Here is a 121896-nt window from a genome sequence, read left to right as displayed (position 1 = left end):
GCCTTTCACATTGTTCCTTTTCACATTCTTCTGACCGATGGTTTCTGGCTGGTTCCTTGAGTGACCTCATGGCACATCACTGGCTTGAATTCAGGATGAACTTGCTGATCTCAAATATCGGCTAAGCACAGATCCCCTCCTTCTCCAATGTCTTTGTCCATTTCTGTACATTTGCTTGTGCTCTGTTTCTCTTTGGTTGAGCTTGGTTTTGAGATCTCAGTTGCCTTTAAATGGTTGTATCTTAAAATAGATTTCCATAGGAAAAGCCATCTTTTCTATTATGCATGGGACACTTTTATCTACTAGAAAGCTGATGATGTGCACGTTTTCTATCTGAGCCCTTTCAGCTCACCACTGCCTTGAATTAGTTTTTTCTTTAAAGCTTAGGAGACAGAAAAGGATTTTGGCCAACAAGCTTTGCATTTATGCATGAGGGTTCATGTCTGCAAAGGCACCACTTTGTGCTTCCTGTTTATAAGTCTAGAGATAGAGGAAGTTTTTTTTTTTTTCCTAAATCACATTCTATATATAAAATAATTGCTTTTAAAAATATACATTATACATGGAAACGCATCTGGTTCCCTCAGTGAGTGAAAGGTCATCTTGTGGCATCTTCAGTCAGTGATGCTTTGTGGCCTGGGGACTGATTTGAGTTACATTTTTGCTTTTGCTGTGTTTCATGACCAGGTTCCATTAAAGGTGCAGCTGCAGTCCCTGGTGTAGAAGTTATGTTCGTTTATTTTGCTTATTTTCAAAAGGACTATAAGAAAATGACCTGTTATTCCAAAATGAGTCATAATTGTAAATATTTCTTATTGGAGCTATTATCAGCATTAATAATAACAACAACATTCTGGGGGCAGCATAGCATTTATTATTTTAACACACACAGAAAAAGCCTTGGAAAAAATTTATTGTTCTAGTTAAGTCAAATAAAGGGAATTGAAAGGAAAAGTTGTAGGCTTTCGGGAGAAATTGATAGGATTTTTAGAACTTTATAGTCTCATTAAAATACCAATTAAATAATTCAGCCTCCCCCTACCCTGCAAAACAGGATGGAGTAACATCAATTCTAGAGAGATTTTTCAGATTTATTAGTTTTCCTATTATCTAAATAATCCATAATGAATTAGAAAATTCAATCCATTTCTGAGAGTAGGCAGTCTGTTATTCTGTTTTCAACGCTGGAGTGAAACCTATTTTTTGTTCTTTTGGTTCATGGGAGATAGAATTTCCAATTGCTTTTTGAATTATTTTTGTTCCTCTAAAATAAAGTGCCTTTGGTGATGATCTCCTGACCTCAGTTTCCTCCTCCCAGTTTTCCCCATGATCATTAATGACACCCCACCTGCCTTTTTAGTTATACCTCTTAGCTGCTGAAGGGGAACAGCTTCTGAGAGGTGATCCTGGAGCCCTCCACCTGTGCTTCATTAGGCCTCGCACCCAGATATCAACCCTATTCTCCTTCTCCTGAAGTACCTTTCTCTGCTTTTCTACCTGGAAGGATTCTTGCCAAGCCTTGGCAGGAACCCCTCCACTATTTAGAGATTTTCTGCTCTCCTCTCTAGGCATGAATTGCACTTGATTCTTCTCTTGATGGTGTGTGATTGTGTCCGTGTCCATTGTGCTCCTCGGCTGGACTGATCCTGTTGGAGGCAGTAGTAAGGCTTTGCATCTTCCTGTCCATGTCCAGAGCACCACAGCCTGGACCCTGGTTCTCATACATGTTTAAGTGACTTGAGCTTGGAGTTTCAACACACTCACGTACAACTCTTAGATGAGTTGGCGGTAACATTGCCCTCAAGGCCCCCACAAGATTCTATATGGCATATGATTTTTTGAGTGAAATTTCTCTTTTAGTTGTTTTAGTGAATTCCCTACCGTCCTTTGAGATTATTAGAGTAATCATGAGTTGTTAACCACAATAACTCTCCCCCCACCAGCAAATGATCCTGCTGTCTGAGAACTCAGACATGGGACATAAGAGAAATAATCTATCATTCTTAAAATCTGGAAGCCATAAGATACCTTTTTGTACTTAGAGCACCCACAACACAAACACCAGTCTGTCAAGAATTTGGTGATGCCTTCCCAGAGGGCAGGTGCCATAAGTGAAATGCAGTGAATGATGAAGTGAGACCTCTTTGTCTCTGTTACTGCCTCTTCCACCTGTGCTGTGTTAACTTGATCTTCCCTTCATATAATATGTTCTCCTTTTAATTTACTACAGTTAATATCAGTTGTTCTTCAACATCTCCTTGCACCCGCCCCCTTCATTCCCTCTCTCTCCAGTGCTATCCCATCCACACCTCTTCTGCGCTCTCCAGGACCAGGCCTGTCTCCCCCACGCCCTCACCTCTGCTCTGTCTGCCCACCACCTGCACTGAGATTTCCTTGTCTCTGCAGAATAAACTTTCCAAAATGGCAGCTGAGTAACTGGGGGGATTGTAGACCGCTCATCTCTTTACTCACTCATTCATTTATCCACCCAACAAACATTGAGCACCTGCTATGCCAAAAACTATCAACTGCTGGGGAGACCAAGACAGGTAAGACTTGGTGTCTGCACTCCCCAGGCCAGGTGAGGCATGGCGAGTAGTTGATGGATTACTAAGCAGGTGAACACAAATTGGACTTCCTAGACCTGGAGATATTTGAACTGAATTTTGAAAGATGAATGGAAGTTAGTTCTCTAACATGTGGTAGAGATAGTGGACACTTCATGCAGAGAGGTGGAGACATATAAGAGTACACGGGCATGAAGAAGCTTGGCCAGACTGAAGAACAAGTAGGGTTAGAACAAAGTATCCACAGGTGAGAATATCAGGTACACTAGGCCTCTGTCATGATGAGTATACTTTATGTATCCTTAAAGAAACAAGTATATATTGGAATATTTGTAAGCAAGAGAATTGCATAATGTTTATTATGGAGAAGATCTGGTTATTCTGGCAGCAGAATGGAAGATACTATTTTGGGGGTAGGCCCATATTTGGGGGAAATGTTACTTCAGGGGGCCACCCCAGGTAACCCTGACAACAAGTGACACACGCCTGCAGAGAGGCCCTGGGCAGAAGGATAGTGACATGGGCGGCAGAAGTGGTAACTGCTGCAGAGGTGACTGCATTGCGGCGGGGCACAGAGCTGCTAAGATGACCTTCCAGCCACCCATCCGGAGAGAGAATCTGCAGGAGGAGTGTAAGGGGATGAGCTGGTTTCTAGGAGATGGTTCTGTGTGTGGCATTTTGAGTGTGAATTGTCTATGGGACATCTGAGGGGTGATGTCCGTTGTTAAGCTGGATTCACAAGTCAGGAGCTCAGGGGAGATGTGGGTGAGTCCATCGGCATGATTCAGTCTTGCCAGGCAGAGGATTGAAGACGAGGCCCTGGGGAAAATGGCCATGTACATGGCAAATGGAAGAAGAGAAATCCACCAAGAGAAAGAAGAATAGCAGAGCAGTTGGGAGAAAACTTGTTGAAGCAACACAGGGAAGACTGTAACCTGGCTTAAGAGGGATTTGAACACTGACTAAAAGAAGCATAGTGAGAAAGGTGGGTGTGTGGGGAAAAAAGCAAGAGCTAAAGCCGACCTTTAATTGCCAAGACTGGGGAAATGGAGGAGAACTATACTTAGGTAGCCTTTGAAAAACTGATCTGTGTATATCTGACTGGGCTTTTTAATTTTATTTAAGTAAAACAAAATTCAAGGGGAAAGAACATTCCACAGAGAGGAAAATATTTGTCCACAGCAAAAGCTACCTGGTAATCAAATAAACAGTTACTGAAAACGCCCACTGGTTTGGAACTCATAGCCACCGACAGTGCAACTCCTTCTCAGTGCCATGGTGAGGGCCGTGGGGGATGCAGGGCTCTGAGCCCTGGAGGAGTTATCAGCGCATGTACTTCCCCAAGAAACCGGAATTTAAAGGGAAGAATAAAGAGTATAAAGTATCAGAGAGCAATAAAGGGCCGTGAGAGAAGGTCAGGTGAGGGTTAGTTTTGTTTTACAGTGGGCAGTGGGCTTTTCTGGCCTTGCTAAGTTGCTAGGCCTTTGTTGTTGTTGGTCTTTGTTCCAAAAGCTTTTTAGAAAGTTCTTCTCGCTTGAATATCTGAACAGATTAAATCATGTTGGGGTTTTTTTTCTGGTGTTCTAGTTTTTATTTAAAAAAGCTATCTGGAATTTATTTTAATGTCAAAAGAGAGGACACTCTACCAGGACTTCCAATGATTTAGCTAATTACTCCAATAGTTTAATCCACTGATTTGAAGTGTCAGTTTTATAATATTACTGAAATCTCATAAATATCCACATCTGTTCTTGAAATGTATTCTATTTCATTCATAATCTCAGTGCACTATTTCTAAACTGTTTCCATGACCATAGATTAATACCTCCTAGAGTTGGTCCTACTTTATCCTTTTCCAGAAGGTCCCTAATGTTACCAATTCAACCATCCCTCCTCATTATTTTACTTGTATATTTGTGTATTTTTCTGGAAGAACTTTAGCATCACCTTTCAGCTTTTTTTCTTAAATCCATTTGGGATTAATAACTAAATTTGCATTCAGATTCTAAATTTATTTTGGAGAAAAAGTGTGCTATGTCACCCAAATATGAGTCTACCCAATGAAGATTATGGTGCATTCTACTGTTCATTCAACCATCTTTATTTTTCTTTCTTTTTTTAACTCATTTATCAGAACCATCTTAACATTTTTCATTAATTTTTTCCTAAATAGTCTGTGCCTTTGTTTTCATTATAAATGATTTCTGGGATTTGAACTGGGTTGATTTCTAATAAAGTCTTAATTTCTAGCTTCTCTTGAATGAGAAGGAGATCTGACAGTGTGGGGCCCACTTTCCAATATGGTGATTGTGAGCAGTGCATTTCATTAGGATATCCACTTGCCAATTTGCCAGTAAGTGCACCCACTCCACACATTTCTGTTACTTACCTGGCCCCTGTAGGCAGATGAGTTCATGTAGGGTTAGATGGGTTATGGACACAGATACTGACATCACTGCTGCCACGCTGCTGACTTTGTGGCATCACTAACTCTGGTTCTTGCCTCTCTGACCTCCCTGAATATGACAGCTCCTTCTGGGCTGTGGAGCTGCTGCATCTTTCCAACACTGCTTTTCTGCAACGCACCCCTGCCTCTCAGGTCAGAAGCAAATGTCAGCTCCTCCTACCCATCCACCCCATCCACGGTCTTGCCGTTCATGGCATGAGAGGTCCCTATCCCTTGACTGAGCAGTAACCCTATAGGGACCATAAATTTGCCTCTCATCCACTGTCTTAGTTGCATACCTGTGCTAGTTTAAATGTCTGCCAGTTAGGAGGGGAGGGTCTAAAAGTCTTTTAGATCTCTGGCCTTATCATTTCTAACTGCTCCCCCACCCCATGGAACAGCTTACCACAGGTCTCTGCTGCCCCATCTGTAACAACGCCATGTAATTTACAGACAAAGAGAAAAGAACTTCCAAGCCACCACCATAATTTTCACTTCCTGTGACCACACAGAAAATAGAAATATCAATATAAACATTCCTGAAGAAGGATATTTTGCTTATGAAGACACTTTAATTGCATACCTTTCTGTGACTTGTAACAACTTTTTAGACTCTCTGGATGTGCTGCACTCACCTTCCCAGACTCAAGGGAGCTTGCTCACTTGCCTATTTGCAGCATATTTCCTCCAACATTCTCTATGCATAGCTTTCCCAAAGGTACATTTCTTATTTCTATTTAAATTGTTAGATTCTTCCACAATATTCTTTTTTTAATCCTCAATTACAAATCATCTTCCAAGATTGTATTATTTCAACACTGAGAATGAATAATATGCTTCAAGATTCCCAAGTTTATTATCAGCAAATAACTATGGTTGGTTAAAGATTTTTAAGTATGTTATTCCTATTAAGGGTATATACATGAAAGAAAAAGGTTGTAATTAATCGTCTTCCCAGAGATTTTATATTTGTCTTTTGTTTGGTTTCTTTCACTATTGAACATTATTATTACCATGACCGTCTTTTCTCTTTGGGATTTTTTTCACCATATGCCTCCCTCTCTTTACAGGAGTAAAGGAATATATGTTGTCCTTCCATCCATCCACCACTCCATGATATGTGTCCATTCCTTCAACAGTTATTCAACTTGGATTCACCACCTTATTTGTGGCCTCTTTTCCACTGGCCCCTCTGTTAGTTCTGGGGAACAATATATTGGAAATCAGAGTGGACACGTGGAAACTTGACTACCCAGTAGAGATGCATGGTGCCAGAAAAAGGCCAGGACATCAGATCGTGGCTGCCCATCATGCAAGGACCAGCAATTCTGGCTGTGGTGGACCAATGTGAGTAAAAAGGCTTCACACGGTGAAGACCTTGAAAAGTCCAAAAATGCATTAGCGGTCCTTCCTAAGGAATCCAGTGTTGGGTATTGTTTAATATGAGAGGGAGAAGCTAACACTATCATCGTTAAAAATAACATAGTTGTTGTAACTGTAATTATTATTTTTAATATATTTTCTTTATAATTATTATTTGTGACTTACCAGGGCTCTTACAGAGGCAGTTGTTAAGAAGTGGGACCATTATACTGTTGCTGGAGTGTTAATTCAGTAGAAGCATGATAATAATATTAATAAGTACTCACTCTTTTGATCCTAACATGAATATAAAGGTTACCCAGCAGTGCTTGTATAATGGAGATACAAATCTATCTGTTTAAGAGTTTGTAGAACCTAAAATAAGAGCAGTCATTCCACCGTATTTTACCATATAGTCCAGACTATCAGTTTAAAGTGGGAACTACCTGATGAGGCCATATAAACACTTTGTGCATCCCCAAACATTCATTACCTTCCTGGTCCCCTGGGGCAGAGGTCCTTCCAGGGGGTGGTCACATATCTCCTCCCCACCCCACTCTTGGCCTTTACTACACACTGTTGTTCATTAGCTAAGCATCCTCATGCCCTGAATGTGTCTGAGCTGTGAGGGAACAGAACTCAGCTGTTTACAAACTCTATTGACTATGACCAGTCTGAAGAATCTCTCTCCTTCCCTGCCTCCACTCCCACAGGGCAACTGGGGGCTCACAACCACAGATTCCCATGCCAGCCCATCAGGGAACCTCCTTCCCTAGAAATACCCTTACAACCAGGGCTGTTTCCTCCCTTACTACACTGCCAATTTCACTCCCAGATTACAGTCCCCAACAAAAGGCTGTTGCAGTTTGAATTTCTTAATCAAGTCACACTGGCCCTGAGTCCCTGGCATTTTCCCATGAGCATTCATAGAAACAGAACAGGGCCTGGCAGTGGCTGTGGGCCAGGTTCCTGGGTTAGGGGACTTGCTGGGCACTTCAGGTTTTAGAGTCTGGCCCGAGCTCATCTCCCAGCATGGCAGATTCCCATCTGCATGATTTCGGGCCAGGCTTCAACTGTTCACAACTTCATTTTATCATCTGTAAACAGAATAATTCCCTGCCGCATATTTTGACTGGTATGTACCACAAAGTGTGCTTAGGGAATTCAGTGTGTCAATGCATGGAAGTCACACAACCTGGTCCTCAGGGATTGTTAGTTATCTTCATTATGCACCATCGATAAAATTGGCTGCACAGACTTGGCCAGGTATCAAAGCTACAGGCACAAGAATTTGACAATGTGTCACTGTCTGGATCATAGTCACAATTTTACAGAGTAAAACAAGATTCCTGGGACCACTTAGCTGTCAGCCCACCTGACTCCCCACCCCAAAAACACTCACTTTATCTGATTTGCTTGCTTCCCCTACTTTTTGGAGAAAGTTGGCAAATCACACACAGACAATGACTGCTAGATTATGTCCATTTCCATTCACTCAAATTGCCCCATTTTCAGTATCCACTGTGCTGCAAATCATAGACTAATGTTCAGAAATATGACAGCGAGGCCTTTCCAGTTCCACATTCAGAGAAGTATGAATCTGTCATGTTTAATATGTCATATGACACTAAGCAAGGCAGGAAAGTGGGCTCCCGTGCTTTAAGGAAATTTTTAACAATGACATTTGTAACTAAAAGTGTTTTTGTTTCACCTTCAGCTAACCAGAAAATTCAATTGACTCCTATTACCCATTACTCAGGTGTCCTGGTTTGATTGTATTAGGCACTTTTTCCTCATCACCCTAGCATGGCTTTGCTCCATCAACACAGATGGATTGTCTCCAAGGCTGCTCCATGTGCATGGGCGTGTTTGTGTACACACGTGCACCCACTGATTGGTGCCACTGATCCATATCCAGTAGTTGTTCTACCTTATAACTCAGGCATTGCTTTATTATACCCTAGAAAACTGCTTTTAGATCATTGATTGTACTATAGACCATCCTCTTGCCCACATTAGGAAATGACATCTTCCAAGACACAGGTCCTGTGTGCTTGTATATATGTATAAGTAAGAATTAAACATGTATGTCATCCCCTCACATATTTAATTTGTGCCTTCCCAATCAAATGTGCATAGTAAAGGCTAACTTCCCATAACAGTAGAACTTTAAGGAAGTAAGAAGAAGAAATTAGCCACCAGGGAGAAGACAGGGCATCAAGCAGGAGTTTGGTATCAAATAATTTATTCTAAAGCTGCTCTGGCTCAATAAATAAGTGAAATTGGCATTATTGTATCATGCTAGAGCATCTGCTATTGAAGGCTGATTTTAATTTACTTTGATATAAGTGGAAAATTGTGTTGGAACAGCATGGGAAATGAAGCACACTTCATCTATCTGTACTCCCGCAGTGTATTTCAGAGCTGCTCAGTTTTGTGGAAAAGTATCTTGTCAGGAGACAATAGAATTGTTTTCCTTGTTGGAATTTTTGTAGCTTCCAGAAGCACATCTGCAGGTGATTATGTAAAAGTCTAGAGTTGAATTAAATAACAGGAAATTTTAGCCTATTGAAATCTAGGAGAAGTGAAATATTTTTGCTTACCACCACCACCAACACCATCACCACCACCACCACAACCACCAGGCAAGCACGTGTACACCCAGAGAGATTTCACATCAGAGGAAATGACAAAGCTGGTTCTGTTACCGAGGCCAAACTTGTTCTGTCCACTGCCCAACAGTGATAAATAAATAAATCAGGAGATGAGGTTTTGGGGCAAGGAATAGTAACTTTATTCAGAAAGCTGGCAGACCAAGAAGATGGGGGACTAATGTCCTGGAGAACCATCTTGCCCAAGTCAGAATTCAGGCTCCTTTTAAACTAAAAAGGAGAGGGGGTGTGTTTGATTGTGCAAACTTCTTGCTGCAGGCATTCTTTGTTCTTGTAGCCATCCATGTGGGTCAGGCTATGGTGTCCCTGTAAACCTCCAACAAAACAACGGTTATTCTCTATTTTGCAACTTGCCATCTCTGCCTAAGTGCAGAAGTGCTAACATCCTTAAAGGTCAGAGCCCCGAGAATAGGCTTTCCTGTAGGTTTTAGGCTAAAGGCAACGTTGTTTTACAAAAGATGCAGAGCCAGCAAGATTAAGCCTGGAAAACAGGGCACAGTGCTTCAAAGTAAAGGAACAGATCCAATATGGCGTCAGATTCGTTCTCCTCTATTACAGTTCTAGTTGGGGGAAATTTTGCAATAGAAAATCCCCTTAGTTGTTTTTCTTGGTTTGCCTGAGATCTTGTTTGTTGGCTTGTGGTCTCATGGTGTCTAAACTGTATGTTAAGATGAATACTATTAAAATCATATGGTGCAGAAAACATATCTATTCTGTTTCAAAAAATGACTGAAATATTTAGCTTTGTTTATTGCCATAGAATTTGGATTGAATCTATTTTCGACTTTCTTCTTCCTTCAAACCAGTTTTTTACTGGAGGGTTTAAAGCCCAAATTAAAGAATTTTGGAGAAAACTCATGTAATTCATAAAAGCTTTACATCCGAATTTAATATTGACCCATATTTATACTTTTAATCAAGGAACATGTTAAATTTTGTTAGTTGATCACTTATGACTTTTTTAACTTTGTCCATGTAATCTTTTGGAAGTTGAGAGGCTTAGACACTTGATCTAACATAACAGGTATCATTGCTTGACTCTGTGAATGGAAGAATCCCAGTATAGTTTCCTGCTAGTGCATTTTATTAAAAATAATAAAGAATTCTTGCTATCTAATAAAGCAACTGACAGAAGAAATACTGAGTGTTTAAAATAAATCAGATTGTGGGTTCAATTATCTAAACAAGTGAAGATAGTATAGGGAAAAATTATGAATTTGAAGGAAAATATATTTTATGCAATTAATATTTTATTTTTAAGAAGCAAATGATAAAAAAAATCAAATTTTTAATCATTTATCTACAAAGGAGTTATATAAAGCCAACTTATCTTCATAAGTGTTACAAATACAAAAGGGCTATCTAAATCTACATTATTAAAAAATAAATTATACCAAATTGATCTCCAAGGTTGATTGATTTTCATGTTATTTCTAATTTTGATAATATAACTTTCATATAACATATCCAAGTAGCTCTTTAGTTATCCACATTACCCTAGTATACAGTTATTATTACTGTGCTTAAAAAATGTAATAGGCAAGGATCAAGCCCTTGCTTCTGAAATGCCCCTGGACTTCTGGATATTCCCTTAAGTTAAAGACCAAAAGCAAAGTAACTATTCGACTTTAAAGCAGTTGCTCAAAGATTTTAAGACATTCACTATCTATATTCAGTTCACAGGAAAGAATTAAGTTTTCTGAATCTTAAAAAAAATTCTACTGCTGAAATTGAAATTCTGGCTTTTCTGTTGACCATAAATAAAAAGGCTCTAAATTAAGGCTCCCTTTACTGTTTTCTTCCCAGCATAGGCCATGATCATCACTTTCACACAAGACACGATCTCCTGTCTGGTGTATTGCTGGTCATACTTTGTACCACCATAGGGGGACCACCTGCATGACACCATGGAGGGACAAAACAACAACACCCTCTGCTGGTTCAGCATCATGGACTTCAAAGCAGAAGCAAGGAAAATCCATACATTAGGCTTAGTAACCATACCTCATGCAGGTAAGTTCTGTTTACAGGTGTTTAAAAATGCATTTCATCTTTTGTAAGACTTTTATTGTAATAAAATTCTGTTTGATATCAAAGCTGCCAGAGGGTTTTTTTTCTAGTTTTCTTTTCAGATAAACTTTAAAAAGGAAAAGATATAAAAGTTAATACAGACTAGGGTTAGAAACTTCAAACCAAACAATAAAGCAACATTTTAAAATAAGAGTTTCAAGTGAGTACAGGGAGATGGATCCAGGAGAAAACTCTTTTTTTTTCTATATTTTATATTTTAGTGCTTTATTTTGTATTAAAAAAGTTTCTTTTTTTCTTCTTTTTCTCTTTTTAAATTTTTTTTTACTGAGTAATAGTCATTTTACAGTGTTGTGTCAAATTCCAGTTTATAACACAAGTTTCAGTTATACATGAACATACATATATTCATTGTCACTTTTTTTTTCACTGTGCAGGAGAAAACTCTCAAATGTTAGAAATGAAGAAACTCTTAAGAGTTCCAAAAAGTAAGATGATTCAATTATTATGAGTAATGTGTTATTTAAGCACACCCTGATGATCCTGAATGATGACAAACTAACACAGTCACTTAACAAAGCAACACAAAGACAAACAATGTAGCCTGGTAACCACTAGTTTGTTCTCTACAAGTCTGTTTCTTTTGTTATATTCACTAGTTTATAATTTGTTGTATTTTTTAGATTCCACGTATAAGTGATATCATACAGTATTTGTCTTTCTCTGTCTGCCTCATTTCACCAAGTATAATACACTGCAAGTCCATCCATGTTGTTGTAAATGGCAAATTTTCATTTTTTATGGCTGATTAGTATTCCATTCTATGTATGTTTGTGTGTATATATGTATCTATATATATACACCAAGGATCAAATGGTAGTTCCATTTTTAGCTTTTTGAGGAACCTCCATACTGTTTTCTACAATGGCTACACCAATTTACATTCTCACCGACAGCATATGAGGGATTACTTTTCTCCATATCCCTGCCAACATTTGTTATTTGGGTTCTTTTAGATGACCATTCTGACAGGTGAAAGGTGATGCCTCATTGTGTGTTTGATTTGCATTTCTCTGATTATTAGTGGTGGTGAGCATCTTTGCATGTGCTTGTTGGCCATCTGTATGTCTTATTTGGCAAAATGTCTATTCAGGTCTCCTCCCTATTTTTCAATTGAGTTGTTATACATATATAATTTATAATGATATATGTAACAAACATAAAAGCTCCTAAATATATGAAGAAAACATTGACAAAATTGCAGGGAGAAGTAGACAGCTCTACAATAATAGTAGGAGACATCAATAACACACTTTCAATAACAGGTAGAACAACAAGACAGAAGGTCAATAAGGAGATAGGCAGCTTGAACAACATTATAGATCAGTTGAATCTAAGAGATATATATACAGAAAACTTCACTTCACAAAACAGCAAAACACATTGTTCTCTAATATATATGGAATATTCTCCAGGTTACAATATATGTCAAGCCACAAAAATGTCACAATAAATTTAAAAAGTTTGAAATCATACAAATAATCTTTTAAATCAAAATGGAATGAAACTAGATATCAGTAGCAGAGAAAAACTGGGAAGATCCACTAATGTGAGGAATTAACACCCTTAAACAACCCATGGGTCAGAGAAGGAACCATAAGAAAATTTAGGAAAACTGAGTCAAGTGAAAGTGAAAACTTAGCATACAGAACTTAGGGATTCTGCAAAAGTAGTACTAAGAAGGAAATTTATACCTGCAAATGCTTATATTAAAAAAAGAACAATTCCCAAATCAACACTTTACAACTTAAAAACTAAAAAAGAACAAACTAAATGCAAAACTAGTGGCAGAAATTTAATAATAAAGATTCAAGCAGAGATACTCAAAATGAGAATAGAAAAGCTACAGAGAAAAATCAATAAAACCAAGAGTTGCTTTATTGAAAACATAAACAAAATTGACAAAATTTTTGCTAAGTTGACTATGGATAAAGGAAACAGACTCAAATAACTAAAATCATAAATGAAAGAAGGGATATTACAATAAATTTTACAGAAATAAAAAGTGTTATAAAAGCATTATGAAAAATTGTACACCAAAAATTTGGATATCTCAGATGAAATGGACAAATTCCTAGAATCACAAAACCTACCAAGACTGAACCATAAAGAAATAGAAAATCTAAACATCCAAAACTATTTAGGAGATTGAATCAATCATCAAAAAACTTCCAACAAATAAAAGCTCAGGGCCAGAAGACTTCACTTGTGAATTCTACCAAATATTTACAGAGGAATTGACATTAATTCTCCCCCAAACTCTTCCAAAAATTTGAAGAGGATGGAGAATTTCCAGACTCATTTTATGCTGTCAGCATTACACTGATACCAAATCCTGACAAGGACACTATAAAAATTGCAGACCAATATCCCTGATGAAAATTCTCAAGAAAATATCAGCAGACAATTTAACAGCACGTTTGTAAGTATTATACACTGTGACCAATTGGAATTTATTCCTGGAATGCAAGAATGGTTCAACATACAAATATTAATCAATTTAATATACCACAGTAGCAGAATAAAGATGAAGGGAACCCATGATCATCTCAATTTATGCAGAAAGAGCATTTGACAAAATTTAACACCTTTTAATTATGTAAACCCTTAACAAACTAGGAATAAAAGATAACTACCGCAACATAATAAATGATACATATGAAAAGCCCACAGCTAATATACTCAATGGTGAGGCTGAGGGCTTTCCCTCTAAGAAAGCTTAATAAAGAGACTAAATTCTTCACAAGGAAATTCACAAAATACCATTAAATAGAATAATATTCAAGATTCTCTATATCTTCTTTATAGACCAAAAATAAAAAACAAACCCCAAAGCAAAAAACTTACACCAGGAACATAATGATAAGAGTCCCTGGTTGAGGACAGCAATGAACAGGAGACTACAGTAGACAGGCGACTAGATTGTATAGTAGGAAATATTTAGAACCATTACATAAAATTTATATTAGTCAATAGACACATAAGTCAATGGAACAGAATAGAAAACCCAGAAATAGCCCCCACCCAAGAACAGGAAACTGATTTTTGACAAAGATACAAAAAGCAACTTTTGAAAAGCCTTTTCAACCAAAGGTACTGGGACAATTGGATATGCATAGAAAAAAATGAACCTTGACCTAAGTCTTACACCTTATGTAAAAATAACTCAAAATGAATCATAGAACTTCATGTAAAACATAAATATATCTAGAAACACACACTCTGATTTCTCAGCATGTTTCCTAGAGAAAGTTTCAAATTAAGGCAGTTTGTGCTGAAAAGTTGATTTGGAGTGATTGCTCCCCTATGTACATACGTAAGCCTGTCATCCTAACAAAGAAAGTCTGTTTCCAACAAGGTAGTTGAAGGACAGCTTCCAACACATTCAGATCCCAGATTGGAATATGTGGAGAAGAGTTCATTCAGCTAGCCAGAATAGGCATGGTATATCTAGAAACAATTACCCTGAAATAAAAATCAAGTTCTGTAGAGATGGTTTGAAGCTAAAGGAGGTTTGAGCTGGAAAACCGAGTTAGATAGAGTGCCTCTCATTATGTATTTAGGAAGGCCTGTCAACATAACACAACAAATTTTTGTTCCCAACATGATAGGTGAATAACAGCTTGCACACACATTTGGATCAAAAAATGGAACATGTGGGAAAGCCTTCATTCAGCTAGACTGAAAGTGAAGGGTACAAGTATAAACAATGTGAATTCTCAGCAAGTTTCCAAGAGCTGGTTTCAAGGGAGAGGAAGTTTGTGCTGAAAAACCAAGATGGAGTGAGTGTCTCCCCTTATATATATAGGTAGGCCAGTGTCACTAACCCATAAACTAGGTGTTACCAACAGGGTAGTTGAAGGACGGCTTCCACAGACAATCAGATCCCAGAATGGAACATGTGTAGAACCGATCATTCATCTAGCACAAAGGACAAGGGTACATCTAGAAACACTTACCCTGATTTCTCAGCATGTTTCCTCAAGCCGTTTCAAGGTAAAGGCAGAATGCTCTGGAAAACTAATTTGGAGCATGTGCCTCCCATTATATATAAAGGTAGGACAGACCCCCCTAATCCAGAAACTCTGTTTTCCCAACATGGTAGTTACATAAAAGCATCCACACACATTGGGATGTCGGAATGCAATATGTAGAGATGTGTTCATTTATCTAGCACAAAGGACAAGGGTTCATCTAGAAACACATACCCTGGTTTCTCTGCATGTTTCCTCCAGCCGATTTCAAAGTAAAGGCTGTTTGCTTTGGATAACAGTTGGAGAGAGTGCCTCCCTTATATGTACAGGTGGGCCAGTGCCACTAACCGAGAAACTTTGTGTTCATAAAAATGTAGTTGAAGGAAGGCTTCCACACACAGATGAATCTCAGAATGTTACATGTGAAGAAGCGTTCATTCACGTAGCACAAAAGAAAAGGGTACATCTAGAAGCAATTACCCTCATTTCTAAGCATGTTTCCTGAAGCTGGTTTCAAAGTAAAGCCAGTTTGCTCTGTAAAGCCGAGTTGGAGCAAGTGACTCCCCTTTTATATATAGGCAGGCCAGTGCCACTAACCGAGAAATTCTGTGCTCAGAACAAGGTATGTGAATGAAGGATTCGACACACATTTGGATACCAGAATGAATCATGTAGGGAAGCGTTCATTCACCGAGCACAAAACGCAAGATTACATCTAGAAACACTTACCCTTTCTCATCATGTTCCTTGAGCTGGTTTCAAGGTAAAGGCAGTTTGTGCTGGAATACCGAGTTGGAGTGGGTTCTTCACTTATATATAAAGTTTGGCTAGTTCCACTAACCCAGAAACTATTTTCACAAAAGTGTAGGTGAAAGACTGCTTCTACACACTTTCAGATCCCAGAATGGAACAAGTGGAGAAGCATTCATTCTTGCAGCAGAAAGGGCGTGGACATATCTAGAAACACCCTGAATTCTCAACATGGTTCCTAGAGAGGGTTTCAAAGTAAACGCAATTTTGCTGGAAAACTAAGTTGGAGAGAGTCACTCCCCTTTTTACATACAGAGGTAGGCCAGTGCCTCTAAACCAGAAACTCTGTGTTCTGAACAAGGTAGGTGAAGGTTGCCTTACACACACACATTCGGATGCTAGAATGGAACATGTGGAGAAGCTTTCTTTCAGCTAGCACAAATGGCAAATGTACATCTAGAAACAAGTACCTTGACTTCTCAGCATGCTTCCTAGAGTGGGTTTCAATGTAAAGGCAGTTTGCTCTGGAAAACCAAGTTAGAGTGAGTGCCTCCCCTTCTATAAATAGGTAGGCCAATGCAACTAACCGAAAAACACTGCATTCAGAATAAAGTAGGTGAAAGGCTGCTTCCAAACACAGTCTGATACCAGAACTAAAGATGTGCAGAAGTGTTCATTCATCAAGCAGAAAGTGCAAGAGTACCTCTAGAAACACCTACCCTGATTTTTCAGCATGATTTCTAGGGATGGTTTCAAGGTAAACACAATTTGTGCTGGAAAACCGAGTTGGAGTGATTCACTCCACTTTTATTACAGGTAGACCATTACCCCTAACCCAGAAACCCTTTTTTCCCAACAAGGTAGGTGAAGGGTGGCTTACACATACATTTGGATCCCAGAATATGACAGGTGGAGAAGCGTTCATTGAGCTAGCACAAAGGGCAAGAGTACTTCTGAAAATACTAACCATGATTTCTCAGCATATTTCCTAGAGCAGGTTTCAAGGTAAAGGCTTTTGCACTGGAAAACCAAGTTGGAGCAATTGTCTCCCCTTACATATATAGGTAGGCCAGTGTCACTAACCGAAAAACTCTGTGCTACAAACAACAGAGTTGAAGAATGACTTCCACACACATTTGGATCCCAAAATGGAACATTAGGTGTATCGTTCATTCATCTAGCCCAAAGGGAAATGGTACATCTAGAAAGAGTTACCCTGATTTCTCAGCATGCTTTCTACAGTCAGTTTAAAGGTACAGGCAGATTGCAATGGAAAAATGAGTTGGAGTGAGTACCTCCCATAATATACATAGGTTGGCCACAGCCCCTATCCGAGAACCTCTGTGTTCCCAACAAGCTAGGTATAGGACAGCTTCCACACACATTCAGTTCCCAGAATGGAACATGTGGAGAAGCATTCACTCATCTAGCACAAAGGGCAAGTGTATATCTGGAAACACTTACCCTCATTTCTAAGCATGTTGCCTAGAGTAGGTTTCAAGGTAAAGGCAGTTTGCACTGGAAAACTGAGTTGGAGCATGTGCCTCCCCTAATATATATAGGTAGGCCAGTGCCCCAAAACCAGAAACTCTGTGTTCGGATCAAGGTATGTGAATCATGGTTTCTGCACACATTAGGATCACAGAAGCATTCTTTCATTCTAGCAGAGTGGGCAAGGTTACACGTGGAAATACTTTGCCTGATTTCTCAGCATGTTTCATTGAGCCAGTTTCAAGGTAGAGGCTGTTTGCGCTGGAAAATTTCGTTGAAGTGAGTGCCTCCTCTTATATATATAAGTAGCCTAGTGCCCTTAATACAGAAACTCTGTGTTCTGAACAATGTATGTGAGGAGGGCTTGCACACACATTCGAATGTCAGAATGGAAAATGTGGAGAAACATTCATTTATCTAGCACAGAGAGCAAGTGTACATCTAGAAACAATTACCCTGATTTCTCAGCATGTTTCCTATAGTCAGTTTCAAGGTAAAGGCAGTTTGTGCTAATAAATGACTTGGAGTGAGGCTCTCCTCTAATATATATAGGTAGGCCAGTGACTCTAACCCAGTAACTCTGTGTTCACAACAAGGTTTGTGAAGGTTGGCTTACGCGCACATTCGGATCCCAGAATGGAACATGACGAGAAGCACTCTCTAACCTAGCTCAAAATGGAAAGATATATATTGAAATACATACCCTGCTTCTCAGAATGGTTCATTGAGCCCGTTTCAATGTAAAGGCAGTTTGTGCTGGTAAGTCGAGTTGGATCGAGAGCCTTCCCTTATATATACAGTTTGGCCAGTGCCCCTATCCCAGAAACTCCATGTTAACAACAAGGTAGGTGAAGGACTGCTTCCACACAGATTAGAAACTCAAAATGGAACATGTGAATGAGCATTCATTCATCTAGCACAAGGGGCAGGTGAACATCAAGAAACCCTTATCCTGATTGCTCAGCATGTTTCCTGGAGCAGGTTTCAAGAGAAAGGCAATTTGTGCTGGAAAACCGAGTTGGAGAGAGTGCATACTCATAGGTATGTAAGTAGAGTTTTTCCCCAACCACAGACAGTCTGTGTTCCCAACAAGCTAGGTGAAGGATGGCTTCCAAACACATTCGGATCCTAGAATGGATCATGTGAAGAGGTGTTCATTTGTCTAGCATACAGGGCATAGGTATATCTAGAAACACTTACTATGATTTCTCAGCATGTTGCCTAGTGATGTTTCCAAGGGAAAGGCAGTTTGTGCTGGAAAACAGAGAAGGAATGAGTGACTCCAAACAGGTATGTAAATATTGTAGTTCCCCTAACGCAGAAACTCAGTGTTCCCAACAAGCAAGTTGTAGATGGCATTCACACACATTCAAATTCCAGAGTGGAGCATGTGGAGATGCGTTCATTCATCTATCGTACAGGTAATGGTTATATCTAGAAACACATACTCTGATTTCTCAATATGTTTCATAGAGCCGATATCAAAGGAATGTCCATTTGTGCTGTAAAACTGACTTCGGTCCAGTGCCTGCCCACAGATATGTAAATGGCATTGCTCTCCTTACCCAGAAACTCTGGGTCCCCAACAGGCTAGTTGAAGGATTGCTTCCAAACATGTTGGGAACTAACATTGGAGTATGTGGGTATGAGTTAATTCAACTAGCATACATGGCATGGGTATATCTAGAAACACTTATCTGATTTCTCAGCATCTTTCCTAGAACCGTTTTCAAGGGAAAGGCAATTTGCACTGGAAAACCGAGTTGGAGTGAGTGCCTTTATATAGATTTGTAAGAAGTGTAAATCCCTGAACACAGAAATCTGTGTTCCCAACAATCCAGATGAAGGACGTCTTCCACAAACATTCAGATCCCAGAATGAACCATGTGGAGATGCCTTCATTCATCTAGCATACAGGGCATGAGTCCATGTAGAAACACTCTCTGAATTCTCAGCGTTTATCCTAAAGCCGGTAGTAATGGAAAGACAGTTTGTGCTGAAAAGACAAGTTGCAGTGTGTGCCTACCCATAAATATATAAGTAGTGTAATTCCCCTAAGACAGAAACTCCATGTCCCCAACAAGCTAGGTGAAGGATGGCTTTCATGTACATTCGGATCCCAGAGTGGAGTATGTGGAGAGACACTCCTTCATCTAGCATACAGGGCATGAATATGTCTAGAAACACTTACTCTGATATCTCTGCAAGTTTCATACAGCCAGTTTCAAGCAAAATGTATTTTGTGCTGGAAAACACAGTTGGAGCCAGTTCCTTCCCATAGATATGTAGGTAGATTACTTCCCCTAGAACAGAAACTGTGATCCCAGCAATCTAGGTGAAGGATGGCTTCCACACACACTCTGATCCCAGAATGTAGTATGTTGAGAGGCGTTCATTCATCTAGCATACAGGGCATGGGTACATCTAGAAACACTCAGCATGTTCCCTAGAGCTGGGTTCAGGGGAAATGTAGTTTGCACTGGAAAACTGAGTTGTAGTGGGTGCCTCCACATAGGTATGTAAGTAGCACAGTTCCCCTAATACAGAATCTCTGTGTTACCAACAAGCTAGGTGAAGGACAGCTTCCAAATACATAGGGATCTAAGAATGGAATATTTGGGGAGGCATTCATTCAACTAGCATACATCACATGGGTATATCTAGAAACACTTACTCTCATTTCTCAGTATCTTTCATAGAGCCGTTTTCAAGGGAAAGGTGGTTTGTGATGGAAAACTGAGTGGAGCGAGTGCCTTTCCATATTAATACAAGTAGTGTAGATCCCCTAACCAATAAACTATATGTTCCCGACAATCTAGGTAAAGAACTACTACCACACACTTTTGCATCCTAGAATGGAGCATGTGGAAAGGCATTCATTCATCTAGCATACAGGGTATGAGTACATCTAGAAACACTTACTCTGATTTCTCAGCATGTTTCTTAGAGCCAGTTTCAAGGGAAAGATAGTTTGCACTGGAAAACCGAGTTGGAGTGAGTGCTTCCCCATTGATATGTAAGTAGCATAGTTTCCTAAGCCAGAAAGTCTGTGTTCCCAACAAGCTAGGTGAAGGATGGCTTCCAAATATATAGGGATCTAAGAATGAAGTATGTGGGGAGGTGTTTATTCAAATAGCATACATCACATGGGTATATCTAGAAACACTTACTCTCATTTCTCAGCATCCTTCATAGAGCCGTTTTCAAGGGAAAGGCAGTTTGCGATGGAAAACTGAGTAGAGGGAGTGCCTCTCCATAGGTATGTAAGTAGTGGAGTTCCCCTAAGATAGAAACTCTGTATTGCAAACAAGCTAGGTGAAGGATGGCTTCCACACACGTTCAGATCCCAGAATGTAGCATGTGGAAATGCGTTCATTTATGTAGCATTCAAAGTATGAATATATCTAGAAACACTTACTCTGATTTACCAGCATGATTCCTGAACCCGATTTCAAAGGAAAGGCATTTTGCACTGGAAAACTGATTTGGAGCCAGTGCCTCCCCATAGGTATGAATATAGCTGAGTTCTCCTAACACAGAAATTCTGTGTTCCCAACAAGCTCAGTGAAGGAAGTCTTCCACAGACATACAGATCCCAGAATGGAGCACGGCAAGATCAATTCATTCATCTAGCATACAGGTCATGGGGACATGTAGGAACACTTACTCTGACCGTTCATCATGTTTTCTAAAACAGGTTTCAAGGGAAAGGCTGTTTGCATTGGAAAACCTGGTTGGATCAAGTGCATGCCCATAGGTATATAAGTAGCCTATTTCCCATAACACAGAATGTATATGTTCATAACAAGCTAGGTGAAGGACAGCTTCCACACACATTCGGATCCCAAATTGGAGCATGTGGAGAAGCGTTCATTCATCTAGTATACAGGGCATGGGTACATCTAGAAATACTGATTTCTCAGCATGTTTCCAAGAGCCGGTTTCAAAGGAAAGGAAGTTTGCCCTGGAAAAGCGAGTTGGAGTAATTATCTCCCCATTGATATGTAAGGAGTGTAGATCCCCTAACACAGGAACTTAGAGTTCTCAATAATTTAGATGAAGAACAGCTGCCACACACATTCAGATCCCAGAATGGAGCATGTACAGAGGCATTCTTTCATCTATCATACATTTAATTGTTATATCTAGAAACACATACTCTGAAAACTGAAGATTCTTCTTAGAGCCGATTTCAAAGGAAAGGCCATTTGCCCTGGAAAACTGAGTTTGAACGAGTTCCTGCCCACAGATATGTAAGTGGCGTTGTTACCCTAACACAGAAACTCTGTTTTCCCAACAAGTTAGGTGAAGGATTGTTTCCAAACATATTGCAATCTAAGAATAGAGGATGTGGGGAGGCATTCATTCAAATAGCATACATGGCATCGTTATATATAGAAACACTTACTCTGATTTCTATGCATCTGTCCTAGAGCCGGTTTGAAGGGAAAGACACTTTTTGCTGGAAAACCGAGTTGAAGCAACTGCCTCCCTATAGGTATGTAAGTAGCGTAGTACCCCTAACACAGAAACTCTGTGTTACCAACAAGTTAGGTGAAGGATGGCTTCCACACACATTCAGATCGCAGAAGAGAGCATGTGGAGAGACCTTCATTCATCTAGGATACAGGGCATGGGTACAAGTAGGAACAATTACCTTGAAATCTCAGCATGTTTCCTTGTGCTGGGTTAAAAGAAAGTCAGTTTGTGCTGGGAAAAAGTGTTGGGTGGTGCCTACACAATTGTATGTAAGTACTGTAGTTCCCCTAACCCAGAATCTATGTTTTCCCAACAAGCTAGGTGAAGGATGGCTTCTTCGAATACTCGGATACCATAATGGAACATGTGGAGAGGTGTTCATTCATCCAGTGTATAGGGACTGTGTACATCTAGAAAAACTTACTATGACTACTCAGCATGTTCCCTAGTGTCTGTTTTAAGGGAAAAGCATTTTGTGCTGGAACACCAAGTTGGAGTGAGTGAATACCCATAGGTATGCAAGTAGTGTAGATCCCCTAGCCCAGAAACTCTGTGTTACCAACAATCTAGGTGGAGGACAGCATCCACACACATTCAGATCCCACAATGGAGCATGTGGAGATGTGTTCTTACATCTAGCATACAGGGCATGGGCACATCCAGAAACCCTTACTCTGATTTCTCAGCATGTTTCCTGGAGCCAGGTTCAAGGGAAAGACAATTTTCATTGGAAAACCAAGCTGGAGTGAGTGCATGCCCATAGGTGTGTAAGTAGCATAGATGCCCTAGCCCAGTAACACTGTTCCCAACATGCTAGGTGAAAGATGGCGTCCAGACACTTTTGGATCCCAGAATGGAGCATGTGGACAGGCGTTCATTAATCTATCCTACAGGAAATGGTTATCTCTAAAACATATACTCTGATTTCTCAGCATGTTTCCTAGAGCCGTTTTCAAGTTTAAGGAAATTTGCGCAGGAATACAGAGTTGGAGTGAGTGCCTCCCCATATATATGGAAGCAGTTCCGTCCCCTAACACAGAAACTCTCTGTTCCCTACAAGACAGGTGAAGAACGGCTTCTACACACAATCGGATTGCAGAAAGAAACATGCGGAGAGGCATTCACTCATTAAGCATACATTTCTTGGGTATATCTAGAAACATATACACTGATTTCTCTGCATGTTTCCTAGTGCCTTTCTTAAAGGACAGGCAGTTTGCCCTGGAAAACTGAGTTCGAGCAAGTGCTTCCCCATAGATATTTATGTGGCATTTTTCCCGTAACACAGAAAATCTTTGTCCTCAAAAAGCTAGGTGAACTATGGCTTCCAAACACATTCGGGTCCCATTACGGAGCATGTGGAAATGCGTTCTTACATCTAGCATACAGGTCATGAGTATTTCTAGAAACAATTACTCTGATTTCTCTACATGTTTCCTAGGCCTGATTTCCAAGAAAGGAATTTTATGCTGGAAAACAGACTTGGTGTCAGTGCCTCATCATTGAAAGGAATGTAGCTTAGTTCTCCTAACACAGAAACTCTGAGTGCCCAACAAGCTAGGTGAAGGAGGTCTTCCACATTCATACGCATCCCAGAATGGAGCATGGGGAGAGCCATTGGATCATCTAGCATAAACAGCATGGGTACATGTAGAATCACTTACAATGAATTTTCAGTATGTTTTCTAGAACAGGTTACAAGGGAAAGGCACTTTGGCTGTAAAACTGAGATTGGTCAATGCATGCCTATAGATATATAAGTAGCATAGTTTTCATAACCGGAATCTCCATGTTGCCAACAAGCTAAGAGAAGGATGGCTTCCACAAACATTGAGATCCTAAAATGAAGCATGTGGAGAGGCATTGTTTCATCTAGCTTACAGATGCATATAGATGCAGCAAAACCTCTCTACTTGTTCCATTCTCAGATCTGAATGTGTGTGGAAGCCTTTCTTCAAATACTTGTTGGGAACACAGTTTCTCCTTCAGGGATATAACATTACTCCCATATCTATTGGGAGGCACTCTCTCCAACTCGGTTTTCTAGTGCAAAATGCCTTTCCTTGCAAACTGGCTCTTGGTAACATGTGGAGAAATCAAAGTAAGTGTTGTGAGATGTACCCAGCCCCTGATGCTAGATGCAGCAATGCCTCTATCCTTGTTCCATTCTCAGATCTGAATGTGTGAGGAAGCCATTCTTGACCATCCTTGTTGGGAACACAGAGTTTCTGTTTGTGGGGAAGTACACAACTTCCATGTGTATTGGGAGATACATGCTCTAACTGCTTTTACAGCAGAAACTGCCTTTTCTTGCAAGCCAGCTCTATGAAACATGCTGAGAGATCGCAGTCAGTGTTTCTAGATGTCCCCCAGCCCTTAATGCTAGATGCAGCAATGCCACTCTCCCTGTTCCATTCTCAGATATGAATGTATGTTGCAAGTGTCCTTCAGCTAGCTTGTTGGGAACACAGACTTACTGTTTGAGAGGAAACATGCTAATTACATAACTATTGGGAGGCATTCGCTCCAACTCGGCTTTCCATTGCAAACTGCCTTTTGTTGCCAACATGTTCTAGGAAAAATGTTGAGAGATCACAGTCATTCTTACTTGGTGTCCCCCAGCCTTTAATGCTAGATGCAACAACACCTCTGTCCTTGTTCCATTCTCAAATCTTAATGTGTATGGAAGCAGCCCTTCACCTACCTTGTTGGGAACATAGACATTCTGCTTCAGGTGAGCTATGGTACTTACATATCTATGGGGAGGCCCTCGCTCCAACTCATGTTTCCAGTAGAAACTTCCTTTCCTTACAATCCAGCTGTAGGGTACATCCTGGTAGATCACATACAGTGTTTCTAGATGTTCCCCAACCCTTGATTCTAGATGCAGCAAAGACTCTCTCCTTGTTCCATTCTCACATCTGAATGTGTGTGGAAGCAGTCCTTCACCTATCTTGTTGGGAACATAGATATTTTGCTTAAGGTGAACTACACTATTTACATATATATGGGGATGCATTCGCTCCAACTCGGTTTTCCAGTGAAAACTGTCTTTCCTTGTAAACTGGCACTAGGAAACATGCTGAGAAATGACAGTCATTCTTCCTACATGTCCCACAGCCCTTGATGCTTGATGCAGCAATGCCTCTCTCCTTGTTCCATTCTCAGATCTGAATGTGTATGGAAGACGTCCTTCACTTACCTTGTTGGGAACACAGAGTTTCTGCTTAAGGGGAACTTTGCAACTTACATATCTCTTGATAGGCACTCGCTCATACTCGGCTTTCCCATGCAAGTGGTCTTTCCTTGTAAAGCGGATCTAGAAAAATGCTAGAAGATCACAGTCAGTGTTTCTATATGTTCCCAATCCCTTGATGCTAGATGCAGCAACATCTCTCTCCTTGTTGCATTCTCAGATCTGAATGTGTGTGGAAGTCATCTTTCACATATTTGTTGGAAACAGAGAGTTTCTGCTTGAGAGGAACTACACTACTTACATAGCTATGGGGAGGCACTCTATCCAACACAGTTTTCCAGCAAACTGCCTTTCCTTGCAAACCAGCTCTAGGAAACATGCTGATATATCTGAGTCAATGTTTCTAGATGTCCCCCAATCCTTGGTCTAGATGCAGCAACGCCTCTATCCTTGTTCCATTCTCAGAGCTGAATGTGTTGGAAGCCTTCCTTCACCTTCCTTGTTGGGAATGCAGATTTTCGGTTTGCAGGAAACTATGTGACTTACATAACTATTCAAAGGGACTCACTCCTACCTGGTTTTCCAGCGCAAAATACTTTCCTTGCAATCCAGATCCAGGATACATGCTGAGAGTCAAAGTCAGTATTTCTTGCTGTCCTCCAGCCCTTGATGTTAAATGCAGAAACACCTCTCTTCTTGTTCATTCTCGGGTTTGAGTGTGTGAGGAAGCCTTCCTTCAGCTACCTTGTAGGGAACAAAAGTTTCTGCTTGAGGGAAAATATGTGACTTAAATATCTATGGGGAAGCCATCACTGGAAATCGATTTTCAGTCCAAACTACCTTTCCTTGCAAACTGGCTCTAAGAAACATGCTGATATATCAGAGTCAATGTTTCTAGATGTCCCACAGCCCTCGATGCTAGATGCAGCAACGCCTGTTTTCTTGTTCCTTTCTCAGATCTTAATGTGTGTGGAAGCTGGCCTTCACATACTTTGTGGGAACACAGAGTTTCTGATTTAGTGGAACTACGTGACTTACATACCTATGGGGAAGCCCTCACTGCAACTCGATTTTTCACTGAAAACTGCCTTTCCTTGTAAACCAGCTCTAGGAAACATGATAGGTCACCGATAATGTTTCTAGATGTCCCTAAGACCTTGATGCTAGATGCAGCAACACCTCTCTCTGTTCCATTCTCTGACCTGAATGTGTTTTGAAGCTGTCCTTCAGCTATCTATTTGGGAACACATAGTTTCTACTTGAGGGGAAGTACATGACATACATATCTAGAGGGAGACCTTCGCTCAAACTCGCATTTCCAACGGAAACTGCCTTTCCTTCCAAACCGGCTCTAGGATACATGCTGAGAGATCGCAGTCAGTGTTTCTACATGTCCCTCAGCCCTTGATGCTAGATGCTGCAACGCCTCCCTCCTTGTTCCATTCTCAGATCTGAATGTGTGCGGAAGCTGTCCTTCACCTACCTTTTTTGGAACAGAGTTTCTGTAAGAGGGGAAGTACTCCACTTAAATATTTGTTGTGAGGTTCTGGCTGCAACTTTGTTTTCTTGTGCAAACTGCCTTCCTTGGAAACAGGCTCTAGGAAACATGCAGAAAGATCACAATCAGTGTTTCTAGATGTCTTTCTGCCCTTGATGCTAGATGCAGCATTGCCTCTCTCCTTGTTCCATTCTCAGATCTGAATGTGTGTGGAAGCCGTCCTTCCCTTACCTTTTGTGAACACTGAGTTTCTGTTTGAGGGGAACTATGCTACTTACATACGTATGGGGAGGCACTTGCTCAAACTCGCTGTTCTAGTGTATACTGCCTTTAATTGGCAACCGGAATTAGGAAACAAATTGAGAAATCACAATCAGTGATTCTGGATATCCACTCGCCCTTGATGTTAGATGGAGCAAAGCCTCTCTCCTTGTTCAATTCTGAGATCTGAATGTGTGTGGAAGCCGTCCTTCACCTACCTTGTTGGGAATATCAACTTTCTTTTTGAGGTGAACTACACTACTTTAATATCTATGGGGAGGCACTCGCTCCAACTCAGTTTTCCATTGCAAACTGCCTTTTCTTGAAAACCAGGTTTAAGTAACATGCTGAGAAATCACAGTCAGTGTTTCTAGATGTCTCCCAGTCCTTGATTCTAGATGCAGCAATGTCCCTCTCCTTGTTCCATTTTCAGCTCTGAATGTGATTGGAGTCCTTCCTTCACCTACCTTGTTGGGAACAGCTAGATTCTGCCTGAGGGGTACTATTCTACTTACAAATCTATTGGAAGACACTCGCTCCAACTCTGCTTTCCATTGCAAACTGCCTTTCCTTGCAAACAGGCTCTAGGAAAATTGCTGAGCATTCACAGTCATTGTTTCTTGGTGTCACCAAGCACTTAATGCTACATGCAGCAATGCCTCTCTCCTTGTTCTATTTTCAGATCAGAATGTGTGTGGAAGTCGTTCTTCCCCTACCTTGTTGGGAACACAGAGTTTCTGATTGAGGTAATCTGCGCTACTTACGTATCAAAAGGGAGGCAATCTCTCCAACACCATTTTCAAGCAAACTGCCTTTCCTTGCAAGCTGGCTCTAGGAAACATGCTGAGATATCACAGTCAGTGTTTCTAGATGTCCCCAAGCCCTTGATGCTAGATGCAGCAATGCCTCTCTCCTTGTTTCATTCTCAGATCACAGTGTGTGTGGAAGCCATCCTTCACCTACCTTCTTTGGAACACAGAGTTTCTGCATGAGGGGAAGTATGCTAACTACATATCTATGGGGAGTCACTCACTCCAGCTCGTTTTTCCAATGCAAACTGCCTTTCTTTGAAAACCGTCTCTAGAAAACATGCAGAGAAATTACAGTCAGTGTTTCTAGATGTCCCCTAGCCCTTGAAGCAAGATACAGCAACGCCTCCCTCCTTTTTCCATTGTTAGAGATAAATATATGTGAAAGCCATCGATCAACTACCTTGTTGGGATCACTGAGTGTTTGCTTGAGTGGAGCAATGCTACTTACATATCAATGGTGAAGCACTCTCTCCAAGTTAGATTTCAAGTGCAAACTGCCTTTCATGGCTAACTGGCTCAAGGAAACATGTAGAGATATCACAATCAGAGTTCCAGATGTCCCCTAGCACTTGATGCTAGATGCAGTAACACCTCCCTCCTTGTTCCATTCTCAGATCTCAATGTGTGTGGAAGCCGTCCTTCACGTACCTTGTTGGGAACAAAGATTTTCTGCTTTAGGGGCACTAGAATTCTTGCATATATATGGGAAGACACTCACTCCAACTTAGTTGTCATTGCAAACTGCCTTTCTTTACAAACCAGCTCAAGGAAATATGCAGAGATCACAGCCACTGTTTCTAGCTATCTGCCAGCCCTTGATGCTTGACGCAGCAACAGATCTTTTCTTTTATCATTCTCAGATCAGAATGTGTGTGGAAGCTGGCCTTTCCATACTTTGTTGGGAACACAGAGGTTCTGTTTGAGGGGAACTACGTGACTTACATATCTATGGGGAAGCCCTTGCTGCAACACGATTTTTCACTGCAAACTGCCTTTCCTTGCAAACCGGCTCTAGGAACCATGGTGATATATCAGACAGTGTTTCTAGATGCCCCTAAGACCTTGATGCTAGATGCAGCAACACCACTCTCCTTATTAGATTCTCAGACCTGAATTTGTGTGGAAGACGTCCTTCCCTTACCTTGTTTCGAACACTGAGCTTCTGCTTGAGGGGATCTATGCTACTTACATATGTATGGGCAGGCACTTGCTCAAACTTGTTGTTCTGGCATATACTGCCTTTCCTTGGGAACCGGCATTAGGAAACATATTTAGAAATCACAGTCAGTGATTCTGAATATCTGCTCGCACTTGATGCTAGATGGAGCAACGCCTCTTTCAATGTTCCATTCTCAGATCTGTGTGTGTGGAAGTCGTCCTTCACCTTCCTTGTAGGGAACATTGTGTTTTGGCTTGCGTGGAACTATTCTACTTACATATCTACTCAAATGGATTCACGTCTACTCTTTTTTCCAGCACAAAATGCCTTTCCTTGCAATCCAGCTCAAGGATACATGCTGAGAAATCACAGTCATTATTTCTAGATATCCCCCATCCCTGATGTTAGATGTAACAACGTCTCTCTCCTTGTTCCATTATCAGATCTGATTGTGTGTGGAAACCGTCCTTCACCTACCTTGTTTGGAACACAGAGTTTCTACCTGATGGGAAGTATGCTACTTACATGTTTATAGGGATGTTCTAGCTCCAACTTAGTTTTCTTGCACAAACTGCCTTTTCTTGGAAACAGGCTCAAGGAAACATGCTGATAGATCACAGTCACTGTTTCTAGATGAACTCCAGCCCTTGGAGCTAAATGCAGCAAAGCCTCTCTCCTGTTCCATTCTAAGATTTGAGTGTGTGAGGAAGCCATCCTTCATCTAACTTGTTGGGAACACAGAGTTTCTGTTTGAGTGGAAGAACATGGTTTACATATCTATGGGGAGGCCCTGGCTCCAACTTAGTTTTTTAGCACAAACTGCCTTTCCTTCCAAACCAGCTCTAGTAAACATGATGAGAAATCACAGTGAGTGTTTCCAGATGTCCCACAGCCCTTAATGCTGGATGGAGCAACATCTCGCTCCTTGTTTAATTCTCAGATCAGAATGTGTGTTGAAGCAGTCCTTCACCTACCTTCTTGGGAACACAGAGTTTCTGCTTGAGGGGAACTACGCTACTTACATATCCATGGGGGGGGCCCTCACTCCAACTCGGTTTTCCAGTGCAAACTGCCTTTGCTTACAATCCAGCTCTAGGAAACATGCTGAGAAATCACAGTATGTGTGTACAGATATTCCCCAGCCATTGATACTACATGCAGCAATGCCTCTCTTCTTGTTCCATTCTCAGATCTGAATGTGTGTGGAAGCCATCCTTCACCTACCTTGTTTGTAATACCGAATTTTTGATGAGAGGGAACTATGCTACTTACATATCTATAGGGAGGCACTCCAGCTCAGCTTTCCAGTGCACACTGACTTTACTTGGAAACCAGCTGAAGGAAACACTTTATTAAATCAGTGTCATTGTTTCTACTTGTAGCCAGGTCCTTTATGCTGGATGAATATGCCACTCTCCACATGCTCATATCTGAGATCTCAATGTGTGTGGAAGCTGTCCTTCAGGTTGTTTATTTTTAACACAGTGTTCCTGGGTTAACTGAACTATGCTACGTAAATATCTGTGAGTAGGCACTTGCTGGTACTCAGTTTTCCAGCACAAACTGCCTTTCACTGCAAACCAACACTAGGAAACATGTTGAGGGATCAGAGTAACTATTACTAGATGTACACATGCCCTTTATGATAGAAGAAAGAACGACTCTCCACATGCTCCATTTTGGCATCTGAATATGTGTGGAAGCCGTCCTTCAACTACTTTGTTGGGAACATAGGTGTTCTGAGTTAGGGGAATTATGCTACTTACCTATCTATTGGGAGGCACTCGCTCCAACTAGGTTTTCTAATGCAAACGGCCTATCCCTTGAAACAGCTTTAGGAAATATGCTGAGAAATCAGACTAAGTGTTTCTAGTATACCCATGCCTTTTATGCTAGATGAAAGAACGGCATTCCACATGCTCCATTCTGGGATCCAAATGAGTGTGGAAGCCTTCCTTCATATAGCTTGTTGGGAACAGAGTTGTTCTGTGTTCTGGGAACTGCACAACTTAAATATCTATGGGGAGGCATTTACTTCAACTCATATATCCAGAGCAAACAGCTATTCCCTTTAAAATGGCTCTAGGAAACATGCTGAGAAATCACAGTAAGTTTTTCTAGATGTAACCATGCTCTTTATGCTAGATGAAATAGTGCCTCTCCACATGCTCCATTTGCGATCTGAATGTGTGTGGAAGCTGCTCTCAAAAGATTGTTGGTCACAAAGGTGTTCTGTGTTAAAGGCACTATGCTACTTACTTATTTATGGGGAGGGACTTGCTCCAACTAGTTTTTCCTGCACAAGCTTCCTTTCCCTTGAAAACAGCCCTAGGAAACATGCTGAGAAATCAGAGTACGTGTTTCTAGATATACCCATGCTTTTTATGCTAGATGAGAGAATGGCTATCCCCATGCTCCATTCTGGAATCCTAATGTGTGTGGAAGTCGTCTTTCATCCAGCTTTTTGGGAATACCAGGTTTTTAAGTTAGGGGAAGTATTCTACTTAATTATCTACGGGGAGGCACTAGCTCCAATATTGTTTTCAATTGCTAACTGCCTTTCTGTTGAAACTAACTCTAGGAAACATGATGAAATATCAGAGAATTTGTTTCTAGATATACCCAAGCGCTTTATAGTAGATGAAATAATGCCTCTCCACATTCTCCATTCTGCGATCTGAATCTGCGTGGATGTCCTGCTAAATTAGTTTGTTTGGAACACATGTGTTTTGTTTTATGGGAACTACGCTACTTACCTATCTATGAGGAGGCAATTGCTCCAAGACGGTTTTCCAGGCAAACTGCCTTTCCCGTGGAACCAACTGTAGGAAAGATGCTGAGAAATAAGTGTAAGTATTTCTAGATGTAACCATGCCCTTTATGCTAGATGAAAGAAAGCCTCTCAATTTGCTCCATACTGGGATCCGAATGTGTGTGGAAGCCACCCTTCAACTAGCTTGTTGGAAACACAGGTGTTCTGTGTTAGGGGAACTAAGCTACTTACATATCTATTGGGAGACACTCGCTCCAACTCGGTTTTGAATTGCAAACTGCCTTTCCCTTGAGACCGGCTGTGAGAAACATGCTGAGAAATCAGAGTAAGTGTTTGTAGATATACCCATGTCTTTTATGCTAGATGAAAGAATGCTTCTCCACATCTCCATTCTGGGATATGAATAAGTGTGGAAGCCTTCCTTCAAATAGTTTGTTGGGAACACAGAGTTTTGAAGTTTGCCGAACTACGCTACTTACATATGTATGGTGTGGCAATCACTCCAACTCGGTTTTGAAGTGCAAACTGTCCTTCCTTTAAAACTGGTTCTAGGAAACAGGCTGAGAATTCAGAGTGTATATAGCTGTACAGATGTCCTTTGTGCTAGATGAAAGAATGCCAGTCCACAAGTTCCTTATTTGGTTCGGAATATGTGCGCAAGCCGTCCTTCACATATCTTGTTCAGAACACATAGTTTCTGTGTTAAAGTAACTACATTACATTAATACATATGGGGATGCAGGAGCTCCAACTATGTTTTCCAGCACAAACTGCTGTTCCATTGAACCCGGCTCTAGGAAACTTGCTGAGAAATCTGAGTGTTTGTGTTAGATGTACCCAAGCCCTTTGTGCAAGATGAATGAACACTTCTCCACAAGTTCTATTCTGGGATCCAAATGTGGGTGTAAGGCCTCCTTCACCTAGCTTGTTATGAACACATAGTTCCTGTGTTGTGGGAACTACTCACAAACCTATATGGAGGCACTTGCTCCAACTCTGTTTTCCAGGCAAACTGCCTTTCCCTCAAAACCTGCTCTAGGAAACATGCTGAGAAATCAAAGTGTTTCTAGATGTATACATTCCCTTTCTGCTAGATGAATTAATGCCTCACCACATGTTCCATTCTGGAATACGAATGTCTGTGGAAGCTGTCCGTCAACTATCTGGTTGGTAACACAGAGATTCTGAGTTAGGGGAAGTACACAAGTTACATACGTATGGGGAGGCAATAGTTCCAACTCGGTTTTCCAGGAAAAACTGCCTTTCCCTTGAAACCGGCTCCAGGAAACATGCTGAGAATTCAGAGTGTTTCTAAATGTACATATGCCTTTCAGCTAGATGAATGAACTCTTCTCCACATGTTCCATTCTGGGAACCGAATGTTGGGAAGACTTCCTTAATCTAGCTTGTTGGAAAACCATAGTTACTGTATTAAGGGAACAATGTTACTTAGAGACCAATTGGGAGGCAATCACTCCTACATATTTTTCTAGGTCAAAATTCCTTTCCCTTGAAACCGGCTCAAGGAAACATGCTGGGAAATCAGAGTAATGGTTCTTAATTCTAATCATGCCCTTTATGCTACATGAATGAACGCCTCTCCACATGTTCCTATCTGGGATCCGAGTGTGTGTGGAAGCTGTCCTTCACTTAGCTTGTTGGGAACACATATTTCCTGTGTTAGTGGAGCTTCACAACTTACAAACGTATGGGGAAATCACACATTCCAGCTTGGTTTTCCAGAGTAAACTGCCTTTCCTTTTAACCCGGCTCTGGGAAACACGCTGAGAAATCAGAGTAATTGTTTCTAGCTGTACCCATGCCCTTTGAGCTAGAAGAAAGAACTCTTCTCCACATGTTCCATTCTGGTATCTGAATATGTGTGGAAGACTTCTTTAACCAAGCTTGATGGGAACACATTGTTTCTGTGTTGGAGGAACTCGCTACCTAAAGATTGATGGGAGGCACTCGCTCCAAAATAGTTTTCCTGCACAAACTACCTTTGTCTTGAAACAGGCCCTATGAAACATGCTAAGAATTCAGAGTCATTGTTTCTAAATGTACCAATCCTCTAAATGCTAGATGAACTTAATGCCTCTCTACATGTTTCATTCTGAGATCCAAATGTGTATGTAAGCTATTCTTCAACTAGTTTGTTGGGAACACAGAGTTTCTGTGTTAGGGGAATACTCTATTTACAAATCCATATGGAGGCACTCAGTCCAACTCGGTTTTCCAGCGCTATCTTCTTTCCCTTGAAACTGCTTCTAGGAAACATGTGGAGAATTAAGACTAACTGTATCTTTAGATACCTATGCCCTTTATGCTAGAAGAAAGAACGAATCTCCACATGCTCCATTCTGGGATCCTAATGTGTGTGAAAGCGATCCTTCATCTAGCTTGCTTTGAACACATGGTTTCTGTGGCATGAGAACTACACTACTTACATATCCATGGGGAGGCACTTGTTCCTACTCGGTTTTCCAGTGCAAACTGCCTTTCCCTTGAAACTGGCTGTAGTAAACATGCTGAGAAATCAGAAGAATTATTTCTAGATGTACTCATTCCCTTTATGCAAGCTGAAAGAACACCTGTCCCCATGCTCCATTCTGGGATCCGAATGTGTGTGGAAGCCATCCCTCAGAGTTTTGGGAACACTGGGTTTCTGTATTAGGGGAATTATTCTAGTTATATATCTATGGGGATGCAATCACTCTAACACAATTTTCCAGGGCAAAGTGCCATTCCCTTGAAACCGGCTCTAGGAAACATGCTGAGAAATCACAGAAAGTTTTTCTAGATGTACCCATGCCCTTTATGCTCCATGAAAGAACACCTCCCCACATTGTCCATTTGGGATCCTAATGTATATGCAAGCTGTCCTTCATCTAGCTTGCTTTGGACACAGGGCTTCTGTTTGATGAGAACTATGCTTTTTACATATCCATCAGGAGGCACTTGCTTCTAATCAGTTTTCTGGAGCAAACTGCCTTTCCTTTGAAACCGGCTGTAGGAAACATGCTGAGAAATCAGAGAATTTATTGCTAGATGTACCCATACTCTTTATGCTAAATGAAAGAACTCCTCTCCACATGCTTCATTGTGGGAATCGAATGTGTGTGGAAGTCGGCCTTAAACTAGCTTGTATGGAACACAGGAATTCTGTGTTAGGGGAACTATGCAACTTACCTATCTTTTGGGAGGCAATTGCTCCAAATTGGATTTCCAGTGCAAAGTGAATTTCCCTTGAAACCAACTCTAGGAAACATGCTGAGAAAGCAGAGTAAGTGTTCATATAAGACATCCTTCCCCTAGCTAGTGGGTAACACGGGGTTTTTGGGTTAGCAGAACAATACTACTTACATATCTTTGGGGAAGCCCTGTCTCCAGCTCGGTTTTCCAGCACAAACTGCCTGTGCCTTGAAACCACCTCTAGGAAACATGCTGAGAAAACAGAGTAAGTGTTTCTAGATGTACCCATGCCCTTTATGTTAGGTGAAAGAATGCCTCTCTACGTGCTCCATTCTGGGATCTGAATGTGTCTGGAAGACTTCCTTCAAATAGCTTGTTGGGAACACAGGTGTTCTGTGTTAGAGGAACTATGCAAGTGACCTATCTGGAGGCACTCACTCCATATCTGTTTTTCAGTGCGAACTGCCTTTCTCTTAAAATTGGCTCTAGGAAACATGCTGAGTTATCAGATAAGTGTTTCTAGATGTACCTATGCCTTTTATGCTAGATGAAAGATTGCCTCTCCACATGCTCCATATAGGGATCCGAATGTGTGTGGCTATAGGAAAAAAAGCTGAGAAATATGGGTAAGTGTTAGAAACACTTGCCCTTTAGGCTACCTGAATGAATTCTTCTCCACATATCCATTCTGGGATCCAATGTGTGTGCACTCCATCCTTCATCTAACTTGTAGGGAACACAGATTCTGTGTTAGAGAGACAGGCCTACCCATATATATAAGGGGAAGCACTAGCTCCAACTCGGTTTTCCAATGCAAGCTACCTTTAATTGAAACCGGACTTAGAAACATGCTGAAAAATCTGGGTCAGTGTTTCTACATGTACCCTTGTACTTTAGGCTAGCTCAAGGAATGTTTCTCAACATGTTCTATTCTGGGATTTGAATGTGTGTGGAAACCTTCCTTCACCTACCTTGTGTGCAGAGAGATTCTGTTTTATGGAGACAGGCTTACCTATATATATAAGGGGTGGCACTTGCTCCAACTCCGTTTTCTATTGCAAACTTCCTTTACCTTGAAATAGGCCCCAAGAAACATGGTTAGAAATGAGAGTAACTGTTTGTAGATGTACCTTTGCCCTTTAGGCTAGTTGAATGTATGCCTCTTCACATATTAAAATCTTGGAACTGAGGAAACCAAGATGGTGGAGTAGAAGGATACTCATAGCTCACCCTCTCCCACAAATGCACCAAGAATCACATCCACAGTCCCACTCAGCCAACCAGAGCACCTGTGGAACTCCAACAGGATATTGTCCTCTTCAAAAGATAGAGACTCCAAAAATCTAGTAGGAGAAAATGAAAAAAGAAAGAAGAAAAGGCAAAGAAGAGTGGGACGGGTCCTGGGGGAGGGAGCAGAAAAGAAGGACTGGTGCTAGTTTGGTGGGTCTCCCCTCTCCAACTGAGAGACTAGCAGGAGAGAGGGGGAGCCTCTGAGGCTCGGATCTGTACAGAGCAGCCCTTGACCAACAGAACTAAGTTAAACAGGCACAGGGGTTCCCCACAACACCCAGCCTGAGACACGGGCCAGCAGCCAGGGCCAGGACCAGACTGCCCAAGGCAGGTGGAGGATGGGGGCAGCTGCACTGAGGCAGCCCCAGGGGGCTGCAGAGGGCTGTGCAACATGGGTGTGGGTGCACAGGGCAGAAAAAACTGGGCCCTCCATAAAACAACATGGTTGACATGCCCTGGGGGAAGGATGCATACCCTCATATATGAAAACCCATGGAAAGTTTTCAGGTGAAGAGAGGCTGGCCTCAGGCACAGCCACCATATCCTCTGGTGCTTAGCACCCAAGTGGGGTTAGGGGCAAAACCTGCATCCGCACCTAAGGACTTAGCCTCAAGGGCCAGGAAGAGACTTGACAACAGCCTGAGGCAGATAGGATCTTTCCGTCCTGGTCCCTCAGAAAACTTACTCTGCCAAGACAAACAAGGAGATGGGTTTTGGCCCTCAGCAGGGACAGGGATGTTCCTCAGTCTTCCCTGAGACCACCTGTGGAGCACGGACCCAGGCAGAGAGCACAGCAGCACAAATCAGCAAAGCGACTGGCACCAGGAGAAGGAGGGTGGCCCCAGACTTTTGGGCAGGAATGCAGCCCCTGACCACAGTGCTGGGAGGGGGAGTGATGCACCCTTCTACCTGGCCAGTCTGCAAAATCTGACTGTGGCATCGGGAGGGGAAGTGACATGCCCACCCATAGCAAAGGAGAGCTGCACCTGACTCAGTTTAGGGAGGAGGCACAATCTGCTTGCTGACAGGCACTGGGAGCAGCACAGACAAGGGTGCCAATGGACGGCCTCTGGAAACAGCAAGCTGAGCTTCCAAAACAGGATAAACACAGATAGATCTCACATCAAAAGCACACAGTCTACAGGAGAACACTGAGCCCCTACTTTTTTGTTTTTTTAAAACTGTTTTTACCTGTTATATTTCCTATCACCCTTTTAATTTTTACTTCTTAATTCATTTTTATTTCTCTTGGCTTTGATGTCCTGTTATTGATTACACACAGGTTTCAGATACATCTTTTCCACTTTTCTCCTTTTTTAAAGGTTTTTAAATGACATCTCAACCAGATTGCTGTTCTGCTTCAACTTGCTCTTCTATCATTCATTATACACTCTTTTCAAACCTTTTTTTCTCCATTCTTTTAAAATTCTTTCTCTCTTTTTTTTTCTAAGTCTTATTCCTACATAGGAATTAGATAGATAAATTCCTTAAGGAGAACAATAGATAACTGATACTCCATAAAACACAGTGCCAGAGAGGCATGAGCATGATGAAGAAGCAGAGAAAGCATCCCCAATTAAAAGACCAAGAGAAATACCCTGAAAGAAAATCAATGAAATAGACATTGATAGCCTACTAGATCAACATTTCAAAAAAGGAGTGATCAAAGTATTGAGGGAACTAAAAGAGATAGTGTTTAGAGAAATAAAATATGCCAAAAATGAAATTGAAGCTATAAAGAAGAGCCAAGTAGAATTGATAAACTCATTGACTTAGATGAGGAATGATCTAATGGCTGAGCAAACCAGACTAGAAAATGCAGAGGAACGAATTAGTGACCTAGAAGACAGGACAATAGAAAGCACCCAATGAGAAAAGCTACAAGATAAACAAATTAAAATAAATGAAAATGACATAAGGGACCTATGGGATAATATAAAGCATCCCAATTTTCCCATAATAGGGTTCCCAGAAGGGGGAGAAAGATCAAAGGGGATTGAAAAGGTTTTTGAAGAAATCATGACTGAAAACTTCCCAAACGTAAAGAAGGAATCAGATATCCAAGTACAGGAAGCTCAGAGGGTCCCAAACAGGAAGAACCCAAATAGACCCACACCAACACATATCATAATCATGATGGCCAGAGTCAAGGATAAAGAAATGATCCTAAAGTCAGCAAGAGAAAAGCAAAGAGGGAGTTACAAGGGAACCGCCATAAGACTTTCAGCTGATTTCTCTACACAAACACTACAGGCCAGAAGGGAGTGGCAAAATATATTCAAAGCCCTGAATGAAAAAAAGATGCAGCCTAGTATACTTTATCCAGCAAGGCTATCCTTTAGGATAGAAGGAGAGACAAAGAATTTCACAGACAAGAATAAACTACAAGAGTTTAGCAACACTAAACCCATGCTAAAAGAAATATTGAAAGGTGTATTCTAAATAGAAAAGCAGCAGGATGCTACATAAATGAGAAACTCACAACTGGAAAGGTGATAACTCATGAATTACAAATAAAATAAACACAAAATTATAAAAGAAGGCATATAAATCATTGAGAGTGGGAGAGGGAGGGAGGAAAATATAGAATTTTTTTCTTTTTTAAATTTCTTGTTCTCAGTAGAACATGTACTTGGGCACAAAAGAAACCTCAACAATTTTAAGAAGATAGAAATTATCTCAAGCATCTATACTGACAACAATGCCATGAAACTAGAAATCAACAACAGAGAAACAAAGAAGAAGAAAAGGAAAGCTTGGAGATTAAACAAATTGTTATTAAAAAAAAAAACAATGAGTCAATGAGGAAGTGAAAGCTGAAATTAAAAAATACCTTGAGACAAATGACAATGAAAGCATAACCAGACAAAATTTATGGGACACAGCAAAGGCAGTGCTAAGAGGGAATTTTATAGCAATACAGCCTTTCCTCTAAAAAGAAGAAAAACCTCAAATAAACAATTTAACCCACCAGCTGAATGAACTAGAAAAAGAAGACCAAAAAACCCCAAAAGGCAGCAGAAGGAAGGAAATTATAAAGATTAGGGAGGAAATAAAGAAAATAGAGATTAACAAGACCATAGGTAAAATCAACCAAACCAAAATCTGGTTGTTTGAAAAGGTAAATAAAATCGACAAAACTCTGGCCAAACTCACAAAGAAGAAAAAATAGAGAGCACAAATTAGCCAAAAAAAGAAACGAAATGGAGAAATTGCAACAAACAAAATAGAAATACAGACTACCATTTGAGAATATTATGAAAAACTATATGTAACAAAACTGGTTAACCTACAGGAGATGGACAAGTTTCTGGAAACATTCTGTCCACCAAGACTGAATCAATAAATACTGACCACTTGAACAAACTGATAACTAGAAATGAAATCTAATTTGCAATAAGAAACTTCCCTATAAATAAAAATCCAGGACCTGATGGCTTCACCGGGGAATTGTACAAAGCATGCAAAGAAGAACTGATACCAGTCCTTCTCAAACTCTTCCAGAAGATTGAAAAGTAGGGAATGTTCCCAAACTGATTCTATAAAGCCACCATCACCCTGATACCACAACCAGGCAAAGACACTACCAAAAAATAAAATTATAGGCCAATATCACTGATGAACATAGATGCCAAAATCTTCATCAAAATATTAGCAAATAGAATCCAACAACACATAAAAAAGATTATACTACATGACCAAGTGGTGTTCATCCCAGGGACACAAGGGTGTTTCAACATATGCAAATTAATCAATGTAATACATCACATCAACAAGAGAAAAGACAAAAACCACATGATCATCTCAATAGATGCAGAAAAAACATTTGATAAAATTCAACACCAATTTATGATAAAAACTGTCACCAAAGTATGTATAGAAGGAACATATCTACATATAAAAGCTATATATGACAAACCTACAGCCACAATAGAACAAAATGGTGAAAAACTCAAAAGCTTCCCACTAAAATCTGGGACAAGGATGCCCACTATCACCACTCCTATTCAACACAGTGTTGGAAGTCCTAGCCACAGCAATCAGACAAGAGAGAGAAATAAAAGGATCCAAGTTGGAAAAGAAGTGATAAAAGTGTCACTATATGCCGACAACAAGTTACTATATATACAAAACCCTAAAAGGTCCACACAAAAACTACTAGAGCTGATCAAAGAATTCAGCAAGGTATCAGGTTACAAGATTAACGTTCAAATATCTGTTGCATTTCTTTACACTGATTATGAATCAACAGAAATAGAAAGTAAGGAAACAATCCCCTTTAAAATAGCACCCAAAGTAATAAAATAACAAGGAACAAATCTAACCAAGGAGGTTAACGAATTATACACAGAAAACTATGAACCAATGATGAAGGATGTTTCCATGTCTTGACTATTGTAGGTAATGCTGCTATGAACATTGGGGTGCAGGTGTCACCTACAGCCTAAATGTCCATTAACAAATAACTGGATAAAGAAGAAGTGGTACATATAAACAATGGAATACTACTCAGCAATAAAAGCTGACAACATAATGCCATTTGCAGCAACATGGATATTCGTGGAGAATGTCATTAAAGTGAAGTAAGCCAGAAAGAGAAAGAAAAATACCATATGAGATTGCTCATTTGTGGAATCTAAAAAAACAAAACAAAACAAAACCAACAAACAAAAAACCCAAAAAACAAACAAACAAAAAAAACAAATCATAAATACAAACAGAAGTAGACTCATAGACATAGAATACAAACTTGTGGTTGTCAAGGGGGCAGGGGGGTGGGAAGAGATAGACCAGGATTTCAGAGTTTTAGAATAGATAAACAAGATACACTGTACAGCACAAGGAAATATATACAAGATCTTATGGTAGCTCACAGAGAAAAAAATGTGACAATCAATATATATATGTTCATGTATAACTGAAAAAATTGTGCTCTACACTGGAAATTTACACAACATTGTAAAATGAATATAAATCAATAAAAAATTAAAAAAAAACATTGATGAAGGAAATTAAAGAAGACTTTAAAAATTGGAAAGGTATCCCATGCTCTTGGATTGGAAGAATCAATATTGTTAAAATGGTCACAATGCACAAGACAATTGACATATTTAATGCAATCCCTATCAAATTACCCAGGACATATTTCGCAGAACTAGAATAAATCATAATAAAATTTATATGGAACCATCAAAGACCTAGAATTACCAAAGCATTACTGAAGAGAAAGAAAGAGGCTGGAGGAATCATTCTCCAACACTTCAGACAATACTATAGAACTACAGTTATTAAGACAGCATGGTATTGGTACAAAAACAGACATATAGACCAATGGAACAGAAAAGAGAACCCAGAAACGAACCCACAAGCTTTTGGTCAACTAATCTTTGATGAAGGAAGCAAGAATATACAATGGAATAAAGACTGACTCTTCAGCAAATGGTATTGGGAAAACTGGACAGCAGCATGTAAAACAATGAAGCTAGAACACTCCCTTAACAACATACACAAAAATAAACTCAAAATGTATCAAAGACATAAATATAAAACAAGATACAATAAGAGGGAAACATAGGCAAAACATTATCTGACATACATATCAAAATTTTTCTCCTAGTAGAAGTAAAAGCAAGAATAAATAAATGGGACCTAATGAAATTTACAAGATTCTGCACAGCAAAGGAAACCATAAGTAAAATAAAAAGACAACCTACGGAATGGGAGAAAATTTTGCAAATGAATTCGATAAAGACTTGATCTCCAGAATATATAAGCAGCTCATATGACTCAAAAAGAAAAAAATAAATGACACAATCCAAAAATGGGCAGAAGATCTAAAGAAGCAATTCTCCAAGGAAGACATACAAATGATCAATAGACACATGAAAAAATGTTCAATATCACTAATTATCAGAAAAATGCAAATCAAAACTACAATGAGGTATCACCTCACACCAGTCAGAATGGCCATCATTCAAAAGTCCACAAATGACAAATGCTGGAGAGGCTGTGGAGAAAAGGGAACTCTCCTACACTGCTAGAAGGAATGCAGTTTGGTGCAGCCACTGTGGAAAACAGTATGGAGATTCCTCAAAAGACTAGGAATAGACTTACCGTATGACCCAGGAATCCCACCCCTGGGCATATATCCAGAAAGACCCCTACTTCAGGATGACACATGCACCCCAATGTTCATAGCAGCTTTACAATAGCCAAGACATGGCAACAGCCTAAATGTCCAACAGATGACTGGATAAAGAAGAAGTGGTATATTTATACAATGGAATAATATTCAGCCATAAAACCCGACAACATAACGCCATTTGCAGCAACATGGATGTTCCTGGAGAATGTCATTCTAAGTGAAGTAAGACAGAAAGAGAAAGAAAAATGCCATAAGAGATCACTCATATGTGGAATCAAAAAAAAAAAAAGCATAAATACAAAACCGAAATAGACTCAGAGACACAGAATACAAACTTGTGGCTGCCAAGGAGGAGGGGGGTGGGAAGAGATAGATTGGGATTTCAAAATTGTAGAATAGTTAAACAAGATTATACTGTATAGCACAGGGAAATATATACAAGATCTTATGGTAGCTCACAGAGAGAAAAATGTGAAATATATGTTCATGTATAACTGAAAAATTGTGCTCTAAATAGGAAATTGACACAACATTGTATAATGACTATAAATCAATAAAAAATGTTAAAAAATAAATCTCGGAACTGAATGTGTGTGGAAGCCATCCATCACCTACCTTTTTGCGAACACTGAGTTTCATTGATTTGGACACAGTCATACCTATATGTATATATGGGGAGGCACTCTCTCCAACTCGATTTTCCTTCGCAAACTGCCTTTACCTTGAAACCGGCTCTGGGAAACATGGTGAGAACTCAGGGAGAGTGATTCTATATTTACCCTTGCCCTTTAGGCTAGCTGAATGTATGCTTCTCCACATGTTCCATTCTGGGATCCAGACCCTAACCTTGAACTCTGACCCTAACCATGAACACTTCTCCTATCCCTAAACCCTGACCCTGAACCTGCCCCAGCCCCAGCCCCAGCTCCAACCCTAACCTTGCCCCAGCCCCAACCCCAACCACAATCCCAAACCTAACCCCAACCCAAACCCTAACCCTAAACTCAATCCTAACCCTAACCCCAACCCCAAACACAAACACAAACACAACCCCAACCACAAACTTGTCCCTGTCCCCTAACCTGACCCCGAACCTCACTCTCATCCTGACCCTCACCCTTATCCACTCCCTCAACCTCACCCTCTCCCTCAACCTCATACTAAAAACGAACATATGCCCTAACCATCACCTGAGCCAGCATCCTACATACCCGTGCCCTAAACTTGTACCCTGAGCCCTAGCCCTATCCCAGCACTAGCCCTGAACTTGACCCTGACCCTGATCCTAGTCCTGACTTTGGCCCAAACCCTAACCCTGGACGTGGTTTTAGTCCTAGCCCTGGTCCTAACACTAGCCCTATCCAAGCCCTGACCCAGAAGCCCTGACCCCATCTGCTGACCCTGACCATAAACCCTATACCTGAACATGATTCTGACCAACATTGACCCTGGACCTGTCCCTGAAACTTGTCCCCACACCAAAAACATTGACCTTAACACTGACCACTGCCTCCTATCCAGACCCTAATGCTGACCCCTGAACTTGACCCTGACCCAGACCCTGATCCAGACCCTGACCCAGACCCAGATGCTGAACTGAACCTTACCCTAACCCTACCCTTAACACTAACCCTAATCCTACCTTAACCCTACCCTAACCCTAACCCTAAACCCTAACCTGAAACCAAGCCTTTACCATAACCCTAGCCATAGACAGAGCCCTAGCCCTAACCCTGACCCTGAACCAAAACACTGACCCTGAACCTGAACCCTGAACCTAAGCCTGAATGCTGACCATAAGCCTGAACCCTGACCCTAACCTTAACCCTAACCTGATTACAACACCAACCCTGACCCCGAATCAAACCCCAACCCAAGCCTGAACCCGAACCCGAACCCTCACACCCTAACCTGAACCCTAAAACCCTGACCCTGACCCTTACCCAGACCCAGACCCTGACTCTGACCTTAGACCCTAAACCCTAGACCCTGACCTAGACCATGACCCAGACCTTGACCTTTGCCCTGACCCATAATGCCTAACCCAGCTCTTGCCCATAGACCTAACCACAGCCCATACTCATGACATAAACATCCAATACTTCCCCAGACCCCTGTTCCCTAGCACTGACCCCTAACACACTTTGCCTAACCCTTACCACTGACTATTTTACTTTCACCCTGTCTCTACCCCTCATCCCTTAATCCTATTTTCTTGGAATAAACTAAGTCTATCTTGATAGAATAAAATCCCACAGAAACATCACAAAAACAATCAATTTGCCTATTAAATTCGATTCCTCCACTTACCTAAAGTACTACTTACCTTAATTTAACCACACAATAAAAAGAATATGCACCTTAAGCAAATGTCTCCACAGAAGATTTTATAATTTTTTAACATTTTAAACCAAACAATGTCTTAAATTTTAACATAAAACTAAATGGTATAATAAACAACAATATTACAGCAGGAGAAATCACATAATATGATTCAATTGATCACAAGAAACGTTAAAAAAACTCCACTCTTACTTCATGGAATAAACACTCTTGAAAATAGGGGTAGAAACAAATTATCTTAGTATGATACACAGCATTATAAGAAACAGTAAATAAAAATCTGGAATAAAGCCCAGAGGTTTCCTTTCAACACTTTTATTCACTATTTTCCTGGAACTTCCACAAAAAGCCAGGGTGAAAGACAGTAAAAGTATCAACAAATAAAATTGTTACACTAAAAACAAATCTATTCACCAATCAGATGACATCATCATATATATATATATATATATATAAATCTTGAAATCTTGAACAATTCATTAAGTAGCTCAACTTTTAAGCTGTAAGCAACTCAAATACTTCAGCAAGTAGACAATACAAATTGTCAATGTATCAGAATTTCTTTCTTGTACACAGTAACAATGAATAATGTCAAGAATAATTTAACAGAATTATATTTTACATAATATCAATATTACTAGAATACTTAAGAATCAATTTTATCAACGTGTAAGACTAGTAAATTGAAATGGAAAAGACATTACCAAAAGAAATAAAATAAAACCTTAAAAAAAGAAGACATCCCATGTTGATAACAAAACTAAACATGGAAGGAGTGCCCAAAGCGATCTAGAGAGAAATAGACTGAAGCCAGTTTACTAGAAGATTTATCTGCTGACTGAAACTTCCTGTAGTGGAAGCCCACCAATCTACTAAGTATTTTCCTTAATTAAAGTGTTTGATTGGCTTCAATTGATGTAGTGCAAACTCTTGTAATCTGTATTTTCAGAAATGAAATTGTACTTCCTTAAACATTTGAAGACTGTTGGTGTGTACAACCTGAATCCATACTTAAGCACTGATACCGTTGATATTAAGGCAGTAATCCTATGACTGTTAGGATTAGTAATAATCAGAGTGTTGTTTTCTATGTTTAAAATATCATTTTTTTATAATTTATTGATAAAAATATAGGTAGTGCCTTGGAGGATTTTAGCCAGAAGTTCAAATATATGTTGAATAATGCTGCAAGGAATATTAATGTTTGTAGGTTGATGTTAATGAATTTTGTTATATCTTGAGTTATTACTCATTTGAGGAAAAACCCTTATACTGGTGGCAGACCACCTAAGACAATATGATGATGGGGATAAAAATTGTGATCAGAAGAGTTTTATTTTATGTGTGTGATAATGATACTGTTGCAGTCCATGCACAGGGCATAAATAGTAAGTTGACAGTGTTTTTGATACAAATTAGTGCATTTAGGGTTGTCATGATTGGATTACACATTGTAATAGCTTTTATTCATCTTATATGGACAGTTGATGAGCAGGCTATACATTTTGTAGTGGGTTTTGTTAGTCTGCCTCAGCTGCTGATGATACTTCATAATACAGCTTTGATGAATAGTATGTTTAGTGGGCAGTGAGATTTGGTGTAACACATAGGGGTGTACATTTGTCACATTAATAAGATTGGCTCTATTGTATGACGTATGCCCTGTATAAATTCAATCACTCAGAAAAGAAATGGGGGAAGTTCAATTTTATGTCTAGGGCTATTGTTAAAATGGTGGATGCTCTTACATTAAAGAATTTTGTACTTGTTCATTGACTGGAGTATACTAGATTAATAATAATATCCAATATAAATAGTATTGATGTGGTGTTTTTTGTTAGAAAATACTTATTGGTTGCTTCTATAACTTGTGCATTTAATTTTCTTTTAGATAGGAAATACTAGTACCATGTGAGCTTTTTATTAAAATAATGATTCCTGAGATAATGTTCAGTAGAATGACAGTAAAAATAGGGTTTACTAGTATACTAAACATGTAAAACAATACTCTTAGGGTATGTGCCTGATAGTTTATTTAACAGACTATATTCACCATAGAATGTGGTATAATGTGGTAGTATGAACATTTTAAAATTCTTAGGGGTAGGATCAATTCCTATGATTCTAGGAACTGATTAGACCTCTTTTATTTACTATTTTAAAAGAACTATTTTGGGGGAGGGTATAGATCAGTGGTAGATTGTATGCTTAGATGATGATAATAATAATAATAATATATTTAATATTTTAAATGATTATAATAATAATAATAAATTTAAACATGCATAAATAAACCTACTTACTTCCCCCCTAAAAGCAGAGCAAAACAAACAAACAAAAACTCTTTGGTCAGACATAATTCTTATGTTTGTAGTGGGATGCCTGATGCACTGACAGGTACTGAAACATATACATAGAGCTAGTCTTTGTGTTAATTTTTTTCATAAATAATGGATGTATAAAAAAGAAATCTAAAAAGAGATCATAAATCAAAAACAGAAATAGATTCATAGACATAGAATACAAACTTGTGGTTACCAAGGGAGAGAGGGATGGGAAGGGATAAACTGGGAGTTCAAAATTTGTAGATACTGACAGGCATATGCAGAATAGATAAACAAGATTGTACTGTATAGCACAGGGAAATATATACAAGATCTTGTGGTAGTTCACAGGGAAAATAATGTAACAATGAATACATATATATGTTCATGTATGTCTGAAAAATTATGCTCTACACTGGAATTTGACACAACATTGTAAAATGACTATAACTCAATAAAAATGTTAAAAAATAAGAGATGTATAAGATGATCATCTCAAAATTGTGTGTAGGATATTCAAATTCATAGAAAGGATATTGTTAGGAGGCATGTTTGAATAATAACATTGGCTGTATGTAATTTGGCTGTATATAATTCTGTTATCTAGGGATTTTGAAATGCCCTTAAAAATAGAATAATTTTGAAACCATTTATTATAGTGATACTGACATATTCAGCTATAAAAATCAGAGAAAATAGACCTGCTACATATTCTACATGGAAGGTATATACAAGTTTTGATTCTCCTGTTAAATCAAAATGGGGCTCTGTTGATTTCTGCTACAGTAGAGGTAAATATAAAAAAAATCTAGCTAGGGTTTGGGAGGGGAAAATTAATCATATGTATTCTTGTTTAATAACTGAGAGTATAAATGATCCATTTATCAGCAGGAATGATAAACCAATAATTGCTAGTTTACATTATTTGAGATTGTACTCTTGCCCATAAAGCTCTGATTAGTGTGTATTTTTAATATTATACTCATCCAGATCAGAGCATGGAATAAGAAGCTAGGCTTCATACAGCCAGTATGAGAAGTGTGCCTAAGTTTACATCAGTGGATAGTGGATAAGTTATGTTAAGAGGAACTGCTAATGTGAAAGCCATGGTTAAGGCCAGCATTGGTGCAATAATATACATAAATTGATGATATTTGTGTCTCTCTAAATTTCCAGAACCTAGGAATTCCCTTTAATTAATGTGAAAAGTGATACAGTGAGCAAACCTGTAATACTTAGTAAAAGAATGTAGATTATAAACCTGTTCTTAGGAAGAGGACTTAACCTTGAGGAAATAAATATTTATGTTTGATGCAATTGTTGTGTTCTGCTACTGTAGCAAACCATGTTCTACACTAGGGTATGTATAAATTATTAAAATTTTACTGTATCACCAATTAATTTGATGGTGCTTTTATAAAGTGACCCTTAATTCTCTTGTCCTCTCATACTGGGACAAGTGTGTAATACATACAAACTTATTGGGATCAATCCAGTCTGAACTCATATCTCACAGAACTTTAATCATTAAATGAAGCATTTTCAGCAGTTACAACACTGGGATCTTCTGATCCAATTCTGAGGGTATAAAATCTATGGCTGAAATGAATTCTACTTTTGAATTGAGCTATTATTCTTAGAGTACTTTTTTCTGTTAATCAATGTATTGGATCAATACATGCTACAGCATTTTGAAAAGCTGGTCTAAATTTTAATCACTTGGAGCTTGTTATATTCATTGGGGCCACCACAACCAAAATTATTAACCCATTAAAAGCTATGCTATCTGTTAAGATTCAGTAATTTATTTTATAGATTAAACACATAAAGCACCAAAGGATCTTCTCATTTTATATGGCTCCCACCTCTTATTGGGAAGGTCAATTTCACTGATGAAAAGAGATAGTAAAAACCTTGTGCCATTCTCCCAGCTGCTTATTTAGAAAACAAGTGATTATTCTACATTTTCAGTGTCAGGAAACCATGGTCATTAAATATGTCCTTTGTTAGGCAGTGCCTCTAAGATTAGAAGTGCTAGAGGTAACCTTCCTGGTAAACATGCAGGACATGTGATTACAAAGTTCCTTTTCCTTTTACAAAGTCATTCCTTAAATGCAAACCTGTGTTGGACTAACAGTTTTTTAAAAATAATTAAATATTGGTTAGGGTTTATTTTGCTGTTAACCATCAGTAAGTGATTCATCCTGATATAAGCTTATACAAGGATAAATATTTCTTGCTACCAATATGAATAGTATTGCTTTTACTAACTAATAGATTAGTCCAGTATTAAATTATGAGGTTTATTATTTTGCTATTGATATTGAGATGAATGTGTTCTTAACCTTGAATACTTTCTTAATTGGTGGCTGCTTTTAAGCAAACTACAGCATTGTTTATGCTTATTCTCTAGAGAAACTTATATCCTGCATCTACATAAAACCTGTACCTTTTAAAAGTATATTAAATTGTATTAACAGTTTTGTTTTTAATTAATAATTAAAATTGAACTAAAATTATTTTCTGAACAACCTGTTATCATCAGACTTGTTGGGCTTATTACCTCTACTCATAAATCTTCTATTATACCATATAGATGAATTTGTTCCAGTAAACTGTTCATAAATACATCATCTGGTTTCAAGGTATTTAACTTATTTCATCTTTCCCTAATGGTACTTTATACTACTAGATTTAATTTTCTATCTTCAATATATTAACTGTTAAACAAATCTCTAATTTACTTATGATAGTTGAATATGGTAGGAAGCTGGGGCTGGCTTTAGTTCAAATTTTTCATGAAGTATGGAATCTACTGGGTGTAAACCAGGTGCTTTTCTTTCAACTACACTTTAATGCATCAAAGCACACTCTCTGGTGTGCTCACATTGTCATGAATCACCTCCTCATTAATTACTTGTACTTGCTAATGGGCTATAAAAAGTTATCACTGTTAGAGTAGAGTGATGGCATGAGTGTGCCTGCTTCATGTCCTGATTGTATTTGTCACACTTCTTAATTTACAACTATGTTCTCCTTTGGTATTTCTTAACAATTTTGTATATATTATTTTGTACTCAAGTTTTCCCTTGACTTGCCATCCAATAGTTTACACTTAGACCTGACATTTTTATATCTAATCATTATGATTATGACTGCTCCTTTTGTGGGTATACTGAAGATGCTGTTACAGAGACAAACCACCAAAAAAAAAAAACTGAAAAAATAAATGTGTTTAGAAAAGTTGTATGACAAAATATCAATACAGAAAAATCAATTCTTAAAATATACACAATATCACTAATTATCAGAGAAATGCAAACCAAAACTACAATGAGGTATCACCTCACCAGTCAGAATGGCCATCATCCAAAAATCCACAAATGACAAATGCTGGAGAGGCTGTGGAGAAATGGAACTCTCCTACACTGTTGGTGGGAATGCAGCTTGGTGAAGCCACTGTGGAAAACAGTATGGAGATTACTCAAAAGACTAGGAATAGACTTATCATATGACCCAGGAATCCCACTCCTGGGCCTCTGTCCAGAAGGAACCCTACTTCAAAAAGACACTTGTGTCCCAATGTTTACAGCAGCAATATTTACAGTAGCCAAGACATGGAAACAGCCTAAATGTCCATCAACAGATGACTGGATAAATAAGAAGTGGTATAATTATACAATTGAATACTATTCAGCCATATAAATCGACAACATAACGTCATTTGCACAACATGGATGCTCCTGGAGAATGTCATTCTAAGTGGAGTAAGCCAGAAGAAGAAAGAAAAATACCATATGAAATCACTTATATGTGGAACCTAAAACAAACAAACAAACAAACAAACAAACAGCATAAATACAAATCAGAAATAGACACATAGACATAGAATACAATCTTGTGGTTGCCAAGGGGGCAGACGGTGGGAAGGGATAGACTGGGATTTCAAAATTGTAGAATAGATAAACAAGATTATACTGTATAGCACAGGGAAATAAATACAAGATCTTATGGTAGCTCACAGAGAGAAAAATTTGACAATGAGTATATATATATATAAATATGTACATGTGTAACTGAAAAATTGTGCTCTTCACTGGAATTTGACACATTGTAAAATGATTATAAAGCAATAAAAAATGTTAAAAAAAGAAAAATGAGTTGACTTTCTATATGCTAATAAGTTCCAGAAAGATAAATTACTAAAACAAACTTATTTCACAATTGTACCAAAAAATAACCAAAATGCCTAGAAATAAATTATAAAGGATGTGAAAGGCCTGCACATGGAAACTTATAAAACAGTGATAAAGAAATTGATACAGAACACACATCCACAAAATTTGTGCTCATACATTAGAAGAACATTGGTATAACATTCATCAAGCCAAAGCAGTGTACACATTAATTGCAAACTCTATCAAATTCAAATAGCTTTTTTTTCATGGACACAAAAACCAAGAAATCCTAGCATTTGTGTAGAACAAAGAACCTGGAATAACCTAAATGATCCTAAGAAAGGAGAAAACAGCTAGAGGCATCTTTCTCACTGACTTCACAGAACATGATGAAGCTACAGTCACCTAAGCAGTGTGGTACTGGCACAAAAACAGACACATGAACCAGAGTGATAGAATAGAGAGCACAGGAATAAACCCAGTTTATGTTGTCAGTTAATTCACAACAAAAGAGCTAAGGACACATAATGGGGAAAGACATTATCCTCAATAAATGGTGCCAAGAACACTGGAAACCATATCCCCCCAAAATGACACGAGACACTGTCAACATCACACACAAAATTAAGAGTAAACTCCACAAGTTCCCATATAAAGCCCCTTCTCTGCTGGATCCTCTGAAAATGGAAACCCTTGGCTGTAACCACTTGGAGAAAGCTTCTGCCCACTTTTTCCACATCTTTTACTCTCATGATGTTGCCTCCTGTTGGTTCCTGAAGAAGTCTGGTTCCTGCCTGTATGTACTTACCTGAGCATTGTCCTGAAGTTGAAACCACAATGGGTCCTGAAGAGGCCCAGCCTCCACTAGCTCCACAAGGAGCCAAGCCCCTCAGTGAGAAACGTGCACCTCAAGGGTCAGAGAGTGGGCATGGAGCCACCTTCTGACCAGCTGGGAACTGCAGGTGCAACCACTCAGTGTTTACCAAGTGCACTCTAAATTGTCCATACAATTATAAAAATGCACATCTATAAATATTCTAAAGGAAAACATGTAAGAAAATCTACATAACCTTGTCTAAGTGATGAACTTTTTTAAAAAAATTCCCAAATCTATCCAGAAAAGTAAAATTTGTATCATGGAATTTTTAAAAAATAAAAATTTAAACATTGTTTATGATCTTATTCAGAAAACATAAAGACAAACCACACACTGAGAAAAATAAATCTACACAACACATAACTGATTAAGGATTTGGACACAATTACATCAAAAATTTTATAACAAACAACCCAAATAAAAACTGGCAAAAATCTTAACAAACACCTTTCCAAAGAAAATCATATACCATTAAGGAATTACAAACTAAAATGATGATATAGAAATGCACACATATTAGAACCACTAAACTCCAAAGAAATGACATTACCTGTGATTTATAGAGAATGAAGAAAAACAGGAACTCTCCCTCACTGCTGGAGGAATCCATGTGTTGCTACTTTGAAAGACAGTTTGGCAGTTTTTTCCAAAGCTAGTCAAAGTTCACCTGAGGACCCAACAGTGTGTCTTTAGTATTTAGACAACTGCTTTGAAAGTGTCCAAACAAAACCTAGCCTGCAATTACGCACAACTCTACTCATAATGCCTAAAATCTTTAAAATATGAGGATATCCTTCCATGCATGAATCCATGTGAAGGATGGCAAATTACACTCTAACATAGATCTCTTTAGCTTGAAGATTACAATGGACAGATTTCTTAAAAAAGAACCATGAGGTTCTCTGAAACCCAAGTCAATTTTGCCTTTTTGAGGCAATTTTATATTTATAATGGAAATCTCCATTTGAAAGGTTGTGTCCCCCTCTGTACCAGGAATAGAAAAATGACTAAATCTCAAACAACAACAACAACAACAACAACAACAACAACAACAACAAAACACTGTTATTAATGGAGAAGGCTAAGATTTAAATCTTTACAATGAACATACCCTTCGTTTCTTTTGGTTTTAGGTGAAGATGGTATTTCAAGTGATGTCTTGGGCCATTTCAGGGAATTACTCAATTTTCTTGGTATCTCCCATGCTTAAAGGTGGTACTCATGTTGCTAAGTTTGTTTATACAATTATCTATAGACAGCTAATACCACAAAAGTGTGTACTTAAAATGATTTAAATGTTATGATTTAAAATGATTTAAGTGTCATATAATGTATTTTTAATCACAATCAAAATAATCAGGAATGTAGTACTGATACAATGCATGATAGTAATACACACTAAAAAGACCCCTAGTGAAAAAAGCCATAAAGAAAAGTTCTCCCAGATGAAGTGATTATCGTGTATGCTTTAAATCCATCAAGGTTGTAAAAAGGAGAGAATCTCAGTAACAATTCTAGAAAAAGAAAAAAAAAGAAAACAAGCAGTTAGACCTACTGGTGAAAGTTGAAGTGATCCTACGGATTAAATAATAATGTGGAAAGCATATCACGTCCTCATTTGCACATTATATGGTGGTTCTTCAGGAGAGTGTCCCTGCTTTGGGGAAAGCGGACTACAGTATCTGGTGCAAAGTGCCAACTATGAGGACTTTTTATCATTAAAAAATTTATTGGAAAGTCCAATATTTTCAAAGCAACCATATCAATACCATGGCAGAAAAGTGGATAAGACAGATATCAAACGTTGATATAGAGGCCAATACTTATCCAGACCAAGGTCATCTAAAGTTGTGATGATAATTGCCCTTGTAGAAATCCACTTGCTATTAAGAGGTACTGTGGGAGGAGTATACAAGTAGCCATCAAGGTTAAACAGTATCTAAACATCCTTATTGTCTTGCATCAGAGGTGCAGATGTACTGCCATTCTGTCTAAGCATCATCCATGTGAGTTCCTGCCTGGGTCCCCAAGCCATGCATCCACATGTCTATGTAAGTAACTGTCTCACTCCCAACAACATAGCACTGTCAGTAGCTCCTAGACCAGACAAAGAGAAACAGAAAGTGATGGGATATAGTCAGTGGTAGTGGTTTGGGAAAGGCTGGCTTGGACATGTGTCATCTTCCTAGGTTTGCAGGCCTCTGTGAGTGAGCGAGGAAGCCTGATATCTGGGAACATGTCAAGGTGACCTCAGCTGGGCTGAGAGTGTGGGGCATTGGTGAAGGTTATAACAGACTTTTCAGGGGTACTTCTGCCTACACTTGTGCAACATGGTCTGTTCATCCCCAGCACAGATTAGAGAACAACACAGTTCCCACGGGTGCTGCACATGGCCAAACCTAAGGTGTAATGGCTTACTGACCCTGCCATCGTGTGGTAACTCAAAACCATCATCCATCCAGTAATGTGTGAATTTTCCTGAGAAAAGTGCTTTACAGAATTCAATATAAATTCAATGTAGATTTTATAGAAATTCAATTATAGTGAAGTAGAAATCCACATATACAAATATATCCCATGCATGCAATAATAATTTTGCCATCATATGTTTCCTAACATAAACAGCTATAATGTAGTTTCTTTAAAGGTTAATTGAAATGAAGAGAGAAGTAGTAAGATCTTAAGCTCCTATAGAGAGACAATTTCACAGCAACAGATATTTGGATGTATGTGGCTTATTTGGGAAGTGATGACAGGAATCCAGAGAGGTCTAGATGGCAAAAAAGGACAGTAAGACAGGGAAAATGGAAAAGTCAAGAAAGGCGAGTTATGGGACTGGTTCCACTTCTGGGAAATGAGGTCAATCCCAAAATGGATATTCTGAAGAACTACATAGAATGCACTTCAGAAGTATCCCTTTGAAGGGCAATGTGGAGATTTATCCAACAACTCACATTTCCCATTGATTGAGAGTTTTTGTAGATGTCTTTAAAACCCCTAAACTTTCAGGCTGTGCTTGTGCAAAATGAGCTGCCTTTCAGTTTAAAGAAAATCCTGAGACAGAATAGATGAAAGGCACTCGAGGCAGGACATAGACGTAAGCTTACTGGTACCAGGAATGCTCTGCTACAGTACGTTTGAGAACAGAGGCAAGAGGATGAGCAATGAGAATTGGAAATAACTGAAGCCTAGGAATTGCAAAATAGAGTGACGAAATCTGAATAATACTTTCAGACAAAGCCTTGTACTGAAAATAATTTAAGCTTCTGGATTAAGGAAATGTACCTTTTCAAAAGCAATAAAAATGTTAAACTAGTACTGAATGACATCATTAGGACAAATTTCAAGGGAAAGTGGGAACTCAGTGAGGTAAGTGGAGCATGGAAGCTGTTGTCAAACAAAGGAATGTGCCATCAATTTTGAAGGTGTGAGATAAGGGGACAGAGTTCAAAGCCAGAGCTCACCCAAAGAGTCTATGGGGATGCATTGTACTTGATGACCATAGTTAATAATACTGTATCATATATTTGAAAGTTGCTAAGAGAGTAGATATTAAACGTTCTCATCATAGGAAAAAATATATATAGCTATTTGTGGCAATGGATGTTAACTAGACTTATTGTGGTCATTTGTATCAAATACATAAATATGATATATATATATATAATATATCTATTTCAAATCCATGATTTTGTGTACCTGAAAGTAATATAATATTATATGCCAGTTATATCTCAATTTAAAAATAATGTAAAAATGCATGAACTAAAATATCAAAGGAGAAAAGAAGAAAAATAAAGGTAAAGGACTTAGGTTTTAATAACATGATATTAACCAATTATGAGAAATAAAAGCAATATAAAATGGGATGTATAATTCTATATTCTTGCCTCTCAAGAACACTGAAGATTAATGCAATGACAACACAGTTCCATTCAACACAAAATATGATGAAGCTTCAATGGCAAAGTGTCTTTATTAATGAAGAAATATGTTTTGCTTGAACATTAAAAATTCCAAGCTTGAAATTCCCATAGTAGAGCCCTACTAAAGAATTCTTACTGCAGTTTGTGGGGCTTAAACTTTCACTTCAAAAAATAACTTCAGATCAGAATACTCCCTAAACTATATGAGGCAAATGAATAACTGTGCATTGTTTGTTTTTTTTTCAGCTTAAAAGGAATAGATGCTATCACATCTCTCCTGAAATTTATCCATTATTTCACACCTCCTAGAGTCGTTAATTAGAATTCCAGCATTATTTGATAATAAAACTAGAATGGGTTTTATTATACATAAAACTATATGTTATATTAGAAAATATAATAACAGCAAAATATATATTAATCACTTATTGTATTCCTGGAACAGTGCTAAACTTGCTCAATGTTAATAAATTAAATGTGATAACTATACACCTTGTGTGATTCTCAATGTGATTGTGCTATTTGTCAATTCATTGACTTCCCAACTCCAAGTCTACTCTTTATTCTCTATTCTGAAAAAATAGAGCTTAACTCCTCAAGTATTTTTCCTTGGCAAAATGGCAAAGTTCAGCTTTGTCAGTAGAAGGTGTTAAGATAACAGACACGGTCTAGTGGGAGACCTCCTTTAGATATTGAAAGAATAAACTAGTTATTCTTAACATTTTCTGTACATAAACATCAACAGGGATGGTCTTAAAAATGCTCACACTTGACCTTTGGACCATCACCAGAGTGTCTGATTTAACAGAGCTGGACTTGGAGCTAAGCATGAGTGTTTTTTTAAGGCCTCCTCCCCAAGTGATTTTAATTGCAAGCCAAGGATGAAAACAACTGGAGTACACCTACAAAGAAAGTGTGAACTTGAAGGGAATCTGCCTTCCCTCACTCCCAATGCATTATATTCAATGTTGATTTGATACAGTATGGAAAGGAGAGAGGAGTAGCAAAAAAAGATTCATGGCTATCATATTTATTTGCAGCCAGGGGTTTGTTTTTAAGTGTATGTTTTGTTATTATTCAAATATGGTGAGGCCAACAGATAAGGAGATGACTGTCATGGAAAAGATGGTTTGTTATTCACAGCTCCCAAGAGGAGAGGGCATGCCATGACAATGTGGGGCAACACAAGAAAGTACCAGGGTCAGTAAGGAGCAGAGTGAGCAAGGTGAAACCTGGGCAAGAGCTTTATTGTGGCTGCTGCTGGAAGGGGAAAGGGAAGACGTGAAGCAAAGTAGTCAGGTTAAGATTGGTTAGTTTGAATAATTTCAGCAGGCTGTATGGTATGGGGGTGTCCATAGTTGACTGATATCTGATCCTCAGGTGATTAGAGCAGTTGGATAGTGGCCCAGAGTGTGAAGGCTGATAGAGGAGGTGGCTGGAATATAGCCTATTGATTGGTTGGTTTTTTACAAAAGGCACACTTGCAAGGGAGTCCTTTACTATTTCTAAGAATTGGCTAACCCCAGATTGATCAGTCTCTTCAGGGACTGCAAAGTCCCAAGATGCCAAACCATTAAATACAGAAGCTAGTAAATATAGTTACTGCAGGGTTGCATCTCTTGGATGGTCCAGGAACTCAAGCCAAAATTTTGGTTTAGGATGACTCTGGACTGGTAATATCCACAGGCACCTTAAAAAATTAAATATGAATCCTTCACAATGGAAGATAATTTTACCCTATTCATCTTACAATTCCAACAAGAAATTTTAAAAGAAATTAAATAACAATAACAATTTAAAAATTGCCAAGCTCAAACGGAAACAATGAGCAAACACCCCTCCAAAAAAAAAAAAAAAAAAAGAATAAAGTGACTAAAAAAATTTAAATGTTGAAAATTATTGAATACAGATTACAAACTCATAAGCTTTCTCTGTTTAAACAAATAAAAGACAAACTTTAAAATATTTGCAAGTAATAGAAAATTATATAGTGACAGCAAATTTCAAAAGGAATGGAAAAGTCTTTAAATGAAAAATGGAATAGCTGAAATTAAAAACCCAAAATATATTATTAAAAGCAGATTAGAGACATCTGACAAGAGAACTGCTGTTCTGGGAGACAAATCAGAATACAATATCCTGAGTGCAATACAGAAGAGGAAGTAGGAGGAGAAGGAGAAGAAGATATGGAAGAGAAGTGAGGCATCTTAGAGGATAAGGCAAGAAAATCTTAACTATATGAAATGGGTGTTCCAGAACCAAATTGAGATTAATGCAGAAGAAGTTTTAAAGAAATATCAACAACCAGAAAGAAATTAACAAAATGGCAATAATTGAATACCTATCAATAATTACTCTAAATGTAGATGGACTAAAGTCTCCAAACAGAAGACATAGAGTGACTGAACATATGAAAAACAAGATCGATATATATGTTGCCTACAAAAGCCTCACTTTGGATCAAGATACACACTGACTGAAAGTGAAGGAATGGCAAAATATATCCTATACAAAGGGAGACAAAAAGAAAGCTGGGGTAGCAATACTTACATCAGACAAAATAGATTTAAAACAGAGACTGTAAAAAGAGACAAAGAAGAGCATTACATAATAATAAAGGGATCAATTTAACAAGAGGATATAACAATTGTATGGGGGAAAGGTATAGTTCAATTGGTAGAGTTCTTGCTTAGCATGCATGAGGTCATGGGTTCAATCCCCAGTAGCTCCTCTAAAAATAGACAAACCCAATTACCTTGCCCCCAAGATTAAATAATTAAATTATACAATAATAAATAAAATATTTTTTAAAAGAGTACACAAGACTTGTAAAATCTATGCATCCAACATAGGAGTACCGAAATACACAAAGCAAATATTAACAGACACAAAGGGAGACAGTAAGATAATAATAGTAATGACAAAAATACAATAATATTTGAGGACTTTAACACCTCACTTACATCAATGGCAAGATCACAGAAAAGCAGAAAGGAAACAATGACCTAAAACAGTACTTTAGACCAGATGAACATAATAGATAAACACAGAACATTCCACCCAGAAGCAGCAGATACATATTCCTTTCGAATGCACATAAAGCATTATACAAGATAGATCACATGTGAGGCCACAAAACAAAACTCAATAAATTTAAGAAGAGTGAAATTATATTAAGCATCTTTTCTGACCAAAATGGTATAAAATTAGAAATCAATTATAATAAGAAAACTGGAAAAAAAAAAAAAGCCACAAACACATGGAGGCTAAAGATCAAGGTTCTAAAAAAGTAAATGAGTCAACAAAGAAATCAAAGAGGAAATTAAAAAATACCTTGAAACAAATTAAAATAGAAATAGAGCATTCCAAAATCTGTAGGACACTGCAAAAATCATTCTAAGACAAAAATGTATAGTTATAAAGGCCTATCTTGGGAAACAAGAAAGCAAATAAACAATCTAACCTTACACCAAAACAAACTAAAGCAAACAAACAAATAAACAAAGAAAGCCCAAAGTGAGTAGAAGGAAGGAAATACTAGAACAGTATGAGTGGAGGAGGAGAGAGAGAGAAGGGACAGAAAGTTTATTAGAAAGAAATAATGGTTGAAATCTTCCCAAATTTATGGAGGGAAATAAATATCCATATTCATACAGCATAATCCAAAGGGAATGGATTCAAAGTCGACACTGAGACACATTATAAGCAATTGTCAAATCAAAGATGAAGACAGACTTTACAAAGAGTCATTAAAAAAATAATTTGTCACATACAAGAGAACCCATAACTATGAGAGAATTTCCTTTTTTTAACGTTTTTATTAATTTATAATCACTTTACAATGTTGTGTCAAATTCTAGTGTAGAGCATAATTTTTCAGTTATACATGAACATATATAAATTCATTGTCACATATATTTTTCTGTGAGCTACCATAAGACCTTTTATTTCTTTCTCCATGCTATACAGTATAATCTTGTTTATCAGTTCTACAATTTTGAAATCCCAGTCTATCCCTTCCCACACTCCACCCCCTTGGCAACCACAAGCTTGTATACTATGTCTATAAGTCTATTTCTGTTTTGTATTTATGCTTTTTTTTTTGTTTTTTTTTTATTTTTAGATTCCACATATGAGCGAACTCATATGGTATTTTTCTTTCTCTTTCTAGCTTACTTCACTTAGAATGACATTCTCCAGGAACATCCATGTTGCTGCAAATGGCATTATGTTGTTGGTTTTTATGGCTGAATAGTATTCCATGGTATAACTATACCACTTCTTCTTTATCCAGTCATCTGTTGATGGACATTTAGGCTGTTTCCATGTCTTGGCTATTGTAAATAGTGCTGCTATGAACATTGGGGTGAAGGTGTCATCCTGAAGTAGGGCTCCTTCTCTATATATGCCCAGGAGTGGGGTTCCTGGGTCATATATTAAGTCTGTTCCTAGTCTTTTGAGAAATCTCCATACTGTTTTCCACAGTGGCTGCACCAAACTGCATTCCCACCAGAAGTGAAGGAGGGTTCCCTTTTCTCGACAGCCTCTCCAGCACTTGTCATTTGTGGATTTTTAAGTTATGGCCATTCTGACTGATGTGAGGTGAAACCTCATTGTAGTTTTGATTTGCATTTCTCTGATAATTAGTGATATTGAGCACTTTTTCATCTGCCTATTGATCATTTGTATGTCTTCCTTGGAGAATTGTTGTTTAGCTCTTCTGCCCATTTTTGGATTGGGTTTTTTCTTTTATTAAGTCATATGAGCTGCTTATATATTCCGGAGATCAAGCCTTTGTCGGTTTCATTTACAAACATTTTCTCCCATTCCATAGGTTGTCTTTCTGTTTTACTTATGGTTTCCTCTGCTGTGCAGAAGCTTGTAAGTTTCATTAGGTCCCATTTATTTATTCTTGCTTTTACTTCTATTGCTTGAGTAGACTATTCTAGGAGAACATTCTTGAGATGTATGCCAGATAATATTTTGCCTATATTTTCTTCCAGGAGGTTTATTGTATCTTGTCTTATGTTTAAGTCTTTGATCCATTTTGAGTTTATTTTTGTGTATGGTGTAAGGGAGTGTTCTAGCTTCATTGCTTTACATGTTCTGTCCAGTTTCCTCCATACCATTTGCTGAAGAGACTGTCTTTATTCCATTGTATACTCTTGCCTCCTTTGTTGAAGATGAGTTGACCAAAAGTTTGTGGGTTCACTCATACCAGTCATTCTCAAACTCTTCCAGAAGACTGAACAGGAGGGAATACTCCCAAACTCATTCTATGAAGCCATCATCATCCTGATACCAAAACCAGGCAAAGACACTACCAAAAAAGAAAATTATATGCCGGTATCACTGATGAACATACATGCCAAAGTCCTCACCAAAATATTAGCAAATAGAATCCAACAACACATAAAAAAGATTATACATCATGACCAAGTGGCATTCATCCCAGGGACACAAGGATGGTTCAACATATGCAAATCAATCAATGTAATACATCACATCAACAAGAGAAAGGACAAAAACCACATGCTCATCTCAGTAGATGTGGAAAAAGCATTTGATAAAATTCAACACCCATTTGTGATAAAAATTCTTACCAAAGTGGATATAGATGGAACATATCTCAACATAATAAAAGCTATATATGACAAACCTACAGCCAGCATAGTACTCAATGGTGAAAAACTCAGCAGCTTCCCACTAAAATCTGGGAGAAGACAAGGATGCCCAATATCACCACTCATATTCAACATCGTCTTGGAAGTCCTAGACACAGCAATCAAGCAAGAGAGAGAAAAGGGATCCAAATTGGAAGAGAAGAGGTAAAAGTGTCACTATATGCCAACGACATGTTACTATATATAGAAGACCCTAAAAGGTCCGCACAAAAACTACTAGATCTGTTTAAAGAATTCAGCAAGGTAGCAGGTCACAAGGTTAATGTTCAAAAATCAGTTGCATTCCTTTACACTAATGATGAATCAACAGAAAAAGAAAGTAAAGAAACAATCCCCTTTAAAATAGCACCCAAAATAATAAAATACCTAGGAATAAATCTAACCAAGGAGGTGAAAGAATTATACAGAAAACTATAAAACACTGCTGAAGGAAATTAAAGAAGACTTTAAAAAATGGAAAGATATCCCATGTTCTTGGATTGGAAGAATCAATATTGTTAAAATGGTCACACTACCCAAGGCAGTGTACAGATTTCATGCAATCCCTATCAAATTACCCAGGACATATTTCAGAGAACTAGAACAAATCATTATAAAATTATATGGAACCATCAAAGACCTAGAATTACCAAAGCATTACTGAAGAGAAAGAAAGAGGCTGGAGAAATAACTCTCCCAGACTTCAGACAATACTACAGAGCTACAGTCATCAAGACAGCATTGTATTGGTACAAAAACAGACATATGGACCAATGGAACATGATAGCCCAGAAATGAGAAAATTTTTCAGCATAAATCTTATAGGCTAGAAAGGAGTAAAATGATATATTCAAAATGCTGATACAAGAAAAACTGTAAAATAAGACTACTATATCCCACAAAATTGGTATTCAAAAGTGAAGGAGAGATAAAGACATTCTCAGACAAACAAAAGCTGAAGGAGTTCATCACCAAGAAATATTAAAGGGAGTTATTCAAGTTGAAAAGAAAGACACTAAATAGCAACAGGAAAGTATACCAAAGTATAAAACTCACTGATAAATATAAATATATAAACAAATATGGAATATTGTACACTGTGATAGTAGTGTGTAAATCACAGCTTATTTTGGTATAAGAGTTAAAACACAAAAGTGTTAAAAATAAACATAAGTATAAAAAGTTATGAATGGATGCACAATATAAAAATATGTAAAATGTGACAACAAATATAAAGTTGGAGAAGTAAAAGAGTAGAGTATTTGTATGTGATTGAAGTCAAGTTATTGTCAGTTTAAAAAGAGACATAACTCTAAGATATTTTATGCAAGCCTCATGGTAACCACATGACATGAAATTACCAACAGAGAAGACAGAAGAAAAACAGAAAACAATCAAAAAGTAACAAAAATCAACAAAACACAAAGGAAGACAGCAAGAAAGGAAAAGAGGAACAAAGAACTATAAGATAGACAAAGCTATAAACAGTTAATGTCCAGCAACAAATGAGAAGATTAAGAAAATGTGGTCTAATCATACAATGGAATACTACTCGGCTTTAAAAAGGTAAGGAATTCCCACCATTTAACACAACATGAATGAAACCGGAAGACGTTATATAAGCGAATTAAGTTGGTCACAGAGGACAATATTGCATGATTCTACTTACATGAGGTGCCTAAATATTGTCAAAGTCATAGATGTAGTGAATAAAATGCTGGTTGCCAGGAGCTATGAAGAGGATGAAAGGGAGATTGGTTGCTCATTAGGTTGTCAGTTGCACAAGATGTGCATGTTCCAGAGAGCTGCATTATGGTACTATGCCTACAGTTAACAATACTGCACTACACACTTAAAAACTTGTTAAGATATATAAAATAGATAAACAAGTTTATACTGTATAACACAGGAAACTATATTCAGTATCTTGTAGTAACATATAAAGAAAAAGATGAAAATGAATATATGTATGTGTTTATGACTGAAACATTATTCTGTGTATCAGAAATGGATGCAACATTGTAAACTGACTAAACTTTAATAAAAATTAAATTAAAAAGTGTGTGTGTATGTGTATACATATTATATATATATAAATATATATAATATATATATATAGCAGTTTGGCCCACTAAAATGTTTTTGAAGCAACAGTACTGCAGAAATAATGAATAAATGCAACACCCAGATTTTTGTTTTCAAATTTTTGTTCACTTAAAAAAATGTAGCAAACAATGTTCCTTAGAGAAATCACACATTGATTGCAGGTGTAGGGGAAAAACACAACATGTGGCTATGATATAGTTCGGTGCCAGAAAACAAAAGTACACTCAAAGATTAATGAGGTCATATCAAATAGGTCATATCAAATATGCCAAATGGACATATCATGGGCAAGATTGGGATAATTTTAATATCAAAAAGACTCATGACTATAAGTGATTATATTCACATAACCTAAGCCGGTATCCAGATACAACTTCAGTAATAGGAAACACAGGGAAAGTAAACCAAGATAAAACACACCATGAGAAAATAAACAGGTGGGATATTCTATATGAAAACTAGTTTCTTTTAAAATTCAATGCTGTTTTTAAAATGAATAACACATTAAAAACACAAAATGATACTTCTAGGTTTATATAAACAGATATAACAAATAAATATAGGACATGATACTTGGTTTGACCCTGATTCAAAGATATAAATAAATGATACAGCTAAAAAGGTATGTTAGACGCAATTGGGGAAATTCAAATATTGGCTATCAGGTTATATTAGAGAATTATAAATTACCATTCTTTCCCAGTTACACTAATAACAAATGTTTATTCAGGAAAAGATACTTATTCTTGGGAGATGCATGCTGAAATACTTAGGGGTATTGTGAATTGTCATGAAACAAGTTTTAAATGGTTCATCGAAAAAAGTATGTAGAGAGAGAAAGTAAACGTGACAAAATATTAACAAATTTTAAATCTTAATGAAAGGTATATGGGTGTTCATTGCACTATCTTTTCCACTTTTCTGTATGTTTAAAATGTATCAATTTAATGTTTGGAGAGAGAAAAGAACTGTCCAAGTGTAGAAAGGCATTCTTGCAATGCTGTTAAAAATATTATAACTCAGGGTACAATCTAAATGCACTGCAAAAATAAATCACTTAAACACATTTAGTACAGATGGTCCAGCCACAGAATGAATTCAGCCAATCAGTGAACAGTTACCACCCAGGCAAGTTCTTGGCATCAATACTACCCTAAGCCCTGAGGACAGAGTGATAAAGAAAATAGAGAAGGCTTCTGCTCTCAGGGGAGAGCCAAAAACAAGCCAACAAATAAATGAACAAATTCATTACCGATAGGACTGGTGCATGGCATGAAGGAAATAATAAACGACAGAGGAGTTTCCCTAGATTGAGGGAGAGGGAAGGTTACATTGGGGTGGCAGTATTGGAGCTGAGGCTTGAGTGACAACAAGGAGCTGCCACGGGGGACACCTCTTAAATCTTCCCATCCTCACAAGGGATAGCAGAGTGTAAAGGCACTGATGTGAGCATGAGGACGGCTACACAGGTGAAAAAGATGAGCATGGCTGAGGAAAATGTTTGCAATTATGTTGCTGTGTGAGAAGAGGGGTCTAGAACATCTTCTCTAATAGGATACAACTCTTCAAAGATACATGTACACACAGGATGATACAATGCAAACCACCAACAGCTTGTCACTGTGTTGACATCACAGGAGACCTTTCTCTTTCTCTCACTATCTGTTTTTCCCAAAGTACAAATGAACATGTGACTTTTATATAGATATAGATATAGATATACACATAGATATAGATATAGATATTTTAAATGCTTAGCACCCTCCTGGAGGGAAAAAAAACAGCAGAAATAGCTCAGTAACTCCCTGGCACCCAGAATGAAGTTCAATCAGGACACTTGAGAAGGACCATTCTGATCCCACCTAGTCACAATCCAGGAGCTCTTTGCAGGGAACAGCTTCATACATTTGTGAAATGCTTTGCTTTCTTCCTTGACTCTAAACCTTGGGACTAGGACAGAAATTAGGGGAAACTTCTCATAAGCTACCAACAACAGAAGACTAGCTGAGCCTAAACAAACAAACAAACAAACAAATCAATTAATTAATTTTTTAATATTTTTTATTGATGTATAATCATTTTACAATGTTTTGTCAAATTCCAGTGTTCAGCACAATTTTTCAGTCATACATGGACATACACACACTCATTGTCACATTTTTTTCTCTGTGAGCTACCATAACATTTTGTGTATATTACCCTGTGCTATACAGTATAATCTTGTTTTTCTATTGTACAATTTTGAAATCCCAGTCTATCCCTTCCCACCCTCGGCCTCCCTGGTTAATCTTTTTAAAGTGTGGCTATGACTGATTCAGCATCTTGGTTACTGCCAAGGAGGAAAGCAACCTACCAGTTGCTCGTTAGTGGGAGCCTGATGATTGGCTGCTCAGCCACAGATATCCACAAGAGGGCAGCAGAGGAGTTTGCTTGCTCAAACACAATCCCATATGCCCTATCCTCCAGGGCCTCCATTCTTCCCTCTTCACCCTCTCTTTTAGTTCCCCCCTCAAAATGATCTCCTGCTTTTCAGCTTACTGTGGAGAATAAATCTGTTGGATCTCCACCTTCTGGAAACAATGCTCAAACCACTCATGCCACCTAATCCCAACCATAAACAAACTGAGAAAGTAGCATTTAAACCTTTGTCTTCAATTAAATTGCATGGCGAGTGATTTCCCCAAGTCCCAAAAGGAAAAAGGGAAACTATGCAAAAAGTCAAGAAGCCTTGGCTGCTTACTCTCTGAGATTCCCCAAACTTATATCAACTTATAAACTTTTTTGTGGTGATACTTTTCTTTGGTTTCAGAAAGCTAAATGGACCACTATCTTGGAAGACCTGGAGGGGTCTCAAATTACTGCTGAGTTCAGTCAGAAAGTAAGAGTTAGAGAAAAAGGGTTAGAAGCCATTCCAAGATTTATCTTGTTAAAATCGTTTGGTCCTGTGTTCAAAATTGTAAACAACTGAAGGATGAAATGTGGCAAATTAACACCAGCAATTAGAAACTATTTGGAAAGATCAGTCAAGGCTTGAACTGAATTACAAAAGTAGCCTTTGCTCTAGCCACAGCTTTCTGAATGACATAAGACTTGAGCTTTATGACAGAAAAAAGTCTACTGTTAAAATGCTGAGATGCCTGAATTTCAGACATCAGCTCAGCATTGTGAGAGTAACATTTCTAAAAAATAGAAAATTCACTATCAAATCACATGGCTTTACAATTAAAACTATTACAAAAATCTGAACAAAGACAGGACCCCAAAATAAGGGCTTCCATTGAACAGAATACTTGCTGGCATTAGAAAGAAAATTTCACTGGATTTTGGACTGTCTAGACTCCAAATAGAAAGAAAAGCCCCCAAAACACACAGGAGGAATACTAACTTAGCTCTGAGGAAGCAAGCATTCTTTGACCACAGTTCCCACTAAATTCACAGGGTGAGGTTACCTTTATGAGTTGAAGGGCACCCTAACACATTTCTCTTTAATTTTGGAGTGACATATTTCACTTTTAACACTGCTTCCTTTTCTGGCAACTTCTTCAAAGTCATCAAACTGCCAGTGGTGGGTTTTGATAATTTCCCTCATAGTTTGCTTCCCAGTCCCTTAGTATATCTATAAGATCCCTTCTGTGTCAACCCAATTTTCCTCTTAGACCAACTACTCCAATAACTTCATGGATTGGGTTATTATACTTCATTGTGATACTGCAGGACTCCTTTCACAGGTCTCCTATTCATTTCTTTCACTTTTGTTACCTCTAATGGCTTTACCTGACTTCCTTAAGCTTCTCTGTCCTCTTCAACCTAGTACCAATCTTACTGTGGACTTAAGTCAATTAGTGGACAGGACTTCTCTTCTTTCTAGACAAGGTATTTAACTGAAATTGGGCATGTATGAGGTGGAGAACCCCATAATAGAATGCTATGGTAAGTAGAATTAGTTCTGTCCATGCCCACCCCCCCAAGATCCCCCAATATAATATAACACAAGAGAAACTTGATGGGTGCTAATAGTTCAAGAATTATTAGATAAGGTACTCCTGGTTCCTACTTGTATCCCATGCAACACTTTCATTCTGGCTGTTTAAAAGCCAAATGGAAAGGATACTGGCTATTCCAAGACTGGAGATACTAACATGTTCCCCTTCAAATCTAATAGAACTCTATCCTGAGGTCTATTTAAATGTTCCCATAACTATATACTTCAACCCTCAATCCACCCTTATCAGAATTTCCCCTTCCCACTCTAGCCTTAAGCTCTCTATAATCACTCAGCTTTAGGCTTCTTTTTCCCTTCTGTGGATTTTTGGAAATGTAGGGACCCTAAAAGCAACTACCACATGTGGAAAAGACTAGTTGAAAACAGAGTGGATATTTTACCAACTCAAATGAATTTGAAAAATACCCAGATAGCTGCTTGGTGTCTTCCTAGTCCCCATTCAAAAACTGAGTTTACAGTCACCTTGACACTTATCCAGATGTCAGGCTTCCTCCCACACTCACAGAGGCCTGCAGACCTGGGCAGATGTCACACACCAAACCAGACTCTTCCTCACTACCACTGAGTGTATTCCATCACGTTTTGTTTCTCTTTGGCTGATCTAGGAGTTACTGGCAGTGCTATGTTGTTGGGAGTGAGACAGTGACTGGCATAGATGTGTGGATGCATGGCTTGGGGACCAGGCAGGAACCCATGTGGATGATGCATAGACACATGGACAGTACACAGATTCCTTTTCTGCATCTCTGCTCCAAGACAATGAGGATAGTTAGACACTGTTTAACCCAAATGGCACTAGAAGCAGACACTCAGCCTGAGATTCTGGACTTGGACCATTTTACTTGGCTTGTAAGACAATGATACATATATGAGCTGATGACAACCCCTGGTATATCGTAGCACCACATTTACTTAAACCAGGATGACTTCCCATTGTCCACCTTTGTAAACAATGTCTTACTGGAACATTGTTATGCCCATTTGTTTACCTATTGCATGGATGCTTTCACTGAATAGTTGTGACAGAGACCCTATATCTCAAAAAGCCTAAAATATTTACTATCTGGCCTTTTATGAAGAAGTAACCATAGACACGGAGAATGCTGAGGAAGGTGGAGAAGAGGAGGAAGGAGAAGTACTCCCTATACCCTCACAGTCTGGCTTCCTTGGACATCTCCCTGCTGCACTTCTCATCTTTCCCTTATACGCTGCTCCATTTTCTTTCTCACAAATGTGTGCCCCCAGTCACTTTCTTATCTGACCAAATACATCCCTTTGGAACTGGTCCAATTTGCTAAATTCCTGTGGAAAGAGGGTATCTATGTTAGGAGAGGGTCCATGTGTTAGGGAAGTACAGGCATGCTGAGCAAAATGCCAATAGTGAGCATCTCCAGATAATACAATGAAGGTTGTTCATTTCCATCTTTAATCTTTATTTTCTAATTATGATAAAAGATTTTCATTTAACTAAACATATATATTAAGGAACAGATGTAAAATGTTAAAAGCCCTTTACTAACAAAAATACCCAGGAATCCCCGCCAAGAGGAAAATGCTTGAAATATACTTGTTGTATACAGCCTTGCTTACATTTGTGCCATGGATTTTCTATTTTTCTTGTTTGCTAAGGAAGCTTAAGCCGCCTTTGGCAACTTTACAGGGGGGGAGAGATGTATCAAGAAGGGGGGCTATGAAGGCCTTCCAGTGCAGGGCAGCCCACAGAAAGCGGTGGCATGTGTTAAGATGTGACTATTAAATAGCTTTTTCTAATCTCCTCTCATCATGAACTACACACCCATATTCGAAATGTAATCAGTGGATCTAGCATGACTCTGCTAACTGAAAAACAGCATGAATTACTTTTGCTTTCAGTTTCAGTTTTATTACCATCATACTAGATGGACCAAGAAAAGATGAACCTCTTCGCTCTTTTTTAGCTTTCATGAAGGAGAGTCAGACTGGTAGGAGGAGCTAGTGAGAAAGGTGTGAGAGGCACTGAGAACCGTTCTTTTATCCCCAGTGTGTGGAGCAGGTATGTCCTTGTCTTTTACATGGAGTGCAAAATTGATGTCTTTTCTGTTTTTATTGAAATAGAGTCGATTTACAATGCTGTGTTAGTTTCTTGTGTACAACATAGTGATTGATATATATATTCTTTCTCATTATAGGTTATTACAAGATGCTGAATATAGTTCAATAGGACTTTGTTGCTTATCTATTCTGTATGTAGTAGTTAGCAAGATTGATTTCAGATTCAAAGTGACACCTGAAGAAGGGCAAGTGGCCTGCTGTCTGGCATGCAGGGGTCTGTGGCTGGCTTTAGTTCAAAGGAAGCTCAGCTTCTCTGTATGTACCAGTAGCAGCTGCAAAGTGACAGCCAGACACACTGTGTCCCCCTCGATGTTCTTCTCCTTGAGAGAGTCCTCCTGGGGTCCTGCCTGTCTTCCTCTGTCAAGCTCTGTGGGCTGGCATTAGAATTCAGAGAATAAGACCGTCCCTGGCAAGGAGGTTATAGGGAACTGTCATCTATAGAAATTGTTTCTTTTTAATGTTTCTATTAGTCAATTTAAGAAAGCTCACAGTGAGAGCTCTGTAAATCTCTATGTAGAGATAAATTTAGTCCCCTCACCCCTGACCTTTATTAGTTAAACATTACGATCACATCAAAACTATCTTTCTCTTTCTGTCTCCCTGGCTCCCTGTTCCTCCCTCTTATTCTCTCTCATCCCCTGTCCCCCAACACCCGCCCCCTCATTTGTGGGTTTGTTTTTCATAAGAACATTGGAATCATTTGTAGCATGTTTTATACGTACACAACCTAGGTTTATAAATCACTCTGGGTGATTTTTTTTCTGTAGATCACATTTTGAAAACCAACCTGGAACAGGATTGAATAGCTGCAGATTGTTAATTTGATGTTAAAAATTATGTGGCTTATTCACAGCTAAGAAATCACAGGTCTGTTTCTTTAAAACATTTTTTATTGAGTTATAGTCATTTTACAATGTTGTGTCAAATTCCACTGTAAAGCACAATTTTTCAGTTATACATGAACATACATATATTCATTGTCACACATTTCACTGTGAGGTAACACAAGATCTTGTATATATTTCCCTGTGCTATACAGTATAATCTTGTTTATCTATTCTGCATATCCCTGTCAGTATCTACAAGTTTTGAATTCCCAGTCTTTCCCTCCCCCCGCCCTGTCCCCTTGGCAACCACAAGTTTGTATTGTATGTCTATGAGTCAGTTTCTGTTTTGTATTTATATACATTTTAAAATTTTTTGAGATTCCACATATGAGAGATCTCATATGGTATTTTTCTTTCTCTTTCTGGCTTACTTCACTTAGAATGACATTCTCCAGGAGCATCCATATTGCTGCAAATGGCGTTATGTTGTCAGTTTTTATGGCTGAATAGTATTCCATTGTACAAATATACCACTTCTTCTTCATCAAGTCATCTGTTGATGGACATTTAGGCTGTTGACATCTCTTGGCTATTGTAAATAGTGCTGCTATGAACATTGGGGTGCAGGTGTCTTTTTGAAGTAGATTTCCTTCTTGATATATGCCCAGGAGTGGGATCACTGGGTCATATGTTATGTCTATTCCTAGTCTTTTGAGGAATCTCCATACTGTTTTCCTCAGTGGCTGCACCAAACTGCATTCCCACCAGCAGTGTAAGAGGGTTCCCTTTTCTCCACAGCCTCTCCAGCATTTGTCATTTGTGGACATTTGAATGATGGCCATTCTGGCTGTTGTGAGGTGATACCTCACTGTAGTTTTGATTTGCATTTCTCTGATAATTAGTGATCTTGAGCATTTTTTCTTGTTCCTATTGATCATTTGTATGTCTTCCTTGGAGAATTGCTTGTTTAGATCTTCTGCCCATTTTTGAATTGGGCTGTTGGTTTTTTCTTATTATGTAGTATGAGCTACTTATATATTCTGGAGATCAAGCCTTTGTTGGTTTCATCATTTGCAAAAATTTTTTCCCATTCCTTATATTTTTGTTTTGTTTTACTTCTGGTTTCCTTTGCTGTGCAGAAGCTTGTAAGCTTAGTTAGGTCCTATTTGTTTATTCTTGCTTTTATTTATACTGCTTGTGTAGACTGCCCTAGGAGAACATTTTTGAGCTGTATGTCAGATAATGTTTTACCTATGTTTTCTTCTAGGAGGTTTATTGTATCTTGTGTTATGTTTAAACATTTGATCCATTTTGAGTTTATTTTTGTGTATGGTGTAGGGAATGTTCTAGCTTCATTGATTTACATGCTGCTGTCCAGTTTTCCCAAAATCATTTGCTGAATAGACTATCTTTATTCCATTTTATATTCTTGCCTCCTTTGTAGAAGTTTAGTTGACCAAAAGCTTGTGAGTTCATTTATGGGCTTTCTATTCTATTCCGCAGACCTGGTTTTTATAAAGTTGTTTCTCTCACATTTTCCTGCAGCTTCCTTTAAGTTTTCCATTTAAAGAGGGGGACTGGACTACTCTGGTCATTATAATGTAGCTGTTAGAGGATCCTGTTTTACCTTTGTATTCTTTTCTCCCACAATGAAGAATCAGAAAAAAGGAGATGGTACAGGAGCAGTGTTTGAATTTTCTTGCTGCTTTGCTCTGAAAAAAAAAATTATAGACCTTGTTTCTTAGTAACCTGAAGTTTGCAGATTGTGTTCAAATATGTAATCCAATTTGTTTAGTGCAATTATTGTGGATAAATCTCCATCTAGTTCAGTAAGCATGCACTGAAATCCCATTTTGTGCTGCATTCTATGCTCATATATAAGCTTTTACTTATCTGATTTTATTATGAATACATCCTCCAGACTGGACTTACCATTTTTTTCATATTACCCCTATAATTATTCTTAAAAACTTAGGTTTAGCTAGGTGAGGCTTCTTGTTTAAGGCCACACAAGTAGTAACTGATAAAGCTGGTATTTTTTAAAAATATTTTTGATAGTATTTGAGGCATCTTGAATACTTGACCTATAAATATGGAACTGAATAGTTTAGACATTTGAATATAATATCATGTTTATATAGTCTGATTATGAAATATGCATAGATATTATAGGGAACTTTCATTATAATGCCAATCAGAAATATGCCAGAAGATCCATGATATAATTGTGTTTTTAGTACTTAATTTTTAAAATCAAATTTGCTTTGGAAAACAATTACAAGGGAATCTCATATCCTTTTCACCTAGATTTACCCACTGGTGGCATTTTCCTAGATTTGCTTCCTCTCTCTAAATATATGTATAAGTCTCTCAATATAATATAAAACAATATTTGCATTTTCATTCTTATTTTCGTTTATGGGATTAAGTTGCAAAAATCCTGACCCTTCTCAGCTAAGTACCTTGGCCTAAATCTCTCAAGATTCAGGACATCCTCCTGAAACAGAAGAAGAGTGGCAAGCGAGAGAAGGAGCAATTGTGTGGGAACATTGACCTAAAATGTGCAGTCTCCTTCTCAAAAAGGGGAGGCAGGAGGGTGGGAAAAGTCTTCAGTAGTTTACCTAAGAGGATGATGTTACCTGTGCGTTTTTCCATACATAGACTTCATTATGTTCAGGTAGTTTATTTTTATTCTTAATTGTATTTTGTTTAGTTTTCACATATTTGTAGGCTTTGCAGTTTTATTCCATCTATTAATTTCCAGTTTCATTTCATTGGGTTCAGAAAAGATACTTTGTATCAGTTTAACCTTTTAAAATTTGTTGACTTGTTTTGTGGCCTAAAATATGGTCTATCCTTGGAAATATTCCATGCCCATCTGGGAAAACGTGTTTTCACTTGTTGGATGAGAGTGTTCTGTATATGTCTGTTAGGTTCAATTAATTTATCGTGTTATTCAAGTACTCTGTTTTTTCTACCTATTATTGCAAGTAAGGTATTAAACTATTGTATTATTGTTAAGTGATCTGTTGCTCAATATTGTCAATGTTTATTTCACACATTTTGGAACTCTGAGGTTCAGGTATACATATTTAGAATTGTTTATCTTCTAGATAAACTTGACTCTTTTAACATAATGTCCTTCTTTGTCTCTTTTAACAGTGCTTGAAATAACTTTTTTATCTCATATAGATATAACCACAACAGTACTCTTTTTGTTGTTATTTGAATAGAAAATCTTCCTGGGATGTACAGTAAGGTGGTAGTTGCTCAGGCTGACCTGTCTCCAACCTGTCTGGTGGCAAACAAGCACCCATTCACTCCTTCTAGTCTAGGCTTCTCCAGCCTTTCTATCTGTTTCAGTCTTTCTCCAAGTAGCCAAGGGGATTTGTCTCCTCTGTGCAGGACCCCAGGACTGGGATGCCAAGTCTGTGGATTGACCTACTCACTCCTCAGGGTTAGGGTCTATTTGCACAGTCTTCCTTTTCCTCTTAGTCCTTCCCTAGGTGCACAGGTCCCAACCTGAAGTTTTTACTCCTCCCTAATTTTGTGGAAATATCTCTTGAAATCTTGTTTGTATAGGAGTTCTGCCAGTTTTCAGTCACTTTTCTGTGAGAAGTTATTATCCCTCATCTTGACCCCCCTCCTCTGGAAACAGTATTCTTCATTGGTAGGTTCCCCCCTACCCCATCACTCAGTTTTTAGCAATTTAAACATATCATTCCACTGCCTTCTGGCCTACAAATATTTTGTTGATAAATTGACTGACAATCTTATTGGATGTGATGAGTTACTGCTTTTTGTCGCTTTCAAGATTCTCTCTTTGTCTTTTGACAGTTTGATTATAATATGCCTCAGCATTGGTCTCTGATTATTTATCCTACTGGAGTTTGTTGAATATCTGGCATTTGTAAATTTATATATTTCATTGCATTGGGAATTTTTTAGCCATTATTTCCTCAAATAATCTCTCTGCCCTGCCTCTCCCTTCTGCTTTAGGGACTTTCATAATGTATATACCTGTCTATGTGACAGTATTCCATAAGTTTGTTAGGCTGTATTCACTTTAAAAAAATTATTTCTTCCTTCTGCTCCTGAGACTTGATAATTTCAAATGTCCTGTCTTCAAGTTTGCTGAGTCTCTTTGCCTGTGCAAGTCTAATCCCCTTTATATGTATTCAAATGCTCTTACCCTGAGCTTTACCACCAAGGCTAATTCCTTGTAGAAAATGTGTAAATTCATTCATTGTATTTTCCAGCCTCAGAATTTCAATTTGGTTCCTTTTTTAATTATTTTTATCTCCTTGTTCATTTTCTAATTTTGTTCATATATTGTTTTTCTGATTTTATTTAGTTATTTTTCTGAGTTTTCCTTTAGCTTTTTAAGCATATTTTTAAAAAGTTATTTTAAAGTCTTTGCCTAAAACATCTAATGCACATGTTTCCTCAGGGTTGTTTTTTTTTTTTTTACCACTTTATATTCTTCCTTTGGAAGGGCCATATTTTCATTTATTTTGTATGCCTTGTGATTTTTGTTGTTGTTGTTGAAAAATTGGATATTTATTTATCTATTTATTTATTTTAAATGAAGGTACTCAGTACTTAACCCAGGATTTTGGACATGTTAAGTACATGCTCTACTACTGAGTTATTACCCTCCCACCCCCTGAAAATTGAGCATTTATGAAAGCAGTCACCTTTCCCATTCTTTGCATACTGGCCTTTTGACAAGGAAGTCTTTTCCTAAGGTGGCTCTTGATTTTGAAACTTGGGATTAAACTTAAGAGAAGTTCTAAAGTCTTTTTAGGCTTTTTTGAGCATGCATCTTCCCTGGGCCTGTGTTTTGCTTTTTCAGTTTTCCCATATATGTGCTCCTTTTAAGTATATTAATTTCCCAAAGGATGCCTCCTTTGAACTTTTGATTGTCTATTGTGTGTCTCCACCCTGAAAAGAAAAAGAAAAATTCAGTTTCTCTTCTCAACTTTCTATTCTCTATACTTATATCTGGTCACCACATACGTGAGCATTTTTTCACAATAAGCAATTCTGACACTAACTTCCAAGAGTTAGTTTATACCCTACAGATTAAGGGCTCAGTCCCACAAGACTTCTCCTCAGTTCAGATGCAATTACAAATCCAGGTTGTCACCTGTGCTTCTGACTAACTGGCTGTACATTGGAGTTACCCATCTCTTCCCCAGGTTCAATGATTTGCTAGGATGGCTTAAGAACTCATGAAGGATAGTTTGCTTACTAGATTACTGGTTTATTTTAAAAAAGGATACAGCCTATAAACAGCAAAATAGGAGATGCAAAGGGAAAGATATCAAGAAAAGCATGTGGAGCTTCCATGACCCCTTTGGATGTGCCACCTTCTAACAACATCCACATATTCATCAAGCCAGAAACTCTCTGAACCATTTCAGTTAGGTTTTATTTATTTTTTAATGGAGGACTTCTTAGATAGATATGGTTGAGTAAACTATTGGTCATTGGTGATTAACTCAACTTTCAACTCTTCTCTGCTCCCCAGTGGTTGGAGCATCAGGCTAAATGTTGCAAATTTCTAATAACATTGATTCCTCTAGCAAACAACTCCATTGTAGTGATCTATGGGCTTTACAAAATCACCTCATTAACATAAAATCAGTTGTTGTTGAAAGGTGCTTGTTATAAATAACAAAAGACTCTTCTTTCATCTTTATCAGCCTGGAGCTATTTTAGGAATTGAGGACAAAAGACCAAAAGTTACAAGAAAAATAATTTCATCTCTCTCATCACATAGGGTTTTAAGAGCTATATACCAGGAATAAGGACAATGATCAAATTTGTGTTTCTTATTATACATCTCAATATCACACACCCATAATATCTTGTCATAGGTGTCTGCAGGTCATTCTCCCTGCATCTTTCCCAAGCAATGCCCACTGCTTCTCCCTGCCTAAGATCCAAATAAGGGAAAAGATAACAGTCCTTCAGGCAGCCCATGAGATGTCAGAACATTGTAAATGCAGTCTGCTCTGCTCTGTTTATTTTGAAAAAGTGAATTGGAAACTCAATTGATGCCTTAGATAGTCTATTTTATATATTCACTGGTAACCTCTTGCTCTAGGCATCTGTGGAGCTGTCTCTCCACATTTTTCCTTGAGAAATACCTGCTGCTTCTTTCCAACTGATATCCAAGTTTTACCAACACCTCCCCCTCTGCCACCCTTCCCTGAGTTTCATGTGAAGTGAAACAGAGACCTGAAGAGGCAGCCCTGACAGGTTAGAACATTATAAAATTCCCTCTCTCTGAATCAGGGGAGGGAATTGGGAAATGATTTGCCACTTCCTTAAAGACCTTACCACAATGGGGACCGAGGGCAACAGAAAAACCACAGAATTTCCTACCATTTTGAATGAGGCTGTTTCTTGATTTGGTATTTGGTTGGTTGCTTTGGACCTTTGACTGTTTTATGGAACTACTGTAAGGTTATTCTAGCTAGTATTTTGGTTGTTGTTTATATCTCCTTGGGGAAACAAGAGCTTAGAGTTTGCTAGTCTGTCATTTTGCTCAAGTATGTAGATTTTCAATCCTTTCTCAATGACATTCACTCAGCCTTTGTGAGAACCATTTACCTCATTTCCAAAGTAGTTATGTTAATTTCTAACTTTCAGTCTCTTGTGAATATCAGTTTAGCTGGATATGTAAGTTATTATCAAAGGGCTTGGTATATTGTAGGCCTTCAGTGCATCATAACAATAACTTTAATTATATTATTATTTTGAAATAACAGTTTGGAGAGTGATATTATATTATTTCACTACCAATATCATGAGAGACTTGAGGGAATGATGGGGGAAAACCTCTGCAGTATGCTAATTCTAGGTTACATTTTGTCTCATGGAAAGCACAGAACTCTTACTTACCTTATCCTATGTTGATAGATGCTTTGTATAAGTCTGAGTTAGAGAATGACTTTATAATCTGATTTCCACTAAGAAGCTCTTCTAGGTTGGCAGGTTGCCATGGCATCCAGACCCAAAATGATGGACCCCATTTGTCTGCTGGAAAGTGTCAAGGTGCTTTCAGTGAACCAAAAATCTCTGCAGATTCTTGGTGAGATTTCTTTGCCAGTGCTGGTGGTGGCCATCATAGGGCCGTATCATACAGGCAAATCCTACTTGATGAACCATCTTGCAGGTCAGAATCATGGTGAGTGTTGTACTGGGTCAAGGACCAATTGCTTGATTCTAGCTAATACCTCAGCTTCTTAATTTTTGTCCTGATCTTGTGTAGGGAGAACCAAACTTCTCTTAAGAAATCAACTTTCCACTCCTATTTCTCACTGCTAAACCACTGTCTTACTGTAATTCATTATCATATTGTATGTTTTATTCCTGTAAAGCAAAATTTCTCCTACCAATTCTCACAATCCTACCTTATTTTACATGCTTAAGCACTGGACTCTTGCAATTGTGTCTACTCGCTCTTGAAACACATTTTGCTTTTTTATGGACTATACTCATCAACATATAAATGTGTTCAAATGTCTATAATCTTAAAAATATTTCCTGTATGTCATATACTACTGTGGCTAACACCTCTCCCCACTTTTGAAAAATTTCTCTGACAAAAAATATAATCTTGATTTTTTTCCCACCTTTTTCTCTTCCCATGTCTGTCTTCAGTCCATTTCTCTCTGGCTTTGAACCTCACTGTTCTTTCAAGATACTCTTGTTATGGTTATCAGTGACTTCCATTTTGTCTGATTCATGGATTCCCCTTTGCCTCTATGTTGAGCCCTTGCTTGGTATCTTTATCACAATTAATGTTCCTTCCTCCTTGAAACAGATGACACACAAAGTAGGACATTCTTGAGGAAATGGAGAAAGCACCAACTCGTATGCTGGGATACTGACATTCCAATAGATCTGACTCTGTAGCCCCTTGGTGGTTTAGATTATCTGCTCTAACTAAATGCTGCTTTCTCCCCTCTCCTCACAGGGTTTCCTCTAGGCTCTACAGTGCAATCTGAAACCAAGGGCATCTGGATGTGGTGTGTGCCTCACCCATGCAAGCCCAATCGTACTCTGGTGGTCCTTCTGCACAATTAGAGCCTGGGGGATGTGTGAATGGTAAAGCAGAAATTCACAATTAAATCCTTTTTATTCTGGATTTTCCCCTTATCTCTCCATGGTCCTAGAAATTTTACTGCTTTAATCTGTAAAATCTAGAAATCAATTATAGTAAATAAGGCAAACTATGTTGTGTTTGAATCTCACTTCTAGGTAAGTTATCATAGTGTCTTAGATAAATTCTTTTATTTCTTGGCACTGTGTGGATGACTTGATTACATTTAGTAAGTCATTATTGAACGGCTGAGTTCCAGGCCTTTGGACTTAGGATTGTAGATATCAGTGACCAAAGTAAATGTCCTGCCCTAAAAGAGTCTTTAGTTCAATTGACAAGACATTATCTGCAGTCAGATTTAATACCATGTAATTGGGAAAGAAGCAGGCTGAAGAGAAGAAGAAATTACATTGCATTGCAATCCCCAATTTCTGGAAATTTCATGGGAGCTCATGGCTGGATTGGCTTTTTTGAGTTAGCCTGAGTTTGGGAAAGGGGTGCTGATACATTTTTGAAGAGCTGCTCCAGAAGCCTTTCTAATTAAGAGGGCTGACACCTGAAGACTGTCTTCCACCAGCACTCCCAACAGCTGGGGGAATAAGTCCTTCAGTTTTGAAAGGCAATCCAGGCAGCACCTGACTGGTTTTGAGAACTTACAGTTAAGCATAACTAAGAAAGAGAAGTATCAATCTGTGAGTGAGGAAAAATTTCTGATTCACCTTCTTAGCTACAAGGTGAAGAGTGTATTTGAGGGTTGGATTTAAGAGACGGGTTTACATTTTCTATGATGAAGTTCATCAACTACTCACAGAGTGTTCTGGAAATCTGTGAGACAACTCTGAATGTGCAAGTTGTATAAAAGAAAGTTTTTGTCCTACAAGAAACATTTTAAAATGGATTTTTGGTGTTTTAGCTTTCTGCTAATGGGTGAAATGAACTATCCCTCTTTTCCCCGTTTTGAGATTTATTTGGAAATAGTACCTACATTTTTATAGCTCTGTCTTTTTTCTCAACAGGAGTTAGAAAGTCTGCTTATTTTTAAAGCCATATATCAAACAATGATATAATCTTGCTGCTGAAATAATTGTTTGTCATAACTGCTACTTCTTCTTATCCTAATTGATTATTTTTAAAAACTGGGTTTTGGGGAAAGAAAGTAATGAATAGACTCTTATCCCCCCAAACTCCCATTTAGAATCTTCTCAACATAAACCACAGTTTTTGCATTTACACTGGGAGCAACTTTACATGTCATTTATAATTAAAAAAAAAAAAACTATTTCCAGTTTATGCCATCATTTAGACAATGCTATGATTTATACAACTTAGCCTGGGCTTTAGGGCCCTTGATTAGGCTGCATGAAACTCACCTTAACTTCTCCACTTGCCCTCTGCCCTCAAATGACTCTGTTCTAACTACAAGACCCCTGTCTTCTCCCATCTCTAATTTTGTTTCTCTGGGTTTTCCTGTCTATGGGATCAACTTCATTTCTTCAGTTCCACATTTACCAGTTCTTTAATATTCAGCTCAAGACATTGAGGAAGCTTTCAGATCACATATTCTTTCTCCAAATTTCATAGCTCTGTTCTTCCTTGATAGACTTCTAAATTTTAGTTTAGTGTTATAGCTATAGGTTTCACTGCTTATATACATTACTGAGAGTAAGCCTTTTACAGATACTTCTATCTTTCTTGCACTTACTGTTATGGATGTTTGTCCACTGCTTTGAAATAATCATGTTGAAAGAAAATTTTTATTTTTAGCATTGCTTTTTTAAAATCTAAGAACAGTGGGGGATATTTAGTAGCTTCCTGCAAGTATTTATTGATTGCATATAATTTAAATACCCAGTTATGCCAACTATGGTATATTTTATATGGACTCTGATTAATAAATATATGCAGAATGAATAAGTGCCCACACTCATCACTGAATTCCTAATTACACAACAGGTACTGTATTAGTTTTTCTGTATATGTTATTTTACTTTATCCAATTGAGGAAAAAGAAAGCACTGTGAACACTAGAATCCTTTTATATATGAAAAATTTGCAAACACAAGAAATGTCTCTGTAATTGTCAAAGTTGATATCTGCATTTACATCTGTCTTCAAGCAATTTCTTTGCATGGTGAGTATGTTAGCTGAAATAATAAATGAAATCATGATTGAAGAAGTGTACAGATGAATTTCTAATGTAGGGGTAAACTTCTAACTCTCTTGTTCTAATGTGCTTTCTAGGATGAGTCTAAGAAGGATTCATGGATCTTTGCCCTGGCTGTGGTTCTCTGCAGTAGCTTTGTCTAGAACAGCATGAGCACCATCAACCACCAGGCCCTGGAGCATCTGCAGTATCCTTCCAGGTCCTGAACCACCATGTTTCACTGAATTCATGGGGATGAGGATAGAGTCAGTCTCTCCCTTCCTGTCATTTAGTTTCTTGTGTGGAACAGAGGGGACCCATGGCAAAAGAGTGTGTTTATAATATTTTTATACTAGAGAAATGTGGGAATTGTTGGTAGTGAGTTTCTTTTCCCTAACCAAATGTTAGTTATGCGACAGAGCTTGAAAACATCAGGGCAAAGTCCTCTCAAACACCTGATAGAGTAGAAGATTCCACAGAATTTGTGAATTTCTTTCCAGACTTTATCTGGACTGTATGGGATTTCACCCTGGAGCTGCAGTTATGTGGTCAGCCTATCACAGAAGATGAGTACTTGGAGAATGCCCTGAAGCTGATTCCAGTTATCAGAGTATGGCCTGGGCAGTGTACGGTCCAATAGAGTGTGGGATCTACTAAACAATATCCCTCATCTCTGTGATTGCATTTGTATTTGAAACTAAATCAAAGTCTGTGGAAATGGTGGCTGGAAAGTGGGTTGCAAAGATCTAGGGGCTACAGTTGAAGTTTACTCAAGAAAAGTAAAGTGTAAAGTGAAATTACTCAAAACCAATTTGTTTTTTATACATCTTTAAATTTAGCATCCAGATTTACATGGGTGATGAAACATTCTAAAGACTGGACACTGTGTTTCCTTTTCCATCAATTTTTCTCTGTTGAAGTAAACAACTAATCAGCTAATTGTTAGACATGAAACTGCAGTGAAAAGCTTATCTAATGAACAAAATATAGATTTCACATATTATTCTTTTCAAAGAGGGCTAGAAAACTTCTAATCCTGTATAATTATATCATCTACAAAATGACTGTATGTTCTAAATAAACCTGAAGAAGTGACTGTCTTTACAATCTATGCCTTTTCAATAATACTGACAATTATTAGAATATTCATTTTACCTTCCACATCATAGCTTTCTCCTAATTCCCACATGTTTACCCATGAATTAATTACAAGGTAAAAAATTATTTTCATGGGTTACATTTCCAAGGATGTGTGTCTATTGAAACCTTGAGAGAAATATCAATCCCAATTTAGTCATTCTTCCTTTCACGTTTCTATTTATGATTTCTCAAAACAGCTATTAAGAAATTGGCTGGCAGGAGAGGACCAGATATAAACATTTACCTCAAAGAGTTTATAGATTAGTGGTGATACCTTAAAATTATATTTCAGGTACATTTATACTTCAGAGGTTTTTACTAATAAATACATAACACTGCATCAATTATTTTTTGCATCAAAACAGTTTTTCTTTAATAATGAGGATGTCATTCCTAATATTCCAATTACTGTCCATGATCCCTTGTTTGTAGCTCTCCTTTTTGGTTCCACAGCTCAATTCCTACATGAAGTTGAGTTGAGCAGAAAGTTTCATGTGACCTTTCATCCTTTTAGCTGCTAGTTAAGCAAACACATCATAGGGAACCACTCTACTATGTGCATGTCTGGAGAGACCAGCCATAGGTTTCCTTTACTGGATCAGATGTCTCCCTAAATTTCTCTGCAGTTATATCATTGGTATAAGTCTGATGTGCAAAGAAGTATTGAATGTCTATGTTAAAACAGTTCTATGTGTAGAAATGGCAAAGACACACAAATCCCTGCCATGAACACCTGTAACCCCCTCGCCTAAAGACTCTACACACTCTAATCCCTGTTTTTCTGTCCCTCAGGGAAGAATCCCAAAGCCCAAACATCCAATCTACCCAGAGACTGCATCAGGCATTTATTTCCAAGATGGAAGTGTTTTGTCTTTGACTGGCCAACATAGGAAAAAAAAATTCTAGCCAATATTGGGATGGTATCTGAAGACCAACTGGATCCTAAATTCCAGGAGCAAACAAAAAATTTCTGTTCTTACATCTTCACTGATGCAAGGAGCAAGACCCTCACAGAAGGAATCATAGTCACTGGGAAAGGTGAGTCTCTTTTTCCCATTTCCATGGGGACTGCTATGTGTTGAATATTTTATATAATGTGCTTTCTAGTATTTTTGTTTGATTCTATAAAGGATTCTGATTTTACAGACTTTTATACTCCATGAAGAAATCTGTATACTTTATAATTATCTCACTTTGGGGGATTTACAAATTCCTTCCCCAAATTGCAACTTTTGTCAATGATATCGGTGACTCCCACTTATCTGAAAACAACCTCCACTTAGAATATAATCACTCTCTTGGTGTAAAAACAGAATACTGCATGTTTTCAAAGAAAGTCCTATACAATAAGTGTTTTTCACAAGGAGAATTCAAAAGATATTTTGATAATTTAGAGTGGTCCAAAAATAAATATTAGCCCATAAATCTCTGAAAATCCATTCAAAGCCTCAGAATTAGGAATAAATTAAACATGGTACACTTTGCCTCATCTGTCTATCTATGTAATCTGTATTGCTTTCAATTTTTAAAATGAGAAACTGTATTTTCCAGGTAGCCCCTAGTATGTTAGATAGAAATAGATATTAACTTTTTTAGTCCTGTGGCCTGGAAAACCATAAAAATGAAGAGTCAGTAGGAAAATGAAGGTGATAATAGTAGAAGGAGTTAGGGTTGCGTGTGTGTGTTTGTGTGTGTGCATGTGTATATGACCCTAGAAGCATAGTCTCAGAATCCTGGAGCCATTGACTGATAACTTGATATTTAGCCCCTAAATTTCCTGGCTTCTTCAGGGCTGAGGACTCTGGTTGTGACATACCTGGATACTATCAATAGTGGAGCAGTACCTCGCTTGGAGAACCCAGTGACAACTCTGGCCCAGCTGGAGAACTCAGCTGCCATTCAGAAGGCAGACAACCACTACAGCGAGCAGATAGCCCAGCAAGTGAGCTTCCCCACAGACATGCTGCAGGAGCTGCTGGAGGCGCATGCTGCCTGTGAGAGGGAAGCCCCTTCAGTCTTCATGGAGCACTCCTTCAAGGAAGACAAGCAGGAGTTCCAGAGGAACCTTGTGGTAATCTGTCTTAGTATTTACTTTATGTCGCCTCCCCTTGAAGAATTAAGCCTAGAAGTGTTGTTACCGGTCCCATGGCTCATCTCTCACTCAAGGATAAAGAAGTCCATGTTCTCATGAGGGACAGAGTTTCAAAGGACTACATTTCCTTCTTTTTTGACTGCCAGAACTCAGGCAGTTTATCTGGAACTCCCTTTGACCTTCAATGAAAAATCAGTATAGATATCCTCTTGAATTAAATACTTCTGTGGATTCCAAGCCTGTCCAGAACACCCAAGACATTCTTTAGCTGGCTTCTTTTCTGTGAACACACTCCTATGGCTGGGAACCAAAATTTCTCTTTTCAGATCCACATCTCAGGCCACTTTCAGCTTAGGTTGCTCCTTGTTGTATCTATCATTGAAGACAGAATCACTGAATGTGGCAGCTTCAAGGAACCAGAGAGATTAGGTAATGCAAATCCAACAGCTCAGATGAAATACCCAAAGGAGGTTAGGGAACTTCCCCATGGTCTTCCAGAGTTTTCAGAGCTGTGAATAAATCAAATCTTGTGACTGCTGTTTTATTACATGTCCTCCAACAGAATACTTTTCTCATGAGGAACACAGTTAGACCAATTCTTCTACCAGATCCTTTGGAAATTTACTTCCTCTGTTCCTTGCTTCTGGTGACAGCCCTCTATCTTTCTTCCCTCTAGGAAATCATAAAGAATAAGAAAGATGATTTCTTGATGCAGAATGAAGAGACATCAATCAAATATTGCCAGACTAAACTTGATCAGCTTTCAAAGGCACTAATAAAAAGTATCTCAGCAGGAACTTTCTCTGTTCCTGGAGGTCATGAACTCTATAGGAAAGCAAAGGAAATTATTGAAAAGGAATATTACCAAGTGACCATGAAAGGAGTGAAGGTGAGGAATAAGGGAAACATGGGGAACCTACAGAGTACTCAAAGGGGTCTCCTGAAAATCTGAGAGTGCAGCTCCATGCATGCATAAAGAGAGTGTATGGGGCCATTCAAACAGCTGTGGCTTTTAAGGTTCACTGCATGCTATTTATTCCTGAAGAGAGTACAAATGTCAACTCCCAACCATGAGTACAGATTTCTTAAATCCACAAGAGACAGAACAGAAATTATTCATTTTTTTTTTACTCAACAACATATTGGACGTGTTGAGCACTGATAATTTACAAGTCAGTCTTTGTACACAAGGATGATCACAAGTGAGACAGGAAGTCAACTACATAGGCAAGCTATAACACTCAGGAAAGAGCTACTTAGGTGTTAGAAACAAACATAATAATAATAATAATAATTAATAATAATAATAATAATAATAATAATAATAATAATAATAAACAATAATAATGCAACTAATATTTATTGAACTGTTGTTTCCTATAGCCAAAGTGTTAAGTTCTTTCCCTAGACTCTTTAACTTAATCTTTCAAATAGCATTAAGAAGCATCTACATTATCAACATTTTAAAGATCTCAACTGAGAAGCATAGGCAGGTTAAAATAAGTTGTCTAAAGTTATAACCAGCTAGTGGCAGAGGAGAACAGCAGCACAATTTAGAGGCACTATTTCACACTGGTAAAGCAGATATGTAAAAGCACCAGAGATTTGGGGTTTGTAGAACTGAACATGATTCTGACTGGCTGGATTCTAGAGTGGGGAGAAGAAAGTAGCACTGGGCAAGAGACTGGAGAGAGACAGGTCATTCTAAGGAGCTTGGACTCATTGTAAGGAACCACTGTGGAACTTTAAACTTAAAGCAAAATTTACATGGACTTAGTTGTCTTTGCAGCACTAATTTCCCTATTGGAAAGCTAATTTCTGTGCTCCTCCTTGGTTCCTCAGGCAAATGAGTTCCTCCAGAGGTTTCTGCAGACCCAGGTGGCACTAGAGAAATCCTGCAGGCAGATAAAGCCCTCACTGATGGGGAGAAGGCCATAGCAGGTACGGGGTAGGGCTGGGCTCACAGTGGGATGCGTATGTTCTTGCAGTGCCCTCTGACAGGTGTGAGAGCAAAACCTTCCCAATATCGGAGCTTCCTTCCTTTCTGTGGAGCAACCCTGCTGCATTTGGAAACAGCAAAGGAAACTGTGATTGGATGCCAGACAGGCAGAGCCTTTTCTCTCACATTCTGAAGTGTGCTCTCGATGGTGTGGACATGGGGTGGGGGGGAGGACTTCAGAGATTTCCTACCTCTCTCTTCAATTTGGTTTGGCCTCTGAGCTCAGGAGGGTGGAGGTCAATTCTTGCCTATTTTTTCCCTCTCTAATACCTTCCTGGGGCAGAAGAGCGGACCTGGAAGGAGACAGCTGAGAAGGAACAGGAGCTGCTGAATCAGAAACTGCAGGAGCAGCAGCAGCAGGTGGAGGCTCAGAAGAGAAGTCTCCAGAAACACATAGTCCAGATGATGGAGAAGCTGGTGAGAGAAAGAGAAAACCTGCTGGGAGAGCCAAACAAGATATTGGAGCATCAGCTGAAGGTGAATCAGGCTGTGGCAGTAGTAGAGCTTGATAACTTTGCCCCGGTACCCCAGGAAGGGATGGGTGAAGGTTACAGCATGGTCATGCAGAGATTACAAGTGCATCTACTGCTTGTGATTTATTAAAACCCTGAAGCCTTTGAATCCTTCCAAAACCTTTAAATTCGGCTCTGTAAGTAGACTTTGGAGAGTTCAGGATGAGTATTCCCCCCTCTACTCCAAGCCCTCAGAGAATATAAATAGGGTTGAATAGCCATTTAGAGAATTTTAAAATGATCTCACAGGGCTTGATTGAACAGATATTCCAACTATGTGTGTTTAATATGAACAACAACTAGTACGCTCTACCAAGATTACTACCTTTTACCAGGAGACCTGCTCAGCCCAAGGCCCTGAGGTAGATCTGTGCTGACATAAAACTACCAGAAATGTCCAGATTTAAAAACACATAGAAATAATAGATTTTACACTTGCTGCATTGCCTCCAGGTGTGGACAGATCCCCAAGCTATCATGTGGCGTGCAGGGATTTCTCTCATTGTTCATCTGAACATGATTTATAAGAGATTTCTGTAATTTAGGGGCCATGTGTTTATAACAGATTTTTATAATATGGGTGACAGTGTCATCCTGAGTGGGACTGAGAATTAGTGCAGTCAGACCAAGGCTACCTCTCATTTGCATTTTTTGACTGGAAAATATTACATTTGTCCTCATGCCAGGCTTAGCCTCCTGGCAAAACCCTAAGGTATATGAATATTATTAAGGCTGTAAACTACACTTCCTCTTAATATTTAGGTCCAAACCAGGAAATATTCCTTGTTACAAGAGTCTCCTTTCATGATTAAGAGAGAACAATTTTAGGAATAAAACAAAGATAGTCTGACAAAGTTTTAAAGTTTGACAAAATGTAATCCTTGAAAAAATGGGGGATTTAAAAAGTTTTACTTACTTCCTCATTTTTTTTTTTTAGGTCTAAGAAGATCTGTGTACTGAAGGATTTAGAAAGAAATGTGAGGAGATGAGGACAGAGATAAATGATTTGGGAGAGAGAATTGTTGATACTAAAAATGATGATAGTTCCTTGCTTGCACAAGCCTTGGACAACCTTGGCAAAAGGATCGCTTCGTTATTGCCTGCCCCAGCTAACATTCTTTGTAATGTTATGAAATTAGTGAGCTCACTATTTAAAAAGAAGTAGCTCTCCTTGTAAAGAAATCAGATATATAATATAATATACATGTATGTTCTCTGGCCTATTTCTGATGTGCATGCTTTTCACTTTCATCCAGCAATGCTTTAAATATAAAAAGTGATTTCTAGAGAATACTGATGCCTGGCCCACATTAGATAGAATAAATGCATGGACACTTTGTTATAGTTTGTTCAGTTTTAGGAAATATATATGTGTGCAAAATCATATATATGTGTATGTACATATATACAAGAGTTTCACTGAGGCTTCACTTCTAATGGCAAAAGATTGGAAACCACTTAATGCTCATTTTTGTAATTTGGTAATATATATTTTGCATGCATTTATACTAGAATACTAGGTTGCTAGTAAATAGATAGTGGAGCTCTATTCGTATAAATATAGAACAATCTGGAAGATAGAATGTAGAGTGAAAAAAGAGGCACAAAACAGTTTGTATAATGTGTTCACCGTAAAAAAAAAAAGGCAATTATTTTGGGCACTCATACACATGTATGTATAGTACATTTCTGGAAGATTCATTAGAAATTGGTATCATTGGTTCTTCCTGGAAAGGGCAGCTTGGCATCAGGGATGGAAAGGACACATGCTTTTCATTTTATACTCTATATTTTCAATTTTGCAAAGTTAGCTTGTGTTATGTCTCGATTAACAAAGAAAACAAACTAAAATACTAATAATTAAAATAGTAAATGGAATGTGAATAAATGGAATTGCTCATTGCTTCCATAAATGACATTAGCCTGCTTAATGAGGGGTCTAAGACTAAGATCAGAATACTAGAAAATAACGTTTGCATCCTAATCTTGTTTTTGCTTTGGCCTTGGTTTTTAATCCCTTATATTTGCTTCAAAAATAAGGTATGAACTTTCCTGTTACCCCTTGAAATCTCAACAGCAGTAACCTTTGCTTCATAGGTTTCAATTACACTTTTACAGTGTTTAGAAACAAATTACAAAACACTAAGAATATTCACTGGTGAGAGGAATTCCCATCATCCTTAAGTTCAGTGGTGGCATCTCTGCTGTAGACAAGTACAGAAGGGGTGATGCACCACTGCAGAAGTGGATGCCTTGATAGTAATGGGGAATGAAAAACCCAGACACACAGAGGCCAGGTGTTGGCATTTAAACATCAGAATTCAAGTACACACAATAAGAGTAATGAGCATCGTGGTTTGTCTTAGCTCAGGCTGCTATAACAAATTACCATAGACTGTGTGGCTTACAAAACAAACATTTATTTCTCCCAGTCCTGGAGTCTGTAAGTCCAAAAACACTGTGCCAGCATTGTTATTTTCTTGGTAAGGGTCCTCTTACAGCTTTACAGATGACAAGGTTCTTACTGTGTCCTAGCATGGTGAAGAGAGAGAGACAGAGAGAGAGAGAGACAGAGAGAATGAATCTCATGATTCTTTGTTATACAGGCACTAATTAGATTCATGAAGGCCCCACACTCATTATCTAATCCCTCCCAAACCCCATTTCCAAGCACATTGGGACATTGGTAGTTGGGGTTTCCTCAAATAGATTTTGGAGAACACATTCAAACATTCAGTCTATAATTTGGTTTGAGTGGCAGCCAGCAGACATGACCAGAGAAAATTCTGAAGATGGCAAATAAAACAAGGTGTCTGTAGAGAAAAAAGAATGGGGAGGAAACCATTGGAATCAAGGATATTTATAGGAAGCTGAGAGGTAACATTGATAAAAGGTTATAATCCGTAGCCTTGGTCTAAACCAATTTCAGATGATGGAACTATCACCTGGAGGGGAGGGCAGGATCCCAGGAGAGAGGACCTTGCAACTCTGGGATGAGGATAAATGATAATGATTTTCACAGTGCCTCTCCAAGGGACCTCTGGAAATGTACTTGGATCCATATGCTGGGAAATGAGAATGCCCAAACACTTCAAGGACTCTCAGAATCAGGATCCAAGCTAGGAGTGATGCTCAGATCCTGAAAAGACATCACAGTCTCCCTGTTAGAGGTACATGACATCCTGGTATGAACACAGTCTTGGCCCAGGTGCAACTAACTTGGTCTAGTATTTTTTTCAAATAAAAGTATAGTTCGTCTGAAGACAGACACCATTTTATATATATATATATATGTATTTTCTTTACATCTTCATAGTGTATGTTTAGGCACAGAGGGTACTTAGTAAGAAACTTCTGTAAAAACAAAAAGCTGACACATGTGTGATTGTTTTCGATTGCCAGAATTCCATGATCACCCCAAACCTCTGAGATAATAGATTGTTTGGATTTTAGATATTAGATTAAGGTCTCTAATTTGACTTAAGGACCAGAGGAGCAGAAGAAACTCTTTCGGTACAGTTTCCCCCTCTGTGACCTTATTCACCAGTCTCAGTATCTCTGCGAGGATGTTAACTCATCTCCACTGGAGAATTTAAATGACTCCATCTAGTCGTGGCTTCAGGTGTTCAGAAGGAAGAATGAATGGCTTTGCCTTTTAAAGAAGAAACCATATAGTAATGAATATGTGACCAATGTATCATGGGGTTTAATGGAAAAGTAAACAATTCTACAGAAATATCTGTATATCTGTTCCCACTGAGAGCTTGACTTAAGCAGATGTTCTAATCCCTTGGACTAGACACACCCTGCATTGAAGAGCAAAGAGAAGCCTTGTCTTTTTTAGATTCGACATGCAAGTGATATCACACTGTACTTTTCTTTCTCTGACCTATCTCACTTAGCATAATGTGCTCAAGGTCCATTGATGTTGCAAATGGCAGGATATCCTCCTTCCTTGTGACTGAATAATATTCCCTTGTGTATATGTATATGTGCCACATCTTTTGTATCCATTCATGTGTTGGCATTTAGGTTGCTTTCATTTCTTGGCTACTGTGGTTAATGCTGCAATAAACATGAGTGCAGATATCTCTTTGAAATACTGTTTCTATTTTCTTTCAATAAAAAATAATAAAACTGACTATGGTCACTTAGAAAAATAAAAAGGCTTTAAAAAGTAGTTAACAATTTATTCACACATCTATTCTAATCCTCATTAAGGAATGCTTGGTTCTAATTATTTACATTGTTAAATTCTTATGTCCTCCCTGCCATTGTTCTGGATTATGTAAATAGAGAAAAGCAAAGATCTTGTCCTCATGCAGCTTACACTGTGTATGGGCCTTACATAATTTTATTTAGGCAGAAATATATATTGTAATTATATACATGTATATATATTTATGTGTGTGTATATAGATGTGTGTGTGTATATAGATATGTGTATGTGTATGTATGTGTATGTGTGTGTGTATATATATAAATATTTTATGTGTAGTGAAAAAGAATCTAAGTAGCAACCAAATAGTCATTTTTTAAGTTTGGTTTCAACCTAGTGCATCTTGCCTGGAGATATAATTGGGTATTATAGAGCCCTAAGGACCAAATATGGTAACTTTAAAGTAAGGTAAAACCTAGAGTGCATGGTGATTGAAACAATGAATAAATAGATTAATGGTTGGATGTATGAATAAGTGTGACATTTGTTTATTATTTCGAAGGGTAATAAATATCCCTCATTACCTATAGGCCAAAAAGTAAAGGCTTTGATGAAGAATTTTGTGTTCTTTGATCTCTATTCCTTTATCACCTGTACAAATTTATTGTGTTTAAACAAACTAAAGTGGATTCTGTTTCTATGACTGTACTAGGACTGATATGACAACTCTGGAATATTCTTCCTTGTGTCTCTTTTTCCATGGAAGTGTGGTTGTGCCACTCAACAGTGTTATTTGGATGGAATTCCTTTTACTTCAGATAATGTGATCTTATTTCCTGACCACTATTTTGTGGACAGTGGTCCCAGGCTGCATTGAATATGGTGCTCACTCTTAGCCCAGGAAACAGTCCCTGATAAAACATGAGTAATGAATTCCTCCCCTGATATATTTGGTCTAAGGCCCCAATCTCTCTCTGCCCCTGCTGACTGTCCATTAATATAGACAATGCAGACAATCAAGTTCTATTTCCCTCCCACTTAAAGTACCTAATTATTTTATTTTGATGAAATATGCACAACTATTTACTATTTTAACTATTTAAAGTGTACAATATGGTGGAATTAAGTATATTCACATAGATGTTACAATCATCATCACTATCTACCTCCAACCCATTGCATCATGCTCAGCTGAAACTCTGTATTCAATAAACAAGTCTCCATTTCCCTCTCCCCAAGCTCCTGGTAAGTGTGAGTAAACTTTCTGTTTCTATGAATTTAACTACCCTGGATACCTCATAAAAATGACATCATATAGTATTTTTCTTTTTGTGACTGTCTTATTTCAGTTAGCATAATGTCCTCAGGTTTATTTAGACTGTAAATTGTGTTAGAATATCCTTCTTTTTAAGGCTGAATAACATTCCATGGTAAGAATGTACAACACTCTATTTTATTTTTTTAATTTTTAATTATTATAGAACTTTCACATTTCCACTTAATTTGCAATTATTACAAAATACTGGCTATGTTCCCTTTGTTGTGCAGTACATCTTTGTAGCCTGTCTTATACTCAATAGTGTGTTATTCCCACTCCTCCCACTCCTCCATACCTTAATTTCCCGCCCCACTTCCCACTGGTAACCACTGGTTTGTTCTCTATATCTGTGAGCCTGCTTCCTTTTTTGTTGTTGTTTTTGTTATATTCAATAGTTTGTTGTATTTTATACATTCTACATATAAGTGATATCATATAGTATTTGTCTTTCTCTGTCTGACTTATTTCACTTAGCATAATGCCATCCAAGTCCATCCATGTTGCTGTTAATGGCAAAATTTCATTTTTTATGGCTGAGTAGTATTCCATTGTGTGTGTGTGTGTGTGTGTGTGTGTGTGTGTGTGTGTGTGTGTAGTATACAATAAATATCTATACATACTATATCTATCTATATCTATCTATCTCTCTGTGTGTGTATATCATATCTTCTTTATCCATTCACCTGTTCATGGACACTTAGGTTGCTTCCATACCTTGGCAATTGTAGATAATGATGCTATGAACATTGACATGCATGTATATTTTCAAATTAGTGTTTTTGGTTTTGGTTTTGGTTTTGCTTTTATATACCCAGGGGTGGAATCTGGGTCATATAGTAATTATATTTTGAGATTTTTGGAGAAATCTCCATACTATTTTCCACAGTGGCTGCATGAATTTACTTTCCCACCAAGAGCCCACCAAGGGTTTCTTCTCTCCACATCATTGCCAATATTTGTTGCTTGTGTTCTTTTGATGACAGCCATTCTGACCAGCAAATACACTACAATTTATTTACCCATTCATATGTTAGTGGATAACTAGATTGTTTCCATTTTTTTGTATTGTTTTGAATAATGCTATTATAAACATTGGTGTACAACTATATATTTGAGTTCTTACTTTCAGTTCTTTTGAGATATATAACTAGAAGTTGAACTGTTGAATCAAATGGTAATTTTATGTTTAATTTTCTGAGGAATAGTTATACTGTTTCCTACATTAGCTGTTCAATTTGTTCCTACCAATGATGTACAGGATTCTCAATTTCTCTACATCCTTACCAAAATTTGTTTTCTGTTTCTAAAGAAATGGCAACCATATTAATGTGTGTGAAATGTATCTCATTTCCTTAATGAATAATGATGATGAGCACCTTTTCAGGTACTTATTGGCCATTTATCTTTGTTATTTGGGGAAGGTGTCTTCAAGTCCTTGACTATATTTGAAATGAGCTCTTTGTTTTTGTTTTTGTTGTTGCTGAGTTAAAGGGTTCTTTATATATTCTGTATATTAATTTCTTATCAAATGTATGATTTGTAAACATTTTCTCCCATCCTGTGAGTTACCCTTTATTCTTTTGATATTGTACTTTGATATGCACAAAAGTTTTAAATTTTTGTAAAAACCAATTTATCTATTTTTTCATTTGTTATCTACAAACACCTTTGGTGTATATCCAAGAAATCATTGCCAAACCCAATAGAATGAAGAGATTCCTCTACGTTTTCTTCTAAGAGATTTTGTTTAGCTTTTACATTTAGATCTTTGTTCTATTTTGAGTAAATTTTTGAATATGGAGGAAGGTAAGGGTATAACTTCATTCTTTTGCATGTGAATATCGAATTTCCTCTGTATCACTTGTTGAAAATATTGTGCTTTTCCCACTGAATGGTCTTGACACCTTTACCAAATCATTTGACCGCATATGAGAAGATTTATTTACTGTATTCGTCTATATGTCTATTTGGATTACAATAGTTTGTACTAAGTTTTGAAATCAGGAAGTATGATATCTCCCACTTTGTTATTCTGTTTCAAGATTTTTTATTTGTTTATTTGGGATCTCTTGAAATTCCCTATGAATTTTAGAACTTTTTATTTTCTGGAAAAAATATTGGAATGTTGATAAGAATTGCATGAGATCTGTAGAATCTGTTGAGTAGTACTGACAGTTTAACAATATTAAAACTTCCCACCTATGAACATGGATGTCTATTTCTTTATGTCTTATTTAATGTCTTTTGGCAATGTTTTCAGTATGCAAATCTTTCTTCTTCTAGGCTAAATTTATTTTTAATTAATCACTTTGATCCTATTTTAAATGGGATTGCTTTCTTAATTTTTTGAATTGTCATGTTAGTGTATAGAAATGCAACTGATTTTTAATTGTTGATTTTGTATCCTCCAAATTTGCTGAATTCGTTTATTTTTTCTATTTTTTGGTGAAATCTTTGATATTTCCATATTTAATATCTTGTCGTGTGTTGAGAGAATTTATTTCTTCATTTCCAATTTTAAATCCCTTTATTTCTTTCCCTTGTTTTATTACACTGGCTAGTACCTCTAATACTACGTTAAATAGAGGAGGGAAAAATGGGCATTACTGTCTTTTTTGTTATCTTAGGGGAGAAGATTTCAGTCTTTCATCATTGAGTAGGATGTAGCTGTGGATTTTTCATGCATGGTTTTTATCATGTTGAGGAAGTTTTCTTCTATTCCTAATTTTTTAGTATTTTTTTAACAGAAAAATTATTAAATTTGATCAAAGGATTTTTGTGAATCAATTGGATGACCATTTTTTTTCTTTGCTCTCTTAATGTGGTATATTATATTGATTGATTTTTCTATTTGGAATCTACAGGATGTAATCAACATTTATAGAATACCAAAAACATCAGAATACATACTTTCCTCAAGCTAACATGAAACATTCACCAAGCTAGACCTCATTATGTATCATTAAACACACCTTAAATTTGAAAGGAACAGAAATGTTATAATGTATGTCTCAGACTAGAGTGAAATTAAACTAGAAATCAACAATGGAAAGATAGCTGGAAAGTCCTAAAATACCTGGATAGTAAACAACACACTTCTACATTATACATAGGTCAAATAAGTCTCAAGAGGGATTTTAAAATGTATTCAATGAAATAAAAATAAAAATACAACTCATCAAAATTTGCAAAATGCAGTGAAAGTTGAAGGAGACTTGTAAGATACTTTTGTCATGATATATAATCTTATGGAGACCATAAACTCAATTTTGGGAAGGGGAATAGGAAGACACAAAGCAGCAGTTCCCAGGAAGGGAAATGATCCTAAAATTAAATTCATAAATGGTTCCAAGCAAAGAACAAATCCAGGGTGTTGCCAGAAAAGAAAAGAAAAAAGATGGAGGGGTCAAATATGAAATGAAGGACATGACTGAAGATTATTTTCCTTAAACCTCAGAATCATTACAGTTGCATCCTTGGAGTATGACATAATGAGAAAAAGACTCTCTGAGGAGATACAGTATGTATCATAGATGCTCTCAAACAATTGGGCTTCTGGAAAGTTTAAGGGAGTTTTTCCTCAGACTTCTCAGCAAAAACCCAACGTAGAAATAGGGCTACATTGAAAGGATTTGTGGGTTCAGCATTGTTGAGCCTTGATGAAGTTTGCCTCAGAAGTCTTAGACCAAATTGGAGGGTATTTGTGCTAATGAAGAGCTACAGGGGAACCTGTTGATCCTGCCCTGGCACTCCCATGCATGACTATACTTTCATACATTTTTCCTTACCACTTTATTCTCTTATCTATTTTTACCCTTTGTTTTTCTTTCTTTTCTCATTTCTTCACCCCTTTTTGGACAGTTTTGTGTAAGTAATGGACAGAGGACAGGCCTTGGAGTCAGAGAGCTTGCATCTGAGACTAAGCTCTAGAACCAAGCTAAGTGACCTAGAAGATGTTAAGTCTAATCTCTTCACTTGCATAAATGTAGGAATAATATCTAATTTACTGTGTGATCATGAGGATTAGAGATAGTAAGTGTACTTCCTTAAAGGTAGAAAGTGTCCAATAAGAGTGGCTGTTATATTGTTTTTTTTACTGTTGCTACAATTTTGTTTATGTGGTTGATTTGGGTTCTTGGAGCAGCTGTTAGTAAACTCTACACTGAGTTTCTTTACTCTACATAATCTTTAATATGATTATTTTTATGAGGTTGATTTTGATAGCTGATATTGAACTCTCTTAGTCTCTTTACAGCAGAGTATCCATCCCAAGATGCTTTGAGTGCTGGCTTCTAGAAATGCTTACATGATCTCCCTTGAGAAATGCCTGGGAACTTGCATCCTCCTATGTCTCCACTTCTCTAAATATTTCTTCTCAGAGGATTCAAGCAACAAATCATCTACAGGAATTGCCATCTTAGGCTTTGCTTCTAACATACTAACATTAGAAAATTATTTTTTAATTTTTATTTTTAATACTACAAATATATCTTAGGCCTTCCACTATCAACCAAAGATACAGCAAGCCCTCAGTTAAAGAGAATGCTAATCTATACTGTATCAGTTTCCCCTTCCTGGCTCCACTTCTGGCACGATGGTGTGCAACTCAGAATCACTCCTCAAAAAAACTGATGAAAACTATTTTTAAAACACATTTAAAAATAGTTGGCCTTATGAGCATACACAAATGGAAATGCCGCTACACATATACAGCAAATGAGGACACATTTACTCAAGAATATTTACTAAAGCTCCATAAAATGATGAGTCTTTAGTATTTGAAGATCCGCACTTTTCCCCTCTCGACTCATTGAGCTGGGAACTCCACCCAGACTTGTACAACCAAGAACACAATTTTTTGACTCCCCCCAGGTCCTGGTTGGAGGGTTGTCTTCCTGGGAAAGACATGACATTAGCAATTCTCATACTGCCCCTAGATACTTGTTGCTGAGGCAAAGTTCTGTACTACTGCAGCCAACAGGTGGGGGCCCCATTCTTCCACCACGTTTCCTCTCATGAGACAAAGGTTCTACCTTGGGCATGGTAGGACATTGAGGTCCCAATTGCTATTGACTCAGCTCATAGGACATGGGCTTGTGCCAAGGGAGACAAGCCAAGGACACCTGGGGCTCTTGCCCATATATCCACTGAGCATTTACTTCTTCAAACTGGGCTGTCACTTAGAATTGACCTATTGTTCCTTACTCCAGCACCAGAGTTGTGGCTCAGAGATTTTCCCTTGGAGGAAAGGCAGACCATAGAACAGAGAGTTCAAATTATCTCCCCAAAGGAGCCAACTTTATTTGCAACAGCATATGAAGTTCAAATCTAAGTGTGCTTTCAAAAAGAATAGAAGTGTTGGTGAGAGGCAATGGGGAGGAGACTGATAAATTCATTGAAGATACAGGCTAAATGATAAGCCAACTAGTTCCTGGAGAAAAATAAGAAACCAGCTGCAAGAACTAGAGTCTGAATAAATTTCAAACTTTGACCATCAGGAACTGTCCCTTCATAGCAGCCTGAATTTGACTGGATTAGGGTGTAAATAATTTATTCTCCAGGGCATTGTTATGAACAGTAGAGCTTTTAACCAGCACTTAGTGGAGTTTCATAGGTTAGTGTGGTCAGGTAACTAGACAAACACTGCCTAAGTCCTGCTAAAACCTTGTTATCCCAAAGTGGCTGGGCATGTCCAAGGATGAATCCCTGAGGAAAAACATCAGAGGCTTTACCCTGTGTCTGTTTAGGGGATAGAGGAGGAAGAGAAGGGAATGGACAACACTAAAATAATCCAGTTAGTCTTTAAACAAGTAAACAAGCTAACAACAATGACAAGCACTGAAAGAGGGGAGAGATGAAGCCAGTACCCAAAGTTGCTGCAATATCTAAAATGTTCATTTTCCAAAAAATATGAGACATGCAAAATAAGCAGGAAATTATGGCCTAGATACCAGAAGAATAGCAGGCAATAAAGCCACCTGCAGGAGAGAACAGATGTGAGAAAAGAAGCCATTATAAATATGTTCAAAGAAACAAAGGAAACCATGATTTTAGAAGTAAAGCATGATGACAGTGTCACATCACATAGAGAACATTAATAAAGAGACAGAAATTATTAAAAATAACCAAATGGAAATTTTGGAACTGAAAGGAGCAAAAACTGAAATTTAAAAATTCACTAGATGGAATCAATAATACACTTAAACAGGCAGAAAGTAAAAGTACTTAAGAATAGATCAATAGAAATTATGCAATCCAAGAACAGAGTGAAAAATGAATGAAGAAAAAATGAGCAAAGTCTCAGAGAAATGTGGGACACTAATGTATACCAACAGACATGTAAAAGCAGCACCAGAAGAACAGAGAAGGAAAGGAGCAGAAAAATATTTGAAAAATTAGTGGCTAAAAAATTCCCATTTCCTAAAAAATTTAAATCTACATATCCAGGAAGTTCAACAAACTGCAAGTAGGATAAACTCAGAAAGACCCATGAATAGACACATAGTAAAAATGCCAAAGAATATCTTGAAGGCAGCAAGAGGAAAATGACATCTTGCTTAAGGAAACTCCTATAAGATTAACAGTTGACTTATCATCAGAAACAGTAGAGGGCTGAAGGCAATAGGATAACCTATTCTCAGCCCTCAAATTTTAAAAGTTCTTAATCAAGAATCATATATCCAGCAAAATTATCATTTAAAAATGAAGATGAAATAAAAAGACATTTGGAAAACAAAATCTGAAGGAATCTGCTGCCAGTAGACCTACCTTACAAGACATACTAAAGTTAGTTCTTCAGGCTGAAAGCAAGTGACCCAAGACAGTAATTTGAATACACACACACACAAAACAAAGAACACTGATAAAGGTAATTATGCAATTATAAAGGAGTATAATTGCCTATTTCTTATCCTTTCTTATCTTGTTTAAAAATCATAAAGCAGTATACATTTAATTGTATTTGTGGGCATATAACATACAGAAATGTAATATATTTTCCAATAGCAGGGCAAAGAGGTTGGTGAGAACAAACCAACATTGGGTTAAGAATTGACTCCAGATGTTTCACTTGAATCCAAAGGAACCAATGCATAGAACCTGAAATGGAAAGAAGGCTAATATGAGAAAAATTATACATATAACATAAAAATTGTGTTCTACACTGGAAACTGACACAACACTGGAAACTGACTATAACTCAATTAAAAAAAAAGAAAAAAGTTATACGTATAAACTTGCTCTCTTTTCTCCTCTCAGCTTCTTTAAAAGACATAAAATTACATAAAGGAATAATAATTATAATGATGTACTTTTGGGCTTATAACATGCATAGAGATAATACCTATGACAAGAATACCACAGTAAGAAAGAAAAGAGAGTAGAGCTATATGGGAATGCTGTTTCTAAATTCTCTGAAATTGCTGGTGTAATTGTGAAACTGTTATTGATAAGACATATATGGTAAGGCCTAAAGCAATCACTAAGTAAATAACTAAAAATATATAGCAAGAAATTCATTAAAGAAGTTAAAAATTAATATTAGAAAATATTCAATTAATGAAAAAGAAAACAGTAATGACAAAAAAAAAAAAAAGACTTGAGGTGTAGAGAAAATAATAACTTAAATGAGAAATGTAAATCCTATTGTTTTGCTTAGTTTTGTTTTTATGAACTCTGGATACAAGTCCCTTATCAGATATATTATTTGTGAATATTTTCTACCATTTTGTGGGTTGTCTTTTCATTTTCTTAACATTACTTTTTCAATTAATGCTATGTCTCTCTCTCTTTTATTTTTTTTACTTAAAATGAATCAGAGCAAACACAACATGTGTACAAATCTATAGATAAAGCTGCTCTGGAAAAAATGCATAAATACATGGCAAAGAAATGAGACTTGGCATTTTAATGCTGATCATGCCATCCTCAGTGCCATAACACCAAATCTGTGCTTGCAACACAGTAAACTATGTGTATCTGCTATACCCTACTTCTCAAATCCAGGACTTATGAACTCAAATCAGAATTTGCCATCAAAAACTCAAACTTGAATTCCTGTACTAGGAATGTCTCCAGTAGAGAGCACTAATGTTTTTTGAATATTCGGTGTAAGTAGCTTTAATTGAGATAAGGCCTAGGAAGGAGTTACAACCATTTCCCATTCCCATATATCTGGGTACACAAGACATAGGCATTTATTCCATATCTATTAACAGTTTACAGAGCACCCACTGTCCCCAGGCACCACATTAGGCCTTGGGATCCTGAGGAGGAAAAGATACACTCTTACCCTCAAGGAATTTGGCCTAGTGAAGAAGACAGTCTCAATCCCCTAATAACATCTCCTTGCATCAATCAAGGAAAGCATTTACTAATCATGCACTTTCCTATCACAAACTACATACATATATGTAGAAAAGCACATGGACTATAAGCATTTGCAAACAGTAGGTTCAGGAGGGCCTTAGAGAAAATCTAGTCAAAATCTCTCATTTTATACCTGGAAACTTTAAACCCAGATTGGATAAGTGACTTACCTATGATCACGACAAGAGCTAAGATTAATATGGCACTTCCTATATGCCTAGAACTGCTCTAACAGTATTGTTTATTTAATCCTCAACACAACTCATTTTTGAAATACAAACCTAAGGCACAGAGAAATTAATTAACAACAAAAATCAAACAGCTCACAAGGGCAAAGTCAGGATTTGAATCTAAGTAGTCTTGCTCCAGAATCCATACTTTTAGTCACCATGCTATATTTAAGTAGCTATGTCTAAAGGCAGTCATGATTTTCTGACTCATGTTTTTACACTGTCTTGTTATTTTATACTGTCAGGGTTTCCAGCATCTCTAGAACCCATTGGTCAAAAATTATCAAAGAAATCTCAAGATATTATGGTACTTCAAAGTCACAAGATCCTCGATTTGGGGAAAATGGCTCAATTCAACGTGGATGTATATGTTACCAGAAGGTGAAGATGAAGACATGAACAGACATGAGAAATATAATAAGTAATCTTGTAATAAGTATTCTTTTATCTTACTTTGACAAATGTTGCCACTTGTGTCTCATTTCCTTGTCTTCCTGAATCACTTCCATGTACTCCTTCTCACTTCCAAATCCCAGTCTTTAAGTGTGTTGATTCTTCAATCAAATAAGAACATGTTAATGTAGACAGAGCTAGGGATTAAATCTTGAGAGGACCCTGCACTATACAAGATAGAGAAAATGTGCATTTCAGAAGCCTCAGACTTCACTTCACCCATTCATTTATTATCTAACAAATATTTATTGGGTGCCTGCCATATGCACAACAATGCACTGGGTTCTGGGGATGTACTAGTCTATGTGATGGATGTGACCTTTACCCTCCTGAGGTCCACAGTCTTACAGCATTCCTCCAGAGTAAGTTAGGGATCCATAGTTAAGCACTTGTCAATTCTCAACCTGTTGGGCCTCTGAATGATGCCTGAGCTACAGGAGGATGAACCGAATGACTCAGCAAGACTGGGGACTGCTAAGAGATGCTGTCACTCTCAGGTGTGCAGACTACAGAGGAGAGAGCATGTTATTTTGAAATGACAGTAATACACTGTTTGAGTGATATGCATGAACTATAAAATAGTTTATAAATAGAAATTATTTGCATTATGATTATGTTTTGTCAGAATGCACACATATTTTTTGTGTGTTTGTGTCCTTGAGGACCCTGAAGAACAAAATTTTGTATCTGATTATTGAATTGGTTAAGTAAATTAAGCAAATCCAGGCATTTTATTTGATAATCAAGTTCACTCGAAGATGAAGGTAAAATTATAAAATTTACACCCACTTACATATTTGTTTCATCCTTTAGTATGCTTCCCCCCTCATTTTTACTTGTAATCAATCTGTCTGTAACTCCCCCAGTTACACAGAGGCCTTTACCAGACACAAAAATCTATTCTGCTCACAAAAACAACAGGCTTCCTTAAGCCTTAAGTTTTTTTTTTTTTTAATTTGCCCTTTAGGTCTCAATTTCTCTGAGAAATCTGGGAAGTCCTCTCCACTTTAGCCCACTCTTTCATATACCAATGTAAGACCCAACTACTTTTGCCCTTCAATTTTGTAATGAGATAAAGGACGCCTGATTTATTATCATACTGCTCTTTTTCATAAGGTGACCTGGTTATATTCAGCTATTATAAAGCATATTTGAGTCATAGGCTCTGAACCATGTCAATATCCTGTACTAGGAGATTTTACTCAGCCCTGAATTTGCTCATATATCCAGCTACATATTTGCCTCTATTTTTTTTTAAAACTATAAGTTTCTTGAGGGCACATGTTTATTTGTTTTTAAATCCTCCAAAAACAATTTGGTGGAGAGACTGAATTGGAGATAAAGAAGTTAGCAGAGATAAATTAGTAGAATAAGTGGATAATTGGAAGGTGTTCCTGCATTTGGATACATAGGATTCAGGAGACAAAGACAAAGAGAACTCTGGTGTGGGGACACACTGGGGTTTGGTTAGTTAGTCCCCACTGATTTATCATGTCCAGCCTAACGGTCCCTGGAGGAATGCTTGGAGACTTGTGGACCCCAGGAGGGCAAAGGCCAGATCCATCAAATGGACCAATGTATCCTCAGAAACCAGTCCAGTGTTTTGCACACAGTAGGCATAGAATAAACATTTGTTGGATGATAAATGAGTGGTAAGATGAAACGTAGTCTGAGATATCTGGAACATGAAATATTCCTATCTTCTTTTCTGATATAGTCCAGGATAGTTACATTAAACACATAGAAAACAGAAACTCCTGCCTGGACTGTTAGTGGCTTACGCCAGATCTCACTGCCAGAAGAGCCACCAGCAGAAGCCAAGATACCAATTCTCATACACTTTCTGACTCATATCTCTTTTCCTCTATTTCTAAAATGTTCTGAATCTTGTTCTTTTACAATTTATATTGATTCTTAAAAATTCTTAACAAACTATATATATGTGTGTATATATACATACATACACACACACATACACATACATATGCATACATATTATGTCCTAGTCTTAGAGAATCAGTTAAGATTAGAATTGAAGTTCAGTATTAAATGTGTATTACAATTAACAGATATCCTAATATTAGGCCAAGAAACACATATGCACAAATACATACACACACAGTCATTGAGGAAAAAAAGATGGGAGGGGCATGGAATCAAGGCCTAGCTGGTATTAGACCTGGGTTACTTCAAATCAAAGAAATGAAAAAGTTGACTATGAGGAACCTCAGAAACCAGCTGTTTTCACAGTATCAGGAAAACTTTTGCCCAGATTTCAACATGGTCCAGGGAACACAGATTGAATTCTTACAGGGATCCCAGCAAGCACTGTCTCAGTCACTAGCAGAACCCACCAGGCCTTTTTTTATATCACTTCACAGGAGCTAAGGAGCACTAACTCTGCTTTAATTCTAAGCTTTCAGCCTGGCTTCACTTGCAAATATTTTCTTAGAAGTCTTCATTTTATGGATGGGAAAGAGACAATAGTCAATAACTGGCTGGCTCCTGTGTGGCAGATTCCAATATGGGACCCAGATGACAGTACATATTCTTTAAATGGGATGCATGGGAAACTTTCAAAGAAATATTTGGACATCTTCCCAGAAGACAGATTAGCTGGAGATGGCGGGCATCCTGCTGCAGGAAATCGTGTTTTTCCCTTGAAGGAGAGCCTGGAAGATCACCTTCCTAACACTTGTCATAAAAGGAAGGGATGCCATATAGTTAAGGCAGAGGGTCAATCAGCATAGTGGGATGAGAACACAGAGTAATTGGTCGTGAATATTTAAGACTGGGACCATGATAAGGGATCAGTTCACACTGTAGTGCACAGCTGGCCTTGCACAATTACAGTTTCTAGTCAACCTACCTTATTCCAAAAACACTTGCAATGTCGAACTCATCCTGTCCTTGGACTTCTCACCACTGAGCTCATTCTCAGGGGTCATTCTCAGAATTTCTCCCAGGCCCGAGGAGAGCTCACGTTAAAACTCTGCAACAAGGAGATTGAAAAGGTCAGAAAAATATGGTGAAGTCTTTGATCAAAAATAAATAAAAATTCTTCATCAATGACAATATGCTCAATCATACAGAGTTGAACCAGCAGGAAGACTTTCTGAGAATGCAAAGCCATGAATGCCTTCTCACTTTTGTTCTTTTCTTCTGACTTGATGTCTCAGTAGGACTAACAAACTTGAACCCTGGTGTTGAGAAAATATTGCAAAGTAGTATTTCAATTGAGCACTGTAAAGCTAGCCAAACTTTCCCAGACCCATGTTCCTATGCTCCTCCTTCAACCCTGCGTGGCCCACCAACCTCTCCTCCCCTTTCAGGTGCTGCATGCTTCCCCTGTAGATTACATACCTCTCAGAAAAGGAATAATGATTCCTGTTTACCTTCGTATTCTGCCTCACCTCTCCAGAACTCCAGTGCTTTCTTTTATACACTGTAGAATTTCAATGTTTTAATTAATTGAAAGAAATAGAGAATTTTCCATTATCAGAAATAATTTTATAATACAGAATTGGAAAATAACTGTTAATACTGGATAATATTCTGTCTTCCATTAATCATAAAAATTTTCTCATGACACAGAGAAATCTGAACTCTTATCAAGGCAGCCACATGGAGCAGAGATGAAGACACTCAGAGTCTCTCTTTTTTTAATTTTTTTTTTTTATTTTTTGGTTTGGTTTGGGTTTTATTGTTTTGTTTTGTTTTTCAGGGAATCAACTCAGAAAGGCCCTGCCAAACCTAGGAGTGAGTTGATTGCTCCATGTAGGTCATGCAGTTCAATAACACAATTTGTAGTGATCCTTTCATTTCTGTTATTTGTGACTCTGCTTGTGCCATTGGGCAGAGGAAACGGCCACATTGCTGCTCACAGTCATCTCCTTTATCATATGAATGTGAGGAGCCTACCACTAGATATTTCCCCAAACCAATGGGATGCTGTAGAAAACAGAGTATTTCTATGTCTTTTTCTTCTGGATTTTCTCAGGTTACCAGAAAGAGATTGACTGAGCCCTGAGGGTGGATTGGTCATTTTAAGACAATATTTGGGGCAGATAAGGCAAACATATAGAATTTAGGTCTTTCTAAATTTTACTTCTCTTTCATGAGTCTCTTTCTGATTATTAACACCTGCACTGATCCATCTCTTCATGTAAGTAGTACTTGGTTGTTTTCTATGTGTTCACCTAAGTTCTCAGCTGCTTGAGGTCAGAAACCAATATTGATGCTTTTTGATATTGTTCTTGATATCTAGCATACTGATGGGCACAGAATGAGTGCTTAATAATTATGATGAGACTTCTAAACACAATTTTACACTTTGACAAATTTGGCTGTGGAAATAGTGACTGAGTCTTTTAGAATTTTCTATGAACAGAATAATAAATGTATATAGGAAATTTATAAAATATAGATGGGAAATAAAATACAGCAGCATCTTTCAGAGACACAGCTTCTCTTTCCTTTCTCTTTCCAGATCCATGGAGCTGACAGATCTTTCTCTGTCCACCTCTGATGGAGACTATATTCTTTACTGTCCAGTAGCATATTCCCTTTGATTGTCTCTTAGGTATGCAGAATTGCGAGCATATTCGAACTTTCCTTCTTTCCTTCTGTCAAATTCTTGTCAGCAGTTTTACACACACACACACTCTTCCCCCACCACCAATCTTTTGCAGATTATAATCAGGAGTTCTTCAGGCTTCTGCCTAAGAGGGTGGACTTTGCAGACTGGTGGGCCTGGGTTTGAACCTTACATGATCACTTTGGATAAGTTTCTGGATTAGTTAAAATTAGCTGCCAGTTACAGAGACTGCAAAGAACAGTGGCATAAACAAAGTGATGTTTGTTTCTCTTTCACATTAAAAAAATTTCTAGAGAGACAATCCAGAACTGGTATTATGATTTCACAAATCTCCTGAGGCTTAGGCTGGTTCCACTTTTTAGGTTTGCTAAACATCAGATGAGGTCCTCAATCTCATAGCCCTAGATGGAGCTTTATCCATCACATGCAATGTAGAAAGGAGGAAGGAAGGAAGGGAAGGAGACAGAGGAAGGCAAGCATCTATGATCTCTTAAGGAAATTTCCCAGAGGCTGTCATACACTTCCTGTTACATTTCATTGACCAGAATTTAGTATTGTGACCTCACTAAGCTGGAATAGAGACTGGGGAATGTTGTCCTTATTCCAGACAATACTCAGCTGAAATGTGGGTGGTTCACATCGTTAGAAAGAAAGGGGGAAAGGAGCATTGGAGTAGCCAAATACCAGTTACTCTATACCACTTTTTTCTTGACTGTTATTACCCATCTCACAGGAGTCTTAGGATTAAAATAAATGTTACTATGAAAGCATCTAATACAGTATCTAGCATAAAACAAGCTTTCGGTTAATGTTAGTTAATATCCCTCCTTATTCCTTTTTTGTGAATTTTCTCATTTCCCTGATACCCCATCATTGGCATCCAAATTCTATTTTAAATACTTGCCCCAGTTGATGGTACTAAGCTGTAGTCTTGTACCTTTTCATAAGAGGGAGCAACAAATACATTATTATTCAATGTCAGCATTAATTTTTTAGCTTAAAGTTTGGCTTAGATTTAAGACAAAGCTCTTGGAATCAAATAGACCTAGATGTGAATCCTGGTTCTGCCACTTAGTCACTGTCTAACCCCAGCCTCTTGCTCCCTCCATTTCCTCATCTGTGACCTGGGGTAAGATTCAGATATGAGGATTAAATGAAAATAATAGAGAGAGAGCGCCTGACAAAGTAAGTGGTAGTTTTTCTTATCTTTTTAAATTTGGCCTAATCTGGGTGAACCTTTTTGATAATGAACTCTTATTCCATTAAAAAAAAAAGTTTTAAAATTGGTCATCTCCATACATATACAAATGAGTGTTGTTAAATTGTTAGTCAAACCTTTTGATAATTGTCTCCAAAATCAGTTTAAACCCAAATAGCAGCAAAGTCTTTCTTGTATTTTTTTTTAAAGAAAAAAACAGCATAGCTGAGCCTTAACCTTATTTAGCCTTGATTTGAATGATTTTTGGCAGATCCACTCTTAGAAGCAGAAACATTTCCACCAATAAGTATATTTCATAGCATCTTTCCCCCAGTGGCTAGTTGTTAAGCCCCTACTGTATCTCAGAAGCTGTGCTAGTTTCTGGGGACATATTGGTAAGCAGAAATGCACATGGTCCCTGCTGCTGTGGAAGTCGCAGTTACTGAGGGAGACAGGTGAATCAATCACTGAAAATAAATGAAAAATTGCCATTATTAAAGTTGTTAGGAAGGAGACATACCGGTGCTGTGAAAGTATGTGTGAACATCTTATGATCCAAGGTTGAATGGTGATTTTAGGAACAAAAAATTGACCAGTCAGTTGAAGTAAAGAGATGTTAAGAGCATATGGTTTGAAATGAGCTCAGACACAAGGTGAGCCTGCCCTTGGCATGGACCAAAACATGCCACAGTCTCCAGCACCACTCCAAAGAATGCATTTCATGGTTTGGGGCTGTATTTAAAATAAGTGCCCGTGATATATAACTTCTCAATGTGATACTCTGAAAGGGGCTACATAACTTAGGAATAATCTAATTATTTCATAATGTATTCATGCTATATTGATAAATATTAAATTCACATACTTTTTTTTTGATACACCAAGCAGAGATATCTGAGAAAATTGGCTGTAAAGTAGGATCTTTTCAGAGAGGGTCAGAGTGTTGATCTGCATTACCTGTAGTGAGAATTTGAATTTGAAGCCATTTGGCTGAATGAGGTGGCATAAGAAACACTGTTGGCAGAAGAATAGGTAGCCCACAAAGTAGCAGTGGAGGATGACCACAGGATGAGAGGTGTGAACAGTGTGTTCCAGAGAGCAGGCAGGACTGTGCTTGTGATGGCCCATCTCAGAGCCAGCAGGCAGCCCCAATGTCCCATCTCTCCAAGGCATTCCAGGTTCACATAGACAAGAACCCAGCTTGGCACCTTGGCAGTGGGGTACCATTTCTCCTTGTCCTGTCCAGCTGAGCTAACGGGGCATCCTTTGGGGAAAATGTTGCCTCTCTGGTCTCTTTTAGGGGTTTGGAAGTTGGCTGGGAGGCTCTGTTCCCATGTAACATGTTAGGGCATGACTGATCCTCGGGGGTAGAGCTGCCTGCCATCAGACTGTAGGTGGTTTCTTGTTCTGAGCTGATAAATTTAAGATGAATTCCATTCATCTAAAGATTTTTAAGTTCATCTCTGTAGGCAAACCTAAATGAGTTTTAGTTAAATGAGGTATCAAAATAGGCAACTGAGCAAGGGCTTGTCTTCCAAAAGCATTTGTGAGTCATGATGCAGTTTCTAGAGGCATAGTGTTGTGCACGGTGGGCAGGTTCCCATCCCTCCCCAAGAGTATTTGTGCTAGGTATTTACCCTAAGGCGTCACAAGACTTTCACTTTCACCTTCCCAGGAATGCCATTGGAACTAGGACTTTCCCCAGCTCTTCAATTGCTCTGTAATTGGAATTCCTCCCTCAGGGTGCAGCAAACTTGTTTCGACCTCAGGGACTTCTCAATTGCTGTTCTCTGCCTAGAAAATTCTTCCCCTAAGAATCTGAATGACTGCTTCCTTCTCAATGGAAGGTCAGCTCCAGAGTGACCTCAGGGATACTTTCCCTAATATCTAGATAAAGTACCACTGCCTGCTACCATCATAGTCCTGCAGACCTGGGTTCATTGCTTGCTGACTTGTTCATATTCTGTTCCCCCCAACACAAACACAAGAATATAAGTTCTGTGAAAGCATGGTTCTTGTCTCCCTTGTTTACCTGTTCTTAAGCCTGGTAGAGAGTAAACTTCCCAACCTGCTGCATGTGATAGTAGGCAAAAAGTTTACCCCTTTGGACATAAAATATTGATAACATCACCTGTGCTTCCTGCCTCATAGAAAAACTGAGGACCTGGAGTTAGGGTCCCGAAGATAATTTCTCTCCCAGAAACTTGTGACTAATTTTTTGATTCCATATATATATATATATATATATATTGCAAATATCAATACCATTTACCCAATTACATAACCCCAAAAGTCTTAGAACACATTTTGTGCTTGTCTTTGCTTTGCTCCCCACTAAACTACTCCTTAAACAATAGTAATCAGTTTGTCCAGAGGCCATATCCTTAAGGTCCCTCCCTTCAGCACCCTTCCTTCACAGCTTCTTGATTGCCTTGAGTCTTTCCAGGACCACTGATAATTGTCTTCCAACCAGCAGTTCAGTTTGTATTCTTTCCCCTCTTCCACCTCCCAAATTTGTCATCCACACTGCAGGAAAATAATTGTTGTGGAAGGCAAATTCCACACCAATACTGCTTAGTTTAATAATCATGTAATGACTTGCTTTGCCACAGGATCATGTCCAAATACCTTGAAGAACCATGTAAGGCAGTCTTCCTCTGTGTGCTTCTGCAACTCTCCAGCTTCACCACTTGCCCTTCTGTCATTTCTAAATCATCAGTGCACACAACATGGACAGAATGTGCACAGTCACGTGCCATATGCACTAACCATCCAAACTGTTTGCAGTGCAGAGAGGAAGGATTCCAGGTGGCTTCACTCCCCTCTATCTGTGGTGTTCACATTGCCTTGTCAAACACCTGCTCATCTTTTAAGAGTCAGTTCAAGTGTACCTATTCTTAAAGAACATTCCAAACACTTGCCCTCTGCCCACCACTTCCAAGAGCTCCTCATTTCTTCCTCTGCACTGCCTCTGAGCCTTGTAGTATGCCTATAAGAATACCCATGCCAGAGATCATCTCTGCCTCCTCCTCAGTTCTCCTTCATGGTCAAGTTATTTGATTCATCTCCTGAGCTTCCTGGGCCAGGCATTATACTTGGCATGTTAATCAGTATCTGGAAAAGAACAAAACAACCAAATTCAGTGTACTTATTATCTAGTAGAGGGCTTCATTCAATAACATACTTTTGACTGATATTTGAAAAATTGAAAGATCTCCTTGAAGGTTAGAGTTAGGAAGAAGGGATATTGTATTTATGCTGTTAATAGATATCAGTTGAATGGCCAAAATATTTTGTCAATGAGCTAGTGTTAACTGAACATTTACTGTGTTCAGAGTTCTGGATGTGGCCAATTGCAGGGGATGCTTGAAATAGCTTTTGGACATTTCTGAAATGACTCTGGCTTTATCATTTCACTGGGTCAAAATGTTAAATGGTCAGCACAGGTTCTAAGCTTCCAGGCAGTTTAGAACATAGTGCCTGAATGTTTTTTCATCCACTACCCTCTTAAAGGATTTTGAAACACTGTGTCCTTTCCTCATCCATTTAAAAAGATAATATGTAAAAATTTTATCTTGACTTTAAATCATTATAAAAGATGGTGCTTCTTACATTATAAATATTGATTTACAAAAACCACTCTTTTTAATGTACACAATGGAAGCTAAATTAAATACCAAAGTGATTTTGTATCTACCATGTCATCCATATAAAAAAAAAACACACATTATAAACAAACTGTTCTAGAAAAGCCAGGAATTTTACATAGTTGTTTCCCTTGCAGAACTCATTTCATTCCTCTTCTCCTATAAAACTTAATCCCCATATAACATTCTTGTGTTTGATATATTTTCTTGATTACAAGTGCATTCTTAGCTCACTCTCATCCATGTACACCCACCCCTTGGCTCAGGACACCTGCTGGACATTGGTTGAACATCAATTTCAACTTTTCTGTCTCTTACTTCAAGAGACAGAAAAGGTCCTCACAAAATTGGGAAGGAGGAAAAAGAAAAGTAGAAAAGGAAATCAGTGCAGGACCTGACTTTTGGTGAGGGAGCCAAAAAGGGGAAAACACTCTTTTACTGGGACACACACAGAGAGATCAGTTGGGATTGAAGGAGATCCAATGAGGGTGAGAGGAGTGCACAGCAGATGCCTGGCTGACAGAACTGAAAGAAACCAGCACAAAATATCCCTGTAATCAATCCCCAGACCTTGACTTGAGCTGTTGATGCTGAGCTAGGAATGTCTGCTGAAGCTGAGGGAGAGAGCTGAGGCTGATGGCACAGACTGAGTCTCATGGGGTTGGAGTGTGTTGTTTTCTGTGATTGGTAGTGTCTATGGAACAGAACTGCCTGGGACCTGAATTCAAAAAGCAACATTGCTGATGCACATGGTGTGGATTATCTAGTTATCTCATGGACATATTCACTATCTCTGCAGGTCCAGGGCCCAATTTGGCATTTTTGCAATAGAAGAGAAGCACGGTTCTATCAGAATCATCATAATTTTGGTCTGAGAGACCCAGGGGAAGTTCGGGTTGAAATCAGAATCCATGGCCAAAGAACCTGCATATTTCATTGGCACAACTGTGATTTTTATTGGGTCCAAGGCAGAGGGTGTGGATATGCTCTGTGGTTGTCTTGGTGGTCCCATGCCACAAGGAAGAGAGAGCCAAGAGCAGAGATCTGGGTGCACAGAAGGGGAAGTTGAAGCCTTTCCATCAGCCTTGTCTACTACATGAAAATGTGACAATAGGGATGGCAGTGACCTGATACTGCACTGAGGACCCAGCTGGGGGACTGAAGGATCATTACAGGAGGCCCTAGTGCATGACATCTTTAGATTTGTTTCCACTGGTGTTTCTGTGTAGAATTTGGACATTCCCATGGCAATAGAAAGGGCAAAGGAACTGTTATGAGTGTGTATTGGAAACATTCCAACACCACATACCACAGCCTGCACCCCAGAAATGGTTTGGAAGTCTCAATTCCAATAAAAGGAGAAACCCTAGCCACTCTCCAATCTGTGATAAACACCTAATCAAAATGAGGCTCTGTTAAACAACAAAAGTACATTGTGTTCACCACAACAAAAACCACATTGACAATCATAGAAATAACAGGCAATGCACTCACAAGAATGACATGGCACCACACCATACCAAAAACAGATCTCATAGCAATATCATGGAAATGTGCACAGCCAACATAGGAAATCTTCCACTTAAAAAAAGCCCTTCAAGTCTACAACAGATAACTGACAATCTTTAACCCATAAAGATAGAGAGCTATAATAAAATGAAAAAGAAGAACCATTCCCAGACCCAACCTCCAACACACTTGGAAACTGAACAAAAAATAAATTAAAAAAAGGCAGCATGTGAACATCCTTATCTACAGAACAGACTGAAATAAAAATTAGATTATGATTACTTCTTAAAAAAAAGTTTTAGTTTTCTAAAATGTCTGAATTTTCAAAGCCACATTTTATATTCTCCACCACCTTTTTCTTGTCAATGAGCCTGAGTAAGGTGTTCACTCAGTGACCAAGAAGATCTCAGGTGTTGTCAGCAGGACCTAAAGCAAGCCTCCTTCTACTTGCTTCATCAAAAGAAAATCGACCTATAGTTCCTGCCACTGAGCCAAGAAAACAGGCAGTGAAAACACATTCAGTGTTGTTAATCATCAGAGAAATGCAAATTAAAACCACAGTGAGATATTACCTCGTGTCTACCAGGATGTCTATCATCAAAAAGACCACAAAACCACAAACATTCAGCAACAATGTGGAGAAAATTGAACCCATGTACACTGTAGGTGTATAGTTTATACAGAGACTAGTGTGTGAGAGCTGAGTCCTGGAGGCCTGTGATTTATCCAGGAGGTCAAGTCATTGCAGGCAGCATATGCTGCTTGAAGCCAGCTTTCAGCCCTGGCTGTCCATGCGCATCAGTCTCCTCAGGAGCTGAGTCCCCCAAAATCACAAACTCCCACCCAGAGATTCTGATATAATTGGCCCAGGCATCCTGATTTGAAAAGCTTCCCACTTGATTCAATGTGTAGTCACATTGAGAGACACTGTGAGCAACTAGTTCACTCTGGGTTTAGTCAGTATAATTTATACACCCAAACTAGGAAAAGAAGGAACAATAGAAATGCAAACTATTACAACCACAATGGAAAACAGGATGGTGGCTTCTCAAAAAACTAAAAATAGAACTAATATATGATCTAGCAATTCCACTTCTGGGTATTCATCCAACGAAAATGAAAACATTAACCTAAAAATATATATGAACCCCAATGTTCATGGTAACCTTATTTACAATTGCCAAGATATGGAAGCAAACTAAGTGTCCATCAACAGATGACTGGATAAAGAAGTTGTGGTATATATAAAATGGAATATTACTGAGCCATAAAAAAGAATGAAATGTTGCCATCTGCAACAATATAGATGGACTTGGGGAGTATTATGCTGAGTGAAATAAGTCAGACAGAAAAAACAAATACTGTAGAATATCACTTATATATGAACTCTGAAAAAGAAAACTAGTGAACATAACAACAACAACAACAACAACAAAAAACAGACCCACAGGTATGGAGAACAAACTAATGGGTATCCATGGAGACAGGGAAGAGGGGAGGGCAAGACTGGGATAGGGAATTAAGAGGTACAAACTACTACTTATACAATAAATAAGCTACAAGGATATGTTATACAGCACAGGGAATATAGCTGATATCTTATAATAACTATAAATGGAGTATAACCTATAAAAACTGCAACCTGGAACTTATATAATATTGTACATCAACCCTACCTCAATTAGAAAAACGTCGAAGACCAGTTTGCCCCATGTGACCGAGGTCCCTCCAGTTTTGCCTCCTTTTCCTATCTGTAGGGCTCAGTGTCATCATCTGTTAAATAAGGTACTCAGGCTAGAAGGCCAGCTCTACTTCAAGAATCCTGTAAATCTATTGAAAGCAAACTAAATGATCAAATGAGAAAACTCAATCCCAGCATGAGCAATCCTTACTGCTGGCAGAAGTTCCATCTCCACCATGATGAAATGAGGACTAGATAGTGCACACTTGTTCCTTGCTTTCATAGGCAGGAAGACAGAGCTGATGTTATGTGAGATTTAAGAAGTAGGGAGAACAAGCCACATACTGCACTATACTTAATACTCTCATCTGCCTTTGCTTTCCCTTCTTTGCACACTTACTGGAGGTGAGATGTGTTTAAGGTTATATACCAATAAAAACCAAATTATTATTTGCTTTTACCCATCAAATTTGTCTATATAGAAAATGTTTTCAAATAATAAAAATCACATTTATTAACCATAAAATTTCAAATAATTTAAAAAAAAAGAGTAGAAAGTAAGAGTTATCCATCTCTTGCCCAGATATATTTTATTTCCTTTAAGGAGTTTAACACATATCATTCAATACCTTTTCTTATATATATATATACATAAAGTATATTTTAAATAAAATGTATTAATACTATGTGTAAATTTTACAACTTGCTTTTTCATTTGACAATATATACTGTAGACATCTTTTCATTTGAATTTACATTGCTTTACCTCATTCTTTTTAAAGGCTGAATAGTATTCTACTGTCCAGATGAAATAAACTTTATTAAGCCCTCCCTACTGAGCCTGGTCCTCTCCCCCATAAGGTGCAGGCCCCTGCATCTGTGAAGGGGAGATGTGGTCTTGGGGGAAGAGCAGGATGTGCAGACAGAGGTGAGCAGGCAGGGAAGCAGGGCCAGCTGACTGCCACTTTCTGCCCCTCCCCTCTGGCTTTCAGCAACACTTCCTTCATCCTACAGTTACATGAACTGCCTTTTTCTCCTTTCAAGTTTCAAAATTCCCTGCACTCAAAGAATTTTGGAGAAACATTACATGAACATTTTCTGATTGTTCATTTCAGATTCCTCCTTCTCTCTGACAATAACACATCTGGCACTAATCTAAATACTCATGAAGCAAGACCAGCAAACTCACAGAAAGCAAGAGGGGAAGGACCCCCTTGATCTTTCAGTCAACATGGAGGGTTAAAATTGTCCAATTTAAAAATACAGCTGGGCAGATAAGAATAAGAGATACTAGAATATTTAAATCAAATACTTCTGGCTAACTGAGTTATATTGCCAAGCATTTAAGTCACCCTCACTCCAAGAAAAATATTTTACCAGGAATCAGGCCCTTAACAAATCCTATAAAACAGAAGTCAAATAGGACTATCTGCAGACTGATGGTAAGGGTCTATTATTCTCAGAATGCTGGGCCTTTAATTTCAGAATGAAATCCAAGCATGTTACCCAAGCAGCTTATACCTTATATAGCAGATGGTGGACATCAATGGGACAGTTCTGTGTTACTTTGTCAACAACATCTGAGATGGATTGCATAAAATCCAGGTTGGTGAACAGAATTTTGTACAGATATAAAAGAAACAATACACATTTCTCTCAACAACTTTTTTAAAATGTAACTTTAACAAATACAGAATTCACTATGCCTTTTAAACCATCACATTGGAATGAATGTGTCAAATTAATCCAAGTGACTCTGTGCATGGAGTGATGGTGACATGTCCCTTCAAGAGATGAAATGTGTGGGTTTAGAGAGGGAAAAGAAATCAAACAGTAACAAAGACAGACCAGCCCTGCGTTAGGATACACAGTGACTCAAACTTTATATGAGATTGTAAAAAGCAAGTGCTCAGTGTATGTGGCATGTAATGAAAAATATTGTAGATAATGAGCATGTGATGTATAGACACTAATGTCATGAAAAAGTTAGCCAGGATATAAGAAAAAACCTAGTCAGTGACTCACACTGTAAATCTGAGCTAGAAGACTGGGAATGGGGGATGGTGGTGGCTTCTAGGTGAAACAATCAATATGGTAATAACCATGTTATTAACTAAAAAGTCTTACATTCAATTCCATAAGTGAAATAAGCTAAAGTATAAGTAATTCAATTACAAAATTCTTAAAAATGCTTTAAAAATCATGAAAAGTGTCAATGTGCTCGAGGGAAGAAGAAGGCGCCATGCAGCTGTTCACTGGACTTTGCTGGTTTATGTCTATTTTAACTGAAGACTAACACGAGCGAATGAGTGCCGTGATATCAGGTACTGTCAGACATACATTGTGTGCCATTTCCCTGAACAGTCATACACATCGAAGAACAGGCAGTGGTTTGTATTTACCTATTAAATGTAAACTGAATGAGGCAGAAAAATATACCAAAATACAAATAAAGTCCATTTTACTTAAACCTTAAAATATTGCCTCTTAGTTACTGCTTTTACAAACGCAGTAATAATTCTTTGTGACTACTTGCTAAACTGATGATATCTTTAATTCTTCTTTCCAAGGCTGTCCTCAGACAGAAGCTTTATCTAACTTGCAGCAGGGAACACAGCAGGACCAGCTGTACTGGGTTAAATCTTGGACTGCGGATGGATCGTCATGTGTGATGGGAAGATTATATGTACGCTATCGTACTCTTATACAGAGGCAAATTCCAATCAATCCTCGAGATTAACTAGTTTTCATATCAGTAGGAGATGAATTTCAAATCCATTCTCTTCTATTGCTCTTAAAGCTTCTTCCTAACCACTATTGGTTTAACCAACCATTAACTGTTTAACAGATAGCCAGACCCAAAGAGGAGCATGATGAAACACACAGTCAAGTGCGTGGACCATGCAGGAGCCAGAGCAGCCACTGAAGCTGCAGCCTACACTCCCAAGGTTCTCCCTGAAAGGTGGCCACCTCACTTGGGAGCCCAACGGGGAGCCACTCTTGCACACACGAGGTGACAGCATTGCTCCACACACGTCATTCTCTGCACACTCAGAAAGCAAACGTCTTACCTCTGGGTGAAAGAAAATTTCAGGGCCTGGGAAACTTTCCTAGCCAACATCGATAATGAATTTCTTCTGGCTTATGGCATTGTTCCCTGTTTGCTGTTTGATCCACTTCCGCTGATCCACGTCATACTTGGCAAACTTCTTGACTATATTGGGGCAAATGTGACAGTACTTCTCCTGCAGACACACACACAGAGATGTCACCAGGCATTAGCGGCCACCCAGTCTGCCCTCCGGCAAACACCCAGTAACTCCAGCACCACAAACCCCCGACATCAGTCCTGCCCAATGCCACAGCTCCAAGGGACATTTACTGGGCTCAGTGATCTCTAACAGCTATGCTCTGGCCACGTACTCTGCTTTCTTTCCAGCTCTGCTATTAGTCCCAGCCTCACTGTGTCACATGTTGCTGCCTACTATCTGAGATGACGTCTGACGGTGCCTATCAAGTCCCTAGTCTCCATCTCCTCTCTTCTTACTCCTTGTATGCCCCCACGTGGCACCTGCCCAGGCACTCGCTGCCACCTACTGGGACAAGCAGACCCGCATCGCAGCCCAACCCAGATCTGAAGGCAGCAGATCTGGCCCTGTGGTCACCACATCCGATTGGCAGGTGGTTAACCTGCTCTGCGGTCTGACACAGCACACTCAGTGGCTCCATGACAGAGAGTTAGTGAGTGCCTAGGCACGTGGGATGCACAAGTGAATAAAACACACACAGACCCCTGCCCACTGGCCCATACACTGGCTGAGAGTCAGAGTAACAAGTGACAGTGATAAATAAGTAAATGGCAGAGCACTTTATAAGGTGCTGGGACCATGAACCAAAGGAAAGCCCGACTTTGACAGGATGGAGCTGCCACACATTGGGGCATGAGAACCCGCTCAGTGCCAGCCCCAGCCTGTGCTGTGCAAAGTGTTTCCTCAGCTGGTGATGCCTGACTGGGGGTCTCTGGGTTGATCATCTGTCCTTAGAGCTAGCCTCACAAGAACAGCAGTTGGCCCCTGGGTACCGGATTCTGAAAGTCAGCTTCCTGTGGGCCAGGTGGGCTTTGTTCAATGCCTGCACTTTGTCAGGCCCAAAGCTGGTGCTCAGGAGGACCTCTGAAGGCATTTTCATGATACTAAGTTCAAAATTTCTTAGAATCCCTGAAATGAAACCTAATACCATCCTTGGTATACTCTGCACAACTGTAAGACTGATGGGCCAGACTTGCTACACACCCCTGTTCTCACTGATAACTGAGTGAGTGGGTCACCCCATACAACTTCAAATCTACCAGGCTGAGGGCAGAAACAGTAAGTTGTCCTAAGACACCAGGTCAATGTCTCGCAGCAACTCAGAGGCTTAACTGAAGGCAGGAAGTGCCTCCACAGTGTTGATGGTGTGCAGTGTGTCAGCCCCAAGTCCTGGACCACCACTGTCCCCACCAACAGAATCCACGCATCCACAGGCCCACTCCTGCCCACAGGGGCAACAAGACACAGGGTAACTCTGACCCACTCCCACAGAGGGAAGTGGGGCAAGAACTAACTGACAGCAGGGATGGGGTGGCTGACCTGCAGGGAACACAAGGAGCTCTTCCACTGCCTACCTTCATGGCTGAGTGATACATTGTCACTGCCCAAATGGGCCAAACCTGGTTCAGGGTCAGAGATGGACCCCAGAGAGCCAGTGAGGAAGGTAAAGCCCACCACGAGGACTAGGAGAGCAGCCTCTGTCACAGTCAGCATACTCAGGGCCCTTCTCACCTGCATGGCCACCCCGACAGTCAGGAGCCAGAGGCTGTGAGACATATTGGTAACAGGAATGGGGAGGTGAGGGAACTTGGGTCAACTATCCAAATTTATTTCCTTGAAGAAACACAAGGAAAGGACTAGGGGAAGTTCTAGGAAATATTTTAACATAAAAAGAAAGTCATGCTACTTCTGTAAACCTTCCTCCAGGGGGAAAGGATTGACTCCCATGGGCTGCCCAGGACCACACACCCAAGCTGTGAAGTGACCCATCCCTGGAAACTCTAGTCCTGGGCACACCCGGGCACCCAGCCACCCTACTCACATGGGCTCTGACTCGCACCTGTGCACCCTGTCCTAAAAATACCTCTCCGTCCACCAAGAGTGTCATGCAAAATGTGGGACTCCCCCAGGCACTAACTTTCCTTCAACCAGCTTGTTACTGGGTGCAAAAGTGGGAGGGAAGGGAGGAGGCTAACCTCCCTTAAACTCCCCTGCAGCTCAGAAACTGTGTGTTCAAGGTCACATGTCACTTCCATGCTTAAATTTTTCTCCAAAAACAAAATCTTTGCTCTTTATATAATAATTATCCTTGTATTACTAAGAATCTCTTCATTTTGACTAAAACAAAACAAAAACAAAACAGTAATTTGTCCTGATTTTGCAACCTGAAGAGAAAATTGCTTTGAAAGGGGTCTGTCAACTGCTACCTACAGAGTGACACAAAGACCAAACCGATGGATCAGTCAAGTGGGCATTTTAAATAAGGACCAATGAGCCATTTTCCTCCGAATCTTACTGATTTAATTTTAGAGCTTCCTGTAACTCCTCCAGCATGGTAACAGAGTCTAGAAAACACAGGTGGACTCTGTTCAATGATTCACCCTAGAACAGCATCACTCTGAATGGTAATTCTCAGGGTACAGAACCACACACAGCAAGAGCTGGAAATGAGTTTGAATTCTGGCTGACTGCACAGGATTCCTCACAGTCACTGCTGCTGCTGTCTGCTCCTTACTCGGGAAATGAAGCCTGGAGGGAGAGGTGCAAGACACATTGGCTAATTGAAGGTTCTGTCTAATCAGGCTCCAATTAAATGACATCGTACTAGGCAGGATGCTCAATACCAGTTATCAAGCTGCTCTCATTTACAGCTGGAGAACTCCACAAGCATCCATGTTCAGAGAAGAGGCTAAGTTTTCAGCCCCTTAATTCAAGTGGTAAACAGATGGAGACCCACATTCATGGGGAGGGGAGGGAAGGCACAGTGGGAGCAGGGGTGGTGGCCACAAGGGGAAGTGTGCAAACACTATTTCTCTCTCACCACCAAACTGGCCCATTTCCCATCTGTTTTTACCTTAATGGCCTTTGTGGTCTCCAGTGGTTGCTCAGGAGGGATTCCCACCTCCCTCTCCCTTGGCAGCTGTTGAATGAAATACATATCTCTATCTGCAATAGGGATGTGTTTGATGCAGCTTCCAATTACCTAACCTTCCACCTGGGGAGACAGAGAGGCAAAACACCATGTGAGTAACTCCAGGAGGAAAGCCCTCCCTGGACTGTAAGTTAGACTCCTGCCCCCACCTGCCCTGGCAATGCAAGCATTTACTGAATCTCCACTCTGTGCAAAGCTCAGGACTGGGGGAGGGGGAATAAAATGACCATGCATGCAATTCCATTAGGAGAACCTGAGATGCTCTGTAAGCAAAGTGGCCTTTCCATTAGGAATGTGAAGAGAAAACCACAGAAGGCAGTTAATTTCCAAAATGCTGCTGTCTGTCCGAACAATGGGTCATTTTATTGTTCCTCTAACAAAAAGGAAAATGTTTTAACTATTAATTTTATAAACATTTTTATTGAGTTATAGGCATTTTACAATGTTTTGTCAAATTCCAGTGTAGAGCACAATTTTTCAGTTATACATGAACATATATATATTCATTGTCACATTTTTTTTTTTTGCTGTTTAACTATTAATTTTTAAACCAACTACAAATTGGCTTGCACTTAAAAGTCAACCACCTGGTTAGCATGCAGGACTTAGAGTGTGACAACCTGGACTCAGATCCTGGTTCCACATCTGTGGGCAGAGTAACCATGGCCACATCTGTTAACACATATGTTTCAGCCTTGGCACCTTCACCCATCATATGCGGTGAGTGGGTGCACAGAAGAGACCCAGTGACAGACAGCGGGTCAAGTACACAGCATGGTTTAGGCATGCATTAAAGACTCAATAACCGATCTGCTCACTCTAGTAAGAGCTGCACTTGGTAGGAAGGACAGTCTGGCAGGTACCCCTCAACCCTATGCTATGTGAGATCCATGCTGGGGGGAGTTTGGATCCACTCACCCAGCTGCCCTCCCGGACCAGTGACCAGGCTGTCAGCCATCACCAGCAGGAGAGGGCCAGGAGCTGCTGTGTGGTCCCAGGTCCTCACCAGCCCCCTGGGGTGCCACTCAACATGCAGGCCACAGGCTGGGAAGGTCCAGCTCATGCTGGTGGGAGTAGCTGTGCAGAGTGGACAATGTCCCCACCTGCACCAGGTAGAGGAGGCACTCTGAGCTCCCTGATGTCACTGGCTGCTTGTCACACACTCATGGAGACAGAAGGCTGGAGCAAATCCTCATCCATCTGACAGATGGATCAGTTCCACTATGTACAAGCACAGTTACCACTGAAGTTGCAAGAACAGGTGACTGAATTCCTCTTATGTCTTCTGAGGTGCCCAACTTCTAGAAGTGAGAGAGTGTGTAGCCTTTCTCAGGAGCCCAAGCCAATTGTAAAATATTTAAGATCAAGATAAAAGATATGTACACATTATTAAAATAAAAAAATCATAAGAACAGTAGCTCTCACAAACAGAAACTATTCACAATTTCTATACTCAATACATTACATATAACATTTTCTAAAATTAATTCAACCCATGTTGAGTATCAGCTTCATCACAGATTAAATATATTAAAACAAACCACAGCCAATGGTAGGAAAACAAGTAAGTGAGTTGTGCTACACCCACATGATGGGCTGTCAGGTAGTTACTAAATATCTTTCCACAGAGTATTTAACCATAAAGATACATCAGGGATAAGCCAATATGCAAAATACAACCTCAGGAGCACATTGTACAATTAGCACATGAAATCAGATGGAGGGTATCCCAACTGTGCTTAAAATGTGTGTTGTTTGTCTAAGAAAAAGAGCTCAGTAGACTATACCAAAAAAGTGTGGCACAGTCCTCTGGGCAGGTTTGTGGGTCATTCTATTTTCTTCTTTACATTTCTCCATTTTACCTAAATTTTGTACAGTAAATGTAATTTTTATAAATAGGGGGAAAAAACTGCATTAAGAAACAGAGAAAAATTTGAACAACAACTTTCTCTGTGGGCCTGCACGTAGTGTGAAACTTGTTTCAGATGCACAGGGGAGGCCA

The 121896-nt window shown here is 38.4% G+C and overlaps 2 pseudogenes; one reads left to right on the top strand and one right to left on the bottom strand.

Moving 5' to 3' along the window:
• The first annotated feature begins 3086 nt into the window (after positions 1-3086).
• LOC141573698 (guanylate-binding protein 6-like) lies at positions 3087-86015 on the top strand (annotated as a pseudogene).
• A 29154-nt stretch (positions 86016-115169) lies between these two features.
• LOC141573697 (actin-related protein 3B-like) overlaps positions 115170-121896 on the bottom strand; it is a 20153-nt pseudogene continuing 13426 nt past the window's right edge.

This window comes from Camelus bactrianus, chromosome 17 (assembly GCF_048773025.1).
Source record: "Camelus bactrianus isolate YW-2024 breed Bactrian camel chromosome 17, ASM4877302v1, whole genome shotgun sequence".
Classification (NCBI taxonomy): Eukaryota; Metazoa; Chordata; class Mammalia; order Artiodactyla; family Camelidae; genus Camelus; species Camelus bactrianus.
The sequence above is the reverse complement of the archived record's forward strand: the minus strand, read 5'-3'. Positions and strand labels throughout refer to the sequence as shown.